We start from the raw sequence: 142,262 nt of genomic DNA, 5'->3' as shown, positions 1-142,262 counted from the left end.
CTGGGGGTGTCTGGGCCCTGCACCCTCTGGAACGACAGTCCCGGGTCCCCCTGGTCCTGCTTCCTGTGCAGGCAGTAGCCGGATGTGGCTGCTGGTGCATGGGGGAGGGGCCCTGGGAAAACTGGGCAGGGGCCTCAGGAGGGACCGTCCCTCGCCACGCCCAGGAGGGAGTGCGGAGGGCACAGGTCCACGTCACGCTCCAGGCCAGCCTGAGCTCCACAGTGAGTTCGGGACCAGCCTACACTACATAGCAAGACCCTGTCTCAAAAATAATAATGATAATTGAAAACAATGCTGCATGGACAGCTTATCCTTCCTGTGCCCTGCACCACCCTCGGACCACACGGGTAAAGATGCGGAGCCAGCAGAGCAGTGTGGGCACCCTGCCGCCTGCAGAGCCCTGGAAGGTAAGAGCGGCCTCCAATCTGCACGGCCTCGCCTCTCCTGCGGCCCCCATGCTCCTCGATAGGGGGACCCAAAGGAGCTAACAAACCCGGACCGGATCCCGCAGGAAGTGAGGGACAGAGTGAGACTCCATGCCCAGACCTGCGACCCTGTGTGCCCTACTCCCTGATGGAGTGGGTAGCAGCTCCTGGGGGAGGGGCCTAACGGACCAAAGGAGGGAGGGGCTCTGAGCCCCCACTGCCTCGCGTCGCCCTGTGCTAAGAAGCCCCAGCCTGTCTTCACCCAAAACCCAGCCTTGCTCTCCATCGCCAAGCTGCTGACTGGCGGAATTGAAGGGTTGATAAGCCCCTTGCCCCTCCCAGCCCCCAGAAGCCAGTTAAAGCGGATACACAAGTCGCGTGTGCTGGCACACACCTGTAATCCCAGCACTCTGGGAAGCTGAGGCAAATTCAGTCCTAGCCTGGGCAGCTGAGCAACTGTTAGGCTTGTGTCTAGATGTCCCCCCAAAGCCTCATGCGCTCACAGGTGGGGAGCCTCATTTTTCAGAGGTGCCTGGATCTAGTGTGTGATGCTGGGACTGATTCACGGTGCAGTGCTAGCCTCAAGGGCACTAGGATTAAGGGTGTGAGTGCTGCCTGCCTAGTAGCCTGGATAAGATGTAAGGGACAGAAGGAGCTGTGGCCTACCTTTGTTGCTTTGCTACCTTCTGCCTGCCATGAACTGTTTCTCCTCTGCAATGTCTGTCTGCCCTGCCACCTTGCCTTGGAGCCAGCCCATTATGGACTGAGCCCTCTACAAACTGTGAGCTAAATAACCTCTCCTCCTTTAACTTTGGTTGTCAGGTATTTTTGTCTCAGGAATGAGAAAGTAACTAAGACAGCAACTTCGCAAAAACCTGTCTCAAAATCTTTAAAAAAAAAATTGAAAGGGCTGGGGATCAGCTGTTCCTCTAGGTATCTTCCTGAATGAGTTAAAGACAGTGATCCATGCACACCCATGTTTATAGCAGCACAATTCATAATAGCTAAATCTCTCATAACAGCTTCTATACCCATCAACAGATGAATGGATAAAGAAAATGTGGTATTTGCACACAGTGGAGTACTACTCTGCCATAATGAAAGATAAACTTGATTCATCTGTAGGAAAATGGATGCACCTGGAGACCATAGTGCTAAACAAAATAAATCAGACATAGAAGATTATATATTGTATAGTTTCTCTTAACTGAGAAAACCCAATGGGTAAATAATTTAAAGAGCAAAATAAAAGATAGATAACAGGAAATGAAGATAGATCTTTTGCAAATGGGAAGGAGACCAGGAGATAGAGGAGAGGAGGGAGGAGAGAGAAGGGGAATTGAGAATTCAGATGTGCTGCGTGCGTGGACCAGGGACGAAGGTGATCATTATGCACTGGAAACATGTATAATAAATGTTTTATAAAAGTTTTTTTTTTAAAGAAAGAAATCAGACACACATACAAAAATCAAAAAGGGCTGGGGTGTGGCTCAGTGTGAAGGCCCCTGGGCTCAACCCCCAGTACTGCAAAACAAAACAAAAAATAGAAAGAGGCAGGACGCACACCTGGTGCCAAGATGGCAGATGCCCTTGGCCTTAGGAGCACTGCCATGGCGTCTCCGGCTCTGGCTCTGTCTTTGAATCCTGGGCGGGTGTGACGGGCCAGAAACTGAGCAGCAGCCACAGGGTGGGACTGCGGCCAGACAGGGCTCGCTTGGAGACCAGGGCGCTGCTCGAGCTGGCTCCGGATGTGTCAGGACAGTGGTGTCTCTCCTTTCCTTCCTCGAGGAGGTGAAATACAACCCCGTAATAACACTGTGTCCCTGATTTGCCCTGGACAAAAGTCAAACCTGGGATCTGATACATCTGAGATCAGCGTTCACATCTAATTGGACTTCACGGGCTGGCTGATTTCACATCCTCTGTTATTGTTGGTGCCGACAGAAGAAATGAATCTTTCAGGAGATCCAAGAAGAAATGAGTCTGTGACTCCTGGGAACTGAATACCCACCTATTTTACTTACTACAAAGGCGGCCTCTGTCCCACCCTTGAAACTTTGCAACAACAACAAAGTCAGACCCTGGGCCACCTTTTCACCAACAGACCTCATTTGCAGACCACCTGCTCCTCCTTCTCAATCTGAAAAACTCCTACTCACATGCCGAGACCCAGTCCAGAGGTGCCCATCTCTGAGACTCCCCAGTCAGTTAGCCGGGGCTATGTCCTGGTGACCAAAGATTGGATATGGTCAGCCCACTCCTAGCGCTCTACTTGACCTCCCCTGGTCCCTCTATGCCATGCCAACAATCCAAGGGCAGGAAAGTAATACCCTGTTCTCCTCTTCGTACAGTCCCCAGCACCCAGCAAGCACCTCCAGGATGTTTGCTGACTGAATAAATGATTGATTACCACATTCAGTTTTTCTTCTGATTGTAAATTAAAACAATTGTAGGGCCCTAAAAGTAGCATGAGGCTTGGGTGCCCACCGTGCTGTACGGAGAGGAGGTCTTTCATTAAGGAACCCTCTACCCTGCAAAGCAGGGACCTCCTGTCTAAGCCCCACACCCCCAGGGCCGCACCACTGAATGTTACTTTCGGTAATTAGCAAGGCTTTAGGGCAAAGAAGCCAACAAGGACAGCACACACTTTCAGGGGAGCTTTCACGAAAAATCCAAGCGGCTTTTCCCCCTGCTCCAAATGGTGGGGAGGGCACAGAATGCACACTTTGTCCACTGGGCTGCAGGGTGGTGGCGACCCTGTCTTCTCCTCTTGCGGAGCGGGGCTGGTTCCTCAAGAAGCAGCAGGCCCTGAGGCTGCAGCCCTCGTCTGCCCTGGGTCAAAGCCACAGCTAATTCTTCCCAGAGGCAGCAGTTTTGACATTGCAGTAGTTGGTTTTCCAGGGAGACAGAACCAACAGGACGTGTTTGTGCATGTACGTGAGGCCTCACACGTGTAAGCACAGCCATGAGCAAGGACACATTTTCTTTTCTTCTTTTCCTTTCTTTTTTTTTGGTTTTTTTCATACAGGGTCTCGCCATGTAGTTCAGAATGGTCTTGGACTCACTATGTAGACCAGGCTGGCCTTGAACTTGCTGTGATCCCCCTGCCTCAGCCTCCTGAGGGCTGGGATTACAGGTGTGTGCCACCAAGCCCGACTCTAGGGGACACTGTGTATACACGTGTCATTAGGCAATCTGTCATTGTGCACATGTCAAACAGTAATTTACGCCCTGTCCCAGGTACGGGTCAGTCCCTCTGTACGGCCACTTGATAGAGCCGAGCGATGAAGCACACAGCAGATGGACAAGCCTGCTGCCTGCGAAACACGGCAGACTCTTTCACAGCTTGTTTTTAATAAGGAAAAGGAGCACAGTCTAAAATGATGTCTAAAAGTCTAGTATGGTAAATAAAGAAACCAGTAACGTATGGCTTACTAGTATCAAGCATTACTCACTGTGCCTAATTGTACATGCCATTTGATATGACAGCAGCGGGGTAGGGGTGACCACCAGTGTGGCCAGACGCCAGGCACAGTGGGCTGCCGTATGATGTCACAGCGTCACTAGGCAGCAGTAATTGCAGCTCCCTTACTATCTTGCAGGACCACCGCCACATGAGTGAGTGTCTTTAGTGCCCTATTGTGGCCACCTCTGTGGCCTGAAGTCTCAGGGTGCCAGATTCGTGAATAATAAGGATGAGGACACAGCATTATGTTTTTATTTGACAGAAATTGCCATAAACATTTTTTTTTTGGTACTGGGGGTCAAACTCAGGTCCTTGCACTTGTGGGGCAGGCAGCGGAACCACTGAGCTAAATCCCCAGCCCCACCATAAACATTTTTAATTGATTCAGAATATCGAGGCAGCCACAAAAAGATGCCCAGGAATTCCAGAAGTGCTTTAGAAAGTGGCAAGAGGACAGCATAAGTGTGTCCAAAGCGAGGGGAGCATTCTGAGGGGGAATCCATGGCAATGTGACTTTGACTATAATATTTTTAATTTAAACCTTCGCTGTAGTTTTTTTGTGTACGGGGGGGTTTTTTGGTACCGGGGAGATCAAACTCCAGACCTTGCGCTTGCGAGGCAGGTGGTGGCACCATTGAGCTAAATCCCTGGCCCGATTCGCTGTAGTTTTTGATCACACTGCATATGGGTCTGCATGTGTATGCATCTCTGTATGTAACAGAAAAAGAGGGCGACTTTTTTCGATGTGTGATTTTATTACTGTAAATATACAGTAACAGTTTAAAAACTAGCCAGAGTATACAAATGATGACACATGTGAGTCTGCACCCCATCCTCCAAAGCAAAGCACTGCCCCACACTGAGGAGGAAAGGGCGTGCGTGTGCCCATGGATGGAGGGTGATTTCAAGGAACTAGATAAACATTGTTGCGGAGGTTTTTTGAGTCCAAAATCCCACAGGGAGGCCACAGGCATTGGACCCAGAAAGAGCTAATGCTCCAGAGCAGGTCCTCAGACTGTCTGCTGCAGAATTCCCTCTTGTTTGGGGGCATCTGTCTTTGTCCTACTTGGACCTTCCACTGATTGGGCGTGGCCCACCCATTGTAGACATGGCCGCTGCTTTATCCCAATTCCAGTGACAGAAGTGTTTAGTTCATCTCCAAAGAAAACACCTTAGCAGAAAGACCCAGAGGAATGCTTGGTTAATATCTGGGTGCTGTGACCCAGCCAAGGTGACAATATTAAGTTAGTCATCAAAAGGTCTGAAAAATGTGTTCTATTCTCAGATGTTTCTCTCTCTCTCTCTCTCTGAAAGATCAAGGTGAGCGAGATGCATCAGCTAAACATTTCCACCAGCCAGGCACAAGGTTTTTGCCTCCCTGCCTTCCTCCTGACACTTCACACTGCCCAACTTTCCAGTTTGTATGTGTTCTGTGCCAGTTCAATGGGCACAAACCAGCACTTCCTTTGCTGGGCATGGTGGCACATGCCTATAATCTCAACACTCAGGAGCCTGAGGCAGGAGGATCACCAAAAGTTTGTGGCCACAGGACCACTGGGCCCACTGGCTGCCGTTATCCAGATGTCTGTAGCGATGATGGTCATCCCCAGAAAGGCACTAATAATATCTCAATAAACGCACATACCACTGGTCCTCCCTGTTTACCAGCCGGGGGCTCAGCTCCACGTGCACACCTGTTCTTAGCTCCCAGTGACAGAAGTTCAAAACAAGCCAGGTGTGTGGTGGCACCGTGCAAAGGGCCTGGGTTCAATCCCCAGAAATGCCAAAAAAAAATCCCCCAAAAAAACCTGAGTCCAAATGTCCAGTATATTATGGCATGGATCTGTATCCATCCCAGCCTCATGCCCTGGCCGTCGGACCTGAGCTGACCGAGTCCCCTCTTCTGCACTGTAGTCGGGGCTGGATGGCCCAAGACCCAGGGCCCTTGGGAGGCTCTGAGAAACAATACACGGTAAAGTGGATAAAATATTAGACTGAGGAAATGATAACAGAGCGTACAGCGCCTAGAATTGAGCGAGTGGTAATAAACATTAACTTATTTTTTGAACTTCTTATTTTGTTGAGAAAATGTCTCAGGCTGTAGCCCAGGCTAGCCTCAAACTCAGGATGACCCTCCTGCCTCAGCCTCCCGAGTGCCGGGATTATAGGTGTGCACCACTACTCTTGGCCTAGATTTTTGTTTTGTTTTTATTCGTATGTGTTTGCAGTACATAAGTTTAAGCCTTATTGCTCCCAAATCGGCTTCGTAGTGACGAAAATTCTGCACTTTGGCAATATAGTATCTGCTACCACCGACCCCTGAATCACTGGCAGAGAACCTGATCGCGATCCTCTGCCCTCTCTCCGGGTCTTGATAAAATGAGTCTGTCCCCAGCTCTACTCCCCACCTTGGCCCATTCTGCAAAGTCTCCTTGCAAATATGACGGACGGCCTGTGACTGCTGAGGTGGCCATGGGTTTCTTTGCAAGGCTTCTTTGATCTCATCTTTGTCTCCAAGAAAGGGGAGCCGAGGTGACTGATCCTCAGAGAAAATGCTGGGATCCCCGTGAGAGGTAGCAACCTTCCAGCGGACGCCACCACAGTGCAGTTCTCTCTTCAACACTGTGCTCCTGGCTGGCCACAAAATCCCAGCTGAGATGTTTCCCAGAGGCCGTGTGTTAAGGGCTTGGTTCCCACCAGAGGGCGCTGTTGGAAGTGGGTCCTGAGGCATGTCCTTGGGCACTCTATCTGGCCCCTGGCCTCTTCTCCTCTGGCTCTGTCTGCTTCCTGGCTGCCATGACGTGAGCAGTTTGTTCCGTCACGCCCTGCCTGCAGTGTTGTTTCTGCCTCACCACAGGCGTAAAGCAATAGAGCCTGCTGACCGTGGAAACCGGAGCCAAACAAACCTTTCCCTTTCAGCTGATTTTTTTGGGTATTTTGTCACAGCAACAGAGAGCTAAGAATTATTCCATCTCAAACTGGTTCTCTGTTAACAAATAGGGCAGGAAGAAATGGGGGATGCCGAACCCTTAGGGAAACACTGCGTTTACCTCAGTGAGGTCTCAGTAGCATGTAAGAGCTCCCCAGTCTGTCGAGGCCACGCTACACACTTCAAGGGCTGATGATGAAATTGGGGGCTCTCCTGCAAGGATCCTGAAGGCCAGGTGAGCCAGGGTGACTGCCGACAGTGGCCCTCGGGCTGAATCCAGCCGGATATCAATCTGGAATTACCTTGCCTCACCCCACATTCCATAAACTCCAGTGAACCATCCAAGATGGTGCCAGGAAGATATGTGCAAGTGTTTTTCAGCCTTGGCGGATGAGGGCCCTGTCTTTTGTACAACTGGGTTCCAGACCTGACCACCCCCCATGACTGCATGATCATCTGCATTTTTGTCACCTCCCTGGTCCCCAAGTCTGCCAGCAGGCTCTATGTGGTTGCTTACAGTGGTGAAAGGCTGGATGTAGGAGGAAGATGTGACGGGGACCCACAGAGATGCAACATGCCCGGTGCCTAGGCCCAGGTTCCCTTGTCTGTCCCTGTTTCCCTGATAGGAGCCCACTTTGGGCATAAGGAGGTCACCAGGGGCTTCAAGAGGCCTGGAGCAAGTGGCTGCATCCAAACCTGGTCCTCAAAGTTCTCCCGCTCCACAGTCAAAGTCCTGTGGAGCCGGTAGCCCAGAGCCCAGGCTGCTCAGTTCGGCCGCTTTCACCTTGAGGCGAGGCATTGCAGGGTTTTAACACTAATGTGCAAAGGGCTATGGAGTGAGTTGCTGTGCAGGCATGAGGCTGCCATGTGATGTATGGTAGCAGACACTTTGACTGCACTGCCTTACACCAGCACTGAGCTTTCCACACCCATGGTTCCCCAACACCGGGGCTCAGGATGCTGCCAGGGCTTCTCCAAGCCACCAGCTCCTCTGCAGACTGAAATTGCAATGCTCTGCTGGGGCTGCTTGGCTGGAAGTCTTTGCTTAGGTGGATTTTTTCCATTTCAAGTAGTGTAGCACTGTAGAAACTTGATGATCAAAAGGAGAGCTGGGGGGAGGCGGGAAAATAATGTTGGGAGTCAGACAGTGGCCAAGTCCTTGGTGAGCAGATTCATCCACTCGGGTCCTGACAGGTGAGCCTCCCAGGGTCCGGAGCCTTGCTGCGTGGATATTGGTTTGGGACTCTGATGTAGCTGCAGAGGGGCATGGGTGGAATATATAGCACTGGGTAAGTGTTTGAGCCTGTGAGCACCAAGATGCAACAAATCTGAGGTTACCAGAAAGGGAAGACACAACAGGAATGAATCCCAGGAAAGGGACTTTCTTCAGTGGCATTTCACACTTGCTACCCAGAGGGCATTAAGGGCGCTTCCTTCAGATGATCCCCTTAGACTCTGCACACCACCCAGAAGGAGTCTGCTGGGCTGACAGGTAGAGGTAATGGCATGAGATTCACTAGCATCAGTAGGAATCAAAAAGCTGAACCCCTGATCAAATACTAGTGTTGAAATCCTGATTTGCAGGTCAATCCCCTTGCCCATAATAATCTGTCCCGTGAGTGTGTGCTGTGGTGTAAGAAATAGTTTGGCTGCTATCTCTCAATTACCCAGGGACACCGGGGAAAGAGTCTGAGATTAAAACTGAATAAGCATTCTCTAGTTTCCTAGGCTCTGGGCCTGTATCAGGTTAGAACGCAAGAAATTAGTTCAACTTAACTTTTGACAGAAATGCCTTTACCACGTGCCACTGAAATAATGAGGTTCTTCGCTTGCATGGCACCATTAGATGCCACCTTATGCCACTTATTACCTTCATCAGGATGCCTCATCATAAGAAAGATGTGCCACATAGGGATCAGGAATAACTTTCTCTCTGGGCACGTTGGTATGTTTCCTTTGCTAGATGAGCATTACACAATCCATCTGATTTCTCTTTATTTTTGCTTTGGCTGACTGCAAGTCCAACGTTAAAGTATCTATTTAACTCTGGTAACTATCCTAGTCTAGATTTGGGGGTATCATTTTTCCATTTACTTCAATATTTTTTCTCCTTCTGAGCTAATTTTAACCGTCCTATTGTATCTGAGTCTCATATATATTGTATCCGTTAAGAGGATTTCTTTTTGCTTGCAACTGACAGAAATCTAGTTCAATTAATGCAAGAAATAAAAGCAGGGGCCAGGGATTTAGCTCAGTGGCACTGTGCCTGCCTCACAAGTGAAGGTCCTGAGTTCGAGCCCTGGTACCAGGAAAAAAAATTTAGAAATAAAAGCAGGCAGAAGAATCTTATTGGCTCTTATGACTAAAAAGTTGGAAACTCCAGGGTTTATTCAATCAAAAAGCCTTGAATAGGGGCAGATGCAGGGGCTGCAAGAGTCCATGAGAAAGAATTCCCATGACAGAAGCTGTAATAATATGAACAACAAACTAAATAGTACAGCATTGAAATATATCCCCAAATATAAGACATGTTACACAAATCCTCTTTATATAAATAAATGATTAAATTAAAAAGTAAAGAAATGGGGACAAGAAACAAATCTTCCTTACAAAAGAATTTCAAACAATATATGTAAATACTCTCTTTCCTGAGGGGCCCCTACCTGAAGGTGGCCTAGATGTAGCAACCCGCTTCCCAGGAGCAGAGAATGGGAAGCTGAGGAGAGCAGCTTCACAGAGGGGAGACCCGGGACCTTAACCAAACCACGAAGGTCAGTGTCCCCAGGGCAGTCACATTGATGTCACAAGCGTCCTGCAGGTGACAGGAACACTTCACTTCCTGGTAACTTCTCAAAAAGTCCACAACCACAGTCTCATCACTCATCAGACAGTCCTGAGCTGGGGAATATTCTACAGGATTCCTGGCCCATGTTCCTTGTGACCATGCAGGTCATGCAGAACAAGGAAAGGCTGAGTGACAGGCACAGACCCAGGCCCCTGGGGAGCCACGGCCACCTGCACACAATATGGTGCCCTGCATGGGAAAGTGCACACGGGCAGAAAAACTGCTGAAGTCCAGACAAAGTCTGTCGCATAGGGAATGGTGACGTGCCAATGTTGGCTTCTTGTCGGCCTAATGGACAGTGGCGATGTATATCAGCGGGCAGCAGGGTGACTGGGTGGGCAGTGGATGGGACTCTGGACGCTGCCTTAGTCTGCCCAGGCTGTCGCTGCAGAGTGTGAAAGCTATGTGGCTTCAAGGGCAGCGATTTAATTCTTCCAGCTCTGCGCCTGGGAACTGCGGGATCGGTGCCCATGTGCTCAGTCCTGCCAGGCACCTTCCTCTCAGTTACAGATGGTCATGCTCTCCTTGAATCTTCCCACTGCAGACAGCAGAGAGAGATCCTATGTCTCCTCTTTCCGGGGGGGGTCTGCCCTCATGACCTAGGAACCCCCAAGGGTCCCCTCTCCTGCCATCACTTGGGGATTAGGCTTCAGCACACAGCTTTGGGGCGGGGCGGGGGGGGACGACACAGCCTTTCGATCCACAGCAACTCTGTACATTTAAAACTACAAGGGCCAAATAAAAACTAGGTGACGAAGTTGTAGACCTAAATCCCATCACACCAAAAGTCACACTGAATGTCAATCCTCCAGACATCCCAATAAAGAGAGAGAATGGTCAGAATGGATACAGGAGACCCAATTGTATTTTGTCTGAAAGAGATACACGTTAATTATAAAGACAGATGATCTGAAAGCAAATGAAGTATAGATGACTGTATAATGAGGACACACATATATGGATATATACATATATAACATATTTTTGTCATTGTTTAGGCAAAATATTTTCATAACATACACGCTTCACCCCAGCTTGCTTTCCATTGTTCTTTTTCAATGCCTCCCTCAGGTGCCCTCTCCAGGCCCCAGGTATGGTGTTAATTCATTATTTTTATTATTAAGAATTATCCATTATTATAATTACAAATGAATTATTACAAAATACTAACAGTTATCCATAATCTACTCAGTGTGGAACACCTACCCTCCCATTACTTCTGTGCTCACAATTCCCAGGTGTGGGCTTTGGGGAGAGGGTTGTTTGTGGCTGTCATAGGCTTTGTCAGGTTTCCTTCCCCCTTGCTAGTGGGCTGGCCCGCGCGCCATAGCGGACTCAGACGCAGCACACAGACAGGGCTGTTTAACTGGTGCCAGTCACAGTGTAAGGCCCAAAGCCTGCAATCAATCTCTGCACTTCGGATCTGGACCCTGCTGGCTGATCCCTGCTATTGCACCCCAAAGATCTGGGAGCAGCCAGCCCAGTGGCAAAGCACAAACCTTGACTCCAAATCCCACCTACAAGAGCCACTGCTGTGGGTTTCACTTGAATGGTGTGTGTGGCTGTTCTGCAAACCAGACTCATGCAATCCGGCAGCAAGTCAATTCAATAAAGTGTATGAGCACCTACTACATCTGCTCCTGAGGCCTGCCTTCCCAATTGTAATGCTTTCTTTTTTTTCCTTGGTATCGGGGATCGAACTCGGGACCTTGCACCTTTGAGGCAGGTGCCAGAACCACTGAGCTAAATCTCTGGCCCAGATTTTTTCTTTTTTAAAGTGATTTATGCTTGCAGTTCTAGCAATTTCCTATTATAATATTCCTCTACATTTGGCAGGGAGGGTACTAGGGTTGGAATTCAGGGCTTTGTGCTTGCTAACCAAGTGCTACCAGTGAGTCACACCCTCAGCCCCAGCTCCAAACATTTTCCATGAATATGGACTTTCATTAGGTGATAAAATGACCCCAATGAGTCAACAGCTGCAATATACATTTTGTGGTGGTTTCCTAAGAGGGTAAGATTTAACTAATTCTCCAGGGCTATCTTTTTTTATTTTTAAAATAAAAAGTGAGGAAGACCAAGAATGCCTTCCTGTTCACTCTAGAGTTTCTGGAACTTGCCTGTAAATTCCTTGGTGCTCTGCCCATCAAAAGGTGGAGTCTATTGCCCTCCCCTGAACAAAGGTGGTTGTAGAGACTCTTGGAATTGACCCTTGCTGACTTCTAAGCAATGTCTAGTTATAGAAGGTGACAGAGATTCTCCCTGGTGCGCGTTCTCTCTCTCTCTCTGGTGAGCTTTAGAGCACTGAGCCACTTAGTCACTTGTCCCATTGCCGGACACAATACCCAACACCTACAAGTTGAAGGAGGAGAGGTTTCTGAGGCTCCCAGTTCTGGGAGTCCATGCAAGGTTGGCTGGCTCCGAGGCAGGAACATCACGGCAGAGAGGCCTGGCCAAGCAAATCTGCTCAGTTCCTGGTGTCTGGGAGGCAGTACCGGGGCCAGTGCCAGAGAAGAAAGAGCGAGGGACCACAGTCCTCAACACCACGTCTCCACGATCCATGCACACACACCCAGCTGTGTCCTCTGCTAATCTGCTGGGGGGTTCTTAACCCAGAAAAGTGGACAGATCAGAATTAACAGTCACAGCCATGCGGGCGGCACCAGGCAAGAGACCCTGTCACTTCCACATGGGGACAGGGACACCAGAAGAGCCGCAGGTGTCCGACGCAGATGCAGATGGAGCGGGCAGCTTCAGAGGTCCCAGCCTACCACTGCGTGTGTGAGAGATAGAGTGAAAACCTCACAGCCCAGCCTGGGAAACCAGCACCGTCAGTGAGCTGAAGCTGTTATTTCCAACCGCATGGTTCCAGGGTGCTAGGCAGCAGTAACGCGCTGGGACATTCTAGGGGAAGAGATAAATAGTACAGCCACGCCTCCCGCCCCACACAATCCAGGGAGCCAGACTCGCAGTTTGACCACAGCCTGTTCGACTGTGGGTTGCAGGCGAGGTTGGCAGACAGCATCAGGGCAGGACTAACTCTGACTTCCAGACCTGAACACGGAAGACCCTCAGTGTTTGCTTTTTTTTTTTAATTTTAAAGCTCTTTTATTTAATAATAACAGCTCTAATCTGCACAAACAGCTAGGAAACCAAACTACTCCAGGAGACTGACGTGGTGTCGTGTGTTGTATTTGTGCAACATCAGCGCAAACTCGCACGGCAGTCACGAGCTTAGCCTCTGCCCTTGGTCGGATTCTCCTGATCGCTCCATCTGCTGGCCACTGCGGGCGGGTTCCGGAAGCTTTAGCATGAATCCCATCTGCCACATGATCTCTTCCAGATCAATTGGAAGTGAGGGAGACAAATATTTTCTACTTCACAATCTGGTCTGAAGAAGAAGAAAAACTCAGCATCCTATGCCAAGCAACTGACGCCATCCCGTTTGACCACAGGTCAGTCCCGCATGGCAGAGAGCATGACAGTTGCCAATAGAGGCAGGAAAACCAACTCTCAGAGAAGAGGCTGTCAGCCCAAGGCCAGCAGAGACTGGGCTGGGGTGGGAAACTGGCTCTGTCCACCCCACCTCTTTCTACTTATGGACTGAATTATGTTTCCCCCAAAACATGTCGAAGTTCTAATCCCCGAAACCTGGAGGGTGACCTGCTTAGGAAGCAGATGGTGGGAGCCTTAATCAGTTAGGATGACATCACACTGGAGCTGGATGGGCCCCTAAAAGGACTGGCACCTCACAGCCAGAGGATGAGATGCCTTAAAGGACAGGGGAGAGACGAGAGGCAGAGACTGGTGGAGGGCCAGGAAGTGGGCTGAGGCAGGAAGGATCCTCCCCCCGTGCCTCAGAGGGCTGGGCCCTGCGCACACTATAGTCACACACTTCCAGCCTCGGGAATGAGAGGATGTTTCTGCTGTCAAAGCTACTCTGCGTGGGGTACAGTCACCCATCCATAGCTGGGGGTTCTGCAGGTGCTGATTCAACCAACTGCAGGTCTAAAAGGGTTAGAAAAAGGGGATTTGCACTGAATGTGTTTAGACTTCATTCCTTGTCGTTATTTTCTGAATGTTGCCACTATTTAGAATGTTTTCAGGGCATTAGTGTAGGTGATCTAGACATGATTGAAAGTTTATGGGATGCCGGGGATTTAGCTCAGTGGTGCTGCCGCCTGCCTCAAAAGCGCAAGGTCCCGAGTTCGATCCCCGGTACCAAAAAAAAGGAAAGTTTATGGGAAAATGTGCTGGGGTTCTATGCAAATACTGTGCCATTTTACATAAGGGGCTTAAGCATCCTTGGAGTTACTACCATCTATCCCGGGATAGAGGGATGGCTTCCTTTGTCACTGCAGCACTAGGAATCTGATACACACTGCCATCTCCATAGTTCTGACCTCCCATGTGGCCCACATAGACCTGTTCTCACCTTATCATGACCTTGACACCACAAAGAGGAGCGGGTACGATGAGGAAGTGAAGAAGCTGGTTGAGGTGGTGCACGTCTGTAATCCCAGCACTCTGGGAGGCTGAGACAGGAGGATCACAAGTTCAAACCCAGCCTAGGCAACTTATGACTTACTAAGACCTTATCTCAAAATTAAAAATATAAAAGGCTGGGGATGTAGCTGAGTGTGAAGGCCCTGGGTTCAGTCTCCAGTACTGTGGGGGAGAAGGCGAGCGAAGGATCCACCCAAGCAGGTGCCATGGCCACCCTGAACAGCGGGAGGTGGCCCAAGCGTCTCGTGCTGGTGGGAAAGTGCTCTTGAAGTGGGACCTAGGGTTTGCTCCTGTTGCTGTCACCGACAACCCAGGTTCCTCTTGTCCAAGGACCTCCCGTGTGAACAAACTTGCAAATCGATTCACATGAATCAGGCTCAGCACTGAAGAAGCAGAAGGAAAAGTCCTGTCCCCAAGGCTGCAGCTCATGGCCGTGGTGGCAGGGGGACCCCTGTGGCCCAGGGGAGAACAAAGACAGAAATCAGAGAGGGAAAGAAACCTCAAAATGCTGCTGGACACCAAGGGCATGAGAGAGAGAGGGGAGTTTAAGATCTGGGCTCCCTAAGTCACGACCAGGGTTTCTACCTCCAGCCTCCCTGATTCCTTCATCTTCCAGATACAGGAACACACACGGACACATCCAAACACACACAGATACACAGACACACAGAAAACCCCCACAATCAGGTACACACAGAGAGACACAACGATGCACATATATGTCAGATGCACACACAGACACATCCAACAAAGTTATATACACAGATACAGACAGACACATGGACAAACAAGCACAGATACAGACTTGCACACACACTCACCACAAACACACACATCACATACACTAGACACACACACACACACCTTGGACACAGGGATAACTGCATGTTTTAAAGATTTAGAACAGTATCTGTGTGGCCAGGCATGGCAGCACACACCTATAATCCTAGCACTCAGGAGGCTGAGGCAGAAGGATCATGAGTTGAGGCCAGCCTGGGCTATATAATGAGACAAACAAAACACGGTCTGTATGTTCACACCAGGCCCTGCGAGGCACTGTCTCAGCGGCATTCGCGTCTTGTTCTTTCCTAAAAACAACCGTCCCATTTTGCAGACAGGAACACGGAGCCCCAGGGACACTTAGTGCTGGCTCTAGATTCTGCAGCTGGCTGGCTGGCTGCCCGCCCAGTGGAAACCCTGAGCTCAGGCCCCCCAGAGTCACAAACCCACACTTCCTCAGGTGACAGTTTTAGGTGCTCTGGGAAAAGCCACGAACAAGATGGATCAAGGCTGCCTGCAAGGAGCTCGAGTTTCTCACCACTGAGAATCCACAGCCCTTTGCACACGAATTGTGTGTGTTCTCCCTGGGACAGAACTTACCAACCTCCGATGTGCATGGAGGCATGAGTCCCAGGCTAAGGACCCTTCATGTCTGATATGGGGGCAAAACCTGTACTTCTGACCATCTCGCTGTGAGCTGATGCTGCTGGCCCATGGACCACATGGGAATGGCCAGGCTCTAGGACATCCTGGGCAGACAGAGGGGTGTCCCTGTCCTAGCTCAGCCACTGGGCATGTTTTAGTTCTGGCCCCCAATATCTGGCTGCTGACTTGGAAGGGCCTGGCAGACATGGTGGGATTGCCCTGGGGACCATCCCACTGTGAGGCTGGGGTGTCCCGTGGCCCTCCTGCCATGCAGTCTGAGGAATCTCCCAGCCCACAGATGCAAGCCCCAGCCCCAGAACCTGCCTGACCAAGACGGCGATTTCCCATTTGCTTTTCTCTCTAATTTCTTAATTGGTTCCAAATTGTGGCAGGGAAGAGGTATTAGGTTAAACCATGTGAAATTGCCAATTATACAGTCATTTAAAAACAGTAGAATATAAGTAATTTTATACAGCTCCACTTAACATTTATCAGGCACCCTCATATACTAATACTAACTAGATATCAGTGGTTTCCAAACTCAAGGCATAGCAGAATCACCTACAGCTGGACGAGGTGGCGCATGCTTGTAATCCCAGCAGTCAGGAGGCTGAAGCAGGAGGATCACAAGTTCAAGGACAGTCTGGCAACTTAGCAAGACACTGTCTCAAAATAAAAAATATATATATAAAGGACTAGGGGTACAGCTTAGTGGTAGAATGTCGGGAGCAATGCTACATAATTTTAGCGAAAAATCATTTGGTTAGCCTAGTTCTCCTGCCTACAGCCCAGCTATGGAATTCTGAGACATAATTCCATTTTGGCCTCCGGTCACAACTGAGACCTCAAGGATCCAGTGATGCTGTGATTCTCCAGGACAAGATTACACCAGCTGAAGACATCCTGGGAGGAACAAAATCTTCATCTACTCAGTTCCTCCTTGTTCTTGGATTGTCACATCTTGTTTCCGCAGGATGTACTGAGCTCTCTGCAGGTCATTTGTTACATGTGTTTCTCCCGATGTACAGGTGAGGTAAGCTGGGGGCTTTCGTCTTTGCCACCCAGAGCAGCACTAATCAGACCCAAAGCTCAGCTTCTTCTCAAAGTCTCATTTGTCTACCTTTCCTGTAATTCCCCGTGTGCTGCCATGGCTCGCAGGAGACTAGAACTTACTGCAGAGGTTCTAGTAATGTCCCCTTTCCCTGTTCCCTACAGTAGAACACTTGCATGAAGCTCTGTGTTCAATCTTCAATACCAGCAAAAAACAAACACACACCTTGCTGATTATTAGCACAGTCACGCATGGTCTTGGGGTACTTACACCCACCCTGCTTGTGTGCTGGAAGCGATGCAGAATGGTGCACTGCTGTGTACCTCTTCCCAACACTGCCTTTGCGACCTCGTGGAGCTTGAAGTCATCCGAGGTGACACGGTTTGCACCACAGGAATGGGCACCCACTATAAATCAGGCTTCCCCTGTCCCCCACCGCCTCTGCACCTGGAAGTTGGTTGTTTCGACATTGGCCCTGGCCATTCCCACTTCACAGATGAGGAAACTGAGGTAGTGAGAGTAGGGGATCGACTGACCCCAGACAGCTGGCTCAGGACCCTGGAGCTGTGACTGAGACACCTCTTGCTCTGCATGTGAACCTCCCAGCTCCCCAACAGCCTCCCTGGACCCCACGGCCCCTCCCTTGAACTGAGACCACACAGGGCACAGGGGCCTGGCAGGACAAGGACCATGGCCTCTGACAGCAAGGACAGTTTCTCGGCCCAGGCCCAGGCCCAGGCTCCTGCCAGGCGCCCCAGGCTGAGGGCCCTGACCGTGGAGGACGCATGTTTCAAGTTTTTCTTCTTTTGGTTCTGGTTTACTCTTCTTTATTTTTTGTTACAGTGAGTGTGTGTTTGTGTGTGTGTGTGTGTAATAAGTAGGACCAAGCTATTTTTTAAGAAAAAGGAGAAGAGAGCTGGGTGTGGTGGCACACACCAATAATCCCAGCACTCTGGGAGGCTGAGGCAGGAGGATCGCAACTTTGAGCCCAGTCTGGGCAATTTAATGACAGAGCAAGACCCTGTTCCAAGAATTAAAAAAGAAAGGAGAAGAGAAGACAGAGAGACAGAAAGAAAAGAAAGGAGAAGTAACTCAGTGCAAAGGCCCTGTGTTGAATTCCCAGTACCACCAAAAATAATGGTAAAATAAAGTAGAAGAAAAAAGATGGGACATAAGAAAACAACAGAATTACACAGCTATGTAATAAAAAAATACCTTGATAAAGCATCAAATAAAGCACCACTTTTTCCCAACAGTCCTGCAAGGAAGAAGCAGAGATACTTACTAACCCAATGTAAAACTGGGGAAACTGAGGCCTGGGGGCAGCTGGCATTTCCAAGTCAGAGTCCACTGCAGGCACAGGACCTGTCTTGAGGTCCCCAGGTCCAATCCAGGGCCCCTGCCAGAGCGCAGAGGGAGCTTTACATCCAGGGACACCTGGGCCCTGCACCCAGCCCAAAGGGCTGCCCTGCACCTGCCCCAGGTCCAGAGGGCGACCTGCTCGGCCACGTGGCGTGGGCCATCTGTCCCCTAGCCACAGACGCCGTGGCCCACAGGGCGGGTGGGAGCACCTAACTCAGGTAGGGCTGATCAGAGCCCCTCTGCTAGGATCAGGATGTATCACGGAGAGGCAGAGTGAGGAGAGGCAGGAAGGAGAGAGCCTAGGCAGCAGGTGTCACGAAAAGGCTGGGGGAACACAGAACTCCGGCTTCTGGAGAAAAATAAAAGGCACAGAAAAGAACAGAGAGACAAAAGGAGAGTCTGGGGCTTCCGAGCCTTCCCCAAGCTCACCATGTTCCTGCTCACATCCTCGTATGGCTGATCTTGATCAAAGACAGTCTGAGTCAATACTTGCTGCTCGCAGCCATAAGAACATGGGGGGGGGCTGTGGGTGCTGCTCCATGGTAGGGCACTTACTTAGCATGCACAAGGCCTTGGGTTCGAACCCAGCACTGAAAAAAGAACACAAGCTAGAAGCCAGGTGTGGTGGTACATGACTATACTCCCAGCACTCAGAAGGCTGAGGCAGGAGGATCACTGTGAGTTCAAGACCAGCCTGAGCTACATAGTGAGTTCAAGGCCAGCCTGGACTATGTAGTGACCCCCCCCCGTGCCCCCAATTGTAACTAGCTGTTTGTCTAGAAGGAGGCCTGCCCTCCTTTGAGCATTTGCAACAGTTTTTATTGTTCGTTTCTTTGTTTTTGGTACCGGGGATCAAACTTGGGACCTTGCACTTGCACGGCAGGTGGCAGAACCACTGAGCTAAATCGCCGGCCCTGCTACAGTTGTTAATGGCAAAACAAAAAGCACACGTTTATCAGTGAGCCACAGAAACTGCTCCTCCAAGGAAGAAGCAAAGATGCCTGTTGCTCACACTGCCACACTCGCTGCTCCTCTTGAGGCCCAAGTGCAGGCAATAGGAAAGGAAAAGAAATAAGAGGAACACGTGTTGGGAAAGAAAAGGCAGTCAGCACAGTTTCCAGGTGCTCTGATGGGCCACCTAGTAGATCCATATTTTTAACAGGAAAACAGGTTGAACCGATAGGAGAGTTTTGCCATGGAGTTGGATATACTATAAATAACCAGTTATTTATCTGCATGCAATACAAATAGTGTTAACATGTAATGGAGGGCTGACGGTGTAGCTCAGTGGTAGCGTACTTGGCTGCACATGAGCACTCTTGGGTTCAATGCCCAATATTGCCAAACAGAACCATTCAGCTGGTGCAATGGTGCACGCCTGCAACCTTGGCTACTAGGGAGGTTGAGGCAGGTGGGTGGCTCACAAGTTCAAGGCCAGCCCGGGCAACTTAGCAAGACCCTGCCTCAAAATAAAAATTGAAAAGGGCTCATAGTGTAGCTCAGCAATAGAGTGCTTGCGCAGCACGCAGAAGGGCCTCGATTCAGTCCTAAGAACCACAAAAATGTGTGTGTGTGTGTGCGCGCGCACCCCCATGTCCTTGCACATAATGAAGAAAAGATCCCATTAATACCAAGTCAGTGAGAACCATAAAATAAACCAAATGAGTATTGTGCAATCTGTGTGCAAATCGCCATGAAACTTCACTAAACAGCAAAAAGAACCCAATGCAAAGCTACATCCTGAGGTCAGCTGGACATCCCGCTCTTGCCTTGGCTCAGTGTGAGAAGAACACAGCCTTGACTTTGGGCAGGAGTGACAACGTGGACTTCCTGGAATTCCACTTGCCTTCCTGGACCTCCACTTGCCTTCCTGGAATTCCACTTGCCTTCCTGGACCTCTGCCACTTCTGTTAGAGGCACTCGTCCTAGACCAGCTGGGAGAAAGGAATACGGGGAAGCAGACCTGAGCGGAGCCTCGGGGAAGAGTGAAGCCCGGGCCGGCGGAGTCCCCAGAGCTTGAGCCAGAGCCACTCAGCCCGGCCCAGGCCCCAAGAGCCCACCTCCAGCCAACAGCCAGCCCTGTGAGCAATCCCAGGGATGTGTGTTAAGCCGCTGACCTGTGGGGTGATTTGTTAGACAGCAATTGTTAACGGAGAAAGCTGGGTGTGGCACTGTGTGCCTGTAAAGCCAGCACTCAGGAGGCTGAGGCAGGGGGACTGTGAGTTCAAGGCAGCCTGAGCTACACAGCAAGTCTCAAAAAGCAGTAACAGATGATAAACATTATCCTGAGTGGAGAGACTCAACGTGGTAAAGATGTACATTTTCTACACATCTAGAAAGTGTGACTCTAATAAAAATACCCACAGATATTTATTTGTTTGGGGTTTTTATAACAAATTGTTCAACAAAATTAATCACTGATTTTTTAAAAGAAACTCATGGAAGGAGAAAAGATCTTACTCTGTTAAATATTACAAAGGACTGGGCCAGGAATTTAGCTCAGGGGTGCCACACCTGCCTCACAAGTGCAAGGTCCTGAGTTTGATCCCTGGTACCAAAAAATATATTACAAAAGACCCCCAAACTAGGATAATTACCCAACACAGGACCAGAATAAGAAGAGACAAATGAACCAAAGCACAGTGACAGGATGAGAAAAGGGGGATGACAGAGGACAGACAGACAGGAAGTGACACAGATAAAAATAACACTATCACAAATCAGGGATAGAGGTGAAAAATTATATTCTAAGTAGCAGTTGAACAACTGGCTATCAATTTGAAAAATAAAAATTAAACTCTTAACCAGGCATGGTGGTGCACGCCCATGATCCAAGCACTTGGAAGGCTGAGGCAGGAGGATTGCTGCAAGTTCAAGGCCAGCCTGGGCTGCACAGTGAGTTCAAGGCCAGCCTGGACTGCAGAGAGAGATCCTGTCTCAACCACCTCGCCCCCCAAATAATAATAATAACACTGAAAAATTAAACTCTTTTACTAGATCCTAAAATAAATTTGAAACAGATTCAAGACCCAAATGTAACAATAAACTGAATTCTAAAAGTACTAGAAGAAAATCTACAGAAGACTACTGTCATAACCCAGGGGGAGCAGGCTCTTCCGAAACAGGCGGGATCTGCAGCCATCAAGGGTGCTCCCCAGATGAGAGGTGCTCGCTGCAGAGAAAAATCATCACAAAGTTCAAAGAAAAAGGCCGGTTCCGGAGGAAACCTGTATAACATACATCAGGGCCCCAGAGGTTCCTTGGCCTGACTCACTCAGAGCGGGAAAGGTGAGAAAAGGAGCATCAGTCCCATAAACATGGGGGCAGCAACAGACACCAAAGGGAAGAAATGCTAACAACAGCTTTAAAAAATCTCAGCCGCTCTACCAATGAAGAAATTACAATGAAAACTAGAGGTACTGCCCTCCCCGCCCTCTGCCTAGCGCCCATCAATGACTGCAGGGCTAGGACAGGCACTGGGCAGCGACTCTACCTGCAAGACTGCAGGCTCCCAGGGACTTGTCCCAGAGGCACAAGGTGAACAAGACCCGGGCACAAGAACGTTCATGGGGCATCAACTGTGACACTCAGAAATCAGAAATGGAGCCAGGCATCGTGGCACACGCCTGTAATTTCAGCACTCTGGGAGGCTGAGGTAGCATAATCACAAGCTCCAGTTCAACCTGAGCAACTCAGTAACTTAGCGAGAGCCTGTCTCAAAATTTAAAAAGAGCTAGGGATATAGCCCAGGGCGAAGGCCCTGGGTTCAACCCCCAGTACCACGCACACACAAATCAGAAATCACTCCTGCCAAAAAGGAGATGGTTAAATAAATTAAACAAACAAGTACCCGCCAGGCATAAGAGGTTGACATTCATCGATGTGTGGTGATGGGAGGGATGCGCGGTGTTGTTTAGGGTGGGCTGTCTCCTAAAATCACGTGCACTCGCACACGCAGAGACAGCGTCCCGGGCCTCCCAGGCTTGGAAGGGCACCCGGCCCAGGGAGCGGCGCTGCAGCAGGAAGGGTCATCACCCCTTACCTCGAGCTTCTGCGAGGCTCCAGTTGCACACATGCACGTGTGACTTATGTATCCCTCAAAAACATCCCAAAACTCGGCATGGAACTCCGTGAGCACGCATGGATCTCAGCCTGGGGGAGAGTCAGATGCGGAGACAGAGGCACAGCTCCACTCCCTTGCCACTCTGTTTCAAGTCACCGTCTTCAAACATCCGGCACCCACCCACTGGAGGGAAGCACTTAGCTGTGTGTGTCCAGCCTCAGATCCAGCCAGGGCGGAATGGAGTCGCTACTGACTTGGGGTACAATCCTCCCGTCAGCCCGATCTGGTGACATCTCTGCTTCAGTGAGGACACTGGGAACAAATGCCACTTGGAGGGGAAGAAAAGCCCCCATCCATCGGCCCCGGTGCCGGTCCTGTAGCCCAAGGCCCTGGGATCAGCCCCTCTTCTCCCCAGCCTCCCGCCATGGCTCTGGCCACCTCACCACCCTGACACTCTTCCCGTAGCCCCCCAGGAGGCTCCAGGCCACCACTCCCAGAAACCTTTGCTAGCTCAGAAGTTCATCCTGCCCTTGCCTCCCACTCACGGATGGAACTGTGACCCAGACGGAGCCCAGGCACCCATGGGGCATGACAATCAACAGGCCCGGTGCACAGAGGTGAAAAGCAAGGCAGGCAGTGGACAGGAGACGCTCCCTGCCTGGTCCTCCACTGTCCCCTGCACTGGCCACACTCGTGGCTGTAAATCTGCCCCCTTCCCTGGCTAGGAGCTCCTTGAAGCTGGGGCTGTGTCCCGCTCATCTCTGTACCCTCAGCAACAAGCAAAGGCCAGGAGGATCACAAGTTCAAGCCCAGCCCGGGAGACTCAGTGAAGGCCTGTCTCAAAATAAAAAAAGAAAAAGGGGCTGGAGCTGCAGTTCAATGCGAAGGCTCTGGGTTTGATCCCTGGTACTGCCTCTTGCCCCCACATCCAAAAACAATAAAGAATGCAGCACACAGGGTCCTGAGTGATCTTGCATAGGACAAGCAAAAAATGGTCACATTTCATAAAGGACCTTCGTCCCAGTATAGGCTAAAAATAGCATTGTTCCCACAGCAACTGCATTCACACAGCCTCCCGCCCCCACTCCTATGTGGGCCTGGGCCCTGGGTGCCAATTCAGGCTCTGCCTTTGCTGCCTAAGTACCTCTGGGGCCTAGAACCTTCCACCTCACAGCTGTCTCCCTCCAGCAGTGACAGCAGGCTCCTCCCTGCCTGTCACCTTGCAGAGGCTGCCGTCCTGAGCCACATCCAATTCCCAAACTCCTATTGGCTTGACCGAGGCCTAAATCACTGTCCTGGTCCTGGCCTGTCCTTAGTGTCCTGAGCTGGGCTCAGAGATACACTGGGCAGGGGCCAGCTCTGCACCCTGTCTCCTGGTGTTCTGTGCCAAGCTGTCCTGTGCCTGGACTGGAAGGGTCCTGCACTCCCTGCTCTCCCAGAGTCCCCTGCGTGGGGCAGCAAAACCGCTCATACTGCTGCGGAGTCCATGCGGTGGGTTAAGTTTCGTGAACAGAGACCGTTTTCCTGCATTTTGCCTTTGGCCTCTATAAAAAGAATACTCTTAACAACATCCTCAGACAAAAATATGGGCTGTTAGCAACATCATACTCTGCCCCATCATGTCCAATTCCTGTGAAGACTGCTTCTCCCTCCCTCTCAGAGGGAACAGGAGGAGGCTGATGGCAGGCTCTTCCAAGATCACTGTAATTTGCCCCAGAGAGAACGAAGGGTCATCACTTATTAGCTCCGTTTCCTACTCGAAGTGACCAGGTCTCCAAGAGATTAAGCATCGCGCCTGTGTCACCAGGCGGGCGACAGGGAGCCAAGCTGCCCGCTCTCTGTCTCCAGACTGGAGCTCTTCCCACCGCCCGTCTTGCCTGCAAAAGTGCTTTTCCTGCCGTCTGTCGACAGCCACATAATTTGGACCAAATGCAGACCAACCCCTCAGGACAGAAAAAATAGAGCCAGCCTCAGGGATGTAGCTAAATGGGTTGAAAATGATTGAAAATCGCTCATGTCCAATGAGAATCCAGAGAGAAACAAAAGCCAGTGGGGGAGCACGCTGTCACCCAGCAGAAGCCGCTGCACTGTGGGGAGAGGCACTCTGCAACCAGCTCTTTACCTTTGCTCTGAAAGCAGCACTCCCCCTCCGGCCAGCAGTGACAAGGGTGTCCCTCCCCTCCCGGCGCGGGAAGGATGCTGCCCCCAGCTCAGCCAGCCAGGCGGCCCTCCATGCTAGGAGGACGCTGGCCGGCACCCAGATGACCCCTCTACTTGGCAGCCCTCGCTCGGCTCTCTCTCGAAGTGGAGGCAGGGAAAGCTCCTCCCCTGGACTCAGCGGGCAGCCACTTATCTGAGCGGTGCACCCTGACCTTTTCCAGAGGAGCAGACTGGGAAGAGAGGAAAAGGAAGGGGCTGTGCCCAGGTCCTCCCCTCACCAAGGCAGCAAGGCGGGGGGACAGCGCAGCCGCTGTGTCTCACGGAAGTGGTCTCGCACACTTCTAGCTGGGGACCTCCCCTCTCCATGACCCTGTGATGGCATCGCATTCAGTGCCCAGCGCGCTGGAAGAAGCTGGCGGCAGACTCGGGAGGGGCCCACGCAGAGCCCAGTGTGGCGTCTGCACACCTGGCAGCTCAGGGCAGTGCTGATGAATAAAACTGGAGTAGCTGGGTGTGATGGTGCAATGCCTGTAATCCCAGCACTGGGGAGGCTGAGGCAGGAGGACTGCCATGAGTTTGAGGCCAGCCTGGGCTACATAGCGAGTTCAGGGCCAGCCTGAACTACACAGCAAGACCCTGGCTCAAAAAAAAAAAAAAAAAAATTAAATGAAGTCCTTGGGGTAGGGGCCTAATTCATCTAGTCTGGTGTCCTGGTGAGAACAGAAGAGGCACCACAACTGCAAGGCCAAAGGTTCTATATCCAGCGCTGCAAAAGTAATACATTTCCAGGTGTGATGGTACACACCTATAATCCCAGCACTTGGGAAGGTGAAGCAGGAGATCACTGCAAGTTTGAGATCACCCTAGGCTGCATAGTTCAAGGCCAACCTGAACTACACAGTGAGACCATGCCTCCTCATAAATAAAGGGCTAGTGCCTGGCCTGGGGAGCCATGGCTGCTACACCCCATGTGTCTGGACCTCGGTTTCCCCATCTGTAAGGGAGATCATTCGTCCTGCCTCATTCTCCTGTCAGGGCTACTGAGTGGCTCTCGCCACCTGCAGGATGTGCGCACACCAGGGGACTGGTCCTGGGCCGAGAGGTGGTGTTGGGGCAGGAGGACGGGTCTGTGTGGCAGCATCCTCTCCAGCTGAGACCCTTCACCAGTCTCCAGGAACTGTTCTTGCCTGGCCCGCCCTGAGTCACCTGCTGTGGCTGGGTCTTCCTACAGCGCGGCCACCAAGTTGGCATCTCTTAGAGGGTGGCTGCGGGCCATCTGTCCGTGCCCTTTGGGGACAGGGTCTGTCTCCAGAAGCCCTGGGCCTGCCCTCCTGGAATGGGTTGGATTATGTCTCCCAAGACCCACGCCCGGGCCCTGTGAACAGGGGTTCACGAGGGACGAGGGCCTCTGGGGGTGGAGGCTGTGTGGAGACACAGGCAGAGGTCGGAGTGATGGGGCCAAGCCGAGGGACCCCGGGCCCTGGCAGAGAGGGGAGGATTCTCCGTGCGAGCTGGCGGACGCAGTGTGGCCAGCGCCTTGATTTTAGGCTTCTGGCCCACAGATCCGTGAGAATCAACTTCTTTCGCTTTAAGCTACAGAGTTTGTGTGATTTGTTGCAGCAGCCCCAGCAGACGAATAATACCTGCCTTCGTCCTGAACTGACGTCCCTGGATGTCTCACCCAACAGCCATTCGTAATGACCATTAGGGTGACTCAATCTTACTCTTCCCTTCTCTCTGCCCGCAGCATTTTAATTTTCTATTTCGTTTTAGGGTGTGTGAGAAGACAGCAAGGAAAGCAGTGATCACTTTTTTTTGGGTCAGTACTGGGAGTTGAACCCAGGGCCTTTGCACTGGGCAACAACGCCAGCTATTTAACATTTTATTTCAAGACAGGGTTTTACTAAATCACTAAGTTGCCCAGGCTGGGCTCAAATTTGTGGTCCTCCTGCCTCAGCCTTCCAAGTGCTGGGATTATAAGTGTGCACCACCACATGCAGCTTGATTGCTCTCTTGCATGTAGGGAATTCTTATGATTTCCTTTCGGGAAACGTAACCACCGCATCTCTGCTCCTGTGCAGTTAGGGAGTAAAGCTGCAGCCTTCAGAGGAGAACAGCGAGGCCAGAGCCGAACACTCCCCCTCGGGCGTCTGTACATGCCTCTCTCTCTCAGGAGGTCTCTCTTTCCTGGGCTTCTCCTGAACACCACCCTGTCCTCCAAGGGCTCCCCTGCTCTGTCGGGGCAGCAGCAGAGTACGCACTGGCTGGGTCCAGAGCCCTGTGTTCCCAGCCCGCTGTGAGCTCAGGCGTGACTCCCCACCTGGGCCTCAGTTTCCTGTCTATGAGTTCAGTTTGGCACCTGCTCCATGGCAGGTGGGCCTCTAGATGCTGGGGGGGGGGGGAGTTGGGCATGCAGACACCTGGAGAGTCGAGACTCCCAGCTGCGGAGGGCAGGGGTCGGTGCTGAATGCACAGGCGCAGAGCATTGCGGAAGTGCTTTCCCCCCACATTTGTCACCATCTTCTCAGCTGCTTCATGGGCTGTCCGCCTCTCCCTCCCCTGGCCGCCCCGTGGCAGCTGCAGGGTGAGTAACAGACACTTGGGGTGGCTACGAATGGCATGGAATTTGGGTTTTTCAGGAATGATGGGGATCATAGCGGAGCACGGTGGCACATGCTTATAGTCCCAGCACTCAGGAGACTGAGGCAGGAGGATCACCATGAGTTCGAGGCCAGCCTGGGCTATGCAGGGGAACTAGAACATAGTGAGACCATCTCAAACGATGATGGGGATCACAGGAAGTGATGGGTTTGTGCTTTCATAGGTCACCAGGGGACCCATGGCATTATGATCATTCTGCTGAGACTCTTGAACATCCACTGGGAAAAATCCTATCATTACAAACCCAAGAGGCCTCTTTTCTGGGCCATGTTTGGGTTTGGTCGCGTTGACTCCCACTTGCCGTCCACATGGCTCGGACTGGGTCGGTGGGTCAGTGTTTTCTTACTGGACAGCAGCTCTGACCCAGCACCCCACTGGCTTGGAGTCTCGTTCTTACACCGCCAGGCATGAGCTTCCCGACCTTGGCCCAAACCCTTAACCTTCTTGAGATTTACCTCTGGTCTGGGAGAGGGTAACGTTGTGTCCCGGGGCTGGACTGGCCCTCGGTTCCATCCCCAGTACTGCAAAATCAGAAAACAAACCACCACAAAAACTTAAAAAAGAATAGCTAGGCAGGGTGGTGCACACCTGTAATCCAGCACTCAAGAGGCTGAGGCAGGAGGATTGATGCAAGTTTAGAGCCAGCCAGGGCTACCTAGTGAGTTCAAGGCCAGCCTGCACTACACAGGAAGAGCCTGTCTCAACCCAACAACAGAAAAATGATAAAGGGCCTGAAAGGGAAGGGAAGGAAGGGACCAGGCTCCCTGTGTGTGTCTCAGGCGAATATGAGAGCTTGGTTGGCTTCAACAACACACGTTTATCTTCTCAGAGCGTGGAGGCCAGAAGCTCAAGTCCACAGTGCCATAGGTTTGGATTCCTAGCTTACAGGTGGCCACTTTCTCACTGTGCCCCACATGGCCTGTTCCCATGGAGATGGAACCTAGGGCCTTGAACATGCAGAACACATGCTGTACCCGAGCCCCATCCCTAACTTCCCACTGTGAATCTAGTGCTCCTTCTCTCCTCCTCCTCTTGCCCCATGCTCAGTCCCGACATGCAGGGGGACAACGGGGCTGATGCCACCTCTAGAGACTCACCAGACCCCCACCCCCATTTCTCAGACCCGCCTGTGGGGTACCCTCGCAGTCCCAGCATTTGGGAGGCTGAGGCAGGAGGGTCTCAAGTTCAAGGCCAGTCTAGGTTACATAGTGAGACCCTGTCTCAAAAAACCAAACAAAATAAATAAACAAATGAACAAACAAAACCCCAGGTAGAGCAGTGGGTGTGGAAGAGGGGAATCCTGCTGTCGCCCTGCATGCTCAGAGCAACAGCCCCGGCTCCTTGTGGAAGGGTTTGGGTGGCAGTGCCCAGCGTAGCTTCCTTCAGCCTGAGCTCAGTCCCTTCACGCTCAGCTCACACACTCAGCTCTGGACGGCTGTTCCCGCTGAGACTGCAAAACACCTGGCACGTCCCCACTGCCTTCCTCTTCAGAACTGACCCGTGTCCTGTGCCTGGTGACAAAGCAGCTTAAAAATAAACCCAGGCCAGCCGGGTGTGGTGGTGCCCACCTGTGGTCCCAGTCTGGGCTACACAGTGAGTTCAGGGCCAGCCTGGAATACGTAGGGAGACCATCTCAAGAAAATAAAACCCTATAATAAATAAACCCATACCAGGGAGGCTGTCTCTGGGGCCATCTTCTTCCTTACCTCCGAGTTTACGCCATGTAATTTGGCGCTTACAACATCCTGGGTTTTTCATTTTTTCTTTTTTCCTTGAGGTACTGGAAGTTCTCTCTACATTGCTCAGACTTGGCTGTCTTGCAACCCTCCTGCCTCAACTCCTGGTGGGCTGGGATTAGAGGTCTATGCTACCACACTTGGTTGGCTTCCAATAAAACTTTATTGACAAAACAGCGGTGGAATGGGTCAACCCTCAGGTTGTGGTTTCCCAACTCCTTTCCGAAAACTGTAAGCTTAGCCAACCCTGCTCCAGCCTCCTGGATCCCATGCACTCCCCAGACCTGGGTTTCAGATTATCATTTCCCACTGTCCGACACCTGTGACGTGTTCGATGACTGCCTGCTCAACGGCATGGAGCTCTAAAACACACCTAGCAGACTAGGCACCTTTTAAATACTTGAGGACTGGAGACTTATTATTTTCATCATTGTCTAGTCATCAATAAAATTTTTGACTGTGCTTATGACTAAAACCTTGGGCAATTTTCATATTGTGTCAGAAATTATGAGACTTTAACCACAGACCAGCTGTAATTCTCCCACTTTTGGAAGGAGAGGGCTGAAGCTTGAGGTCATACTGCTTTCTTGTGATGAGGCAGGGATTTCAACTCAGGCTTCAGGGCTGGTCCTGACCAAGGATGGCAGACTGGAAAAATCGAAAGAGCAAGAGAACTGGACTCAAGAGTCCAACACTCAACCACCTTACCTACGGGAGAAGTCATAACGGGGACAGGAATGCCAACTTCGGAGCTGTGGACATAGCTCGGGATTACAGCACTTGCCTGCCATGCACAATGCCCTGAGTTGGATCCCCAGCATCAGCAGCAGCAGCATCACCATGACAATGTCACAGACTCAAGGACAGAGGAAAATGCAGACGCTGACACAAGTGCAGTGCCAGACCAGTGAAAGCTACTGCAGTAGTCACTATTATGTAAAATGGTGACAGTGACCAGGTCCCTCCTTCCTCATCAGGGGTCAGGCGAGGACGCTCCAGGAAAATGATCCTGAAGCAAATGTAAGATACATTTTTTACAAGATACTCTTGGTGTTGCAGAAAACATTTTTTATCTGACAACACAAAAAACAGTGTAGCCATCTTTTTTACTTACCAATCCCTGGTCCCTCACATTCCTGACCCCGGGCACTCGCTGCTGACATAACAGAGTTGTGTCTTTTGGTCTCAGGCATCCAAAGCCACCCTTTAACCCCATTAGGTTCTTTGATTCCTGATCTTTGATTCCTTGAGGTGCGCTTTCTCTAGGACTCCCAATCTTCACTGCACAATGTTTGTGAGAATAAAAATTAATCATGGCTGATCTAGAAAAACAATCAAATGAAAAAAATCAAAACTACACATGAGGCTGGGATGTAGCTCAGTGGTAGAGCAAACATAAGGCCCTGGGTTCCGCCTCCAGCACTGTAAAACAATAGAAAATACACATGCGCATCTTCCATTAAAGACAAAAATAAACTGAGATCTTTTCAGAACTTGAATTGCAATCAAGAGAATTGAAAGGTAAGCTTTCATCTGCTCACATTTGTGTCTAGGTCCAGTAACTCCATGGGCAAGAACGGAAACAAATACAAGGGAGCCTCATCCAGCCAAGCAGACAGGACCGTGTCCCCAGTTCAGCCACTCCTGTCAGGAGCCCCCTTGTTGCAAAAGCCCACAACGAACAAAAACAGCAACCCTAATGGATGAGGCACCGCTGTGCTCTTGGTACCCTGCACAGTGGCAGGGGCTAGCAGACCTCTTGGAAGGTTCCACGCGGGGCAGGAATCCTGCAAGCTGGGGTTTTGTTTAGGGTCCAGTCAGAGGAAATCAGTACTCACATACAACTTTCCCTCCCTGCCCACCTCAGTAGAAAGTGATTCACTTGGTTTCAGATTGAAAGTGTTGAACATGCAAGCCCCAAACGTCCCAGCCCTTTGGGGCATCTTCAGGTGAAAGCAGCAGCTGGGATTCCAGCTTCTTGGAGAGCTGAGTCTCCTGGCACAAGGGGCCGTCGAGGCTTCTGGCCTCCTAGCTTTTGGAGAGCGGTTTTCCTTCTCTGGTCCCAGAGTTGGCACTTCACGGGTTGTCAAAGGAGGATTCTGCACTCCCCACCTGGGAGGCAGCGTCTCTCTTCGCCTAGGGCTTACATCAGTTATGTGTGGGACAGAACTAAAGGGGGCACCGTCACCCAGAGGCTGAGCCACAGCGAGCCTCCACCTGGCAGGGCTGGGCCCCTGCAACAACTCTGCCGGGGCCCTGGGCTGCTTGTGTGGCCTGAGAGTGACATAGTATCCGTGGTCACAACCCTGTCTCCTGCTGGACAACACGGGGCTTTTTTTTTCCGAAAACTTCTTTTTTTTTCCGAGACAGGGTCTCACTATGTAGTTCAGGCTGGCCTTGAACTATGTACCCCTGGCTGGCCTCAAACTTGTGTCTATCCTCCTGCCTCAGCCTCCTGAGTGCCAGGATTATAGGCCTGCTCCACCAAACCCAAATAAATTCTTACTTTTAAAATAGTTCTGTTTTCCCACAAAAAGAAAAATAAAAAATATAAACAAGTTTCCCTCTGTACTGGGTAGAGGAAACTGCCAGGGATAGGATGTCTTGCTCCAGAAGGAACTGGTCCCCAGGGCTGTGCCTCGGGGTGGCCTAGCTGAGGGCGACACTGGTTAGTCGTGGGTCCCAGGACAGCATCACACATTGGGCCCACCAGTGAGGAAGTGACACGCGCTTTGAAACTGTGCATCACAGCTAAAATTACCTCGCTAATCACAGCTTCTGTATATCAGCTTTGGCGGAGGGAGGCGCACGGGGGCTTCCCTGGCCTGGACACTAGGGAACAAAGAGAAGGACCCAAAACTGACAGACCCACTTTCGAATCCCGCCGTGCTCATCCTGCTTGTCCCATAGGCCATTCACGCTGCAAAGACAAGGGCTCTTTATTTTTCCCAGGCTTACATCCAAGCCACAGTAAGCGAGGTATTCCATGTCGTCACAGACTCAAGGGACAAGCTTTGGGACACCCCACGTCCCTTCCATGAGTTAAGAGCTCCCAAGAGCCAAGGACCCAGTCATCAACTCCATATCTTGCAGAACTTTCAAGGGCCTGGCCACCAGCTGCCCGGAAGGTTTGGGTTTTACTTTTGAAAAGTTTCAAGGTTATTTCTCAAACCTTGGATGTGGAATCCAAACCCCACTCGAAGTATTCTCTTCACTCTAAACCCCACTGTCCTGAAGCTTTGGGGGAGACCCTGGGCTCTTCTGTCTGCTCAGCACAGGGCTGTGTCCCCAGGCCAGGCCTTCACTTAATTTCATTAGAGTCTGTCCTATGGTCGCCCCTAAGCTCCTAAACCAACAACAATTAAAAGCAAGGGGCATTCCTTAATTCCTAATTCCAGTCGACTTAGGCAAGGCATTATCCAGCTGATCTGAGAGCCCTTTTCAAAGCCCTGATAACAAACCTGTCAGACACTCGGCTGGGTTCCTTACATTATCTAGTCCTCCAGTGTCCCCACCCACCTCACAGGTGAGGAAGGAACCCACAGACGCAGGGCTTAACCTGCTGAGGTTCCTGGGACAGGATGTGGGCCCATCTGGACAGGAGCCTGGACCAGTTATTTCAAAATCACTGGCCATGACCGGCCCTGTCCCCAATTCCATCTTCACAGAGGAGCCTCACTCAAACACACCTTTGTTCCACCCACAGTGGACAAAGTGGACAAAGTGGATCTGGAGAGACCCAGAGGTACAGAACGTGGGGTCACAGCAAGGCAAGGCCATGGCCTAAACTGTTTTACCAGAATCACTGTAACGGTCATGCAAATTACAAATCACCCCGCCCCCCCCCACATCTCTACCCCTTTGGCCCCCAGCTGGCATCACATGCAACAATGGCCAAGGCATCTTCCTGCTTTCTACACACACACACTAAAACATCACTTTTCATACAAGGGTTAAATCTCTTGGTTCCAAGTTAAAGTGTCAATGAAAGATAAAAGAAAAAAAATTTTAGTTAAAATGTCAAAACACAACTTTGCCAAAGAACTGTAACCAAAGTACACTCTGCATGAACAAAAGTCCTTCCCCCAGCCCATGGCCACCAGCTGTTAAGAACTGAGAGACGCCCTCCTGCAGGGAGACATTCAGAATCCGGGAGCCTGGATTCTTCCCCTTCACCTCACACCTTGCTGTTCTCCTGGGCAACTTCCACAGGGCCTCCCTGGCCCAGGTGACCCAGGGGACCGTCACCCCAACCTCAACACATCCCTGGGGCTATGTGGAAGCCTGAGGAGGTCTGAGGGGTCCGACCTGGCTTGCTATTTATCTTTCGCAAGCCTCCAATTCCCTCTGTACAATGGGCTGTGGCTCCCACGCCCTGGGGGCAAGGGATGTGTTTTCTGGTAAAGTGCTAGACCAGCACATAGGGGGGGCTTACAACTATGATGACTGCTCCTAGCCAGAGTCTGTCTGGCACTTGGAGCAGATTAATTGCCCTGTCCCCAGTCGTTCGCTGGTGGTTGAGCTTGTGCACAGGATTCTGTCATCAAATACGGCAGGCTGAGGCAGGAGGGCCGGGCACCCTGCAAATCACAGTTCCCATTCTCGCCCTTTGTTTCCTCAACTATGAAATGGGGACCGCACCTTCAGGACAGAGGGTGCCGCACAAACCGGAAACCACTCAGGCCAAGTCTTCTAGTCTACACCTGGCCCGCACCTTCCAGCCACTCTCCAGGAGCCTGATCTAAACTCCCGCTGAAGAAAATTACCAGGCCGGGTGCCTCTGCTGCCTGACCCCATGTGGTCCTGCGTGACACCCACAGCAGGGCTAAGACAGAGGTCTGTGCCCCTCAGCTGCCTGGGCCAGGCAGAAGGCAGCAGGAGCACTATAATTAGAGGACCATGCTGACATTTCCCTCTTCACTCCAGACGTTTATTATGCTTATTTCCTGTGAGCCGGGCCAGTCCTGAAGCACTAGGGCGGGGACTCCAGGCACAGTGAACGCTGAGCAACCCTTCTGTGCCCCCTGTGCTACGCTTCCCAGGGCCAGCTAGGAGCAGCGCTGGGCCTCTCACCGCCTTCCCTGCTCACCTCACTCAAGTTCCCTCTCCCTATCTTTCCAGACCAGATAAAGGCAGGTTTTTATTTTATTTATTTTTAGTATTAGGGGTTGAACCCAGAGGCTTCACACTGAGCCACATCCCTGACCTACTTTTTATTTATTTTGAAATAGGGTCTCATTAGTTGGGCCTGAACTTGCAATCCTCCTGCCTCAGCTTCCAGGTGCTGGGATTACAGGCCTGCACCACCAAGCCTGGCTCAGATTTTCTTTACAAGGAGAGTCCCCTCTAGCGTGAGTCTGAGGGCAAGTCACACCCAAGGAGACACACGGGAGCTCATAAACAGGGCTTATGAGACTACACTGTCTCCTATTAGAATGCTCCAGATGACCCTGATGCCTGTCCCCTCTCCTGTGGGACAGACACCAGCCGGGAACATCAGCCATTAATGGTGGGGGTGTTGTCAGGCACTGATCTCACCTGGAAGTCAGGTGTCTAAGCAGGACAGGTAGTAATTCATTTGAAATTAATGTAACGGCTCCTTTGGATATTTCTCACAGGAACTGCTATTAGTGCAAACGTTCCCAATTCCCCTCAGTAGCTCTTATGGGCTGCGTATTGCTGAAGCATTTCACGTTTCTGAACCTTACATTTCCTCATCTGGAAAGTGCCGACTGTGCTCCTCATTTCAGAGCTCTTAAAAGAAAAAATGAGATCATGTATATCAATCTGTAAGAATTGGTTCTGACATAATATAAATTGTGACTTTTTAAAGAGAAAATTAAGGAGCCACACGTTAGGGTTCCTGTATGCGAGGGGCCACTCTAAGTAAGTTTGTGCCTTTAGTTCCACACCACCCTGGAAGCAGGTCCTATTACCAGGCCCATTCCACAGGTGCGGAAGAAAGGGTCAGAGAGGTCAGAGGTCAGGCAATTTGCCCAAGGTCACAGGTCGATGGTGTGATATGGGCAAAGGCCTTCTCGCACCTTGAAGCCATCTCATCTAAACCCCCCACGTAGCCCTTTTGTCTCTGGACTCTTCCTTATGAAAAAGGCAGGCCCGGGAGTCACCCCATACTTCCCATGTGTCATCCCACCTGCCCTGGGAGTCACCTCTACCTGGCAAAACAAAAAATGAGAGGGGGGGTTAAAAAAAAAAGGACCTTCAAAAACAAGGGCTTCCTTGGAAAACAGGGGCTTCTTTACCTGTGCTGTCCCATACCCTGCACATCCTCTCCTTTCTCGGGGGTGATACTGCTCCAAAGGCAGCCCAGGGGAAGGAGCTTCGGGTTCCTCGGCAAGCTCCCCCAGCGGACTCACGGGAGCCGGTGCTTCCTCTTGGATAAGTGGACTCAGAGCACAAAGAAATAAAGTCCGACATATTAGAAGCTATCCCTGCTGCTTTGGCCATCCCGTGCAGCCCTGATGCGGCTGAGTGGTCTTGTCTACAGCGCTGGTGCAGGGACTGAGGCCTCCCAAGTCTTCCACAGACACACACTCCTGCGAGCTCCCAGACAGTCCGGTCCTCTGGCCCTGGCTGCTGCAGGGGGAGATGTACCGGGAGGAGGGGTGGTGGGCACTGCCGCCTCAAGCGGCCTCCCAGGCAGTGGCGATCTTAGACAAGACTGAGAGCTGTATGAGGCCTTGCTCAGCCTCCACAGTGCCAGGCAGGATCCCCGCAGATCCCAAGTCCCTGCAGCAGTGGGCACTGGGGAGACAGCTCTAGGTGCCTTCCACAGAGTTCGGACCAGGGCTGCTGGGCAGAAGCTCTTGCCCCTGAGGTAGGGGCAGCTAGGGACCTGGGCAGCTATGAAAGTCAAGGGGAACACTGAGGAACCAGCACCCACTGTCTGAGTGTGCCCACAGCCTGTCCACTTCAGGCCTGGGGACTTGAAGCAGGACCAGTGAGTGGCTCTGGAGACACTCTGGGGGTCCTCCAGCCCTCGGGGAAAGAGCCCATCTGCCCCTCTCCAGGGCAACTCTTAGCGCTTCCTGGAGATCTAAACCAGGCCACCCCCGTTCTGGAATGGGTTCCTCGGTTTCTTTTCTTTTTCTTTTTTTTTTTTTTTTTGGTACCGGGTATCGAACTTGGGACCCTGCGCTTGCGAGGCAGGCACCGGAACCACTGAGCTAAATCCCCGGTCGGTCCTTCTCTTTCTTTTCTAAGGAGTCAAAGTTGTTCACTCCCCTCTCCACTCTTCAAACTCAACAGGTCTTTGGGGGACTTCCACTGCTGGAGGTGGTGCTGGAGTACAAATACAGAAAGTGGCCCGTCTACATCGCCATCACTTTATTGTACTGTCACCGTTAACTTAACTTTAAATACTACGGTGGGAAGCGAGGCCTTGGGCCCGGGGCTGAGCCCGGGCACCCGTCCCCAGGCACCGACCCGGCTCTGTACACTATTTACAGTTCCTGTTCCTTTCTCGACCCCTCCCGCAAGGCAGCGCGTGTGCAAGAAAGTAGCATCGTCTGTCTGTGCAAGTCCTTGAGCTGGCCAAGCGCCGCAGGCCGCGGCCGTCAGCTGTCCGAATCCAAATCGCTTTTACCTTCCTCTTCCCTCTTCTCAGGCGATGTCTTGGAGGATGAGGAGGAGGTCTTGTTCCACTTCTCCGCGTTTTCGGACTCCTCCGATGAAGACCGCTTCTGCCGCCTCCATTTGGCACGGCGGTTTTTAAACCAGACCTGTTGCGCAAGGGAGCAAAAAACACAGTGAAGATCGAAGGGCCGCTTCTCCCGGCGCAGGGACACCGAGGCGCTACGCGTGCCCGCTGGGTGAGAAATCGGCACCGCACGCCGCCAGCACGGACGCCAACAAAAGAGGGGAGCCACCCGCTCCCGTTTCCGCCTTTACACTCCACTTCCTGGGCCTAAAGCACCCTCCCGAAGCCTTCAGGCTGCCACTGCCAGGTTTTTTTTTTAAGTGCCAGGAGCCCAGAGAAGGCTGGGCAGACGGGGCTGGGGCCCCGATCGCAGGGCAGGAGCCACGGCGCCTACCTCCACTTTCTCCTCGCGGAGGTGCACCTTCCGGGCCAGCTGCTCACGCGTGCCCACGTCTGGGTACTTGGTCTCCTGGAAAAGGTTCTCCAGCGCTTCGAGCTGCTCGTCGGTGAAGATGGTGCGGTGCCGCCGCTTCCTCCGGCAGTGCAGCTGGTTGAGAAGCTGCAGCTCGGTGCGCGACAGCGTGCCCACGTTCATGTAGGGCAGCATCTGGTGCGGCACCGGGGACACCAGCACGGAGCCGGGGCCCTCGTAGCCTGCGACGGAATGGAGCGCACGGTCAGCCACCCTGTCCCTGTCCGAGCAACGGACACCCAGGCGCGCCCGTGCGCCCGTGACCGTCTCCCACTTAAAAAACCCATCGCAAGGGTGCTGGGAACCCGGGGGTCGCGAGAATCAGGGCGCAGGGGGGTGTGCGCGTCCACCGCACACGCGCGAAGCCAGTTATGGAGCTCTAGCAACCTCGTCGCCCCACACAGGCTCCGAGTTACGGCCCGGGCGTTGGTGGAATCGCGACCCAGACGCCGCGCGGCTTAGTTTTCGCTAACTCTCGCCTAAAATTGCCGCAAGAGGCCCGCCAACTCCAGCACCCGGTCGGCCACAAGAAGGACCCTAGGCAGCGGTGGGAGCTCCCAAGAGGTGGATAAAGCAAGCGGGCGCCCACCCAACCCCATCCCAGCCCCCGGCGAGGCCCGCGCGGCCCTACCTGGGGGCGTCGGGACGCAGGCGCACTGCTGGGCGCCCAGCGGCGGCACAGCCCCGCAGCAGGCCGGGCCCACGGGCGCCGCCTGCACGTGCAGCTGCCCGTAGAAGTAGTTGTTGTAGCCGAGGCGGGAGCTGCCGACCGCTGCCGGGAGGCCCGCGCCGCCAGGGGCCACGGGGCGCGGGTAGAAGGCGCCAAAGTCCGAGGAGCTGCCGCCGCCGGCGCCATACAGCGGGTCCCCCTGCAGAGCCGGGAAAACGACCGGGGCCGCGGCGCTGGGCGCCACCGGCAGCACCGAGTCTTTGCCGCGCGGCCGGGCGGCCAGGATGTTGTCGATGCTGAACATACTGGCGGGCATCCCCGGGCCTCGCGCCGGGACCTGGGGCGGCGGGGACGCGACGGGGAAAAGCGTCCGGGGGAGGGGGCGGCTGTCCTCCCGCGGGCGAGCGAAGCGAAAGAGAGGCCGGCGGCACGGCCCGCGCCCCTCCCCGTGCCCTGCGTCCGCGCGCCCTCCGCCCGCCCCTCGCCGCCGCGCGCCGCACTCGGCCCGGGGGAGGACGCAGCTCGGACCAGCTGAACCCTTGTTGGTTTTATACGGAGTCGACGTCATCCTGGATTTAGTTCCTGGTAATATGCAGATGACAGACAGAACCAGATTCGGCTCTTTCTTTTCCTTTGGGTGGGGGGAGGTCTCGAGGGGAGGGGGGAGAGGTGCCAAGGAGAGGGGGTTCCAGGGCCTGAAAAGAGATTGTGGATTGAGAATTAATGAAATTAACCTAATCTTTTCCATTCGGCGGCCCCGCAGCGGACCAGCCAAGCTGGGCAGGCGGCCTAATTGCCCCGGTTAATCTCATTAATTCCATTGTGCGGCCGCATTAACAGCTCCCGCCGCCGACCTCTCCGCCCCCACCCGCTTTCCTCAGATTGGGTCCTATTATTGGGTGCGATTTCCTCTGCCTATAGCTCAAATGCATTGTAGCCGATTTTACTTTGGAACTACTTTTCTCCCCCTTTAGGAATTTGTTTTGTTTTAGAAAATGTGAGTGGTTACGTTCTCCCTCCAGTCGGATCAAAAATTCAGCTCCTCCTCCCGGCCCGGTGCACTCACCGCCTAATTCCACCTTTTTAAAAAAATCTTGAAGTTCTCTCCCTAATGGAACAGTTTAAACCCCCTACCCTAAACCTTTTGTTTTTCTAAAAGCCAGCATTTGTAAAGGCAAAAAGGACGAAAGAAGAGATGTATCGCGTGTTTCTTAACCATTTTTTCTTTTTGCTTCTTTATTTTTTTCAGGCACGTAAGATCTGGAAACTACCATACAGTCCCTACCTTGATCCTAACACAGAGAAGACCAAGTTCAACCACTATTTAAAATTCACCACCCTGAGTGTCGGTAGGTTTTTGTGCCTCTTCTTTCTAATTATTATTTTTGGAAAGGTGGGGGGCTTCTTCCCAAACTGTTTTTGGTTTTCAACCCGGACGGGGACTTTGGGCTCCTCTGTCTCCTTCCCCAGCAATTGAGTTGTCACGTTTTCTACTTGCTGCTTGGCAGCCCCCTCGCTTGCGCTGCCCTTCCCGCGGGCAGGCCCAGACTGGGCCCCCGGCCCCGGCCAAAGGCAGCTCCCTTGATTTGCGGGATCTTCCGCCGGGCGCGGCCCGAGGCGAAGCGAAGCGAACCCAGCACTTCGCGAAGGCGACCGCACACCCTGGAGAAGGTAGGGGACAGGCTGCTCCAGCTAAAGCAGCGCCCGAGGTGGCAGAGTCGTCCTTTCCCGGGCCACTCAGACCACTCCAGCGGAAGAAGCACACAGTACCGGACTGAGGAGAGACTGGCCAGGGCTGGGTTGGGGAACACTTCGGGCTCCCCAAGAAGGGCCACCTTCAACTCCTGCCTGGCGTTCCTGACTTCTCTCTAGCAAATAAAGCAGGACCCCCACCACCACCACCAAAAAAAAGTTGTCTGAAGTCTCTGAAGTAGGCTCCCTGTGCCGCGTCCTCCTCAGCGCTGGGGGAAAAGGGAAGGGCCACTTGTCAATTGCTGTACCTGAGCCACTGGTTCCTGCTGGGCCTTACAGCCGGGCAGCGAGCACAGCTTCTCCTTAGGCTTGGGCTTGGACCTCCGCATCCCCACGCCCACCGCTTCTAGCTCATAGCCTAGGAGATGCAAACTTCGGGTGGCTAGAGAGAGATTAGGACCTGCTGGGATGAGTCTCAGTTTGGAAAGGCAGTGGATTTTTTTAAATACTAAAAACCACTCAGGGAGTGTAACCCACTCCTCCAGAGAGGCCAGGTCCTTGGCAAAAGTGGGTGCCCCCCTTCTGCTAATCAGGGAGGGAAGCACTTTCCGTTCGAAGACTCCTGGCAGGCGGCAGGTTCCAGATGCACATGCTGCCCACTGGCCTTTCCAAGCTCCAGCTCCGGGGGCATGTGATGCGAGAAAGAGCACTGGAACTGCAGCTCTGCCTTTGCCGGCCATTGTGTTGGCAGCCAGGTGTGTGCTTCGGTCTGCTTGGGAGTGCATCTTTTGACTTTTGCCAGAGTCTAAGCCTAGCAGGAAAAGTGCTGTAGGATGTTTGGGGCCAGTTCTCATCTGTCCCATTTTGCAAAGGGTGTGCAGAGCAGCACCGGGCTGCGTCCTCAGCCCTGGACCCAAAAGAGGGCCCACAAGTTTTTTTTTTTTTTGTACCGGGGATCGAACTCGGGTCCTTGCACTTGCGCAGCAGGCGGCGAAACCACTGAGCTAAATCCCCAACCCAGGCCCACAAGTTTTTAAAAGTATGAAACATCCTCTCCGGTCCAGCGCTTTGTGTCTCCTCCCTTGGTACTTTGTTCTTAACTGTCAGGTTTAAGAAAGCCGTAGCCAGCGTCTCTCTTTCAGAAAGCCATCTTGCTGTACTCCTGACTCTACACTGTACAGGAGTGAGCCTTGGAGCTGAAGACTGAGCAGAGCCACCTGGCAAATTTGGAGGCCTCGGGATTTTATTTTTATATATTTAGTTTTGGCAATTGAACACAGGGCCTTCGCACTGAGCTACACCCCCAGCCTCGTTTTTATTTTTTGGTGAAGCAGGGTCTTCCTAAGTCACCATAGGCTGGGCTCTAACTTGCCATCCTCCTGCCCCAGCTTCCCAGAATGCTGCATTACAGGCTCTGCTACCAGGCCGGGTTTGGAGGGTTGTAATTGATCTAACCAAGTCTAGCCTTCATCGAGGGTCCCTTACAACCCTAACATTGAACCAGGGTGACTGTCACCTGTAGGCCAGTTAGATTGGGGATGGACCTGGGGGCTTTTTCCTGTTCTTTTCTTTAGGAGGAGGAAGTGTGTGGTCCCCACCTTTGCCCGAAGCCAAGGGCGCTATCTGTGGGAGAGCTAGGTCCAAGATAAGAAAAGGGAGTCTGCAGGCTTTTTCCTCCGCAGAGGGAACTTTCGGGAAAGGGGTCACGGGACTGGAGCCACACACTACTTTTGTTGCCCATTCAGCTCTGGGGGTCTCCCCCGTGTGGCGGGACCTCCCCCACTGGCTGCATCCTTGATCTGTGGGCTCAACTCTTGGTTGGGGGACGCACACACCCTGGGAAAGCGGTCAGGGTGTTTTGCGCCCCGCTATGCCTCCTCAGCGGGCAGAAACCCACAAGTGTCCTAAGTGCGCGCTGCACAATCTCCAATCTCGCTGGGCGCAATTGGAATAACAAATGCGACGCAAGCAAATTGTCCCCCTCGGGTTGCTAAGCGATTGTTTGTCGGCCCCGCACGCACGGCTCAGCATGGGAGGACCTAGAGCTTCGGGAGGCGGCTGCAGTGCTCGGTTAGAAATTCAGTAAACACGCCGCTGATTTTCCCTATTATCACCCAAACACGATTTCACACAAAGCAATCACCGCGAAGAAGTCTATGAAAATGTGTTTGTTGAGGAGTCACTGTCTCGGTAATAGCCCTCATTTTTAAGATATTAAAGAAGAGATCAGTGGATTCCGCATGCATAAGGCGTTTTTTGCCGGTCCACGACTCGGGAAGGCGCGTTCGCGCCGCGCGCCTCGGTCATCGCTAAATTGATTCGAAGAGCATAGATTAAATTGCTTCTCTGATTTAAAACAGAGCACCCAAGTGTGCGTGTGGGTTGTCTCTTCTTGCCCCAAGATATTCTCACACTAACCCCATACTCTTTACACCCGAGCCCTAGAGATACAAAAAAAAAAAAAAAAAGCATTTGCGGCCCTAACTTCTTACCATTTCTTAATCCGTTCAGTCTCTTGCTTGGTCACAGAACAGTTTATAATCGTGTTTAAGTAGGATTTTTCGTACCATGCAAAAACCCGATGAGTCCTTTGCAAAGGTAGGAGCCCTCCGGGCTGCCGGTAGCGAGTCAGAGGAATTGGGTACAAAGCACAGACCCGGGCAGCGGGCTCAGCGCGGAGACCTCAGGACAGTTTTCGTACCGTGCAGATTGGTGTTTGTGCTTTTAAAAAAGAAAAAAATGAAACTCTAGCGCCTCAAAAACTACTTCTTGAAAGCTTTGCAGAGTGGGTCCTGGGATTGACCGAGGGGTGCAAATTCAGAACTGCAAGTGCTGGGTCCCTCGTTCAGCCGAACCCAGGACACTTAGGAGCTGGGTTTTGTTAAGTTTTACAGCATTCTAAATAACAGCACCAGAGCCCTGGGGACAAACTAATCAAGGTGTTAGGAATGCTTAACATAACCCTAGCGAAAGAGGGGCATCGGAAAAGTGTCTATTCCCAGGGCCTCAGAAACTGGGGGGAAAGAGAGCTTCGGTTTTCCCGGGTTGCAGAAATCTGCTTTTAGCTAGGTTATTTACCCAAGTTTGTTCCAAAGTGACTGTGCTGTAACTTTTGCAAATCACAGAATGCAAATGTCCATAATTTGTTCTCAGAGAAACTTTCTCTTGAAATGATTAGCAAAGTCAGTCATTTGAAAATTAGAGCGAAGGCACAGACGTAGCCGAAGCCGCTCGCTCACCGCTATCAGCTTCTAAAGTTTTCATTCATGTAAACCTCATTAATGAAGATCTTTTATTTAAACGTCAAGGGGATTTGAAATCTAGAGTAAATTATGAAGCTTGTATGTCTAGCCAAGTCATGGGTCAAATGCATTTGTGAAAAACTGCTAAAAGAGCATATGGTTTTGAATTTTTCTACAATGACTAGTGTTTAAATAAATTGCTTGTACTGCTTAACTTCATGTGTAATTTTGACAGAAATTGGCCTATAGCCTTTTGATATGTAAACATTTCAGCCTTTTATGCGGTATAAAAAAGACACTTGCTTTTTAGGATCAGCTAAGGCAGTCACCCTGTAATTCAGAATGCTGGCACCTACCATTACATTCTTGCTAGATTTCAACTTTCAAGTGGCAGCCTCAGGGAAAAAAAAAGAAAAGAAAAGAAAAGAAAAAAGAGGATATTTCAAAAGCAATGTCCATTTGGGATTAAAAGCTGTAAATGAGGTGAGAACGTGCCACTTACTATCTGAAAGAAATGGATAAACCATAGTTATTAAAGAACATCTCTGTCACTTTTCTTTAAGTCAGCCCATCTGAGGGGACACTTAAGCATGTCATTAAATGCTTAAAATGTCTTAGGGCCGAGCCAATCAGTCCAACACACAAATAGGTGTTAAAAATCTAGGTATAGGTTCAGGATGTTGCTAGTGAAATGGCTCCGTGTCACAGAACCCATTAAGATGCAAAAATCGGACTCTGGAGAGAATCATCGAGGGAATAGAATGACACATTCTCATGCTTAGGCTTTCTTGGTTGAAGGCTGTTACTGGGAGCTGTGGAGCTGGGACAGGGGACAGTTCTGAGCCCTCTCTGGGCTGCCAGGGTCTTGAAACCTAAATCTACAACATCCCATTTGTTACTAATATGTCTGCCTTCCATCAGTAAGCACTGGGATGTGGATTGGGCACCGCAGTGAGGGGGGACAGGGTGGTCCCTTAGAGTGTGAGACAGGACCACATGTCGACTTCCGGCGAGCTAAGGTCCTTCCCCACGTGGCATCTAGCCTTGTGCACACTCTCCCAGGGACACTGGCTTGCTGGAGAAGTTTTAGAGGTGCTGGGCAGGCTGGACAGACCCACTGCTTTGTACACAGTGAACCTCCCCAGCAAATGGAGATCCCTTTTCTTAAATAGACCTCCCTGGGAAGAATCTAATTAAGAAAAAAAGACTTGCTGGGAAAGACAGGAGGAGGTGTTTTACTTCAAATTCTTATGCATTCCAGTTCATCAGATTGTGGTCAGCAATCCTGAAAGCAAAGAATACATTTCATGACATAAAAGAAGCATGAGAAGCTTTTGTTTTGTTTTGTTTTCTAAGCATTCTATAGTCCAACCTTTCAGTCTATTTTGAAATGAATAAAGGGTAAAAAAAAAAAAAGTCTCCATTAGCTGTAGTTTTAAAGTTCTTAAGAAAAAAATTTGATCTGGAAATAAAATAGTTCCATAGCCTTCAGCTGCTTAACTTTGGCAAACTTATCCCCAAATGTGTTTGGGGTCAAAGTTAGCTGGGCAAGATAAGTATTTTGATAAAAATAAGAATACTTACTTCTGGGGCAGGGATTTAGCTCAGTGGTTCCGGCACCTGCCTCTCAAGCTCAAGGTCCCAAGTTCGATCCCCAGTACCAAAAAAAAGAATACTTAATACTTTAAAGATACTTTGGCAGACTGAGAGGTTTTTAGTTTTGAAGGAAAGAATATTATAAAATAAAACTGAAAATTAAAAGCTAACCATGCATGAGTGGCTATTGCATGTCTAGAAGACTAGTACCAGTGGAAATAGGTTTAAGTGTATTCATCTTTTTAAAAAAGACTTGATGAAATGGTCATTGGCTGATAGATCATCTTAATATCTTGAGACACAGGGCTGGGGATTTAGCTCAGTGGTTCCACCGCCTGCCTCGCAAGCACAAGATCCAGAGTTTGATCCCGGTACCCCCCCCCCCCAAATTTGAATCTTGAGACACAATTTGCATCAGGTATCATGAGTGATACTTTGTTTTGAGACAGTGACTCCCTGTATAGTTCATGCTGACTTTGAACTCACTATGTAGTCCCTGTTGGCCTGGAACTCCTTATCATCTTCCTGCCTCAGCCTCCCTGGTGCTGGGACTATAGGTGTGTGCCACTATACTAGTTGATGATTGGTATATTTTAAACAGCAGAAGGAGGAAAATAATAACCGCTTTACCCATGAGTCTTGTCCTTGTGTCACTGAGTCCTTTTCAACAGCTTTCTGACCTGGAAGCCAATGACTCCCTTCTGCCTTCTAAAGAAGCAGTGTGCAGAGCCAGGGTTCCAGAAGCAGGGTCAGGCAGCCATGGGGATCCTGAGGAGTGTTGCTTTCAGAGGTCACAAGTCCGGTCACCTGCTCTGTCCCACCATGGCAGGGCCTGATGCCACATTGAAGCTGTGTAGATTATGCTGGAAGGAGGAGAAAAATGCCCAGAAACAACTGCATCTTTCCATCTGCTTCCTGTCAGGGCTGTCATCTCCCAGCAGGGACCAGGAGCTTTGGAATGACCCTTTCTTGCACGCGGACACCTCCAAGCCCCACGTTCCCCTTCCGTCCCATTGCACAGTGGGCGTTCTCAGAGCCGGCAGACCCTACCGCACTCCTCGGCTGCCTGTGCCGGAGGTGGCGTTTGTGTGCTTATTTGAGGTCTTCACCCACCGTTGGCACTGCAGGCTGAGTCTGGTCTGACCAGCACGGGGATTTGGTTTCACTCAGCAGTAAAATTCTTTCTGCAGACCAGAAGTTCTCGGGTTGAAAATCCCAGGCGTCCGTCTCCCAAGCCATGAGGCTGTTGGTAATTTATGTATTACGAGGGAAAGTAGTCTATTCGTAGCAGTGACAGCCTGGGGAATTTGGCACACTGTAGGAGCCGAATGTATGGAAGTTGTACAATAAAGAACCCTTTTTGCCTACACGATACCATGCGGGGATTTTTTTAGACCAGTCCTTAAGATATTTTCTTCTTTCCTGAGATCTGCAGATACAGTATTTTCAGCTCTGCCTGATAGATCAATACAACATGTCCAAGAGAGCTGGGCGTTGTGGTGTATGCCTGTAATCCCAGCACTTGGGAGGCTGAGGCAGGAGGATTGCTATGGGTTTGAGGCCAGGCCAAATTATAAAGTGAGACCCTGTCTCAAAAAGCCACTCCTCAAATATATGGAAGAGAAACAATGATGCCTAACCCCAACTAATGACAATCCTTTCGCTGAAACTCTAGAATTCTGGAATTATTTGTATCTTAAAGTATCTCCAGTCGATTTTGAGACAGAAACATAAGTTTTTGATAATGCTATTCACATTCTGATTTTAGCCATGGCCGCTCTTTTTTTTCCAAACCCTCAGAAAGTTGCTTTCCAAGTTAAACTAGACGAGGGTGATCAAGTGAATGTTTGCCTTGAAATAATTTTTAAAATAACCGGCTCACCGTTCAAGCGCTTCCACAAAGTGGAGTGGGCTGCTTTACAAAGCTCTCCACTTGGCAGAGGCCTTGTGCACTTCCGGGGAAAGGCAGACACTGAGTATGTGTGGCAAATGCATGGCGCTCTGTACTTGAGGAAATTCCTTATTGAATATTTCTCGCTAACGGAGCTGGAGTCACTGTGAAATCTCACACAGTGGACCTCCATCTCTGTCAGGGCTGACCCAGCCTCCCAAGCTCGTAACAAATTGCCTTTTTATTGGTTTGAGTTTGAAATGAGACCCACACCTGCACAGCGGTGCAAGGCAGCAGCGACTGCCATTGAGGATAAGCGTGACTCAGGCCATGAGACTGCTTGCGGTCCAGTCGGGCAGGACACATCCGTGTGCCCAGCGGAGGGTCCCTGCTCTCTCGAGACAGGGCCCTGTTGCTGTGACAGGCAAGAACCAGACCAGACAGGCATCCCTCCCTGCCCCTCTGGTCTGTCTAGAAGAGTTAGTGCCAGTGGCAGTGGGACTTTTAGTGTATTCATCTTTTTAAAAGGGCCCCTCCCTCCTCCCAGTTGAGGCCTGGATTTGGTTTGGTTTTTGGTTTCTGTTTTTTTGAGACAAGCTCTCGCTATGTAGTTCAGGCTGGCCTCGAACTCACTGGATAGCCCAGCTGGCCTCAAACTCACAGCAGTCCTCCTGCCTCAGTCTCCAGAGGGCCAGCGTTACATCAAGGCCTGGGTTGGAACTCAGGTGGTCTGACCCAGAGCCACCCTCTTGCCATTGTCCATACAGACTCCTCCAGCCCAGTGACATGCCTTGCTCCTCAGCTTGGCGACGAAGACCTTCCTTCCCAGGCATCAGGTCAACTGCTCTGCTTCCCTCCGCTGCCAGCTCTCGGCCCGCTGCAGCTGGCTTTGTTCCTCCTCCCTCAGCTTCTTCTGCTGGCTGTGTGTGCAGACTTGGCCTCCCCTCCTGCCACGTGGACGGAGTGTCACCCACTCTGCATGGCTAGAGGTCGCTGTCCAAACTCTGTGACCCGGGACCCATCTGACCCAGACTCACATGCGGATGGCAGCTTGGAATTTGATTTAGCTCCTGCCACCCGCCAGCTGGCCCCAGGTCTGGGCACGAGTGGGCCAAGAGCCCTTTATTTATGGAAATAATACATTTCCCCTTCCCCTTCCTCCCCGCCCTGCCTGCTTCTGGATCTCCCCAAGTTGCAGGCCAAATCTGAGCTGTTAATGAAACAGCTCAGGGTGCTGTCCCGAAACAGATAGGGTCCTGCCCATCTGTCAGCTGAGCCGTCCCCACACCACTGGGGCCACTGTACAGTGCATGGGAATAAAGCAGCAGGTCGGCTGGTGCAGTGTGTCTTCCACCACCTGTGTCTGAAGGTGGGCCACACGGAGTGCCCCCTGATCCTTGGGGTTGGGTCCTGAAGAAAGCATGGCACCTCCCAGGCCTGCCAGACGGGGTCACCTTGGAGTCTTCCTTTCCCCTTTCCCGTCTGTGACAGGCAGACACTTGCCATCCCCCACAGGGGACAGCACTGGCCTGTTTCCTGGAGCAGCCGGAGGGCAGAAGAGGTCGGGACCTGGCCTGGTGTCCCCCAGGCTGTGGGAGCAGAGTCCCCTGGGTGGGGCTAACCCCCCTTCCCCGGGACCCTCTTCTCTGGGTCTGGCCCAGACGGAAGACTGGAGTAGCAGCGAAGGACCAGTGCCAGGGAGAGAAGATGTCTGCCCCACATTGCTCAGACGCCTCTGCTTCCCACGGTGGCCGTGTCACTGGGTGAGTCACCTGAGCTGTGCCTGGGGATGGGGTGCTGGGCAGCAGTCCCAGCTTTGCTCCCAGACTGACTTCCCAGTCTTGATACTCTTTTTGCAAGACAGGGTCTCTCTCTGTAGCTCAGGCTGGCCTCAAACTTGTGGCGATCCTCTGGCCTCAGCCTCCTGAGTGCTGGGGTTACAGGTGTGTGCCATGGTACAGCAGCAGCAGTCATGTTTACAAGCCTAAAATCCTCAACAACTGGGTGGGGATGTAGCTCAGTGGTGCCACTGCCTGCCTCGCAAGCCCAAGGTCCTGAGTTTGATCCCCAGTACCAAACAAAAAATCCTCAACAACTTTAGGGTTTTTCCCATGAGGCCTTCCAGCACTGATTGGAAGAAAAGTTGTTCACACAGGGACAGAGGAGAGGGGTGCTCGGCTCTGCTAGCTGCTTAACAGGCTCAAATCCCACCCCAGGGAGTTCCCGAGGAAAATGCTCCTCTCCTTGGAATCGAACTTTTCCAAGATTTCATCAGATTCTCAGATTAGAGCATTAGAGGCCACAGGGTGGGGCCATGGAAGAAATTGCTCAGCCTGGCCTTGAACTTGTGATTTTCCTGCCTTGGCCTTCCAAGTAGCTGGGATCATAGACCTGCGGTAGTGCATCGGGCTCCACATTGCTGTTTTAAAGGGTGAAATTAATATTCTGATCTTTCAAGTTCACATCCACTGTGCCTTCCTTCAGCAGCTATTTAGCCGGGCGTGGTGGTGCACACCTGTAATTCCAGCACTCAGGAGGCTGAGACAGGAGGATCACCATGAGTTCGAGGCCAGCCTAAACCACACAGTAAGGCCCTGTCTCAAAAAAGGTGGATGGCTTGTGCAGTCAGTCCACCTAGGTGACCTGGCACACAGAAGGGATTCGATCCCTGGATGTCCTTCTGGCAGGGGCAAGGTTGGTCATGCGTGATGACCCGGAGAGACACACGGGGTGTCCAGGGTCAGCATCTCCCAAGGCCCCAAACACCAAGACCTAAGTCACCGTACAGCTGCCTAGTTGGCTTCAGAAAATTAACCGGAGTCCTTTCAAGGGAAACAGGGATGGGGGCAGATAAAGGGGACCTTGGGCCTTCTGAGCCCCCTGGACTTGAATCATTCTCACCAGGGGCAGGCAGGGCTGATGAGCAGTGGCTCAGGGTGTGAGGAGCACCAGAGGTCACATGTGAACCTGAAGCTGCCAGCCCAGGTCTCTATTCTTTCCTCTTTTTTTGCTCAGAGCCATAAGCATCATGATTGCTTTGTTATTGTTTGGGCAGCACCAGGATAGAACTCAAGGCTTTGTGTGTGCCAAGTATGTTAAGCAAGCATCGAAGGGCGGGGCGTGAAAGGGCTGTTTCCAGCAGCGCTTCCTTTCAACAGGACTCTTCTGTGCATTAGCCTAGGCAAGTTCCCTAACCTCCCCCCTCGGTTTTTGTGTCTGTAAAATGGGCTCACAGTCCTGCTGAAGACAAGAGCTGTAAATCACTAACAGGGATGACATGACGAGGGCGTGGGCCTCATTCGCAGGAGTAGACTCTGACTTTGGAGGAAAACATTTCTTTTTTTTCCTTTATGTGTGCATAAGAATGAAGTGGGAGAACAATGCTTTTGTGGCTGTGGAAGCCTAAAGACCTCTTTCCATCCTGGTAACGGAAGAACTGCTGCAAGTGTCTGCATTCTCCGGGTGCTGCTGAGTCACAGGGCAGCACACAAGGCCAGGGTTGGAGCTAGGTGGGCACCTGGCTCCTGGACAGACATGTGTAGTGGCCCTGCCATGTCCTAGACCATGCTTATTTTCAGCAGCAGCTCTCCTGGAGCTGGCTGTGGCAGTGTGCACCTGCAGTCCCAGCTACTTAGTAGGCTGAGGCAGAAGGGTCACTTGTGCCCAGGAGTTTGAGACCAGCCTGGGCAACATAGTGAGACCCTGTGTCAAAATTTAAAAATATTAAGGACTGGGGTTGTTGCTCAGTGGTAGCATGTCCCTGGGTTTGATCCCCAGTCCCAGAAAAAAAACAAAACTGGGAGAGATAGGAGACGCACAGCACCTATGAGCGTCACTGTAGCTGTCCTAACCCTTGGCTGCCTTCGGGCCACATGGGGTGTTTGGAAGCAGGGTTGACACCTCTTGTGCAGAAGAGGTCTGTGACTGCTGGGAGGCCCCCGGTGGGGCAAGCTGACAGCCAGCCAGGTCGGGACAGGCTGGGGATCGTCAGCCACTCAGGCTTGTCCCTGAGAATGCACAGGCATCCAGCTCCAGGGCACGGGCCATGGTGGACAGGAAACGGTGTGCTGGCTGGTACTCAAGCCCTTCTCTGGAGTGCAGATGAGTGAGATGGGACAGTGGCCAGCCTTCCATGTGACTACTTTTGTCTTTGTTTTTTGTTTTTTTCATATGACTGCTTTTGTTTGGCGTGAGTTTGAGATTCTCGCCTGTTGGTGCACCTACTGCTGCTGCTCACTTTTGTACTGCTGTGCATTATTCCGCCTGGCATCCCACGCTTCGCTGGTGCACAGGTGATGGGCTTTCCGTGGGGGAGGGATACTTGCACTGCTTCCTGTCCATGCTGTTGTTTAAGTAATGCAGTGATCTCCACAGGGCCATTGTTTGTGTGGTGTCTGTCAGGTGTCTGTCCTTCTCTTAGGTGATGGTTCTGGGTAATCTAGGAGTGGGCTTGCTGCCAGAAAACAATTTCCAAAGTGATTGCACCATTTTGCATCCCCCTTAACAATATATATTTAGGGTTTCTCTTGCCCATTTAGGGGTTTTTGCCGGCTTTCAAACCTGTAAGTTGGCTCCCTAGTACACTCTTTGAAAGATGCAAAACATTCTTTTCTTCTTCTAACACAAATTTAAGTTTATTTCATGTGTCTCACCATACTGCATTAGTGCCTTACTGTTATTCACCTTCCATATCTTTGATGAGAGCCCTTTAATATCCTTCCTTCCTTCCCCTCTCCCTCCCTCTCTCCATCCATGCATCTTTGTTTTTTGAATCAGATCTTGCTATGTAGTCCAGGCTCACCTTGAACTTGATCCTCCTGCCTCAGCCTCCTGACTGCCGGGATTACAGGCATGCACGGCTGTGCCCAGGTTCTGCCTATTTTTCAATTGGGTGGTCGGTTTTCCAGACTTGGAGGAATTTTTTTTTCTTTTTTTTGTTGAGACAGTCTAGCCGAGTCTGGGCTGGCCTTGAATTCGCTATGTAACCCAGCCTGCTCTCCAAACTTGCCATCCTCCTGCTTCAGCCTCCCGAGTACTGGGAGCACATGGTGTATGCCACCACATGTGGCTTAGATTATAGGAATTGTAATATAGTCTGACGCTCTGTTCTCTGTCGTACATGTTTTGCCAGTATCATCTCATTCTGGAGATGGAACCTGGTCCTTGTGCTGTCCCACTGAGCTCTCCTTGCTCAGACGCTGTGGTCTTCATAGCTGCCTTATTTCCTTGCAAGAAAAGATGTTCCACAGCCAGCTCCCCCACCCGCCCACACCTAGCAGCCACCCTTCCTGGGTTAGTAAGTAGACGCTGGAGGCCAGGCATGGGGGCGCAGGCTGAGGCAGGAGGATCTCCATGAGTTCCAGGCCTGGAGGCCCCAGTAGGAGACGGGGCCCTGGAGTTGGCACCCTGGGTGGCGGTTCCAGGCCTGTCTGGGGCCTTTGGGTAGAGCAGGAGGAAGACTATGGGCTGGGGCTGGGCATTGGGGGTGCGGTGCTCGCCTGGCACAAGCACGGCCCTGAGTTTGATCTCAGCAATGTGAACAGATGAGAGAAAAATTTGAAAAATGAGGAAAGAAATACTAATATCTTAAAAATGTAAGCTGTATCGTGAGTCTGTGCGGATGTTTCTAATTCTAACTCAGGATCTTCTTACCCTTTGCAAACTCAGATTCCTGTCTCCTTTTTCCTACACCAAATATCCTGGCTTGGAGTGACAAGCGGGCGATAAGATAAGCAGATAAGTAAAGTGCTGGCCTTGATCCCTCACTGTTATGCACCAGGCCCCATCTAACCCTGCACAAGCCTAGGACCCAGTTATTATTGTTCTGGGACAGAGAAGCTGAGGAAGCTGCCCAAGGTCACACAGCTAAGTGGAGATTCAGACTCAGGCTGCTCTGGTGCAGGACAGCAGCCAGTGCCAGGGCCTGGGGACACCGTGCTGGAGAAAGGGAGGCAGCCAAGTCACCCTGTCACCAGTGACAGTCAGGTTAGGGTTACAGATGCGGCAAGGGGCATCTGGGGCAGCGAGGGATGGGAAACCATGAGACTGTGAGTACCTCACTGCTGCTGAAGGTGGTGCCTGACTTGTGCCATCCCCTCTCCTCCCTCCGGCCACTCTTGAGTGTGAACTGGAGCACAAATGTCTGTCACACCCAGCAAGTGAGACCCACTGAGGGGTCCCCAGGGTTGGTGGTGCACACCTGTTAGGGAGGCTGAGGCAGGAGGATCACCCTGAATTCAAGGCCAGCCTGAAATTCAGGTGAAACCCTGTCTCAAAAAAAAAAAAAAGAAGTCACTTATAATTGGGACAATGGAGGCGAGGGTGAGAGAGACTTTCCCGGGCTCTCACCGCTCTGAGGTGCTAGAACTGGGCTTGGACTGCAGGCTTGGGCTCAGCTGGGGCTGGCCCTTTAGGTTTGGCAGCTCAAGAACCACACAGGACAGGCAGGGTGTGATGGCCCACACCTGTAACCACAGCACTCAGGAGGCTGAGGCAGGAGGATCGAAAGTTCCAGGCCAGTTTGGGCAACTGAGTGAGACCCTGTCTCAAAAATAAATTTTTCTTTTTTTGGTATTGGGTTTCGAACTCAGAACCTTGAGCTTGGGAGGCAGGCGGTGGAACCACTGAGCTAAATCCCTGGCCCTTCAGAAATAAAATTCTAAAGAAGGCTGGGAGTGTAGCTCAGTGATGCAGTGCATACTATGGGTCCGGTCCTCAGAGAAGGAAGGAAGGAAGGGAGGAAGGGGGGAGGGAGGGAGGGAGGAATCAAATAGTCATTACAGCAGTTGGAGCTCTGACTGCATCTTCACGTCACCCTGGGCTTTCCTGGGAGCTCTGCTGGAGTCGGAATGTTTTCATTTGTTGGTTTGCTTTTTGGTTTTTTGAGATACAGTCTCCGGTACCAGTCCAGGCTGGCCTCGAACTCATGGCAATCCTCCTGCCTCAGCCTCCCAGAGTTGCTGGGAGTACAGGCTTGCGACATCATACCCAGAATACTGTTCTGAAATCACTTGTCCATCAGCCTGGATGGCTTGAGGCCAGCAGAAGCCTGGAGAGGAGCTGGGACAGATGCCTAGCCCTGCCACACCTCCATCAGACTTCGGGATCCAGAATCAAGGACCCCACATTCCTACTGTGAGGTTGCTGAGCTTCCTTCTAGCAGCCAAGGAAACCCACAGTCCTGGCTGCTGTAACGACTGCGAGATTCCTTTCTTCTTTCCTTCCTTCCTACTCTGAAGACCGAACCCATAGCAAGCACTGCATCGCTGAGTTACACTCCCAGCCTTTTAAAAATTTTATTTTTGAGACAGGGTCTCACTCAGGTGCCCACACTGGCCTGGAACTTGTGATCCTCCTGCCTCAGCCTCCTGAGTGCTGGGGTTACAGGTGTGGGCTGTCATGCCTTGCCTGTGCTGTGTGGTTCTTGAGCTCCCAAACCTGCCACCTGCCGAGAGCCCCTCTCACCCGCACCCCGGGGGGCCCCTGGGAGCCACACAGCTGGATGCCCCTGACTGACAGATGGCGAAACTGAGGCTTGGAGAGGGAAGCACCAACCTGAGATCCCAGCTACTGCTGTGGGGGCCACAGCCCGAGCTCCAGTCCCCAGACCCCGTCTCACACTCTTCCTGACATCCTGCCCCGCTGGGTGGTAGAGGCTTATCCATGCCTGTTGGGTTTTTTTAGACAGGGTTTTGCTATGTAGCACAGGCTGGCCTTGAACTTGTGGTCATCCTCCTGTCTCAGCCTCCCAAGTGCTAGGTTTACAGGTGTGTACCCTCAAGCCCAGCTTTGGTTTAAAACTTTTACAGGGAAGTATCAGGACATTCATTTACTACCGACAAGGACATATTGTCTAAGTCAAGACAATCTTGGCAGATAAGATTGGCAAATACAATAAAATGAAGACCTTTGTTCATCAAATTCACCTTCACCCAAAGGACTATAAACTGAGAAAAGACAACAGCAGCACCTGCAACAAAGGATTACAACCCAGGCCACAGAAATGATCCTGTAATCCAAATAGAGGAAAGCACAGAGCCTTGTAAAACAATTTTGATACAAAAAGGGGTCCTCCCAGCTGGGCATGGTGGCCTGTAAACTTAGTACTCTGGGAGGCTGAGGCAGGAGGATCCCAAGTTCCAGAGCAGGCTGGGTAATTTAGTGATTTAGTGAGATCGTGTTTCAATATAAAAAATAAAAAGGACTGGGTGTATAGCTTAGTGCAAAGGCCCTGTGTTTAATCCCTAGTAACACACACACACACACACATATACACACACACACACGGATCCTCCTTTTCCCCATGATATGAACAGAATGACAATTCTTTTGCTTTGCACTGGTCTCTGAGTTTTGTTCTAGGCTAGAGATAAAAATACAGATGTGACCAGGAGTTCTCCTGCTCTGAGAAGTGGATGCTGGCTGGAGCTCCACGCTAGAGCACATGTCTGCCAGGTCCAAGGCCCTCAGTGCCCAGCACAGCAAAATTAAAGAAAGAACGAGTGGGAAAGAGAAGAAGAGGAGGGAAAGGAAAGAAAAAGGTCACAACTTCTGTGAGGAAGGCTTTGAGTCTGGCCAGTGGTGCAGACCCAGGGAGGGGGGGGGGTGGATTATTTGAGATAAGCAACACTGTTTTGTAAATTTAAAAAATCAACATTGGAGTGTTACTTATCTCCTAGATAAATTAATGGGATTAACAATGGGTGAAAGATTTTTCAGATAAAGGGAGAATTTACCCAGGTGGGTGGACCAGTTCCCAGAACCAGAGGTTTCCTGCAGTTTCAGTGGGAATTCCTGCTGGAATTTTCGGGAAACAGAACAAGTGGATTCTGAACTAGACAAGGAGTGGAGGCCGGGCTGGCTGGGGAGAGGCTGCCTGGGGTCCCCTGCCCTCCATGCCATGCAGCTCTGCATGTCCTGTGACCCTCGGGCTCACACTGAACCCCACAGGCACAGCAGGGCTGCTCTGTAGGGCCTCGCTATGTCCTGGAACTCACACCAATCTTCCTGCCTCAGCCTCCTGAGTGCTGGGATGACAGGGGTGTGCCATGGTGCCCAGTCTGTCTCCCCCATTTCTGCATCCCTGCACCTAGCAGGGGTTGGATGTAGAATGTATGGGGACAAAAGGATGACGGGCCATGGATGGAGAGACAGTGTCAGTACTTGCACTTGTACATGGTTGTCAGTACTTACATTTGCAAACATGTTGTTTGCAAAATGATATTTTGTTTTCTATATTTCCGAATGCCTTTTCCTCCCAGTCTACAGATTCTTTACAGTCCCCATCTGAAGTTAGTTACATGCTGTCACCAGGTGTGGTGGTGCATGCCTGTCATCCCAGCACTTGGGAGGCTGAGGCAGGAAGATCACTGTAAGTTCACAGCCAGCCTGGTCTACATGGTGAGTTAAGAGCCAGCCTGGTTGGCACAGCAAGACCTTGTCTCAAACAACAGCAATAAAACCCCAAAGCCAAATATGCTGCTGTCCCTTTCCGCCAAAAAGAAGGTGGCCCACTGGTAGACCTGCACACCCTTGCCGGCTCACGGTCCACCCCCCCCCCCACGCCTCCTGCCGAGGAGAACCCTGTGCGCAGGCTCCTCTTCCATGACAGGTCCCAAGTTTCCAAGACAAGGCACCGTCATAAAACCAACTGTCCGCAGCCATTTAGAGCCAGGCATGGTTAATGCCAGAGCTGGCTTCCAAATTGACAGTTAATGAGGGCGAATGGCCAGGGCTGTGCTACCGGACACCGGCCCCAGGTAATAAACAAGCCGTTAAAGCCGGGTAGTAAACAACTTGCCAAGGACCATTTATGAATTTATTTTTTTGGAGAGGAAAAATGAACCAACAAGGCCGCCTCCTTGGGTGACCGGGTCCCGTTGGGAGGAAGGGAGACACAGGGGGAGGTGCAGCGGGGCCTGGCTGGCGGCCTCCATGGATGCCCTGGAAAGGGACTTTGGTCCCCGCTGTCCTGAGTGGAATCGTCTCTCACCCCAAAGCTCTGTTCCTCCCGAGCCTCTGAATGCACTCGCATGGAGGCAGCACAGTGCGGGCGAAGTGGGTTAGGGTAAGGCCTCAGGGCAGCAGAAGGCAGGGTGGGCCACAGTCCACTGTGACCGTGTCCTCAGAGGAAGGGAAGGCACTCGGGGAGCAGCGTGGCAACGGAGGCAGAGGCTGGAGTGATGCAGCCACAGCCAGTGCCAAAGCCTGCCAGCAGCCGGCAGGAGCCGAGCGGAGGTAAGGACGGCCCTCCCCGAGCCTTCAGAGCGCAGCGCTGCTGACACCTGCAGCTTTCTGGCCCCCAGACTTGTGTCGAATTCGACTGTTGGGTGTTTTTATGTTTTGTTTTTTTTGGTTTTTGAGACAAGGTCTTGCTGTGTAGCTTAGGCTGGGCTTGAACTTGCAGAGATGCTTGTGCCGCAGCTTCCAGAGGGCTGGGATTATAGCCCTGCACCAGCTCTGATTCACAGGATGCATCTGTCCAATGTGACCACTAAAGGTCCTTGCTGAGACCCGCTGAGGGCCCCAGGAAGGAGCCCCAGACATATTCATGGGGGACGCCGGACTGTGCTGGAAGGTTTAGCTGCGGCAGATCCAATCATTTTTTTTTTGTATTAAATTCTTTTATTGGTACATTGTAGGTATACAACACAATTACATTTCTCATTGGGAATTGTACCTTTACATAATGCATCTTGGTTGTTATTTTTTCCCCATTCCTAGCCCTCCCTTCACGCCCTCCACCCTTCCCTATTTACAAAGACTTTATTTCCATTTTTTCCATTTCTCGTCATTTTTCCTTTCCCTTCTTTCCTTTCCCCTGCCCCTCCCACTACCCCTACCCCTTTGGACCTTTTCTTCCTATTTTACATTATCGATTATTCATTCTAATCATTGGTACATTTTAGGTATACAATATAATGACATTCATCATTGGAAATTTGCACCTTTACATAGTCTCTCTTGGTTCTTATTTTTCAGCCTTGCCCAGCCCTCCCTTCAACCCCTCTAGTCCTCCCTGTTTACAAAGATTTTCTTCCTATTTTTCCATTTTCTCATATTAATCCCATTCCCTTCTATCCTTTCCCCTAGCCCTCCCACTTCCTTCCCCTTTGCCCCTTTTCTTCCTATTTCACATTACCTATTATACGTTTCGTCCGTATTTACACTTTCAGTTTCTCACACCAGAGAAACTATTCGGTATTTACACGTGTGTGTCCTATTTATTTCACTTAAGAGTATCGCCTCAATGTCCATCCACTTAGCTATAAATGTCTCTAATTTCTCATTTTTTATGGCTGAGTAGTACTTCATTTTATTAAAAAACCACATTTTCTTTATCCAGTCTCCAGTTGATGGGCATTTGGGCTGTTTCCAAGTTTTAGCTATTACAAACTGCACTGCTATGAACATGGGTGCACATATATCACTGTGGTATGATTCTTTTAATTCTTTGGGGAAGATCCCCAGCAGTGGAATAGCGGGGTCAAATGGGACTTCTGGTCCTAGTTCTTTGAGGTATCTCCATACTGATTTCCACAGTGGTTGCACCAGTCTGCACTCCCACCAGCAGTGGAGCAGGGTTCCTCTTTCCCCACAGCCCCGCCAGCATTTGTTATTGGTTGATTTCATGATAGCAGCCATTCTTTCTGGAGTGAGGTGGAACCTCAGCGTTGTTGTCATTTGCATCTCTCGAATGACCAGTGATGTTGAGCATTTTTTCATGTATTTATTTGCTGTTTCTACTTCTTTGTGTGAGAAATGTCTGTTCATTTCAGATGCCCATTTTTGGATTGGGTCTTTAAATTTGGGAGGTCTGATCTTTTTAAGTTCTTTATAGATGGGAGATAGTAGACCTTTGTCTGAGGAAGAGCAGGTGAAGATTTTTTCCCACATTGTGGGCTGTCTCTTCACACTGCTGGTGGTTTCTCTTGCTGTGCAGAAGCCTTTTAATAAGAAGAGATCCCACTTGTTGATTGTTTGTGCTAGTTCACGGGCAACTGAAGTTTTGTTCATAAACAGATCCAATCATTTTATCTAATTGAGCTGAATAATTTTGTAATCAGTGTAGATAAACCCAGGAGGTCCCCACCCCCGGTGTCTATGGGTTGGGTCAAAGCCAGCGGCACCTTCCCAGCCTCCCGTGCCCGCCTTGTCTCAGTGGGTGCCCAGCAGTCACGCTCGGCTCTGGCTTCGCGCTGGGGGAGCTGCTGACACCAAGTCCCTCACTGACACGGGAACAGTGCAGGCTCTGGTGACGGCCCCAGCCCATGCCTGGCTCCAGGACCTGTGCCAGGGCCTCCAGGTGCCTGCCTGGTGCCAGTGTCCCTGGGGCAGAGCTGGACCCTGTCCCCCAGACAAGGCTGTCGGAAGCAAACAGACAGACAGACAGACAGACGGACCCTGGGAGGCTCGGCTCTGGCCAGTGTCTTTGTCTCTCTCTCCGAGCCTCAGTTTCCGAGGCTGTATGCTGGGAACAAAGCTGTCCTCATAGCTATAGTAGATGGGGCTCAGCAAGGTGTCCGAGGCTTCCTGACTCCATGGGGAGCCTGAGCCCTGGGAGGCAGTGACCCCAAACCTGTGGCAGGGCCAGACAGAGGCCCCTTTCTTTCCTCTGTGTGCGGCCTCCTTCAGCGTGCACCGAGCTGGGCCTCGGAGGGGAGCAGCCCACGCCTGCCCCTCCGTGCACAGTGGGAGAGAACGGCCGGAAGGAGGGTCTGTCGCAATCTTTTGGGGGCCTCTTTGGGAAGGGGTCTTTGTAGATGTAAGAAGTTATGGGCCTCGAGATGAAATGATCCTGGATTGTCCAGGTGAACACAGATCCCATGGCAAGGTGTCCTTCTTTTGTCCTTCTTTTGCCCTTCTGGGGATTGGGCCAGTCTGGGCCACACAGTGAGTTCAAGGCTAGGCTGTCTTGAAGAAAACCTTCACAATAATCATAAGAATGCTGTGGGGGACTGCACAGGCAGCTCTGTCTCCCACCAAACTTGGAACTCTGGGCTCAGGCTCTGTCCGAGGCCCCAGGGCCCAGCAGGCATCCAGCCCAGAGCGGGCAAAGCTCCAACACCCCCCAGGCACTGGCGGAAATGGAAATGGGGAGGAGAGAGAAGCCCAGGGGAGTCTCCCTAAAACAAACACGCCTTGTGGGTCTGACATCTGTGGTATTTAATTGGCTACAACCAGAGCTGTCGCCACCTAACTCAAAGCCTGAAAATAGAAATTTCAGCACCTTCTGCTTCTGGTGTCAGAGACTTCCGGTGTCTGTCTGTCCCTGGGGGCAGCTCCACCTCAGGATTCCCCACAGGACTCCACAGCAATGGAGACTGGCTTAGGGTGCTGGGGAGGCCGTCACTTTCTATAGAGCCGACACCGTTGTTCTCAAGTCCAACTCTGTTTTTTTCTGATGTGTGTGGGGTTTTTTTTTGTTTTGTTTTTTTGTTTTTTTGAAACAGGGTCTTGCTGGCCTCAGGCTGGCCTCAGACTCATGGTGATCCTCCCGCCTCAGCCTCCTGAGTGCTGGGATTACAGGCATAGGTTCAGTTCTTGGCTGTTTACAAAGCCCTTTCTCCTCCCCGAGTCCTCCCTGAGAGTCCTGGGAAGGGGGAAGGCGGTGTCCCCCCCTGGGTTGCAGGTTGAGGGCAAGAGAGCTGAAGCCAAAGAGTGCTGGCCGCCAGGGAGGGCACCCTCTGCCTGTCTACTCACCAGCGCCCCCTTCCTGTGGTGGATGGAGGTGTCTCATCTTGGCCTGGGAAGTCTAATCTAATCAAATGGTTCCCCGCTCCTCTCGGTAATCCTAGCGCTCAGGAGGCTGAGGCAGGAGGACTGCTCCTGCCTGGCTCTTGGGGGCCTGGGAGACTGTGTGGCCTGTGGCTCTTCCTATGCGGTTCCCAGGACTCTTGCTGTGAGGCCCAGCTTGGGGCACCCTGCCCCCCAGGCTGGTGGCAGTGACTGTCCCCCGTCCTCCATGGCAGCGAGGTCCCAGGTCCTTCCCCCCAGGTGGAAGGCGCGGGGAGGCTGGGCTTTGGCACAGCTCCAGGTCTTCAAGGTCGGGGTTCCTGGAGGGGTGGGGTGGTGATTCCGGGCTCCTGTGTAGCAAAACAACAGAGACATGGGCACTGCCAGAGTGGGGAGGAGCCCAGGGTGGCTCCTGAGTTCCAGCCAGCACTACAAGGCTGAGGCAGGAGAATCACAAATTCAGGCCCCAAACCTGGCTGCATAGCAAACTTGTGATCCTCCTGCCTCAGCCTCCCCAGTGGTTGGATTACAGGCACAGCCCCCATCTTATCGAAGCCCCAGGGCCAGTAGCGGTCAGACAGTGGTGGCTACAGGGGTGATTGTCACCCCAGCTTCTGACACGCCTCACTCTGTGGTTGACGAGAGCTAGCAGATCCTGTCACCTGAGAGGAGGTCACAGCTGCCTGCTGGGTCACTCCAGGACCTGTGTGTGGTCCCTACACAGAAGTTGGCAGTGACACTGGGAAGCCAGCATGGATGTGGGGCTGAGGGGGATGGGCCCTTTCTGGGTTCATGCTGTACCCAGTGGCACAGGGGATGCAGAGCAGGAGCTGGAGGCCGCAACCCAGAGCCTCGCCTGGCTTCCCTGAGCCCTCACTCTGGGGACACCCAGGTAGATGACACCAGAGGTGACACCAGAAGGGTGCAGAGACCTAGGACCCCCTCCTGGCACCATCCCTGTGAGCACAGGCAGAGGCATCCTGTCGCCCCCCTGCGAACCCTGGGCCTGCAGCACCCAGTGGTCATGTTCCTCCTCATGTGCTGTCCCTGCTTCTCATTTCCGCTTTATCCTGACCACCCAGCACCAGCCTGGAGCCCAGTAACGAATCTGCTTGGCAAACAGACAAACCAGATGGGTGTCGTGGTGCACACTGGTAATCCCAGCACATAGGAGGCTGAGGCAGGTCGATCACTGTGAGTTCGAGGCCAACCTGGGCTATATAGCAAGACTTTGTCTCAAAAGAAACAAAACAGACAATGCCAAGGTCTCCCTGCACTGCCCTGGGTATTCCCAGCACCTAGGAAAGGGTCATTTCCCTGACTTTGAACCCCACTAGCATCAACTTCCTCCCACCTGTCCAGCCACCCAGTGGAAATCCAGCCACTGTTTTGTAGCTGATCAGGGACACAGAAAGGGTAGTAGGAGAGTTAAAAGCAACTCTCCTGGATGAAGCAGGCCTAAGGAAAGGCCGGGCTTAGTGCCCCTCCTGGTCCTGGTCACTGATATCAGTGTTCTCTTCGGAGGCTCAGGGTGGCTGGGGCACCTGCCTCCCTGCTCAGCCCTGAGCAGCCTTGTCCTTCCTGGCAGCTTCCTAGAGACCAGACCGGGGAATAAAGCCAGGGCTTTCCACTGAGCTACATCCTAGCCCTTTTTATTTTTTAAATTTTTTCCCCTTAAATTCTTTCATTGGTATGTTTTAGGTATACAATACATTTACTTTGATCATTGGGTGCTTGTACCTGTACATATGTATCTTTGTTCGTATTTTTTCCCCATTTCCTGTCCTTCCTTCACCCCCTCTACCCTTCCCTATTTACAAAGACTTTGTTTCCATTTTTTCATTTTCTCATAATTTTTCCTTTCCCTTCTTTCCTTTCCCCTACCCTTCCACTTTCCTTCCCCCTTTGGACCTTTTCTTCCTATTTCAAATTATCAATTATTCAATTTAATCATTTTAATCCTTATTTACACTTTCATTTTCTCACACCAGCGAAACTATTCAATATTTACACATGTGTGTCCTATTTATTTCACTTAACAGTATGGCCTCAATATGCATCCATTTGGCTATAAATGATTCTAGTTTGTCATTCTTTATGGCTGAGTAGTACTCCATTTTATAAAATAACCACATCTTCTTTATCCAGTCTCCAGTTGATGGGCATTTGGGCTGTTTCCAAGCTTTGGCTATTACAAACTGTGCTGCTATAAACATGGGTGCACGTATATCACTGCAGTATGATTCTTTTAATTCTTTGGAGAAGATCCCTAGCAGGGGAATAGCTGGGTCAAATGGGACCTCTAGCCCTAGTTCTTTGAGGTATCTCCATACTGATTTCCACAGTGGTCGCACCAGCCTGCACTCCCACCAGCAGTGGAGCAGTCTTCTTTCCCCCCACACCCCCACCAGCATTTGTTATTGGTTGATTTCTTGATAGCAGCCATTCTTTCTGGGGTGAGGTGGAATCTGTGTTGTTTTCATCTGCATCTCTCAAATGACCAGTGATGTTGAACATTTTTTCATATGTTTATTTGCTGCTTTTACTTCTTTGTCTGAGAAATGTCTGTTCATTTCAGATGCCCATTTTTGAACTGGGTATTTAAATTTGGGGAGTCTGATTTTTTAAGTTCTTTTTATATTCTAGATAGTAGTCCTTTGTCTGAGGTACACCTGGTAAAATTTTTTCCCCACATTGTAGGTTGTCTCTTAGCTCTCTTGGTGGTTTCTCTTGCAGTGCAGAAGCTTTTTAATAAGATGAGATCCCAGTTGTTGACTTTTTGTGCTAGTTCCCATGCTACTGAGGTTTTGTTCATAAAGTCCTTTCCTATGCCAGTGTCTTCAAGAGTACTACCTAACTTATCTTCCAGCAAATTTAGTGTTTCTGTCTTAATATTTAGATCTTTAATTCACTTCGATCTTAGTTTAGTGCATAGTGATAGATATGGGTCAAGATTTAATCTTTGACAGATTGAAATCCAGTTTTTCCAACACCACTGATTAAAGAGGCTATCTTTCCTCCAGTGAGGGTGGTTGGCTCCTTTGTCAAAGATGAGGTGACTGAGTATGTCTGGAGTCGTTTCTGCACCTTCTAATCTATTCCACTGATCCTCAGGTCTGTTTCTTTGCCAGGACCATGCTGTTTTTATTACAGTAGCTTTGTAGTATAGTTTCAAGTTGGAGATTGTGATATCCCCTGCCATGTCTCTGCTGCTTAGAATTGCTTTTGCTATTCTAGGTCTCTTCTGGTTCCAAATGAATTTTTGGATTGTTTTCTCTAGTTCTGTGAAGTATATTGTTGGAATTTCAATCGGCATGGCATTAAATCTATAAAGCAGTTTTGGAAGTATGGCTGTTTTCACTATATTGGTTCTTCCTACTCAGGAACAAGGGATGTCTTTCCATTTTGTTATATCCTCTTCGGTCTCTTTTTTCAGAGTGCTGTAGTTTTCAGTATAGAGGTCTTTTCCTTCCTTTGTTAGATTGATTCCTAGATATTTCATTTTTTTTGGATGCAATTGTGAAAGGAATTATTTCCCTAATTTCTCTCTCAGTGAGTCTGTTATTTGTGTACAAGAAGGCTATTGCTTTTTGAGTGTTGTCCTTGTATCCAGCTATTCTACTGAATCTGTCGATTAAGCCTAGAAGTCTTTTGGCAGAGTTTTTTTGGTCTACTATATAAAGTATCATATCATCGGAAAATAATGACAGTTTAACTTTTTCCTTTCCTATCTTTATTCCTTTTATTTCTTTCTCTTATCTAATTGCTGTGGCTAATGTTTCCAGAACTATATTGAACAGGAGTGGTGATAGTGGGCATCCTTGTCTTCTTCCTGATTTTAGCATGAAAGTTTTCAGTTTTTGACCATTTGGTATGATGTTGGCTATTGATTTTTCATAGATAGCCTTAATGAGGTTGAGATAAAGACCTTCCATTCCAATTTTCTGTAGGGTTTTTATCATGAATGGGTGCTGGATTTTGTCAAATGCCTTGTCTGCATCTATTGAGATGATCATGTGGTTTTTGTCCTTGGCTCTGTTAATATAGTGTATTACATTTATTGATTTTCATATGTTGAACCATCCTTGCATCCCTGGGATAAATCCAACTTGGTCAGGGTGTATGATCTTCTTGATGACCCTCTGTATTCTGTTTGCCAGTATGTTGTTGACGATTTTTACATCTATATTCATTAGGGAGATTGGCCTGTAGTTCTCTTTTTGGGTTGGGTCTTTCCCTGGTTTTGGAATCAAAGTAACACTTGCTTCCAGGAATGAATTTGGAAGTATTGCTTCCCTTTCAATTTCATTGAAAAGTTTAAAGAGTAATGGCAATAGTTCTTCTCTAAATGTCTTGTAGAATTCAGCAGTGAAGCCATCAGGACCTGGGCTTTTCTTCGTTGGTAAATTTTTTATTACGTTTTCAATTTCACTCATTGTAACTGGGGTGTTTAGAATTTTTATATCTTCTTCATTTAACTTTGGCAATTCGTATGTATCTAGAAATCCATCCATTTCTTCTATGTTTTCGATTTTATTAGAGTACAGATTCTTGAAGTAGGTATTGATGATCCTTTGGATTTCTGTTGGATCTGTTGTGACTTCACCTTTTTCATTCTTAATTGCACAGATTTGAGCCTTTTCTTTCCTTTTTTTGATAAGGTTGCCTAAAGGTTTATTGATTTTATTTATTCTTTCAAAAAACCAGCTCTTCGATTCATTGATTTTTTGTATCATTCTCTTAGTCTCCATTGGATTGATTTCTGCTCTGATCTTTATAATTTCCTCTCTTGTAAGAGCTTTGGGTTTGTTATGCTCTTCTTTTTCTCGGAACTTGAGGTTCAGCATTAGGTTGTTTATTTGTGCTCTCTGTTTTCCTAATGTGGGCATTCACTGCTAGGATTTCCTTTGTAGAACTGCTTTCATTCTGTCCCACAGATTCCTGTATATTGTACTGGCATTATCATTTACTTGTAGAAACTGTCTGATTTCTTCTTTAATTTCCTCTGTGACCCGTTGGTTGTTTAGGAGGGTGTTATTTAATTTCCATATGTTTGTGGGACTTTTGCAGTTTCTTATGTCATTGATCTCCAATTTTATTGGACTATGGTCTGATAATATACAGGGGGTAACTTCAGTTTACATTTACTTAGACATGTCCTATGTGCTAACATGTGGTCTATTTTGGAGAATGACCTGTGTGCAGCTGAAAAGAATGTATATTCTGATTTTGTGAGGTGGAATACTCTGTAAACATCTGTGAAGTCCATTTGTTCAATAGCTTGGTTCAGTTCCAGAATTTTGTTGTTAATTTTTTGTCTAGATGATCTGTCTATTGGTGATAACGGGGTATTGAGGTCCCCCACTACAATTGTGTTAGTGCTTATTTGGTTTTTCATGTCCATTAATATTTGTTTTGTATTTTGGGGGGCATTCATATTTGGTACATATATATTTAGGATTGTCATCTCTTCCTCTTGGATTGTTCCCTTCACAAGGATGTAGTGACCATCTTTGTCTCTCTTAATTAGTTTTGGTTTGAAATCTACTTTGTCTGCAAATAAGATTGCTACTCCTGCATTTTTCTGTGTTCCTGTCGTGTGGAGAACTATTTCCCATTCTTTTACTTTCAGTCTGTGAATTTCTTTTTGAGTTAGATGTGTTGCTTGTATCCAGTATATTGTTGGATTTTGCTTCTTAATCCATTCTGCCATTCTGTTTCTTTTGAATGGTGAATTGAGGTCATTAACATTGATGGTTATAATTGATAGATACTGACTCATCCTTGTCATGATGTTTTACTCTTGTTGGCTCTTTTATTTTTAATTTTTCTCCCTTTCCCTTTAGTTTCTTGCCTTGCCTGGTGGTTTCACTCTGTTGGGCCTCCTGGAGTTGTGATCTTCTTTGTCTTTTTCTAGGATATTGTTTAGAATTGTTTGGAGTTCTGGTTTGGTGTTCATGAAATTTCTCAGGTGTTCTTTGTCGTGGAAGTATCTAATTTTCCCATCGATTTTGAAGAACAATTTTGTAGGATACAACCATCTAGGTTGGAAGTTATTTTCTTTTAGGGCTTGAAATACTTCACTCCAGGCTCTCCTTGATTTGAGGGTTTGTGTTGAGAAGTCTGCTGCGATTCTGATGGGCTTTCCTTTGTAGGTGATTTATTTCTCTTCCCTAACTGCTTGTAGGATTTTGTTTTTGTGTTCAGTTTCTGGGATCTTGACTATTTTATGTCTAGGTATAGAGTTTTTTGATCATGGCTAGATGGAGTTCTATATGCCTCACTTATCTGTATGTCCAATTCTCTACCTCTGTGTGGGAAGTTTTCCACTATTACTTCTGTGAACAGTTTTTTTTATGTCAATTGTGCTTTCTCCTGTTTTTTCATGGACTCCTATCAGTCTTATGTTATTGTTCTTTTCATCTTCTAGGAACTGCTGGATTGATTTCTTGTGGTCCCTTACTATTTTTAAGAAATCTGTTTTCATGGTCACTAACCACAATCCTGTCTTCTATATCTGATATTCTATCTTCACATTTGGTCAATCTGCTGTGAATACTTTCAGTGGAGTTTTTAAATCTCCTGGATATCTGTCTGAATCTGTTTCATGGATTCCATTTCTTCCTGTGTTGGGTGATCATGGTTTCCATTCCTTTCTTATGCTAGGCATTCATGGCTTCCAGCATGGTTCTGAGTTCATCTGTGTTTTTTATCTGTTTCTTTTCTAGAGCCTTTAATCATGTCTTTCACTCTGCTCACCATCTCTGTAGTTACCTGGGAGATTATTTCTGCTTTGAATTTTTCTAGAGCTTCATTCATCTGTTTTGTTCCTTCTTGTGCTATCAGTTCAGGGTGTCCAGGTGGTTGATTATCACACTTTTCCACCTCGTTTCCCCCAGAATTTGCCTTTTTTGTGGTGGAAGTCTGAGTTTGTGACTTGCTTAAATGTCTTCTCATTTTTGTTTTTGGTACTGTCTGTGGTTTAATTCCTGGGTTGATACTTTGAAGTTGCTTATTGTATGTATCTTTGTAGCTTGTATTTAGAACCCTCATGGAATGATTGCTTCTCAGAGGTGTCTTCCAGGTATAGCTGGTCTTTAGGTTTTGAGTCTCTAATGACTCTTAGGCAATCTCATTTTCATTATACCAGGAAGGACAAGTGATTAGATCAATCACAACACCTTAGCCCAAGTGATACAGTCAGCAACACCATAGCATCAAGCACAGCTTAGAAAACGACAATTTGTGGTGGTTATTAACCTATCACCTTTAACTGTGTGAATTAAATCAAAATCGAGGACCAACCCAACATATGTTTATAGTTAATAGACTCTTCAATATAGCAACTTTACCCTTCAGGATGGGGATTTAGAAGGAGTTGGGAGGGAGGGATAGATAGGTAGAAGGATAGGGAAAGGTTAGAGGTAGGCCAGAGGGGCACAGGAAGATCATGCAAACTCTAAGAAACTGTTGAAGTCAAGAGGAAAAGACAGAATGAAAGAACAAAGATGAGAACAGAACAACCTAACAGTAATAGGGAGGCTAGAAACTGTATTCACTTTCCTTTAAAACTAATGACAATGGAGAGAAGGAAAAAGAGAAGAAAAGAAAAATAAAGAAGAAATTCAAATTAGAGCCAGAACAGGAACAAAAAGGGAGATGAAGAACAGTGTGGGACAGTGAGAGAATTAGAGAGAGAGAGAGAGAGAGAGAGAGAGAGAGAGAGAGAGAGAGAGAGAGAGAGAGAAGAGAAAAGAAAAACAATTGAAAATAGTAGAAAAATTAAAAATTAATAAGAGCAAAAACATAACTTTGAAAATATCACATAAAAAATAAAAATGAGGGGCCTCCTTTGGGGTATGTCTCTGCTGTCACAATAGACAACGTGGGCAGCAGTGTGCACATATAAGTCACTGAGTCTCAGAAGCCAGTCACAGACCCATGAGATTCAGGCAGATTTCTGGCTGCCAGTCCCAAGTTGAGCTCCCTGTCCTCCTGCAGGGTTGAGCTCTGCAAGGTTCTACTGCAGGTTCCAGCTGCCCTTCCCCTGAAGATAGCCCAGGTTCCGATGGGAGGTGATGATCCCTCCGACTTACCAAGCACAGGGGTCTGCTGTGCCTTTATTGCAGAGATTCTCTTCACCTTTCCAGTGGGCTTCAGTTTTCACCAGGGAGCCTGAGAGGCCCTCTCTCTGTTGTTCACTTCTGGAGCTCAGGACAATGGCCTTTATGACCCCCTTTAGTGTGGAACCAGGTACCGCACAGCCAAGGAGGATGGGGGGCGGTTTACAGGCGCCCTGGTTGCTGGGGCGGGGGGGCAGGTGGGAGGGAGCCCCAGTCCACACCCCAAGGTCCTCCCCTGGCCCTTTTTATTTACTTTGAGACCATCTTGCTAAGTTTCCCAGGCTGGGCTCAAACTGGGAATCCTCTTGCCTCCGCCTCTGAGGTGGCTGGGATTGCAGGTGTAGCCACCAGAGCAGGTTTGCATTAGACACCTGTGACTGCCCCCACCTCATCGCAACCACCAGCTCCTCTGTCCCTGGCTCCTCTAGCATCGCGTGAGAAGACAGCATCTTCCCACTGTCTTCAAATTCTCACTCTCTTCCTCTCCGTCCTCCTTGTAACTTCCAGGCTCAGGGTTCTGAGCCTCCAGCTGTGAGCACTAGGGGGCGTCTGAGACACCTGCCACGCTGCCTGCCATCTTGGTCGCCCTGCTGCGGGCAAAGCCCTGGACTAGACACCTTGGGCCAGGGTGCCGTGCGTGCAGACTCCACTTTAACACCCCGTCCCAGCTGCCCCTGACACCCACTCATTCCCCACTTCCGGGAGCTGGGAGCTGTCCGTAGTTAAGGGCATCTGTCCCCAGGCGGGTGGCCTCCAGCTCTTCGATGCTTGGTGGGCCGGACACCCAGGTGATCGGGAGCATGTTGGTGGGCTGTTTGTTCTAAACCACAAATATGTATGCGCACCCACATGCCAAATCTGACCTTGATACTCTCCGTTGCTTAGACCGGGGGCTTTCCCCATAGCCAGGCTGCGGTGCCTGTTGAGGTCATCAGAGCCCACTACAAAGGGAGGCCTCGAGTCTGAAGCGCAGCGCTGAGTCACGCAGCACTTGAACCCTGGTATTAATCTGAGTCGTGCCAAGTCTTAAGTTTCCAGAGCATGAGAAGCACCTGGGTTGGCCTTTCCTATCCCCGGGGACTGTCAGAGGTAGGCCCTCTGGCTTTTTAAGCTGGGGTGCTCCCTGCTTTGCATCACATTTATTTATCCCCATATTTGCTTGTTTGTTTATGTTTTGGTTGTCTGAGAGAGGGTCTCCCTATGAATTCATGGTGATCCTCCTGCCTCAGCCTCCTGAGTGCTGGGTTTATAGGCATGCATTACCATGTCCAGCTTTTTGCTAAGCAAGTGCTCTGCCACTGAGCCACACCTCAGCCCTCCCCCAAATATTTATTTAGCACCCAGACCCTGCTCTAGGCTCTGAGGGTACAGCAAGGAATAGGGGTTGAGGTCCTGGCCCCGCTGGGGCTGACCCACAAGTGGGAGGAAATAGCTCTACAGAAAAGACCGCTTCTGAGAGCGCTAGCCCTGAACAGAACACAGCCTTCATGGTCGGATGGGGGTGAGAGGCAGCATTGGCCCAGGTGGTTGCAGGTGGCATTCAGAGGGTGCAAAGGTACAACCAGGCAGGTGCACAGCAAGTGAAAGGCTCTGAGAGCAGGGGGAATGGGGGCTGGGGTTAGGGCTATGTCAGAGGGGCAGGCGGGAGCCAGGTGCCTCTGGACCCCGAGAGCCGGGTTTGGTAGCTTGCATGTTGTTGGAGGCCAGTAGGTATTCATCTTCCTGGGGTCACAGATGCATGCCTTGTGGCTAGGGCCATTTCTCAGGGTTGTGTCTGTAGGAGCCAGGTTAAGCGATGAGGATCTCTCCCTCTGGGGCAAGGGCAGTTGTTGGCTCCTGCTTGCTCTAACAGGTTCCCGGAGCTCTGGGTTCCTCACCTGTGCTGTAGACCCACTGTGGAAACTGACCAATCCACACTGCCTTGTGGGAATAGGGGCTGAGGATGCTGGGAGGACATCAGACACTCTGCCTGTTGCTTTTGCTGGAGTAACAAAGTCTTCTGTCCCTGACCTCAGGATCTCTTGTCTTTTGTCAGCATCCATGAAACTGAGGTGCCAATTTGTTGGCCTGCAAGTGGAGTAAAATCCAGGGTCATACATCTGGGCTCTTCTGACTGGTGTTCCCGTAAGAGAGGAGATTGGTATACACAGATTAGTGCGTGGAAGTACATGCACAGAGAAATGACCATACAAGGACACAGTGACTCAACAGCCATTGGAAAGCTGAGGGGACAGGACACAGGAGAAGCCAAACCTGTCAGCACCTTGATCTTGAACCTCCACCATCCTGAATTATGTGGAATTAATTTCTGTTGTTTAAGCTGCCTAGTCTGTACTGACAGCCAAACTAATACACCATCCATCCTCAATTCCATTCATGATTTTGTTTTTATCAGTACTGGGGATTGAACCCGTAGACCACTGAGCTACATCCCCAAGTCTTTTTACTCTATATTTTGAGAATGAGTCTTACTGAATTGGCTTGGCTGACCTTGAACTTGAGATCTTCCTGCCTCCCTCAGCCTTCTGAGCAGCTGGGATTACAGGTGTGCCCCTGTTGTGTTCAGTGCAGAAGGACATGTAATGAACAAATGACCCAATGAAGAATAGCAAACAGGGTAGGCTGGGTTGATGCTAAGCCACCAAGGCCTGTTCTGCAGGACAGAAGCTCTTATTCCCCTGTCCACTGGGAACTCTGGCTGCCAGGGACTCAGCAAAGTCTCTCTGCTAACTTCCTGCAGCTGCTCTCACTTCCCTGGGACATCTGCACCCAGGGTCTGGTTGATGTGGGGTATAAAGGCCTTACTTCGATTTGAGTTAATTCCGAAGGGTTAGTCCAGTTCTAGAGCTCCCCACAGGAAGGCACGAGACCTTTGTCATGTAGTGGAATTAGAAAGTGTTGCATGAATAGGTGGATGGATAATGGATGGATGGATGGATGGAGGAATGGTTGGATGATGAGGGGGTAAATGAATATTAAATGGATGGATAGATGGATGAATGGATGGATTTTTTTGTGTGTTGTTTTACTTGTGGATGGTTGGATGAATGGTGAGATAGGTGAATATTTGGATGAATGGATGGATGGTTGAGTGGGTGGATGGATGGATGGATAAATGGATGGGTGGATGGATGGGTGGATGTATGGTTGGATAAATGATGGGATGGATGAATATCTAGATGTATAGATGGATGGATGGATGGATGGATGGATGGATACCTTTGACTAGCTCTGCTTAACCTGTTCACCTGAAGTTCACTCTCTTTGGACGGCGCAGCCCACTAACCTCAGCCAAACCCACTCTCTGCCCTGAGCTGTACTTTTAAAAATTTGTTTGTTTGTTGTTTGTTTGTTTGTTTGTTTGGTACCAGGGATTGAACTCAGAACCTTGCACTTTCGAGGCAGGCATTGGCACCCCTGAGTTAAATCCCCAGCCCTGTTTATTTGTTTTTATTGTTTGTTGAGATAGGCCCTTGCTTTGTAGTTCAGGCTGACCTTGAATAGAGCTTCTCCTCTGAGAGGAGGAGCAGCCACTAAAAATGAAAAGTATTTTGCAACTATCATTTTTTGTTGTTGTTGTGCCAATGGTCAAACCCAGGGTATCATGCATACTAGACACATGTTCTACCACTGAGCTACATCCACAGCCCAGGACTATTATTTCTTTGCTTTCTGCCTTTTTTCAGAAGACAGCATGGGGAAGCCTAATTGACATTAGTTTCACTAAGGAAAATAAAAATGAAGTCATTCACGATTAGGAAATGGAGATCTTGCAGGGTCTCACCATAAGACGTATACAGCTCAGGTACTGAGCCACCTGGCAGCCCGGGTGAAGGGGCAAGCAATCAGTTGCATAGCACTTATAATCAGGAGAGGAAGCCAACTCAGGATGCCAGGAATGGAGTGTGCTGCATGAAACAGAAGAAATTAAATCCTATGCTTTCTTAACATCTTGAATTGAAAGAATTTTGGAATGCTGTGCCTGCCAGTTCCTAGGTAGAATTTCTCCATGAAACCAGACTGAGGCAGGGTGAGGAGAGGGTTAGAAGGGAAGGAAATAGATGCTGTGAAGGAATTATTATTATTATTACACATAAGAGCGGACAGAAACTAACATCTCTGATCTGATGTGTCGCTTGTGGAGAAATGAAACACATATGCTCACTGGTTGGAAAAATGCTTCCACCCAATTGCTTGTGGATGAAGCACTTTATTTATAGACATGAGAAGGAAATTTGGCTTCCTTGCTCTATAATACGGCAGGGAACGGGGCCAGGTAGCTGCCGGTTCTTGGATCCCCTGTTCCGCAGGGCAAGAGTGTGGAACCACTTTTTGTGGAGGCATAGCCGATTTGACTCTGTCTTAAGATGTTTTGTAGAACTCTGAAGAAAACATGCTTAGCCATGAACGTGAGGGGTCAATAGCCCTCCAGCGGGTTAGGTGGTGGGGTCGCGGGGACCCTGCCAGACCCCTCTACTCTCCCCCAGGCTCCAGTTCATGCCTAAGAGGTAGATGATGGATCCCACCCTGCTCCAGACTCGGGATGCGCAGCAGCCAGGTGACATTCTCACACCTTCTCTGGGTTAGAGGGGACCAGGAAGCCGGGGCAGAGTGGAGAAGCCAGTCACCTCCAGTCCCAGCCCTTGGCAGCAGGACCGTCCCCTAGGAGGTGACCTTTGCACTGTGCACCCCAGGGAGGCCAAGGGAAGCCAAGAGAACAGAGGAGCTGCGGGTAAACCTGTTCCGGGAGGGAAGTGGGGTTTGGGATGGGGCGCGGGGCAGAGAAGCCAAGGCTGCCAACAGGGAACGTGTGGCCACTCCTTTACCTGTGCAAATGCTCCAAGCTGCTTGTTTCTCTCCCTGTCAGCCACCACTGATTGAGCACCTGCTGTGTACGCAGCCCGATGCCCAGTGGACTGGCTTCTGGGAGGACAGAAACAAGCACCACCTGCCTGTCTTCCTGCCACCAGAGCCACATGCTGCTGAGCTTGCAGCCCTCGTGCTGCCTCCGAGGCCCAGGACCTGTCCCTCTGGCTCACCTGGTGCCAGCAGTGGCCTCCTGGCTTGGTGCCCCTGGTGGCAACCAGCTGAACCCCTGAAGCCTGCTCTCCAGGAGGAAGCCAGAGAAATGCATTTCAAAGGCAGCCAGGCCTTGCTGTGTAAAGGCAGGTCAGGAACTGGTCCAGGTAGGGGAAGAGGGAGAACGTTACCAGCATGGAGCCTTCTGCAGGCCTGGTGCTGGGGTTTCAGGGGCCAGCTTGGCTGCACTGTACCCCCACTTATTTAATCAAACAACATTGGGTGCTACCGTGGAGGTATTTTGCAGATGCGGTTGATACCTGCAATCAGTTCACTGTAACTGATTGATTCTATGGGTGGGGCTTGTCTAATCAGTTCAAGGCCCAAGAACAAAACTGAGGTTTCCTAGAAGAAGGAATTCTGCTCCTCTGTTGTCTCTTTCAAGGACCCCAGTCCGATCAGATCAGGGCCCGCCTTGTGGCCTCACTTGGCTTTAGTGACCTCCTCAGGATCTGAACTGTGGGCATAGTCACAGGGCCACTTGGGAGCAAGGACACAACTCAGTCCACTGTGGTGCTTACCAAACCCTTACTGAATGAGAAGGGCAAATTGTACACATCTGTGTGATCATTATTCGGAGGAGCCCCCCAACCAACCCCAAAGGTACAGAAGCTTCTAGAAGGAAAGATCACTGGGCTGAATCTAAAAAGCGCTTCAGTGTGGTGGACAGACAGGAAAGTGGTAAACTGAGGCAGGAACTGGTACCATAGTCTTGAAGCAGAATTTCTTTTCCTTCTGGGAAACTTGTTTTGTTCTTACCTTCAACTGATTCGACAAGGCCCACTCACCCATGTTCTCTCTGACAAATCAAGAGCAGAGGTTCAGTACATTCAGACCCCACCAAGCTGGAAAAAGAGGAGCAGAAGGCCTGAGTGGGGCCCCAGCTGGGCTCTGTCAAGAGACAGGAACCACACAGTCAGGTGGACAAGGAATTGTACGTACAGGACAGTTAGCAGTGTACAGCATTGTTGCTTGCATTACTGCCAAGGTAAAAAGAACTGTAAGGCTGGCATAGGCAGCAGTGCAGGAAGCGGCTTTATTATATCTGAGTTGCTTCAGGGAGGAGGACCCAGGGGATCAGGGCCCCAGACTCTGAGGAAGGTGCTGGGCAGCCAGCCTGGGGACCCAGGATCTTTGAGGGCTGGAAAAGCTGCAGACTGGCTGAGCTGATTCTGTAGCAAAGCGGAGGGGCTGGATGCTGCCCTGGAAGAATTTCTAGCGAGGGAGGTGAGAGACTGTCTTCTGATTATGGAGGAGAAGGGGTGGGCAATATGAGGCAGACCAGGAGGGCAGAATCTACTGAGGCTGAAGTCAGGGTGACCTTTGACCCAGCAGCTACCCCAGGCTTGTGACACCAGGAGAAGAAAGGTCACCACACCTTTGTGCACGCTGTCCTAAAATGGAAACTGCCTAAGCCTCATGGACCAGACATGGGCTGGTTACGTGGCGGTACACATGTGAAATTAAATACTACACAGTGATAAAAAAAAGCAAACTGTGGACACCCGCAGCAGCATAGATGAACCCCACAATCATAATGACGACCACACGAGGTTCTGATCAGCAACATTTGAATGTGCTGTGGACAGTATCGTGGGGTGTGTTTGTCCTTTCTGCGTAGCATACAGTTCTGTGAGCGGACATTCAATCACCGGTGGAACTAACCATGGGGAAAGAATGAGCTCAGTGGTTATCCCTGGAGGGGCGGAGGGTGTGGGTGAGCGGGGACATCACATCCTGGCATGACCAGGGGACAGAGGCCTGGCACACAGCAGACCTCAGACAATTACTGCTGGCGGAAGGAAGGAATGAGTGGCCACAGTCACCTCCAGGACAGACGCCTCGACGCCTCCTGGCAGAGAGGGAGATGGAAAATGAAACCAGACAAAACACTCAGGTTAATCAGCCACAAATAGCCATTTATGTATCCAATTTGGGACAGTAACAGAGTGCTGGGTGGCCATGATTACAGCACCAGCTCCTGTTTTGGTTGACAAATTAATCTGCCCAGGGTTTGGGAAGTGAGGGGAGTATCTCCATCCACCACCCCAGGCCCCAGCCCAGCAGCCTCCTCCGACTTCTTGCAATAGATGGGGGCCGCCTGATTTCCATGTAGATTGCCCAGAGCTGAATGTAAATTGATGTAAATCAGGGAAACAGATCAGCAGCCACGGCCCCTCTCCTGTGCACGGTGGCCCGTGGCTCTCTGGGTGCCTTTCCCAATCTGAGCCTGGCAGCCTTCAGGGGCGGGGGCGGGGCACCGAGGTGGCCAAAGGGGCGGTCGTGGGGAGCCCTTGAGGAGTAGCATTTCCCAGGAAAGATGCCCGTGACAGCCGCCAGCAGTGCCGCACCCCACGAGCGCCTGGGATACATCGAGCCCGCAACGAGGAGACGGTTACAGCTTTTATAGAGGCAATCTGTGTTCATTGCAGGAAAGCTAGGACATTTGGATAAGCAAAGAGGAGAAAGAAAAATAATAACAAGCACCCACAACCCCACGGTCCCAAGTAATCAGCTGAAATTTATAGATGTATCTTTCAGATCTGTTGTAATGTGCGTGTTGATGGATGTGTCTGTGTGTAAAATTTACATTCTAACAGTGTGTCATTGTTAACTGCTTTACTCTTTCAGCTCCATGTATGAATCCGTTGGGTGAGAGGCTGGTGCTGGGGGTTGACCGCAGGGCCTCGAGCATGCCAGGCAGGTGCTGGACCCCTGGGCCACACGTCTACCCCTGATGAACCCAGATGCTGAACTGGGGTAAGTGAGATTCATCCAGAGGTAGATCTTCATGAAACTTAAATTACCAGCTGCCTCCCTTGCTCCATGCCTAAATTTACTTTTGTGTTCTTTTACTGAAAGAGGGCTCCCCAAGCTGTCTAATCTCTGTGCCTCACAAAGCCCAATTCCATGCCTGCTTGAAGGACTGCATTCCCCAAGAAGCTATGTTGAAGCCTAACCCTGGGTCCCTGTAAAGTGGTGCTGTTTGGAACCAGGGCCTTTGCAGATACAATCAGGGCAAGCTGGTACTGTGATGTTGGGCTCCTCACCCAAGAACTGTTAGGAAATACTGTACATTTCTGCCCAAGAATGGTGGTGCAGGCCTGTAACCCCGGCATCCGGGAGGCTGAAGCAGGAGGATGGTGAGTCCGAGGGCAGCTTGGGCTACAGAGCAAGATCCCATTTTAAGACAAACAGACAAGAAAATGTAATTGTGCTGTTTAGAGATGGCTGGCTGGTGGCATTTTGTTGTGACAGCCTTGGGGAATAACTATAGTCAGTGACCCCAGAGCTTGCTGAGCACAGGAATTCTGGGAGAGACTGCAGCGATTCTTAGGGTTTTGGGTGAGGGAGGTCCCAGATCAGGGAGGGAGCAAGTTGGGGGCTGCTCCCCAGTCTGTAGGCAACCCTGCAGGCAGAGGGGTTAAAAGAATGCTTTCCCTAGTGACCCGAGGGCCATCCGCCCAGCCTTGGGCACCAGGCTAGGGCTCCACCTCAGCTGTTCCTCGGCACTGGCAAGAACTCCAGCTGAGAGGTACCCCCACTTTCCAGGAAGGGAAGCCAGGGAGGCTAACAACTCCCCCAGAGCTGGACTCAGGCTGCAGGGCTCAGCCTGCAGGACCCTCACCCCAAAATCCGGAATCCTTCCCTTCCTGCTTCCTTCCAGCAGCTGTCAGAGCCCTGTGTGCAAATCCCAGCCCTCGCTGACCAGTACCAAGGCCAGGGGCCGGGTGCAGGCTTCTTTCCCAGCCCCTGCCAGGCCCAGGAGTGCGGTGCCAAGGGGCAGCACCAGGCCTGCTCCCCACCACCTATGCCCGTGCCCGGGAAGCGTGTGCCAGGCACTCCATGTGGCAGAGGAGAGACTCTTTGGATAAAAAGAAAAGACTTCAAGGGTATGTATTTTTTGTGATACATAAGAAATACATTTTTCTGTGATACATAATAAATACATTCGCCATGGGGAATTAGAACACATACAGAGTGCATCTTGATTCTTTCTACTTTCCTTCTTCTCCTGTCTCCCTCACCCCAGTCCCCTCCCCATCTCCACAAAGTCCATCTCCCTCTTTTCTGTCTTCTTTTATTTTACTCTTTCAAATTTTTATTTTTAGGAGTCCATGTTTATAGTGATGATTACATTCTCATAAGGAGTGGGTACATGAACAGAACACATTTTCTTTTCTTTTATGTCTCTTTCCCTTCCCTCTTTTTTTGGTACCAGGGATTGAACTCAGGTCCTTGTGCTTGCGCAGCAGGCGGCAAAACCACTGAGCTACATCCCCGGCCCTCCCCTTTTATAAAAGCTCTATCTCCCTGTTGTTCATTATGTATCTTGTATTTTGCTCTTTAAATTATTTATACTTTGGGTTTCTCATATAAGAGAACCATGCAATATTTAACTTTCTATGTCTGATTTATTTCACTTGGCATTATGATCTCAAAGGGCATCCATTTTCCTATTTTTTTTTTGAGACGGGATCTCGCTGTGTAGCCCAGGCTGGCCCTGAACTCTCGGTGATCCTCCTGCCTCAGCCTCCTGAGGGCTGGGATCACAGGCGTGTGGCACCACAACCAGCTTTACATTTCCTCCCGCCCCCCAGATCTGGGGATGGAAGCCAGCCACTAAGCTGCCTCCCGGCCCTAGGATCTGTGTTCAAAACAAAATCTGTGAGTTTCTCTTGCGCTGCCCCTCTTCTCCATCCCAGCAAACTGCTGAGAACGCCTGTCTTCTCGGCTGCCTGCAGCAGGGCTATCCCCCACTTCCTCTGTGATCCCTCATCGTGTGACGTCAGGCAGCTGGGGTCCCGGAAGTGTCCCACAGGCTGGGAATGGGGCCCTGGGCCTCACACATGCTAGCCAAGAGCTCTGCCACGGAGCCACACCCACAGCCCAACGGATGACTTTTTACCTCTCGCCTTCCTTGATCTTCAGAGCTCATGCAGGACACAGCGCCCACACTGGGAGACCCCCACACACCTTCTGCTCCTGATGCAGGAGGTCCAAGGTGGAAACTTCTGGGCGGACACCTCCGTGCTGACCTTGAGCACTGCGCTGTCCCCAGTGGGGGAGACAGGAGGGGCCCCACAATTATGCACTGATGGCCGTCAGCTCACACGTCTGGGGGACAGAGCTTCTCACCCAGGCAGGCATTCGATGCAAATGACACATATATTCATAGGAATCAAAAGGTAATTTGTACATGTCTCTGACTGTGGCCTCCTTCCTTTCCCCCATCAATTTCCCTCTCCCGTGAAAGGTGAAATTAAAGGCCTTGGAATATGACACCTTTTAGTAGTTACCAGGTGACTGGGAATCAGAGTGTCAAAATTATTGACAGGCTGGCAAGTTGAGCTTGAGCTTGCAATGTCCTTTATCACAGCTTCAAGCCGAGCAGTTTGTAACCATGTCTCGGAGACAATAGCAATTAATTTAGGGAAAACAGGCTACAGTGAAAACTTGTATGAATAATTTCACCATTATGGACACTTGGAGTTCTCTGGGGACGGACCCTCCCTCCCCCTCCCCTCCCCCTTCCTTTTTCCCTCCCCCCTTCCCTCCCGCTCATCCTTCCTTCCTTTCTCAGACTAGCTTCTTTCACTGTTATGGTTGGGATCCAAATCTTTCCCCAGGGGCTCTTTGTATTGAAGGCTTGATTGCCAGGGAGAGCACTGAGCTACATCCCCAGTTTTGCTTTTTAAATTTTTAAAAATGTTAAGACGTGGTTCCACCCAGACATGGTGGTGCAAACCTGTGAACTCTGCACTGGGGGGCTGACACAGAAGAATCGCTGCAAGTTCGAGGCTACCCTGGGCTACCTAGTGAGTTCAAGCTGAGCCTGAACTACATAGCCAGACCCTGTCTCAAAAAACAAACAAAAGACATGATCTCCATAAATTGTTCAGGTTGGCCTTAAATGTGTGATCCTCCTGCCTCAGCCTCCCAAGTTCCTGGGATTACAGGTGTGCACCAACACACCCAGCCTGTTTTATTTGAATTGTATTTTCTTTAACAAGCACAGCTTTCTTTCTCTGTGCTAGATTCTGTTCCCAGAGCTTTATTAATCTTTTTCCCAGAAGTTGGACACAGCAACAAGGGAGAGGCAGGAGGCAGAGCAGCCCCTGAGGGCAAGTGGGGATGGAGGGATTTCAGTGGGACCTGGAGGGAGGAAGGCCTCCCAGGTGAGGCTGAGCCTGAGGAGAGAGAAGAGGCAATGATGCTCAGAGATGGAAAGCACCACCCCATGCATTGGGGGTGCGGGGGTCAGGCAAGGGCAGCGGAGGCCAGCACTGGGGACCTGAGCTCTCTCGGGGGCCTCAGAGTGTCTGAGCAGTGGTTGAAGTGTAGGTTTGGTAGGCTCCAAAGTTCATACTATTTGGGGGAGTCTTTGTGTGTGTGAAGACAAGGTCTCACTCTAACTCAGGCTGGCCTTGAACTGACTAGCTAGCCCAGGCTGGCCTCACACTCACGGCCATCTTTCTACCTCAGCCTCCCAAGTGCTGGGGTCACAGGCGTGAACCACCACGCTGGCTCTGGGGGAGTCTCTTTGAAAGAATACAAAGCCTGGTGTGGTGGTGCCCACCTATAATTCCAGCACTTGGGAGGCTGATGCAGGAGGATCCCCAAGAGTTCAAGGCCAGCCTGGGCTACATAGTGAGTTCAAGGCCATCCTGCACGTGTCTCAAAAAGGAAAAAAAAAGAAAGGAAAGAAATTAGGGGCATGTGAGTGTCCCATTCACGTGAGGGGCCCTGAGCTTACAGGTCACTAGCTTTGTGGCCAGTCCCCTCCAATGCACAGCTGGGTGTTAGAGAAGCAAGTGTGGCCCCTGGACATCAGGGACAGAGATGTTGTCTTAGTCACTTTCCTTGTTGCTGGGACACAATACCCAGCACCGGCAGCTTAAAGGAGAGGTTTACTCTGCTCATGGTTTGCAGGTTTCAGCCTCCAGTGCTCTGGCTCCAAGGCAGGACAGCAGAGAGCTGCTCATCACAAAAACCAGGAAGCAGCAGGGCAAAGGGAGGAGCCAGGATGGAAGCCACGCCCTTCTGGCCACGCCCCCAGTGACCAATCCCACATCTCCTAACAGCAAGTAAGCCTCACAGTCCAGTCACCTTCCAAAAGCCCTGCCTGTGGCCGCGCGAGGCTCTTGGGGACATTCACTCCAAACCCTAACAGACGGAGAAGTGGCCGTGGCAAACCAAGGGGAAAGAAACTGGGATGCTCCATCGTGTGTTCCCTGGGGACTCCCGTGGCCGCCGGTACAGAGAGCTGGTGGCAGCTTGCGTGGTCACAGGGAGAGGAGGGGTGGATGACCAAGACCCATCGCCTCCACCCCGGGGTCCTCGTCTCACCCGGTGTAGGGTCACCAGACCAGAAGAGGTGACCTGGCTTTCTGAGTCTCCACTTGCCGACAGCAGGCTGTGGGGCCACAATCGCACAAGCCAGCTCCTGCACTAAATCTGTGAGTCCTGTTAGTTCTCTTAGCCCCCTGGCTTATACCACAGGTGCGCCAGGCGAGCAAGCAGTGCTCCTCGGACCGGGCTTCTCCTCAGCAGCTCACGCTAGCACATTTTATGTCCAGAGCCTCCGAGCCAGGTTTCATGTGGAAAGGAGGGGAAAGTGCACTGCCCACATTTTTTGTAAACAACTGCTGGAGAGCCAGTGCTCATGTGGAATCTGCAGAACTGGCCCTTGGCTGGGCTTCTAAGTGCCGAGGGGATTTGGGAATTGGAATTGTAAGCAGGAATCTGTGTGCATTTGCATCTGAATTTTTAATTAATTTATTTATTTTGGGGGTACCGGGGATTGAACTCAGGTCCTTGAGCTTTCTAGGCAGGCGCTGTGCCACTGAGCTCAGTCCTCGGCCCAGCACTTAAATATTTTTCTGGGAAGAAGGCTGCATGGCTCCCAACTCTTCAAAGGGCTCCAGGGGTCTCCTGGAGGTATGGGAAGCCACCACGCAGAGAGGTGCCTGTCCTCTGCCTTAGTCCCACATAAGGTTTGCACTGGCTGCTGTGGTTTTTCTGCTGGCATGAAGTGATGGATGGTGTGGGACAGCAGGAGCCACCGAAGCTGGTCCTGGGCCAAGTTCCGGGGTGCAGCATAGTGGGGTAGATTCAAGGCATAGCTTGTGGCTGGCCTTGAGGCAACCCCAGTTAATAAGAACTAATCTTTTTATTACAACCCAGGGTTAAAATCCGTATTCTGCCGTTGGTGTAGGAGATGACCTTGGCGTTTTACTTCACCAACACTCAGGTTCCTTTACGTAAAGCAAAGATGACCTTACCAGTGAATGAATAAAAGCGTGCACCGGAAGTGACTGGTGCTGTGCATGACACAGAGCAGCTCTGATGAATGGCAGATTGTCATTTCTGTCTGCCCTGTTGTTGTAATGTTTGTTCCCGGGAACAAGAGATGCTGGGTTTCAGTGATAAAATGTCCCTTCTCCACTTGTGTGTCTGAGTAATTAAGGGTCAAGTTGAGGGATCCTCTGTGGTTACTTTGGCATTGAGTAAGAGGCTGGATAAACTTACAACCTGAACTTTCTTCTGGGGACCTATCTTATGCCCCATCCAGAATCTGATCAAAAGTTTGCTTATTTATTATTTGGTTTTTTGAGACAAGGTCTCGCTCTGTAGTTCTAGCTAGCCTGGAACTCACTGTGGAGCTCAGGCTGGCCTTGAACTGTCAGTGATCCTCCTTCCTCAGCCTCCTGAGTGCTGGGATCACAGGTGTGCACCACCACACCCAACTTGATCAAAAGTTTTTAAAAAACAGTTACTGCTGTGAACCAGCTCTATGGTGCTAGGAGCTCCATGGCAGGCTGTGGTGATGGTGGTAGCATGATTTGCAAGGCCTAGGAACTTTACAACTGCATTTGAGGCTGTGTCCTTGCACCTCTCCTCTTTAGATTGTGTGTTCCGGTCTTGGTTGTAATCTATTTTGGGTTTGCAGCTCCACATGACATTTCTGGTTTTGCTTCACCTGACTATGGAGTCCAGAAGGCCAAACAGGAACCTTGCATGGGACATTGTGTTTCTGAAGTAAAGTTGCCTGGTGGGAAAGCCTGGAATATGATTTGTGGGTCCTGGGGAGTTCCCTTGCATGAAATAAAGGATGGGATAATGCCTGGTCAATACTTGAGGGAGAGGGTTTCAGACAAGCAGGCCTGGGCATTCATTTCTGCAGGGCTTCACAGAAGGTTGTGGGGATTATCTTTTCCAGGCATGGGAAGAAAAGGCAGCTGTAGTGAGGTAGAAAGCTTGCTGGTGCTGTAGCTAAGTAGCCTGGCTTCAGATCCTGGCACTTCCTCTTGCTACCTGACCTCAGTTTCCTCGGAAGATAATAATGCTTGGCTTCTAGGCTACTGCGATGATTAGAGGGAATAATATGTAAGATGGGGTACCCAAAGAGAGAATTGGTGCTTCCAAAGCATTTGTTGAACTGAAAACCATTAGACAAATGCAGTGAGTGACAGGAATGTTCTTAGCTCTGTGATTGTGAAAAAAACACAGAACACCTTCGAATTCAAAATGGCAGCTGTGGCCAATGGGAGGGCTTCTTGCAGGCCACCTTTGGTGAATCTTGCTGTGGTCATGAGGACAGAAGAGACAGGCCCACAGGCTCAGGGCCAACTCTGCCCATTGAGGGGACACCTGAATAGGTGGATGCTGTACTCTTGAAGCAGGCACAGAAAAGACAACTGAGTGTTCTCTACCCATTGGATGGTTGTTATCCTTATTTTGTTCAAATGGTGAATTCCATCCCAGGATCCAGTTCATCCTTTCTTTTGCCATTGTAAACTCACCATCATCATCCACATGTCCACTCATGGGCACTGGGCCATTGTTGCCCAATGAGGATCATGCTGTGATTCATGTGTTGGGATTCTTGAGGTGGTGGAACCTTTAAGTGGTGAGACCTGCTGGACAACAGTTAAATCATGGGGTGCCATCCCAAGAAGGGATTGAAGTAGTTTTCATGGGACCTTAGCTTCCAAAAGAGAGAGTCATCATAAAGGAGTGAGCCTGAGCCTGACTTATTCTCACCATGCAATCTCACCCTCTGTCACACATTCCCACCACAGTGCCACCCACTGTGATGTGACACAACCAAAGGGACCCTCACAAGAGGCCAAACCAGTTGGGCCACTGACCTTGAACTTTCCTTCTCCAAAACTGTGAACTGAGTACATTCTTTTAAAGATTATTCAGCCTCAGCTGTTTTGTTATAGCAATGAAAAAGGCACTAATACAACCCTGTACATCCCAGCCTTCCTTGCAGCTAGATGTGCCCATGCAATTAGATTTGGGCCAATGGAATACAAGCAGAATATGCAACTTCCAGGGGCATCCTTACCAAGGAAGTTGCCGATCCCCAGAGCCTCTTCTTCCTTCCCTCTGACAGCAGCTGAAACAGCCGTCCATGGGTGGAGTTGGGAGTCGAGTGTTGGGGATGGCAGAGCTGCCCGCCAGCAGGGTTAGTGATGGCCTGGTAGAACAAAACCATCTTCCAGCCCTGGTCACTCATCTGCCTCTGCATTGACATAAAAAAGAGACAAAATTCTCTCTGATTTAAGCCCCTATAATTTAGTCTTTCTGTGAGCAGCTAATATATACATAGAGACAGGCACATTGCAGCCCAGCCAAATGGGGACACTTTTGCTAAGCCCATTTCTAAATTGAGGGAGTGGTTTCCCTCATATGCTGTCCCCCCCAAAACCTGCACAATGGCATCTCGTTTTCCTAGGTACTAGAAATTATTTATTGTTTTATTCTTGCTGGGCATGGAATCCCAGCACTCAGGAGGCTGAGGCAAGAGGACTGCTGCAAGTTCAAGGCCAGCCTGGGCTGCATAGTCAGTTCAAGGCCAGCTTAAACTACAAAGTGAGACTCTGTCTCCAAAAAAAAAAAAAAGAAGTTTGCACGAAGAGATCAACAGAAGGTTTCTCACGAACGTATTTTTAATAGCAAAAGAATAGGAAAATGAAGGAATCAAATATCTAGCAACAGCTTGGATGAGTAAAGAAATTTTGTTTTGTGTTTTCTTCTTGAGACAGGGGCTCACTATGTCGTTCAGGCTGGCCTTGAACTCATGGCGATTCCACCATGCCTGGCCTAAAGAATTGTATGTATGTATGTGTGTATGTATGTATGTATGTATGTATGTATTTTTGGTACCAGGGATCAAACTCAGGACCTTCTGCTTGTGAGGCAAGCGGCAGAACCACTGAGCTAAATCCCCGGCCCAAGAATGGTTTAACCATGTAATGGAGCATTACTCAGCTGGTAAAAATCATGTTTCCAAGGAAAATGTAACAGCATTGGAAAGGGCTCATACCGTGTGATTTCGGGGGAGATATGACGCTTTTGCATTTTTAACATAATAAAAAGTTTAAACACTAGAAAATTTTTTTCCAGCATCAGGGATTGAACCCAGGACCTTCAGCTTGTGAAGCAGGCACAGCGCCACTGAGCTAAATCCCCAGCCCTAAATACTAGAAATTTATAATGGAAGAAATTCTTAGATCCAAACAATATGGCAGCCCACGTGTTATCTTTTCTTTTTAAGATTTAACTCTCTTTATTTTCTGACCTATCTATATATTATATATATTCCATTTATATTACATTATGGAATATATATATAATACATATGTGGAATATATTATGTATGGAATACTTATATATGGAACACATATAATATATATCAGAAAATATAAATAAATATATATATCAGAAAATAAAGAGTTAAATCGTAAAAAGAAAAGGTATATATTAATATATATATTGCACACTGCATTTTCTCTTTCCCTTTGTTCCTTCCATATATATATATATATATAAAAAACTATATCTTTTATATAAGGATATATAAGGAATAAAGGGAAAGAGAAATTCCACTGTCCTGACAAAGACACTTAAAATTCTAGTTAAGGGCCAACTGATGTCTGAAGGAACCCGCTGGGAGAAGTCTCCTGGAGGCACACAGCCCGAAAGTCTCCTTGTAGAGTCTTGCAGTTTCTCCAGAAAGGCACACAACTGTAGGTGCACTTCTTTGCCTGTGATACCCTCATTTGTACTTTTCAGGTGCTGCATCGATGGTGTTTCCACGCAAACGTGTGTGCATTAAACGGAATCCTGTCATGCTACACAACCATGAACACCTGCCCTGGCTTCTCCGTGCACACTCCTGTCCCTGGCTTTCGGAGAGATTCTTCGTCCTGGAGTAACGGAGCCAAAGGGCAGGGCTGGGTGAGGCTCCTCCTCCCTCTCCCAGATTCCCTCTCTGGAAGGGTGCAACGGGGCCCACGCCTGCAGCAGTGTGGAAGAGGAGCCTGGGTCACGAGGGACCCGTTGCCCCTCCAGCCCCCTGCCTCACCCATGCCTGTCTTCAGGCTTCCTGAGACACCACGCCCTGCGGCAGGGTGATACACATTGCTAGGGCAGCTGAGCATGGCTCCATACCCCGCAGGGGGCCCCAGGGCTGCTGCACGGGCTTCGGGTTCCCTTTTTGCCGTGGGACCAAGGACCGCTCTCAGACGGAAGTGACCAAGGGCTGCTGCAGAGCTGGCTCAGCCGGATGTCTCAACTTTCACAGTCTGCATCCCCCTCTCCCCTGGGCTGCTCTGGGGTGGTTGCTTTCCTTTATTAGCATCATCACTCGTAGTTTCTGCCTCAGGTCACTTTAACCTTATCAGGTGTATTACCAAAACCCATCATCTCCTTGAATATTCTCAGCTTAAAGTCTGCCACCAGAGGCTGAAGGCGCTTGGTCACCTTTTATCCATTCGTTTTTCTTTCAGTGCACATTTAATGAGCACCTGCTACGTGCCAGGCATAAGGCCAGGCGTAGTGCTGGGCAAGACAGATATAGTTCCTTTCCTCTTGGAGCCTATTCCCTGGGGGTGGAGCTACATCACTGCTATAGACAAACAAAATAACATAATTACCAAACAGTGCTATGCACCATAAATGATGCAAACAGAATCCTGTGTCAAGTGTGGATCTACCTTACAGAAGTAGGCAGGATGGCCTCATGGGAGGGGACGGTGACATTTAACTCGAGACTGGAAAGATGAGAAGGAGAAAGTGACAGCTGAAGGAAAAGCATTCCTGACGGGATACAGCATGTCCTTGGGATGGGAGAGGGCTTGGAGCTTGTAACGGAGTGGAAGACGCCATGGGCTAGGCTGGGGGATTTAGCTCAGTGGTTCTGCCGCCTGCCTTGCAAGCACAAGGTCCCGAGTTTGATCCCTGGTACCAAAAAAAAAAGATGCGTTGTCCAAGACACCATGGGCTGAAGCCCTGGGCAGTGGCGAGGAGATGGGGCCCAGCAAGGAACAAAGGGAACGGAGGTCCATGTGCCCATTCCCGCTTGGCAGTGGAGGAAGGGAAGGAAGCAGCAGTGTGAGTGATGGGCATGGTGCAGTAGTCCACGGAAACCACCATGACCACAGCAGGAAGCCAGGAGGAAGTGGCCTCCAAGTCCCCCAGCAGGCAGCAGGGGACACAAAGCGCTGTCAGCTTTCACCCGGGCCTTCTCAGAAGCCATCTCAGCATAGTCAAGGAGTCCCAGGCAGCCCCGGGACCCTCCCTCCCCTCTGTCATCATTGCTGTTGCTGCAGTGCTGGGGATCGAACCCAGGGCCTTTGCACTGAGCTGCATCCCCAGCCCTTTGTATTTTTTACTTTGAGATAGGTTCCTACTGAGTCACTCAGTTGCCCAGGTTGGGCTCAAGCTTGCAATCCTCCTGCCTCAGCTTTCCAGAGTCCTGGGATTACAGGTGTGCTCCACCATGCTTCTCTTCCTCTGTCCCCTCTGAAGGGTGTGACCACTTGTGCTCAGGCATCGCCTCTCCAAGAACCCCAGCAGCACCAGAGGAAAACCCAGGAGAGGCGGCTCTTGCTTCTCTGGGGACTGACCCTGGGGTGGGAGCTCCCAAGAGCAGGCGAGCTGTGTCCTCCTTCTCAAGATGGGAAGGTTAGTCTCCTCCCTCATTTGTCCATCCACCCATCCATCCATCCATCCATCCTGCACCCGGGCGCCCGCCAGGCCAAGCCTGGTGCTGACAGGAAGATGAGCAGGTAGGGTTTGTGTCTCCAAGAGGCTGAAAAGCCAGGAGTCTCCCGGACTCCTGTGACTAATCGCGAACTTCACTCCTTCTGGTTCCTGAGCACCTGCCCAAGTCCAGGGAAGAGCTGAGCCTCTGGCACTGTTCCCCCCAGCCTCTGCCTGCTCTGACAGTCCTTCCCCTGGGGGACCCATCCGGGTGCTGGCTGCTGTGTTCTTGCCCTGGGGCCTCAGGCCCTGGCTCTGATGGATGCCTGGCCTTTGGGACAACTGCCCGAGGGACACACTCTCTGCCCAGCTTCCCCTGCTGCCCTCACCCCCGTCAGAGCCCCTGGATTGTCTCAGCCTTGTCTCTGCACAGCCCGGCAGTGTCGAGAGCTATCCTCAGAGCCTCTTTCCACAGCTGGAAACGCTGCTCCGTGGCCACAGCCAGCGCCAAACCCAACCCTCACACTGCTGTTGGGGATTCCTTCTCAAAGCATCTGCTCAGCAGGCCAAAAACCTGTTCGCTTTTAAAATTTTTATTTTTTAAGGAAAAAGTGAAACAAGACCAAAGAGCAGAAGACAGAAGAATGGGAAACGAATTCAGCAGCCACCACAGGCCTGCCATGTGCCAGAGATCTCTGGTACCCATTTTACAGATGGGCAGTTCAAGCCAGAAGGGGAAGAAATGTGCCCAAGAATGTTCAGCCTTCAACTTCCAGGCTGGGAGTCAGACCACACTTGTCTGTCTCCCCAATTTTCCTTCCTTCCTCCCTGGCCCTGGGATGGACAGAAGACTGGAATGGGGAGTGAGGATTTGGGATGTGGCCCCTCAGTCTGGGCTGAATGATTCCAGGCCATGCAGCCCACCTGGGCTCACTATGTGCCAGGCGCTGGCAGTAGAAAGGTCTCAAGTCACGTCCCCTGTGCCTGCACCAAGCTAATGACCCACAGAGCGACCGGGAGGGACAGGAGGCAGAATGCTAAGGCCATGGTGTTAGTGACGAGGCAGGGACTCAAGGGAGGGAGCCCCTCTCTGACTGTCCCTCAGAGGATGTGAAAGTGGCCAAGCCAGCCCTGCTGGGAGGAGCAAAGGCATTTCAGGGTGACCCAAAGGACACTGTATGGGCCCGAGTGCCAGCCTTCCGCCTGCCCGGCTCCCGTGCCAGGCCTGACAGAGGATGCAGCGGGCCACATGCCTGAGGGTCATTTCTGCTGAAGCCGAGATCACCCGGACCAGCAGAGTCAGACATTGTATGGTCACTCGCTCGTGTAGGAGAAACTGAAGTGTTGGTGATCTAAAGAGCGATGAGAGAGATGACAGGAAATAGGAGGCCAGCTTGTGGGGATGGGGGACAGGAGGGCGGGAGGGGAGTGGTAAGTAGGAAGGACAATGCGCTCCATGTACATGCCAGCTCCCCACAATGAATGTGCTCATTCTGCATGGCCAGTGCACTAATAAAAGACAACAAAGCAAAGGCTGGAGAAAGGGAGGAAGAGACGAGAAGCTCGTTGCAGGTCACCATCAGCTGGCAAAACAAATTCGTGGGTGCGGGGCTGGGGCGGGGCTGGGTCCCCTGCTAAGGTCTCGGGTGCAGCTCAGTGCCAGTGCCAAGTCACTTTGCTTCCTACAGTCTAGACCCAAGCTCTCTGTTCCTCGCTGGCTGCTGAGCAAGGGCCACTCTCGACCACCACATTCCTTTCCACCAGCCCTTGGGCCTGTAAGTCAGCGAGGGAGTCCTTCTCACATGTTGGCTTCCACATCCGGCCTCTGTGCTCTGGATCTCTGACCCTCCTGTGTTAAACCTCTTCCGGAGATGCTCAAGCTCCCTGATTAGGTCAGGCCCACCATGGCATCACTCTCTCTCTCTCTCTCTCTCTCTCTCTCTCTCTCTCTCTCAAGACCCACTGGCCTGGGCTTTCATTGTACCTGCAAAACCCCTTCCTTTGCAGCAATCCCCAGGTTTGTGTTGGATTAACCTGGGGAAGCATGAGTACACCTCATATGGGGCCAGGAATCTGGGGAACTCTCTTCAGAGCCTGCCTCTCCAGAGGACCGGGAAGGTCAGAAGCAGACAGACAGAGGGAGGCATTGCCTACTGGCCCAGGCTCTAAACAGGCTGCTGCCTGGTATGGTCTGTGGTAGAGGGAACAGTAGATCTGTAAACACAACTGTCAAAGCTATAGTTTTCACCTTATGTAGCCCAGGCTCGCCTTGAACTCGTGGTAATCCTCCTGCCTCAGCCCTCGAGATGCTGGGATTATCGGTGTGCACCACTGTGCTGGCTTGGTTTTTGATGCTGTTGTTTGTTTTTGTGTTTTATTTTGAGACAGGGCCTTACTGTGCAGTTCAGGCTGGCCTTGAATGTAGCCCAGGCTGTCCAGCTTGGATCCAGAAGGGCCAAAGGCTCTGTCCCCAGCCAGCCTGGTGCCTGGGAAGACGTGGAAACCTTAAGAGGAGGTTGGTGGTATGGAGCCCGACCCTCCTTTGCCTGTCCAGCTTCCCTGCTGGAGCGGCTCTGCTCCACCTCCTGCTCCCTGTGTGACATCACAGGGCCACTGGACCACAAGTGGAAACCTCCAGAGCATCCACAAATGACCTTTGCTCTGACATTTTCCATCATCTCAATGGACCAGTTACAGTCGCTGGGGAAGGCTGTGTCCACCAACCCCCAGGCAGAGGCAGGGTCCAGCCGCAGGCCCCATGGCCTTCTGGGAGCTGCGGGCCACAGCCACGGCCCAGTCCCCCTACAGCAGGGCAGTGGGGCCAGAGAACCCAGCCCGGAGTGGCCACCAGGGCCTGTGCCTTTGCTGCCTTAGGAGAACTTGGATTTGGTCAAAAAGATCACAGGGGAAGGCTGCCTGGGATGATTTCCAGTTCATTAACCTGCCCTGCTACCTGATGCTCTCTCATTTAAGCAGAAAACCGTGTGTGTGTGTGAATGTGTGAGTGTGTGTGTGTATTTGTGTGTGGTTACTGTTGCTATTTTAGGAATTCAAGGTGGTACCACATGCCTGTAATAACAGCACTCTGGGAGCCTGAGACAGGAGGATCACACATTTGAGCCCAGCCTGGACAACTTGGCAAGACCCTGTCTCACAAAAGGGCAGGGGATGAAGCTCTTTGCAAAGACACTGAGTTCAATCCTGAGCAATGAAAGAAAATTCCACAGTGATAACTTGAATTGCATAAAGTAAATGTTATTGGGGGTTTTTTTAGTGAATTTTTCTTTTTGGTATCAGGAATTGAACTCAGGGCCTCACGCTTGCCAGGCAGGTGCTGCACTGCTGAGCTACATCCCCGGCCTATAAAAGTTATTGTTAAGCACTATCTTGTTCAAATTTATTTGCTTAGTTTTTTAATTTATTTGTTTTTGCGGTACTAGGGGTCAACACCAGGGCCTTCGCCCTGAGCTATATCCCCAGCCCTTTTTATTTTTATTTTTTAGTTTTGAGACAGGGTCTCACTCAGTCGCCAAGTTGCCAAGGCTGATCTTGAACTTGCAATTCTCCTGCCTCAGCCTCCCAAGGGCAGGGATTGCAGGCGTGCAGCATCACACCTGGCCCTAGAATATATTTTAAATGGAAGTGTTGTTGGCATGTATCACACACAGTCTGCAGCCTATTCCATAGCAGAGCCTAGGCCTCCACTTGGGATGTCTCCGAAGACGACTGCCCCCTCCCCACCCCACCCCACCCCACCCCAGTGTCTGCTGCCTCACCCGGCTCTCCCTCCGGGGACATGGTCGCCTTCTCACCAGGCTTTGGCCAGCAGAACTGGGTGGAGTGACCAGCGCCAGCTCCGGGCCAGCCTTTGGGGGACTGCGCTGTCCTCCCCTTGGAAGCAGCCACTCTGTCATCACCAGCTAGCGTGTCACGGACGCACAGGATGCTGTGGAGAAGCCCGCGCTGCACACATGGAGGGCGAGCGGGGGGAGGGACCCAACCAGCCCCACTGTCGCCGTCCCACCTGAGACGCCAGACCCAAGACCGAAGCAAGGCACCATCTTGCTTCCGGCCAGACAATAGGGGCATCTCGAGGGTGGGGTCCGCGTCCATGAGGCACAGGGCAGCGTAGCGCCCAACCTGTCATTCATGAGCCTTAAATACAGCCTTTGTGCAGCTGAGCCCGCAGGCCTGCCACGGAGGGTAACTTTGCCCCTTTCCCCTGGGGGACAGTTTGGGACGTCCCACTGCGGGAGGGGACGCGGCCCGACACCACAGTGCCCAGGACGGCCCTGCAGAGAGCGTGCCTGCGCCGGAGCCTCCCAGCCGCGCTTCCCTTCCCCCTTCTCTGCCGTGCGCTCCCTCCGCGCTGCATTTCACCGCATGCGATTTCCGAGTAGGTCATTGGGACTTCATCGGAAAAATCTCCCCCTAACCTGGGCACCCCAGTTTGTGGCCTGGAAGTTGTGGCCACGATGCCTCGACACACAGACATGCACCCACTCCAGTTCTTAATTTATTTATTTATTTTTTTTTTAGCACACAACTTTCTTTTTCTTTCTTCCTCTTCTGTCAGTACTGGGGACAGAACCCAAGCCCCAGGAAAGCTAAAGTGCTCTACCACTGAGCGACACCCCCAGCTCCTTGTATTTCTTCTCCCTATTTATTGCTGTCGTCCTGCTGGGTGTGGGGGTGCACGTGTATAACCCCAGTTACTCAGGAGGCTGAGGCAGGAGGAGTTCAGGTTCCAAGCCAGTATGGGAACTTAGTGAGATCCTGACTCAAAAAATAAATAAAAAGTTATGTGTGTAATCAAATTATGTGTGTAGTACTCTAGGGCTAGGAAAAAAGATTTTTTTTAAATTTCAGAAGAGCAAAGAGGAGGCGCCAAATATTTCAGGATAATAAGTTAAGCTAATTGTGAGCGGGACATGTTGAGTCTGATAAATTGAGAACTCTTTCTCCACCACACATGCTGGTGCTGTCCCCAAAGGCAGAGCCTGGACAAAGCGATCTGCACCTCTCCTAAGCGGGCACTTGGGCAGGATTAGGAGATGGGCATGCGCTGAGCTGTCCGGAAGCGTCACCCCTGTGGGGGCTGCCTGGCCCCTCCCTCCCTGTTCTTTTTGTTGTGTTTTGAGACAGGGTCTCACTATGTAACCCAGGCTGGCCTCAAAGTCATGGAGATGTTCCTGCCTCGGCCACTCGACTGCTGGGGTTACAGGTGTGCGCCCAGCTACCCCTCCCTGTCCTGTGTGGCCAGCCAGGTGCGCCGGAGTCCACTTCAAAGAACCTCTCCTCGTTCACCCCCAACCCCACCCCACCCCGGGGCTTGAGGTCCCCTTCCCCCCTTCCTGCTTATCCGCTCGCTCATGCAGCCAGCGACGTCCGCTAATTTAATGCGCCTGCGCATCCCCGCCTGCCCGCCCAGGCTCCCTCAGTACAGTACTTCTGTTTCACGTAGTTTCACTGCATCTCTACAAGTTCCCATAAACATATTGATTTTATTTGCTTTTGTATGTGTTCAAAGGACGTCGTACTATGCAATCTTGGAACTGTATTTTTTCCTTAATATTAGTTCTCATGCCTTTTTTTTTTTTTGAGACAGTTTTTGCTAAGTCACTAAGCTGCCCTAACTGGGCTCAATCTTGTGATCCTACTGCCTCAGCCTCCCAGAGTGCGCCACCGCGCCTGGCTCTGATGCCTCTTCAAGCTTCACATTGACCTGTAAGGCCCACCTGTGCTTAGCGTTTGGCCTTTCCGGGAGGGGCCGCGCGGTGGTGACCGTTCCGCGGCGTGACTGAAGGCCCCTGTGCTTGCAGCGAGCTGCCACCTGAGCCGGCGCTTCCGCGGGCCGCTGCGGAGGAAGCTCAGCACGGCACGCATGCGCGGAAACCCTCCGTTGCTCTCTGGACCTGTTCCCGGGACCAGCGCCTGCTCCGCAGGGAACCAGAAGTGGCCAGGGCTGGGATGAAATAGCCACATCCACGCAGACTGCTCCGACGGTGGACGCCCCTCCAGGGACCGCGCTGTCGCATCCCTACTGAGCCCCAGATCCACTCAAGGCCGGGCCTGGAGGAGAAGATCCTGCCGTCAGGGCGCTGCTGGGTGTGCGGGGCAGCTGCCAGAGAAGAATGGGCCGGCCACGCTTCGCCCGACCGAGGTAAACCCAGGCTGGTGTAGCGCTGGTGGGCGGGCCCACGTGACCTTGGCTCCTCCCCTTACCACTCGCGATCCTGTAAACAGGAACCCCCCCCCCCCCCGCCGGGCTGCTCAGCGGTTTTGAACAGGGCTGATGCGAAGCTGGACACTGCACATCTGGCTTCCCTGGGGTCAGACCGGTCCCCAACCCCAGCCTCCCAACAGGGCTACGAACTGCAAGATCCTGCCCTGCACGCCCAGGCTGTTTCTCACATGGCCCTGCCTCTGTTTCCCCTTTGCTGTGTGGGCATGTGCTTCTTTTTCAAGGAGTCAGTGGCAGGAAGGGATGTGGGAGAATGTTACACTGACCCCTCCTTGCCAATGGGCTTCCCCCGGGCCACTGCAGACAAGCACCAGCCTGTGTGCCTACTTAAAATGTGGCCCTTGGAGGAAGAAAATGTATTTATATACCGTGGAGTACTACTCTGTCATGAAGAAGGATACATTTGAGACATTCATAGGAAAATGGATGCACCTTGAGACGATAACATTGAGTGAAATAAATCAGACACACAAGCTTAACTATCACATGATTTCTCCAATATGAGAAACCCAAAATATAATAAAGAGCAAAATAAAAGATACATAATAGGAAACAAGGAGATAGCTCTTCTGGGAAAGAGAAGGGTCTTTGCAGGTGTAATTAATTAAGACAAGATTGTACTGGAGCAGGGTGGAGCCTTAGCCAGTGAGCCCAGTGTCTTTAGAGGACAGAGAGACACCCAGGGAGAAGATGGCTAGGCAAAGACAGAGGCAGAGGCTGGAGAGGGTGGCCACAGCCAGACGTTATCAGGGACTTCTGGTAAACCACAGAGGCTGGGAGACATGGGGCGGAAGCTCCTCTAGAGCCTTCGAAGGAGCCTGGTCCTGCTGACACCTCAATTCCCGACCTGTTCTCCAGAGCGGTGAGACAACAAACAGGTCCCTGCTTTTCAGCTACCTGGTTCCTTCACTCACCAGCTTCCTTTACTGGGCAAATCACGGTGCCCCTGAGCCTCAGTTTCCCCAATCATGGATCCATCTTCCTCTTATACAGTGGGGAGGATCCTAGTGGTTGAGGAAGTAGATGCACTCCCTTGAATTTAAGGCAATAAAATTCAAGAAATGAATCACGGAGTCAATGAAAACGATTGTGCACCAATTCTGTGCTAGGTTGTATGAGAGGAGACATGAAGATGAACTCAGGATCAGATTTATTCCTTAGGGATCTTGGATAAAATGTACCAGGCAAGGAGTCAGCAATTTACCACTGAGAGTTCAGGGGACTTTTCTGAAATGAGGACCTTAGCATGGCCAGAGGAGTAAGTAGTTAAGATCCAGGCCACGAGGGCTCAAATTCTACCTGTCACTCCCTAGCTGTGTGATCTCAGGAAAGCTACCTGCTTTCTGGGGCTCAGTAGCTGACTTGTAAAGAGTGGTAGCTTAGTCCCCTCGGGCTGCTATCATAAAATACCGTAGACAGGGAGGCTTATAAACAGCACGTGTGCATTTCTGTAGTCAGAGGAAGCCACAGGCGTGTTAGGTGCTGAATGAGTACTGCTTCCGGGCTCAGAGACTTGGACTTCTGGGGACACGGAGGAAACGCTCCAGGCTAGCAGGGAAAACTTGGTCTTTGAGGACTGCAGAGCACAGATCCCTTTGATGGGCCTGGAATGCGGGACTGAGGCTGGAGTGCAGGTAGAGGGGCTCGAATGCCTGCAAAGGGCTTTGGACATTGATTGGGAGCTGGGGAGTCTCGGAGGGCAATGCTGCTTTTACCTTAAGAGCTCTGAGGAGAGCCACCCAGCGACTGTCAAAACCTCTGCGCTGCCTGGACCCCAGGAGAGCTGCCTCCGTCCCTGTGCCCACAAAACCTGGCCTCTGCCTGCCCCTCGTCCAGCTCTTACCGAGCTTGCTACTTCCTGCTTCCGGGTTTCTTGAGGGAGCAGGGTCACTGAGAGGCTGGTATCTGTGGGTTAGCAGGAGGAAGGCTGCCCAGGGGAAGCACCACCCACCCAGAGGGGCTCTGCCCCTTGGAGCTCAGTCTGAGAGTGCAGGAAACAAAGGGCAGCTGAGATTCAGAACAAAGACTCCTGATTGATGGACAGTTCCAGGAAGGATCCAGGAAGCGGTGTGGGCCTGTGGGCGGGACTATGCAAATCAAGGTCCCTGGTTAGCAATATCTACAGAGTTGTGGTCAAATCCTAGCACTTCCCTGCTCAAAACTGTTCAGGACACCCTAACCAGTGATGGCAAATCTTTCAACGCTTTCAATGATAACAAACAGCCCACTGCGGCACACGTGCCATAGGTTTGCCACCACTGCCAGCCCCCAGGGTGAGATACCAGCCCTACCTTATAACCCTCCAGTCACCTCTGTCAGACTAAGTGCCTGACTCTAACTCTTCTTGGGCATGGCTGGAAATTTTGCTTTCGTTTTAACTTAACTCAAGGGTCTGTGTTTGGAGATGGCCCATGTGCCCATCACCGGGAGAGCAGCTTTTTCTGTTGCACCTGATCCTTCCAGTAAACCCAGGAGGCTCAGAGAGGAGAAGAAATGTTCCCAAGTGAGTTGCAGAAGCAGCCTTTGAGCCTGCACAGCACACACAGGCGCACTTGTCGCTCACCTTGCACACAGGGCCCAGACCCCATCTCTACAGCTTTGGCCAAGGTCTTGGCTCCCCTCTCTATGGGGACAGTCATGGGCAGTTTTGAGAACTGAAGAGTGCCTGCATGCCAGGTGCCTAGGGCGCAGCAGCTGTGCTTGTTCTGTTTTGTGGAGCAGGACTGGGGCCAAGCTTCAGTGATGTCACAGCCTGACTGTGGGGAACGGTAGCGATGGGCCTGCTGTGTATTCACCGTGTGACTCTGGAGACAGTCACAGCCCCGTGCCTCACTTTCCCATATATAAGATGAGGGTGAACCTTGAAGGGGTGTCATGAGTCTTTGAGAGTCTGTGGGAACCGTAAACACTCTGGATGGGTTCTGTAACTGCTCCCTGCAGCTGCCCATGGGTCTCGGTTTGGGGCCTCCCCAGCCTTCCATCTCTGTTCACAGGAAGGGAGAGTGGGTACGGGGAGCCCGTGGACACCCCTAAGCACCTCACGCACGTCCCTCCTGCATTTTGTCTTTTCTCCTTCCCTTTCTTTCCTTCCTGATTTTAAAACCCTGTTGCAACTGGGTTAGAAAAAGCCTAACCCCCAGGGCAGAGGGGACCTAGGCCAGACCTGCACCCCGAACATCCACCCCATTTCTGCTTGAGGTTTTCTGGTTTCTCCCATTGCTCAGAAGAGGCCTCCCTTGTCATGGGGGCTTTGGGAGAGCAGCGTAATCCGACCCAAGGACGAGTCGGCCAGGAAACCCAAGATGCTGTGGAAGGCTGCCCGCTGTGTCTGCCGGGCTGGCGGGCGGCCGCCTGTGCGCTGGACCATCTCATCCTGTACTCGGTGGCAATCAGGGGGGTTAGGAGCCATCCCACAGGAGCGCACTGAGGAACAGTGCAGCGAAGCCAAGCCTGCCTCCGAGGGGTCCCCCAGCAGAGAGGAAAACAGCGAGGTGCTCAGCACCCCCATCGGTTCCTTCCCGGGGCGTGAAGGGTACTCTGCTTCCCCCGGGCATGTATCCACGTCCTGCCCATAAATGGTCCCGCCACTTGGCAGTCTGCTCTCACCATTTTTATTTGGGGTCGTTCCCAAAGGCCACGTGTCCAGGAAACAGAGCCGAGGGACACAATGGTGGTACAGTGACCAGCCGCCCCGGCCCTGGCTAATCACTAACAACACCTGGAGGAACTTGGCGAAAGAAACCAGAAACAAAATCCCTGCGATTAGGGCTGCAGGCTTCTGGTGGTCCTGGCTAATCTCCTTCAGGTGGAGGGCCGGTGGGGGCCGGGTGTGGGCAGTGGCTGCAGCGAGGCTGGCCTGCGTGTCTGAGGCGGCAGGTGCCTGCCAAGGCCGAGACCAGCAAGACAGGCCAGGGTGTGCGGGAACCCCATAAAAGAGATCAAGCCATTTAATAGCCCACCTGCTCCACGGAGAGCTGCTCCCAGCCCCTTACACCTCCAATCCACGTGGGCAGAGAGAACAAGAGCCGCCGAAGCTGAACTGAGCAAATCCCTCGGCACCCGACCTCAGATAAAATAAGCAAACAGTGACAAGTTTCACTCATTTGAAAGCAACACGCACAAATGGGGTCACATTCAGACACTGCACAGTTATGGGAAAAATAAAAATCATATAGTCGCTTCACCCAAAATGATCATGTTTAATATTTGGGGATTATCTTTTATTGCTATACAGGTAGCAATTTATAAATGCTATTTAAATGCTTTCTTCTCCGAATAGAATGACGCCACTCTAAGCCTCCTCTGTTTACACATCCACTTGTCTTCAGCATCTTCTGCACTGTGAGTTATTCTCCTGCAGCAGCTCCATAGTCTTGGGCCATGTGGAAACCTGGTTGATTTGGCAGGTTCTGGATTGGACGGCCTTTTTGAGTTTTTCCACGTTCCCCTTCATGACTCCTTTGATCCACTTTTAGTCTTTTGTTTGTTTTTTATGTTTTTGTGTTTTGAGATGAGGTCCCGCTGTGTACTCCAGCCTGCCCCTGGACTCACTGTGTAGCCCAGGCTGGCCTCAAACTCAAGGTGATCCTCCCGCCTTAGCCTCCTGAGTGCTGAGATTACAAGCGTGCACCCCCACACTTGGCTCCACTGTTAATCTTGCAGATGTCATGAGCTGCCACTTGGGGCATCAGTTCAGGGAGAAAAAAAGAGAACAAGCTTCAATGAGTTACATGAGAATTTTGAGGGAATGGGTGTGTTGATAAATCATCAGTCTAGACCATGCCCTTGGCCTCTTATCTGCGGCTCTACACCCAGGAACTCAACCAACTGAGGATCCCAAATATTTGAGACAAACTGCATTTGTACTGGACACATACAGACTCCTTTTCTTGTTATTACTTCCTAAACAACACAACAACACAACTGTAGACACTGCATTAGCATTGTAAGTCACCTAGAGATGACTTAAAGTATGCAGGAGGACACAGGCAGGTTACATGCAAACACTATGCTGTTTCATGCAAGGGGCTTGAGCTTCCTTACATTTTGGTATCTGTGAGGGGTCCTGGACCCAACTCCCAGGGATGTCCAGGGACAGTTTTTTGGTTTTTTTGTTTTTTGGTACTAGGGATCAAACTTGGGACATTGCACTTGCGAGGCAGGCAGCGGCACCACTGAGCTAAAGCCCTGGCCCTTCGAGGGACGTCGTACAGTGGAGCCAGGTACATTGAGGATAGACAAGGTCACCATCTGAGCCTGGAGCCTCAGAGAGGTACATAGTTCACTCACCATCCCAGAGCAAGGAAATGCCTGAAGCAGGACCTGAACCAGGGCACATTCAGGGGGATTTGGGGACAGCTGCCTTGGCCACAGGTGGCCCTGGAGGAGAATGTCCATGACGTTGCCCTCTGTTACATGATGTTTTTCTTTAATAAGGGAAAGATTTTCTTTTCCAAACAAGAGAGGATTAAGACCAGTCCTTGTCTTTGGAGTTGAGGTTTTGGAATGACTCAGCCTACCCCAGCAGAGAGGAGGCAAGAAGGACAGCTGCTTGGCTGAAAAGTGTTACCTGTCACAGGAAGGGCACATTCAGGGAGCTCTCTGAGGAGAGTCTCCTTGGCAGGGCTGGCTCCTCAGGCCTGTGACAGGCACTGCCATTGTGAAATCCCTACATTTTTTTGATGTTTTTGAGACAGAGTCTTGCTATGTAGTTTAGGTTGGTTTTTAACTCACTGTGTAATCCAGGTTGGCCTCAAACTCATGATGATCCTCCTGCCTCAGCCTCCTGAGCACTGGGATTACAGGTGTGGGCCACCACGCCAAGCTGACTAGTGAGTTTTGAAGAAGAGGCCTCACTTCGTCAACCTCCGGGGGCCCTGAAAATGACATAGCTGAGCCTGTGCTGGGCTTTGCGCACTTCTGCCTCCCTGTTGGCCTCACCTCAGCTGGAGAAGTCGCTTCTGCAAACCTCCTCGGTACCAGGAAGTCAGTTCAGTCCCCCGCGGGGCAACGGCTCCTTCAGGGTCACAGAGCGGGACGAGCCCTGCGTTTCCAGGTGGCCCCCAGACCAAGGACTCCAGAGGCCTCTTGGGCCACCGCCCTTTGCCCCAGGCCTGGCTGCCTCTCCCGCCAGGCGGAGCCCGCAGGGCATGAGGGAGAGGGGGTGCTGAGGGCACCGCCGGGGGGAAATTCTGCTCGGCCGGTTCCCCAGAGACTGAGGGAGCCGCTGTCCTCGTGGCCCTGGCCTGGAAGCCGCTGCACGCGCGCGACAGAGCCCCACTGGCCGACAGCCTCCCCCGCCATCCTGGGCGGGCGCTGCGAGCCTCTGTGTCGCGCCTGGCGGGGTCCTCGTGCAGAGACAGACGGGACAGCGAGGGCGCCTGGCGCCGCTGAGGGACTAACAGCACCCGTTCTGTTCTCCACAGACAGGCTCAACGCTACTCGCCACTCTTCCCTCGCTCCGGCTTGATGCTAGAATCCCCCTCCTGTGGCCTTCGAGGGCGAGGGCGCTGGCAGTGACTCCTGAGCGTCTTCTAACCTAGGCCCGGACGGGACCCAGAGCCACGGCCCAGGGCCGGAAACCCGGATCCCAACAGGCGAGCCCCCTGCCCCCGCCAGGGGTGCCCCCTGCAGCTCCCTAGTCCCTGCCGTCCTCGTCACCATCCACTGTCGTCACATGCATGCGCGCACACTCACACACATGTCCCTGCACACACACAATCACGACACTCATTCACCACACACACACACACACCCCCATGTGTGCACATTCAAGCGCACGCACTGGCACTGAGCCGAGTAGACATCCTCCACGCACACTCACACATCTGCGTGCGCTCACATACATGCATTCACAGACACACATAACTGCACACACACACACACCCAATCGCGCCCCATACATTTCTGTGCACATATACAGGAGTTTACAGGCACCCCTACTCCTAGGAGCACGTACACACTCAAGTCAAGCCCATATAAGAATGACACAGACAGTGGGCTGGGGGTTTAGCTCAGTGGTTCTGCTGCCTGCCTCGCAAGCGCAAGGACCCGAGTTCGATCCCTGGTACCAAAAAAAGAGAATGACACAGGCAATATGTGTGTAAAGTTCTTGTCAGAATTAGAATGTAATTATTAGAATGGGCTCTGGGTTTGAATCTTACTCTGTCACCTACTAGCTGGGTCATGTCAGCTGCTAGTGGTGCTGTTTGCTGGCCAGGCCTTCTTAGCCCACAGAAATGTGGGCTTTCTTTTCAAATTTGCAGTTACTGTGTTTCACCAAAGATCTGTGTGATATGCGTTTCAGGCTTGTGGGGTGAAATGATGCCTTTTACACTGAGCTGGGCTTTTCCAGGGGAACAGCAGACTCAGGCAGCCCTTGGGACGGTGCTCATCCGACTTCCAAGGAAGGAGGAGATGCCCCTGCCTCTTCCTCGAGGGCCCGTGGCCTGGCTCCCTCCCGGGGCACACATGCACACACGCACTGGGCGATTTCACCCTTCGTTGACCCAAGAACAGGCCCTGCATTGTTTCATCCACAGCCTGATCTGACTCCCTTACATTTTTACCGCTAAATTGAATCTACTGCCAGTAATCTAATTTACATTTCAAGGCACACACAATGCCAACACGACCAAACGCCAATAAAACTTCTAGTAAAACCCATAAATGGCTCAGTGCTTGTGTTTATGGAAATCTTAGCCCACTCCTGCCCCAAGAACCCTGCAGCCCCGAGTCCCAAATCATTCCCACATGACCATGAGATGTGTGGGGTGCCCCTGGCGATGGGGGCCGAGGCCTTTCTGGGGGCCTGCAGGGGAGACCCCAGGGTTTTGCCTCATGCAGCTCAAGGCGCTGAGATGGGTGGAGGGTGGGGCGAGGGTGGCCCATGTCAGGTGCACATTCACCTGCCAGCCCCTGCCCCGAGTGCCTGTCTGTCCCTGGCCACACAGCCGAGGGTCCAAGAAGCACTGCCCACCTCGGTTTCTGGAATGACAGAGTAACTCAGTAACTCACCATCCTGCTGCGCCCCTCTGTCCCTCTATGAGCCGTGACAGGCATTTCACCCTCTCATGAAAGTGTGGAGTCCTCATTTGGGAAGAGGATCCGGTCTGGTCTTTCTTTTAAATGGGTTGAATAATAATGCAACAAAAGAAAACAAAGCAAACAACTGTTGAGGATTTAGACTGTCAGGCACCCTTCCAAGAACTTCGCATATCCAGTTGGCTCTCGAAATTGGAGGTTCTGCATCCTTGGATTCAACTAGATCAAAAATATTTGGGAAAGAAATTGCATTGTACTGAACACAGACAGCTCTTTCTTCCTTGTCTAAGCAAGGTAGTGTAACAGCTATTCCACACAGCATTTCCGTTGGATTGGGCATTATTAGTCATCTAGAGTAGACCGGAGAATGTATGCAGTAACACGAAAATCCCATTTTATATTAGGGACTTGAGCGTCAGCAGCTGTGGGTGCCCTTGGGGGTCCTGGAGCCGAGCCCCCAAACCCTGCAGAATCACACATGACCCTCTGGAGTCCTGTCAGCGCCGGGAGGCAGAAGTGCTTGGGACTGCCCTGTAACTATGATGACGGGAGCTGCAGAAGGTTCTGAACGGGCCAGGGTCTCCTCATGGCCCGGCAGCAGACACTCTGGAGTTCTCTCTGGTGCATGTGCATGCATGGCCACCACGATACCCCCTTCTCCATTCCACTGAAGTCCCACTGCTGTGTGCTGGACTACGGATGGGCCGAGTCCTTTACATGGCTTTTCACGGGGCCCTGTGACTGCCCAGGGTGCCAGCTTTTCATTGTGTCAGACCTCAGGTGCCAAGGACAGTTAATCGTGCTCCTTGGTTCATGGCCTAAAGTCCCTGCAGGTCCACACTCGGTTCCATCTGGAGGGACGGACTGAGAAGAGTGATCCTCTTTCCTTCAGCCCATCTCTGCCACCCCTGTGACACTGCATCCTGACCTTCCTTTTTTATGTGCCTGTGACCGACTGCACGCAGATGTGGCCATGTGATAGCAATCACGCTAGTTCACTTTTCTTTCTCAGCCCTATGCAGTGATGCTGCCGTGTTCTGTGTTGCTATGTGTCTGTCTGCAACGCTCATGGTATGCTAGTGTCCATATCCAGTGCATTTTACATGTCTGTCCCCCATGGATGGACGCATAAGTTGCCTCCAGTGCCCCCTAAGCCAAATCAGTGCGACGAACGTCTAGTAAATGTCCCCAGCTGGGTATGAATTTCTCTGGGGCTCCCGGGTCTTATCAGAGCCCTCAGAGATACTCCTCGGGCCAGATGTCTGATCCTGCCTCCCACGCTCACCAGCAGCCGACGCTGCGCCCATTCCTGCCTCCTGATTCTCTCTGATGTGACAGACGTAAGTGACATCGTGTTGGCATTTGGTGTGCAGTCATCTGAGTACTAATCGGAGCATCTCTTCAAGTGCTTGCTGCTCTTCAGGACTTCTTTACCTCTGAATTACTGGCTCGTGTTCTTTATCTGCTTTCCTATTGGAATCCTTACAGATTTTCTTATAGATTTACGCTGGTTTGTTGAAATTTTATTTATTTATTTTTGGTTTTTGAGACAGGGTCTCACTATATAGTCAAAGCTAGCCTTGAACTCACTGGGTAGCCCAGGCTGGCCTGGACTTTGGGGCACTCCTCCTGCCTCAGCCTCCTGAGTGCTGAGATTACAGGTATGCACCACCATGCCCCACTCTTTTAAAAATTTTAGACAGGCTTGATTGATCAGTTCCTTTAGGAAGTTCTTCCCCAGCCCAAGTCACCAAGATATTCTCTGATAATTTCTTTTATTATGCTTTGTCACTCATGCTTAGATGTTTTAATCCAAGTTCAATCTCGATCATACCACCTGCTAGGGATCTGACCCTACTCTTCCTCATGTAGGGGACAAGTTTTCCCGATACTGTCTCCTATGCAGCTCCTCCATTCCCGCCGCACTTGATCATCCCTCAGCTTCCGTACACGCCCGCGTCACTCTGCTCCTCCTGACCTCAGTGGTGCCGGAACTGGGCACCCATCTGCTTTGGGACACGATGGCTGAGAGTGTGAGATGCCCTCTCTTCTCCTCTTGGTTGATTCTGCTGTCACAAACCTTTATTCCTCAAAGTATATCTTACAATAAATTCATTGATTTCTTCAAAAACCCTGCTGAAGTTTAGACTGGGATTGCATTGAATGTGTAGATCATTTTGGAAAGAACTGATAGCTTTTTAAAAATGTCTTAATGGAGTAATTTTTTTCACAGTGGTCATTACCTTTAGTTTACTTCCTAAACACTGTATTTATTTATTTGTTCTTTTGTTGTTTGTTTTTTGTTGTTGTTGTTTTTGAGTCCAGGTGTTGTTCTGTATTCCAGGCTGGCCTTGAGCCTACTGTATAGCACAGGCTGGCCTCGAACTCACAATCCTCCTGCCTCAGCTGAGTGCTGGGATCACAGGCATGTGCCACCACTCCCAGCTTGTCCACTCTTTCTTAAAAAAACTTGCCCATTTTTTTCTTGATCTTAAAATGTATTAGCTCTCAGTTTTTCATAATACTTGTTACTATTCTTTTTTAAAAAGAAGGTAAACCCATGTTTATTTGCTATCACTGTTAAAACATTATATTCAAGTAGCAGTAATTATAATGCAAGTCCTTGCATGGAGATCCTCATTTAATGAGCTACCAATGCTAAGCTATACAAAATCACACCACTTTAAGGCTTTTCATTTCCATTTGGCCACCTCAAAGTAGCTGTGACATCATGTGGGTCCATACTAGGAGCGTGGCCCTGTAAGATGGACACACAGTCTTTACACCCAATCAATAAGGTAGACAAAGCAATGAGGCATTGTTAAATAAAAACAGCTATAGTTACTAATACTTTATAAAACCTAGGAAAATGAGCCAGGCGTGGTGGCGCATGCCTGTAATTCCAGCACTTGGGAGGCTGAGGCAGGAGAATTACCGTGAGTTCAATGCCAGCCTGAGCTACATAATAAATTCAGAGCCAGCCTAAACTACAAAGGGAGACCTGCCTCAAAAAAACCAACCAACCAACCATCAATCAATCAAACAAATCTAGGAAAATGGACAAGCTTTTTGAAGAATAAGAAAAGCAAATAGTTAAATTACTTCCCTGGTATAAAACAAAAAACAAAAACCAAGGGCCGGGATTTAGCTCAGTGGCACCATGCCTGCCTCACAAGCACAAGGTCATGAGTTTGATCCCTGGTACCGGAAAAAAAAAAAAGAAAGAAAGAAATTACTAAGCATTGTTTGAAAATAGACCACTTCTTGTAGACACCCACTGTACATACGAGAAACTATTCCCCCTGTAAGCAAAAGAGGAAACATAATAGGAGATGTGAAAAGTGTGGACATTTCCTCCCCATCCTAATACTTCTTAAATTCTCTTTAAATTTCTGTTGTGTTAATAGTTTTCCCTGGTTTTGCTTGTTTATTTTGTTATTTGCGTTTTCTGGAGGCAAGTGCTTTAGATTTAGTCTTTCCTCTCGTCGCTGCTGTTTTCTCTCTCGCTGATTTTCGTCGTTGTCCTCATTTACTATTGTGCACAGCCGGCTGTGTGACTGTCTCCTGCGCCTTTGGCTGATGGCTCGGCGACCTACGAGCTGCTGCTTCTTCTCTGACCTCTGACCTTCATCCTTCTGGACCAGGCCCCTCTCTTAGGGGCAGCTTCTTCCTCTCTGGGGTAACTTGGCTTTCCCCGATGAACTCTAAAGATGACTTGGTCATACTTCTACCAGGTTAGCTGTGCTGGCTGCTTAGTCTGGCCTTCTCAGGACCAGCTGAGCCTGTTTTCTGTCCTGACTGAATTCTGGCCCCTGGGTGACTTAGGAGGGAAAAGGCTGATTGACTCCAGGGCAAGGCAGTGCCACCCGCTCAGCACCTGGCGGGCCGAGCTGCATCACAATGTGGTGGAGCCCGGGTGCTCGAGCAGATCTGAATGGAAGTGGGCAGAGGCCTAGCTGCCTCCTAGTGCAACCAACTCCCTCCCTCCCTTGAGAAGGGCAGGACCTTCTTAGTGACCTGCCACCTGTTCAATGCCCGCCACCGCCACCAACATGGCACTCGCATTTCACTGTGAGTCTTGAGACACAGATGGTGCTGGAAACAATGCACTGCTCTCCGCCATTTCAAGACAGCATCCTCGAGGGCTCCGTGCCTCCTGTCAGGGTTCATCATCCCAGATCTTCATTCAGCTGCCTTCCTGTGGCTCCGTCTCCAGGTTCCTGGCTCCCTCCCTTTCAGGATGATAAAACAGTCAAGTGAGAGAAAATCCCCTTGCCCACACCATGCCTGCTGCCCTGGGTGAAGAGCCAGGCAGGCGCGGGAGAAGGTGGGACCCGAGACGCACATTTCTGTCTGCAGAGCTGTGCACCAGATTTGGAGCCCACGAGGCTGCAAGGGTGTCCGTTTCATCTGCAGACTGTGGGTTAAAGATTGCGATGCACGGGGCAATCTGGAAGCCACCAGAGCTCTCTGTGTGACTTGAGGATGGCATTTAAATCCTCTGGGCCTTCACGACCTCACCTATAAAATGGAGACGGTGATAAAAATTGGTGTCTCGGAAAGTTGTGGGGAGGATTAAATGAGCTTCTATCTGAGGGTGGATTTATAGGGCACGGGTGGTAGTTCCCATGAAGGCATCAGGACCTGCTTCCAAGCCTTCCTGGCCACATGCTCTGGCTTCAGTTAGGCGCTTGATCTGATGTTGCCATGCACGGCTTCTCTTTATTTGAAGTTATGTGTGTGTTACAGAGAGGCAGCATACAGCTAGAAATACTGGGGGGGGGGGGCTGTGGCGAACAGCACATTGTCCCTCAGGCCCATTCTTCCCTCCCCCATGCCCATGCTCTTCATCACTGAAGGCATTCATCAGATATTTATTGAGCAGCTACCACATGCCAGGCATCATTCTAGGGCCTGACTGGCAGCAATGAGTAAGGCAGAATCCCTGCCCAGATTCCACTAACCTCACAGTCTCAATTCGGGGAGGCAGCAGCCAAGGTAAAAGCATATGAGATAATTCAGTGCATGTTCAAGGGGCTACTTTTCACTTCTGCATCAGTTGTATTTTGCGTGTCGTTGTAAGGCCTTACCATCTGTGTCAGTGTCTCCACACTACTTTATGCATAAGTGCAGTAGATTTACAGAGCCTTGGTGAATGACTGTGGGGCTCCCACATTGTCAGGGCACCCACCCATCTCAGTGAGATCCTCTAAGCCTCCCCCTCCTCATGCACCGTGGGCAGCTTAGGAAGGAGGCACAGCTGCAAGTCTGGCCAATCAGGGCTTCGCCTTCTTCAGGTCATGCAGTTGGTTGATGGCAGTGGGCATGTGACTCAGCTAGGCCAATCAGGCGTTGACTGCACCCCCAGGAAAGAACCTTTTCTTTTTCTCTTGGACTCAAGTCAGGCAGAGGGGGAGAACAGGAAAGAGAGAGACAGAGTCCCAGAGAGAGGAGATGCCCTTGCCTTTTCACTTTCCATGTCAGGAACCCTGGCTTGGTTTCCATCCCTTCCCAGGGAGCACTCCAGCTCCCCTCCTCTGGAACAGTTTCTGGCATCGGGTCCACTCCATCCCCAGAGTCGCTGCAGCTGCAGTCGCCTGGTGAGACTGCTTCATAGGCTACCTCCCCTCCCAGTCTCGCTCTCCTGGTCCCCCGAGTGCTCCCAGCCACCTCCTAGACCCACAGCCCGTGGAGGGCTCCTTGTTTCAGGGCCCTGCTTCCCTGTCAGGGGTCGCGAGAGCGTGGAGTACAGGGTGCCTGGCCTGGTGCCCACACAGAGGCTGCAAGTCCTCTGATTCTGAAAAACATGCTTATTCATTTTTCACGTTAAAGGATAAACTGGAAGCCGTTCTCAAGCTGCCTGACAGGCCGGGTGCACAGGTGATATTTATTATAAGTTTTACTGACACAAAAGATGTATGGCACATGACTTACAAATAGTAAAAATACTCTAGATTGCAAATGCATACAACCAGTTGATTCTTACAGAACGCTTTTATTTTTCTTCTGTTTCTTTCTTTGAGACCAGATCTCATTACGTTACCCAGGCTGGCCCTGAAGTCCCGTGTGTGAGTGATTCTCCTGACTCAGCCTCCCAGGTAACTGGAAATACAGGGGTGCACCACGCTGCCTGGCTTTTCATTGATTTTTTTGTTATGGTGATTGACCTCTCATATCCTTAGCCAACTTCTGGCTGCAATGCAAAAATTAGGCCACTTACAGGAATGTTGGTTGATGTTTTCATCTCTGTTAGTAGAACAAAACGGAAATGATGACAACACTAGTTCACTAATGATTAGAAAACTCCTTTGCTCCCTTAGATAATAGTTTTCAAATGCTGGGAGAGCATGTCTTCCATTTATGGGCCATTCACAACCCAGTTTACCCCACATTGGTTTTGGAAGCCTGGACATCCAACACAGCAATGTGAAGTAAGTAGAGTCTGGCAGTTTGTGGTGTTTATAGATTTCTATGGCAGAAACATCACCCCAGGGCTCTTCCCAGCTACTGCACTTGAACACACAGCTGGGGAGAGACCCGAGTGGCACATCTTACCATGGGATTTCTACCCTATCCATGCAAGATGTATAAATAGCCTCAAAAGCATAGATAGTGTTAAAATAATCGGGAGGTGATGAGTTTTGAGTATTTCTTTTCTTTGGTTTTTAATAAACTTCAGAACAATTTTAAGTTCACACCAAAATTGAGCAGAAAGTATAGAGAGTTCCCAGATGTCCCTGTCCCCACTGACACTCATCTAATACCACACCAGGGTGGTACAGCGCTTGCAATCAGAGGCTCTGCATGGACACAGCATTACCACCCGATGCCCGCAGTTCACACCGGGGTTCATGCTCAGTGGTCATGTTTGCTGACTTTTGACAAATGATGACGCGTGTAGGACCATCATAGAGAAAAACGTTGCTATTCCCTTTGTTCCCACATAATTATTAAATTGTAAGTTTGCATAATTTAATTTAATGATTCCTCTGTTTAATAGTTGGCTCACAAAATTCCTGAACTTTTAGCAGTCGGTCCTCAGGGGCCAGTGCTTGTGGCCCCAGCACACCCTGGCATGGGCTCACTGTGGGCAGCTTCATGTCTTCAGGTGGAGCTAGAAGTGCTCTGGGTACCTCTGAACTCAGAGCACCTTGTCACTGCATTGGACAGGGTCCTGCCTCCTATGTCCTTCCCCAGGGGAGGGAGGACTTCGTCCCCTGCCACTAGAGCTGTGAGCCACCAGGTGCCTGTCAGGACTGGCTGGTTTGGAAACAGGTGCAAGGCTCAGGAGCCCCACATGGGCAGCTGCACCCCATGGCTCAGCAGCAAGGGTGCTTCTCCAAGCCCCGTCCTCCCAGGTGTAGCCGTTTGTGTAAGCACATTCCTGTTTGTAGGTCGAAGCCCCAAAAGGCTTACAATAAAAATCAAGGACAATTTTACCTTGAAAAGGAATCGCTTAATTGGAGAGGCACAGCCTGAAGTTCTTCAGTTCAAGCTCTTGAGTGTTGTGCGTCTCTCAGGAGCTACAGCCCCTCCCCCAGCACACCCGCCTGCTGTGTTAGAGACTGCCCCACTGTGCACGCTGTGCACGCTGTGTTAGAGACAGCCCCGGGCCTGGAGGGCGCCTCCTGAGTGTTCTGATTCCCCAGAACTCTGTCGAGGGCTGAGGTTCAGGTCAGCGGATCATACAGCCCACATGGCTGGGCAACTCTGGAACAGAGAGTTTGCCTCACCATGATGGGAAGCAAACTGTGGCTGCAACCCCGTGGTTCCTGAAATAAGAAAACCTTCCCGGGAACCAAAACCTAGCTGCTCATTCACCAAGCACTTGTGCAGCGCCTGCAGCATCTCGTGTACTGTTCTTCATACTTTCCACATGTGAATGCATTCAAATCTCATAAAATACATGCTACTGAGTAAATACATTGAGACCTCAGAAGGGTGACTGTCACAATTTGAACCCAGGAAGCCCAAACTATGATGTTGCCTGAAGCAGCAGAGAGCAGAGCCCCAGGAGGGCATGCTGAGAATTCAGGTGGAGTGGTGAGCGTCAACCAGGTCTTACACAAATGCACACACAGACCCCCACACACATACCACACCCACATACATGTGCATGCCCATGGCCATATAACACAGATGGATGCATAATCACACACATGCAAGAACACATTTGCACAGATATTTATAACTGTGCACAGCACAACACATGAACACACAAAGGCACGAGAAGCGTAGCATGGGTCTACATGTGCTAACCACACATGTGAACATATATGCACATGGATACACTTGTGTACACAGTGCATGCTTGTGTACACATGAGCACTCCCATGAACACATCCAGAGGCATGTACACACACAAGCAGTCACACACACACATGTACACTTGCTATATCTTCACCCTGGCCAGCATCATCATCAGATCTCAGCTTCCAGCTGCTCACTCCACTGGGGGCAGAGAGACATGGGAAACTGCTTCTCTCTAAACCTCAGCTTCTTCATCTGCAAAATGAGACTCGATTTTCCCTTGATGAGTGAGCAGATTCTTTCTAAGCAGCAAAGCAAAAAATGTGTGAGCTAAAAGTGTGACCATTTGGGTCAGGAGTGAAGTACAGCTCCCGATGGACTCTGACCACCGGCAGTGGTGGGGAGGGTGTGTATTGGGGGACCAGGAAGCTGGGGCTCCGGGCGCCTGAAATGCTTGTGGTGAACTGGGATTTCTACCCAGGTCTCTGTCCTTGCGGTCATCACAGGCCCCTGAGGCTCTGAAACACCCAAGAGCCAAGTCAGGAGGCTCTTTCCCCAGCCCACTGTGTCTTCTCTTTGATCTGCCACCTCCAAGGCAGGGCCAGGCCTCACAGGCCAGCAAGCTGCAGTCCTTTAGCGACCGTGGCCTCGGGAACCGTGGAAAGGTTGTTGTGCCCTGTGCGGCCCTTGATGAATAGTGAAGATCCTGCTCCCCTCCTCCTGCCACCCCCCACAACCTTCCATCTGCAGCACCAGGACAGCTGTCCCAGAAGGTGCCTAACATCTGGCCCCAAAAGCTTGGAAATCTGGCTTCAATTCCTGGCCTCACTGCTGCCTGGCTCTAAAAGGGCACAAAATATTAGTCGTGGGCAACACATGAGTAGCACAGAGCCCAGCATCAGGAAAGAGGATGAGCTCAGGAGTGCTGAGGAATGGGAAGTGTTGAGGGGTGGCGTGGGTAGCCATTGCACTCCCCTCTATATGTGCAGTAGGGGACAGTGACAGTAGCTTTGTTCAACTTTTTTGTTTGTTTGTTTGTTTTTGAGATGGTATAATTCAGGCTGGCCATGAGCTCACTATGCAGCCCAGTCTGGTCTTGAATTTGGGGCAATCCTCCTGCTTCAGCCTCCTGAGTGCTGGGGTTACAGATGTGTGCTACCACAGCTGGCATGTTCAATATTTAAGAAACAATGCCAGCTGCTACACGGAGCCAGGGCAGGAGACAGAGCCAAAGAGGTGAACTTCCAGCCTCAGGTCCCCAATGCTGGGATGGCAGCAAAGCATGAACAGAGCTGAGCTCCTATTTGGAAAGGCAGTGAAGCCGGAAAGGCCTGAGCTTGAGTCTCAGCTTTGCCTCTTATTTGCTGGGAACCCTCGGCAAAATTCCACAGCCTCTCTGAGCTGTGCCTTTGTCTTTCATGAAATGGAGATAATTCCCTCTGCCTCTGAGCTATTGTAGATGCTAAGTAAACAGTGGTCCCTGGGAGGGTTGTGGTTTGCAGATTTCCCTTCATGGTGGCAGGGAATCTGTCCAGCTAGGCCCCAGGAAAACTCCAGACTGCCTGCAGGGGAGAAAAGCTCCAACAGCCTCCTCTCCTGCACTTGGTGCTTCGCTTACCTTTCTGAAAATTAAATTAAAATTCAACAGTAGTGCCATTGTGGCTTGTACATCGCCGGTCCTGCCCCTGTGTAGTCTTTAATATCCACCGCTGACAGGATGGAATTAGCTGCATTTTTTTTGTTGTTTGGGGTTTTATTTCTGCTCTGACTTTCATTCCTCTCCACAGGGGTGTAAGCTGGTGTTTAATCCATCCTGAGACTACCTGGCCACTCTTCAGCAGGATGGGAAGGTGGCCGTAGCCCTTGTGGGCTGAGGTGAGCAGCGGTGACGTGGATCGGGCACCTTCTGTCGCTCTTCCCCATGGTCCGAGTTGTCCAACACGGCTGCGCAGCCGGGGAATCAGTGTGGAATTATCGTTAAGCCTCCTGATCATTATCCTCATTAGAGGTAACCGGAGCCTGGCGGGCCTGAGCGCAGCCCTAAACCCCACTAAGACGGGACGCGCTCGGGAAGAATACGCTGTGTGTAATTTAATAATCCTGGAAACAAGTCTGCATTCTTTTTTGTCTTTGGCCCAAAGGAGAGGCAATTCCTGATGTAGCCAGAGCAGTGGAACTGTGCCCGGTGGGGAGGAAGGCCAAGTGCTGGACAAGAGGGGCCGCAGGGCTGGGAGGCTCTGTTCCATTGCTGGGCTACGGTCACCTTTCGGTCCTCCTGTCCCCTACAGGTCCCGGTGGGCTCTCAGAACCTTCTAGAACCATGGTCCTCAAACCTTCTAGAAACTTCATGTGCATTGGAGGAAGGGCCTCTTTCTCCAGATCACTGAGGCCCCCATGCACCCCTTCAGGGCATCCTAGGTAGGGCCTCCAGCAAGCCCCTACAGGGCGACTGCCTTCCCTTCGGGCCTCTGTCCCCTCCCACCAAGGCCTCACTCAGCTCCCTGGGCTCCAACATCCACCCTGCCTGACTCCCTGTCATGGTGTCCTGGGCACCCACTGTCTACACCGCAGGCCTCATCAGACCCCTCCCAGGCCCTCCCTGGCTAGCTTACCTGTCAGCCTGACATCCTGGGCTCACCCACACCTGGCTGTCCCGGCCCAGGGATGATTTTGTGTCCCACACACAGAGCAGACAGGCCACAAAGACAGCTTACACCCTCACCTCTCCAGAGCCTCCCCAAGCCCAGAAAGAGAGAGAGAGAGGGAGAGAGAGGGGCAGGGAGAGATGATTTCAGAGGAAAAACTGGAGCTTCAGGGAAGTAAACTGACTTCACTCTAATGAGGGCTGCCCAGGACGGGAACCTGGACCTTGTGAGGCAGAGCCTGGCTGTGTCCTCCAAGGCCCCATGGGGGAATTGCCCTCACCGCATCCCGTCCGTCCGTCCAGGCCTGAAACCCCAGATCTCCAGTGTGACTGTGTTTGCAGACAGGGCCTTTCCAGGGTAATTCAGGTAAAGGGACCTTGTGTGGATGGGTCCTAATCCAACAAGACTGGTGTCCTCATAAGAGAGAGATCAGGACACGGACACACACGGGGGAGCCACAGAAGACACGGAGAGGGGGAGGGAGGCTCGGATGAGCTATAGCTGCTGACATCCTGATCTTGGACTCCAGCCTCCATCTCTGTGAGGAAAACTGGTCCTTGCTGTTTAAGCACCAGATAGGTGAGATGTGTTTGGGGCAGCTCCAGCGACTAGCCGCTCCCTCCTGCTGTGAACACCCAGCCGAACCTGCCTGCTCCAGCCTTCCCTTGGTACCCAGGGGCACGCGACACCCACAGGTGGGGCTGTGACCTGGACTGAGGTGGTGCGGGTCTGTGGGGCAGGAGGCCCACGCTGTGGGCATCAGCAGGCATGTGCAGTGGAGCACTCGGCTTTCAGGACAGTCTTTCTCATGACTCGCTGTCATTACTCACTTACACTTTGCTCTGTGACATTAGCTTGCGTGTTTGAGGAATACTCCAAGTCCTTGGAGCTGGGAATGTGGCTTCTAAAAGAACCTTTTGCATATTTCGTACACACCACTATGTATGTATGTATCATGTACAGGTATGCATGTGGGCATGCATCACAATTACTTTTATGCATAATTCATCCACTGAAAATTATATATCTGAGCAACTCATACATGACTGTATTTCCATCTTATGTATAAAGTAGCATTTCTTCCTCCTGTGTTTGTCATCAACTTACCAAAAAGGAAGGGGTACTTCTCTCGCTAGTTTTATTTTCCAGAAACCTGCTGAGACGCCATGCAGAGAGGTCAGGTCACTGGCACACGACATAGACTCTGGCCTTGACCCTTGCAACATTGCCTTTAAAATGTTTTGAGTCTTATATTTTAGTCCTGTATGTCTGCCCTTGAAATGAACCAACTGAGTTCTGACACCTGCATGTGCTTGTCCTCCTGTGCGTGTGTCCCCATGTGTCCCTGTGTCCCTAAGTCCCTGGTCATAGGCTGGAGAGTGAACCCGGGTGCTTAATGAAGGCTGATGTTTTCTTTCAGACCTGGGTCCAGCCTGGTGGGTGCCGGCCTACTGAAGCAGCACGGAGGAAAGAGGACAATCCTCAGTGCAGAGGAGGTGGCTCTGGCTGCACCTGTCCCTGTGCTCTTCCCTCCAGTGTCTCAGGATAGTGGGGACCCTTGGGTCAGGAAGGTGCACACTGCAGTGGGGGGTCAGACGTGGGCCTCCATGGGGGTGGTGGGGCCAGTGTCTTCGGCTACCTGGAGCACCCCAAGAGCTCTCCTGACTCTGCTCCACATGGGCAGCCTGGGCCCCTCTCCGATGTGGACACTGGGATCCCACCCCTGGGACTGTGGGCTCTGTTTTCGGTCCCACCCAGCAGAAGAGGACAGAGCCATTGAGCCATGAGGGACTGGTGGCAGGGCTGGGGGCAGTGGGCACCGAGCAGGAAGGGCCACTTGCTGGGGGTTGGGGGGGCTTTGCTGGGGGCCACATTTTCGCATGAACCTGGAAGATAAGTGTCTTAGTCACTTCTTTGTCACATGGACAAAGAACCCTAAACCCACAATTTAGAGGAGGAGAGTTTTATTTGGCTGTCTGTGTTTAGAGGATTCAGTCTGTAGTCAGCTGGCTCCAAGGTGGGAGGGCTATGGTGAGGGCCGGGTGGAGGAAAGGCACTTGCCCCACGGCGAGCAGGAAGCAGAGCAGAGGAAGGGAGGAGGCGCAGAGGGAGACACACCCTTCCGGGTCACTCCCTCTTCAGACCAGGCCCACCTGTAACAGCACATTCAGCCACAGATCCATCAGAGGATTGATTAATCCACTGATGAGTACAGAGACCCCCGGTCCAGTCACCTTCCGGCACCCCCAGCACATGCATCTCTGGGGTACAGTCTCGACCTAAACCGTTCGGGGCGTTAGAGGGGGCACGGGCCATGCACCTGTGCCTTTCAGCAGCCCCTTGGCCACTGGGCTCCTTACCCCCAGGCGCCGGGCTGGGACCTGGCTCTCAGCAGAGGTGAGCGTGGCCATCTCCTCTCTGACCTCCAACAGGCAGGGAAACAGCGGGCCGAGGGCTCTAGCAATGGGAGTGGGTTGGGGCGGTCACTCAGGGGTCACCAGTGACCTTCCCAAGAGGGCTGCAGAGGAAGTGCCCATGGCCTGCAAGCACTGTTCCCGTGGTGCCAGGCCCTGCATGCCAGCCTTTGCGGTTTCTCTAAGGACAGTGTCCATTCTGAGCACCAGAGCATGGTCCTCGCCACACATGCCCGTGACAGCACCTGAGGCAGAAAAGCAATGCTCTAGCTCACACTGTCCACCGAGGCCACTCTGGCGTGGCCACCTGGGCAGAACAGGTCCTCTGTGGTTGTCACCCATTGTGCCCAATCTGAGGGTGGCTGTCGGCAGTGTGTCCCGGGCAGACGCAGGCAAGCACTTCCCCCTGGGGAGCATGGTGGAGGCCCAGATGCACAGTGGCCTTGCTCATTTCAGCGAGGTGGCTTCCCCAATGCAGGCTGTCAGGTGACATTGGTTTGTTCCTCAGGAGAGACCCCTGCCCATCCCACTGCCAGGCCTCATGTCTACTGGGACGATGAGAGCAGATGTGCTGGATCCTACATGCCCACAGCATGGTGCTACACACATGCTGCAGAAGTGCTGTGAGACACCCAGAGCACCCCGGGGGCATGAGAGGGGACTTCCTGGAGAAAGTGATGCATCTGATAAACCACTTGCGGCGTGGGGAACAGGACCTTTTGTCACAAGAGGCCCGAGTGAAGGACCTTTAGAAGGACTTCCTGCTGGGCATGCAGGGACTCAGCAGGGCACACATGGACCAGAGGAGGCAGGCAAGAAACACTGAGCCAGAGCCACTAGCAAGGTGAGATGGAGTTTTAGATGTCCAAAGGCCATGAAGCCCAGCAGAAGGATGAAGATGATACCGACGGAGCACACAGGGAGGTTGAGAGGCGGGTGGTGGAGGAAAGGATGAACTGGGCATGCGTGCTGTCCCCTGACCAAGTCTGGCCAGCGCCTTTCCTGGCACCTGCTGGCTCCGATTGAGGCTGCCTTGTGTCGAAACTGAAGGACATGACCTGAGTCCATCAGTGCCCTGTCCCTGACACTCATGCCAATGGCCTTGCGTCCCCATCTAGGAAACAGGGAGTCACAGTGTCTATCTGTAGGATTGGCACACACGTGTGTGCCTGTACCACTGCGATCGCCAGGCAGCACCTGCACTGCTAAATGTCCCACGTGCTAGGTGCGAGGTGCGAGGTGCTAGGCTGCTGCTGTCCCGGGGAGAAGCACCCAGAGGGCATGGCAGCTTGCTGAGGACAGGACCAGCGCAGTTAGTGCTGTCTCTGTCGCTATCCCAGCCCAGCCCCAGCGCCTCAGCTCCGAGCTGCCTGCTGTAGGAACTGTCCACTCCTCGCTGTGCTGTGACCAGGTCCCCACGCTCGCTCTCTTCATCTCTTCCCTTTGTCCTTTCCTGGAGCCACAATGGGTGGCACGGTAAGGTCGGGACAGGCGAAGCCAGGGATCAGAGGGGAGGGGACGGGAGAGCCGCTGCCTGGAGCTTCCCAGCCACCTGGATGAACAGTGAGGGGCACACATCTGCAAAGAGGGGACCCCGACAGGAAGCCAGCACTAGACCTGCCCGGGCTGGGGCTTGAGGTCCAGGAAGGGGCTGCCAAGGCCACGGGAGACTTCTAAGGCAGAGGCGGTCCTGAAGCTGTTGGTCCAGGTGGCTGTTTGTCTGGGGCTGGGCTCTGAGTTTCCAGGCCCTTTCTTGCTCTCACTGGGGAAGGTGTGGGGCAGGGCCTGGCGGACAGTGAGTGCCAGCTCGGGGCAGGGGTGTGGCTAGGAAGCAGGTAGCATAGCTTTGGTGGGGAGGAGGACCCAGAGTCAGCTGCTGGGAGTCCACGTCCTGAGCTGGGGCCTGGGCCAACGTTTGACCTCTCAGAGCCTCGGCCTCCTGTCTCCAAGAGGGCCCAGGGTGCTGACAAGGCCAGGGATACAGAGGTGGCCAGGGGCAAGTGGGGCCAGCTCCCAAGGAGCCCGGGGACCCCAGGCTGTGCTCCGGTTCCCTCTGCTCTTTCACTCCTTCCACCCCTTCCCTTCTTCCTGCAGGGAATCAGCCATCCCCAGGGTCCCCAGCCGCCAGCCCCCACCCCTGGCTCCCCTCAAGGTCAATTCTTCCTCCTCCTCCTCCTCCTCCTCCTCTTCTTCTTTTGAGACAGGCCTCACTATGTGCTGGTCTCAAACTCTGGGTGATCTTTCTCCCTCAGCCTCCTGGGTGCTGGGGTTGCAGTTGTGTGCTCAACACACCCGGCTTTCAGAGTCAATTCTAAGCCCTGGACCTGCCGGGGCTTCTCCTTGTCCTGCTGTTGGCCTCACAGCTCCTCTGCTGGTGGCACCACCCGGCCACCTGGCCCTTTGATAGACGCCAGAGATCAAGCCCTGTCTGCCACCTCCAGCCCCGACCCTGGGGCCTCAGCTTACTGATCCTCAAAGTGGGGATGGCAGTGTCTGCACCTCCCCGAAGGAGGTCCTGGAAAGGCCCTGGCCGGTGCCTGCCTGCGGGGAAGCTCATCAGCTGCATCCGCCCTTCCCCGCTCGAGCACAGCGCCAGGCTGCTAGGGCGGCCAAGGAAGTGAGGCTCTGGTGGGGTGCTAGGAATTGATCCTAGAACCTCGTGTATGCAAGGCAAGCACTGTACCCCTGAGCTACCCGCCAGCCTCAGAGCAGAAGCTCTTACATGCCTTGGGCAGCAGAATTTTAAAGTACTTTTGTCCTGTCTTGGACAAAATCCTAAAGGGCTGTTTTTGACCCTCACATGTCTCTGAGGCAACTAGGCCAGGGATTATTTATTCTCAGTCCACAAAAGAGAAAAAACAGCCTCAGAGAGGTTGAGTCACTAGTGCAAAGTCACTCAGCCAAGTCCACACAGCGGGGCTTGGCCATGGGCTCTCTGGGCCCCCAGCCCAGAGCCCTTTCCCTTATACGCTCCTGCCTTATGTACTTCCTCCTGAAAATGACTCAGCAGGGTAGAAATGCAGGCTTGACCTTTAAAACCTGAGGCCAAATATGGGGCCTGAAGCTGAAAAGATGCTCTTTTCCCAGCTTGGAAGTGACCCGGCCTAGTCTGTAAGAGAAGCAAGACATGAAAGATCTGATGGTCACACGGGGAAGTTCCGGCCAGAAACACCCACAAACATGTGTCAGTCAACAGATCTGTAGGGTCGTCACCACACAGCAGTCTCGAGCTCACGGACCGGAGAGCGAGGCCCAGCGGAGGAAGGAGGGTGTGGGTGGGTGGCGTGTGTGATCTGTTGATTTGTGTGTGTGTGGTGTATATATGGGATAGTATGAAGTGGTGTGCTATGTTTCCCTATGTGATGTGTGTATGTAGATACTGTGTGTTGTGTATTTGTGTATGTACTTTAAGTGATGTGTGTGATGTATATATGTGATATTTGTGATGCACATGTGTGTAACATGTATGTGTGATGTGTATGCTGTGCGTGTGTGCACACCCACACCCACTTGTGTGTTTCCATGCCTGCTTCACAGTGTTTTCCTGCTAACGGTGACAAGGTCAGGGAGAAATTTTCTGTGACTAATTAGGTTTGAACTTGCCAGAGAGAAAGTGGACACTGCCAGCTTATTGTATGAGAGTGAAACAAAGTTTGAACTGGAGTGAACTTAATTTCCTTTGCACTGAAAGGAAAGAAAGATTAATGAAATATCCCCAAATCCATCCTGTTAGTTTTTATTAAATCAGCAAATGAAATTTAACCTCCAATTCTGTTAGAACGTCCTTTCCTGTAGATTGGGTTTCAGCAAGTCTAAGTGAAATAGACACACTCCCTAGAACAACATTTCGATATGAAAATTGCATTATTGCCATCAACATCAGGTTACTAGGGAACAAACCACTTGGAAAACAATTAATTCCACAAGGAGCAGAATGACACATACGTTGCTTCAAATCTATATGAGCCGCAAGGTCCTATTATGCTGTTTCTGTAAGACCACTTCTTACTGCTTTGATAGTATTGAAAAAACCAGTTGGGTTTTGTCATAGCAGTGTCAATACATCTATCTTCGAATAGAGGGGACAAAAAGGAGGGTAATGAGGACCGAAGACAGATACATGTGGTTGCTTTTAGAATGTACCCACCAAAAGGAAGGGCAAACTGAGCCTTAAGAAGGTGAAGTGCCGGCTAAGGTCGAAGCAGGGCTAGTCAAGCCCAGTATGCTAATTTGCCATTGTTCGAGCCGGAAATGCCTGCATCACTTCCTTCATTCATTGGATGCAACAGCAAGCTGAATGCCACCGTGTGCCAGGTGCCCCGATGGTCTTGGGAACCCTAACTGGACACGTGCGGGTGATAGCTTCACCAAGCCTTCTGTGATGTGCTTGATTACTGATTCCTGATTCCATGTGACCTGGAGCACAGCCCGAAGAGGAGAGAGAGAGAGAGAGAGAGAGAGAGAGAGAGAGAGAGAGAGAGAGAGAAAGGCCAACACCCTGCCCTTCCCAGGAGCCGGGGTGAGGGGAGGATCCTAGAGGATCCAGGGTCACCGAGTGAGCAGTGCTGGAGCTCAGAGCCCCTGGGTCCTGAGCACATCTTGCCATTGTTGGGCAAACAGCAGGCTGCCAAGGCTACGCACTGAGGCCAGGAGGGACGTGGGTCACTTGGATCCACCTAAAGATGCTTTGCAATCGAGTTACCTGGAAAAAGCTCGCTTTTCTTCTCAGCCATGTGCTGCTTATTGGGCTGAAGAAAAACAGGACAAATATTTGCCCACGAGAAGAGTTTGCTTGGGAACCATCTGGGTGCTGAGACCGACAGAAGTCTGGGGATCGTAGCATGAGGAAGGGGTCCCTTCACCAGGCAGGGGGCACCTACCAGACTCAGCTCACAGCTCCAGAAAGGGCCCTCCGTCAGCACTGCCCTTGGAGGGAGATGCTTGTGAGGACTCCTAGGTGGGAATCCTGAGCTGCAGTGACTCCGTCCCTTAGCGTGTGTCACCCACGCTGCTTCCAGGAACCGAGGGAAGCCTGTGGCTCATCAGGAGACCAAGTGACAATCTCCCCCACTTGCCTTCCATCTGGGCCGTGCCTGAGTGTAAACCCTGCCCTACCTCTGCCAACCTTCGGGCTGTGGCTCATTCCGCTGGGAATTAGGGACAGTGCTCTGCCCCTTTCACCAGGCCGTTGTCAGGCTACATGACAGGGAGAACACGCTCACTCACTCAGCACACCCCCGCACACCACTGACGTTCAGAGAGAGAGCTCTGATTCTCAGCCCATTCTCAAGACCTTCCTTTGAAGCATGACAAGCCATGTGGAACTCTTGGCTTCCAACCCTGGACATTAATACCCTGCTCAGCGGCCTCCGGGGGACCCTTCTCCAAAGGGCAGGGTGACAGCGATCAGAACACAAACACACAGGGGACCCGGTGGACTTCCAAGTGCCCACAGTTTGGGCCCCATCAAAACTCTATTAGCGGCATAAAATATTCGATGCGATGGCCAAGAGGAGGCCCCTTTGCCAAGCCTCCCCCAGCCTGTTCTCTGGAATTGATTACTCGGAGCCTTTCAGAAACGCAGAAATAAAGCGATGCCAGGGCCGATGAACAAGCCGGGGCCTGGCTCATGTTTCCCATCCAGCAGCCCCCCTTCTCCCCCACCCCGGAACAAAGTCTTCTCCAGTTTTTAGTAAACTTAACTTGACAATCGTCAAAGGGAATCAAACATTGAAGAAACGAAGCCTCTAAAAGACGTCAGAAGAAGTCAGAACCGGTAGAAATCCACTAAGCGTCCACCCACCCGCCTCCCTCAAATTATCATTTAAATCTTTTAGGAACAGGCTCCAGGGGCTGGATTATTTAACTTGCTGGCAAGAATGCATTTAGGAAGGGCACTTGTGTTTATTTTGGGTCTTACCTCTTGCCTCCTTTGAGTAATCCTCCCGGCCGGCCTTAATCTGAGGGTTATTGGGAAGACACCAATTAGCAGCAATCTCAAATCCCACACTAGTGGGGGATCCCCTGGAAGGGAGGTAATTAGCTGAGGGTGCTGCTCAGGTCTCTGCAGGTGGAGGGGTGGGAGCTGGCTCGGACCACCCTCAGGCAGAGTGGGAGGCTCTTAACAGGCACCCCAGGGTGTGACCCTAATGCACACTGGCCTCCACCAGCTAAGTGGATTGCCCCGCCCCCTGCCCGCTAATAACTCCAGCTGGGGTCCTCTCTCCACACAATGCCTCTTTACAGCACAGGATTTAGCGCTGAATAAGCCGAGGTGCATCCTAAACATCTGGGCACAGCTGGCTCGCTGGGGCAGCCCCACACTCAAGGCCCCAGCTTCTCTGGTCACACAATGTGACCAGATTCCTGGATCTAAGTCCTGCTGGGGACAGGGACACAATTCATCTTTGTGGGTCATTTCCCAGGTGACAAACCCTAGGCTGGGTAACTTATAAACGATTTTAATATAATCCCAGCCCGACCATCCCCATTGGTATATGCCTGTCCCCGAAGGAGAGGACATAGCAAGGCCACCATGGAGGAGGGCCCTGGGCTGGCCAGGGAAGCCCCAGCAGGAAGATGTGTTGGCACACGAAGATGCCTCTCTCTTGCTGTGTGTCCATGCTGGGGAGGCCTCTGGGGCCAGTCCTCAGGGCTGCCGAGGCTACTCCTGTCTGGGCTCTGCCGATGCCGTGCTCAGAAGGGATTGTTTGGAGACAGCAGTTCTCCCGCTGTTTCCTTTCATGCAACGGAACAGAATGCCTGCGGCCTGCCTGGCGGTGGACCCTGGGCTGTGACATGAGGAGGTAAACTCAACAGGCTGGAGGTCAGAGCCAGAGGCCCAAGTGGGGCATTGCCCAGACCTGGCCCGTGACACACGTGATCGTCTGCCACCCAAGGATGTCAAAGGGCCACTCAGAGCTGCGTGTGCATCGTTGTCCACACGTGGAGGTGAGTCGTGCGTGCGTTTCTCTTCCTGTGCTGTGAGTTGAGGGGAACCGATGCTGTGCAAGGTATGAATCAGGAAGGTCCAGGCACGGTGGTTTCCTGCCTGATGGAGACACTGTCCACCTCCCAGATAGCTTCCTGACCTTGGGACCAGTGACAGACGCACTGAGTGCTAGCAAGAGTCTTCGAAGGCTTCACACCAGGAGGTGGGTAAAACAGAGGACAAGTGCCTAAATAAGAACGAATTATGGGAAACGTCACCTTGCCACTAATCCCTTTCCACAGGCCCCCTGGCTTTGAACACACTCAGCCCACCATTCTTGCCACTTTGTGAAGCAGTTACTATTATGACAGTACCTGTCAGAAACACGGCGGGGTGTTCTCCTCCACTTTAGTCACTGGGTCCGGCACCATGCGACGCCTGGCTCTTCCACAGGTCAAAATGGTCATGATAGGTAAATGCTGGGAAACAAGTCAGGACAGTGAGGCAGTCAATCCAGTGAAACTAAAAGACACTCGCGCGAGAGGGCATGCAGAGCTGCTTCAGAAAGTGGCAAAAGCAATGAGATAAGTATGTGCTCCAAGTGAGGGGAGTATTTTGAGAGGGATTAATGGTATCGTGTCTTGCTGTAACAAATTTTAGAAATTTAAACATCCACTGTATGTTTTGATTGCACCATGTACATTTTCCTGGGAAGATACCCAGCCCCTATGGCTTGCCCGGGGGCTTGTTCTGTGGTCTTGGGCAAGACATGACCTTCTCTGCTATGTCCTCCATGCCAACAGGCCCTGAGCACTGCATTGAGTGGCCAGGTGAGATCCTGAGGTCATTATCGGCAGCGGCAGCAGCAGATGACTGTGCGGTCCCCCCAGCGGAAACAGAAGCCTCCAATGTGTGATTAGCTTGAGTGCTGCACTTGTGCTGATACCAAGGTTGGCATATGGAGCAGCAGACTCTGTTGGCTCTGCCACCGGGCTGCACAGTGAGCTCAGCTGTCATCTCCTCTTCTGATGGGGCATTGGTGGCATGGTCCAGTCCTGAGAGCCTGTCTTTGAGGTGGCCGGGCTGTGTCCTGGGAATCCCTGTCTGCACAGGCACCATGAGCTGCTTGAACGACTCTGGTCTCAGTGGGTCTCTGCATGAGACTGGTCCATTGCAGTTCTCATTCATTTGTGGCGTTCTGCCCAGGGTGTGTGCAAGAACATACTTACAGGGGGATTTCTCCAGAAAGTAGACTCTGGCCATGGCACTGGGCCAGTGACCGAGGGAAAGGAGCTCTTGGAGCCACCGGAAGCAGCTCATCTGGTGACAAGGTGAGGACTGCAGTTGGCCCTCCTCTTCCCAAGCTGGAAGGGGCCGGCTTTGTGGTGCATTCCTGGACCCCACTCCACAGGAGGGTGAGCACTGCATGGGACTGTTTGCAGCCTGATGGGCCGGCTCAGGTGCCAGCAGTGCCCCTCACTCATCGTGCGTGGCCTTGGCTCAGCCCTAGGTCCCTTGGCCTCGGTCTTCCCTTCTGTTAGCTGGGCAGCATCGCAACTACCACGGTAGCGTGCAGCACACAGAGAAAGAAGGGCTGTCGCTCGGCGCCCTTCTCTGGGCAGTCCCCATCTCCTTAGCTGGGACCCACACTGGGCGGCGAGTTATGCAGCCCTCTTCCTTCATCCAGTGGCCATTGCGGAGCATTCACTGCAAGCTCTGCCCAGTGCCTGGCCTTAGGCATGGATAGTGAGACCAGGAGCCCCTCTTCCAGCTTCTGGGTGCACAGTGTCCCCGGGGGAGAGATGTGTAAGTGACTGTGTCGGGGTGAGGTGGGGTGGACGCACACGATGGGACCCACAGCGCCCGAGACCTGGAGGCTCTGGATCTGGGAGCTCAGGGCCCCCTTCCTCCTGCCTGAGGGAAGCAGCAGCCAAGAGGTGTTCTTCCGGCTCCGTGCTGGGGGTCTTTTCTAAGTCATTGCTCCACACAAGTGGAAGTGTCCTCGCCACCTTGTCCCTGCCCCTCTCAGTGCGTCCCGGTGATCCTGTTCCCCAAGAGCTCTGGCCTCCACCCGAGCCCCAGTGACACACACACTCGTCACAGGAGCCTGTCTGGTTCTGCCCACTCCTGGCCGCAGCCCCCTCAGTCACCTTGGTGGGGACCCACAGATGAGCCCCCTACCGGCACCCTTAAAAAGGAAGGGACCCCTGTGGGCAGGGCCCCAGCAAATCTCCCTTTCCTGCTGCCTTCCACCTTTTGTCCTCCTACATGGACACATGTGTGTATACACAATCTCTCCCAAACACATACTCTCATAAACACACTCTCACGGTGCACTCACAAACATAGACACACGTACGCAACCACAACACACACGCATGCACACCACTCTCATGCATGTGTCCTCACACATGCCATCACACATGGATACACACACACACATGCACACACATACATCCATACACACTCACGAACACACGGGCACACATGAGCACATGTCTCCTCTTTCATCGCCCACCCCACAGGACGGAGTGATTTCACAGAAGGGAGTCCTGAGGACCTGTCAGGCCTGGCCGCTGGAGGCTGGGTGGCTCCCGGGGAGGCCCTGGGCCCGAGAGTCAGTCCTGGACACCCCGCCAGGCCCGCCACCCCCTAGGGTCCTTCCCCTCCCTTCTCTGCAATGAAATCTCTGGGAAAGGGCAGTGGGGTGAATTATGTGAATAGATGCGGTACTTTATGAAACACAAGAAGAAAAACGCTCTAAAACCCATAATCATAAACACAGCATATGGAAAAAGGAAAGAGCTAGTTCGGGTGAGAAGCGTCTTTTATCTACCCTCCCTCCCTTTCTGGTCAATATTAGATACATAATCAGAGAAATGCTTAAATTTCACCAAAGGCCTGGTCGAGCTGGAAGCTTGATCTTTTTTCTAAAAGAAACTCTCTGCATCCATTCTGTTGCAGGAGGATTTTCTTTCTCAAATGCTTTCACCTGTCAAAAGCCCTCTGTCCAGAAACTAAACAGATCACTCCGCTCCTTCCGCACAGCGCAGGGAAAGAAGCCGAGTGGACCCGGCGTCTAGCGTGGCATCTGGCATCTCCTGAGGGCCTCTCGAGGGGCTGCCAGGGCAGCGGGCACCCACGGGCTCTCAGGCTCAAAGAGGCAGCGGCCCTGGCCGAGGAGCACCAGCCGGGGCCGGGCAGCCAACCCGAGCCGAGAGCCACGCCCTGCTCTCCCTCCGCACAGCTCAGCGTTCCTCTGAGCAGCCTCCCGGAAACGCAGAGAAATGAGCTGGGGCTGGGAGCAGGTTCCCCACAGTGAGTTCCTGGCTTCCTTCCCGCTTCCGCAGGTGCTGTTGCTCCCCGAGAAAGGGCTGTCAATCCCTGTTCCTTTCTGATGAACTTCCTTCCTCTCTCTCCTTTCCCCTCTGCCTGCCTTCCTTTCTCCCTCCCTCCCTTCCTCTATCCTTCGCTCCTTTGTTGCTTCTCTCAATTATTAAACTTACTCTTTAGTGAGAGTGGCCCTGTACCCTGGTGTGGAAACCTCTTTCGGTGGGTGAAGAATCTGCATATGCAATCCAGCCACCCTGACCTCTCCTCTACTACGTTTGGTTGTTTCTAGTTTTTAGCCAAAGTATATTGCATTGCTATGGACATTCGTGTATGTGACTTTTGATGGATGTAAATATCCAATGTACTTTTGCGTGTAACTGGGAGTGGAGTCGCAGTCATGAAATAGAGGTCATTTTCCTTGATTATTATTTGTATTTCAGTACTGGTAAACAATATTGTAAAATATTAAATAACATTTCCATTAAGACCCATCCTCCCTAGCATGTTTCTAACATGCTGTCTAAAAGCTCACACTATGTACTTGGGTGCACACAGGCAGCCCCTTTCTGTGTTCTTCTCTTGTCTCTTTTTCTTTTTTAAAAAAATAAAAGATTATTCTCTAATATTATTTATGACTCCTCATATCTTGGCCATTTCTTAGACTGATACACATCAATCTACTTGTTCTGATTAATAGTTGTAAAATATCCACAGTGTGTCTATAAAATTGTTATTCAACCAGACTCTCTTTTGATGGAGGTGATTTTTAATTTTTTTCACCTTGACACACAACACTTCAATGAAAATTTTGACACACGTCATTTAGTACTTCCCTCACTCCCTTTCTTTCTCTCTGTCTCTCTTGCTCTTTCTCTGTCTCTCTCTCTTCAAAGCAGATTTTCAGAATTGCAACTTCTAGGTCAAAGGCTATGTGCCTTTTAAAATGTAGCCTATTCAAGCTAGACACAAGAGCACAAATGCTGTAGGATTCCATTTATATGAGGCACCCAGAGTAGCCAAACTTACAGGGACAAAGAGTTAGGGAGTTAGTGTCAGATGGGCCCAAAGTTTCTGTTTGGAGCGACGAAATGTTCTGGATACATAGCAGTGATGGTTGCACAAAAAAGTGAAGACACTTCACGCTGTTGAATACTTACAAACAGTTAAAACGGCAAAGTTTGTTTTGTGTATATTTTACCGCATTAAAAAATTTTAAGTGAAAATTTAATATATCCAGTAAAGACTTTCTGAAACTGTATGTTCATCAAGTCAACGCGTATCGCTTATGTGCAATTTTACTGCCCATAGTTTCAGTTCCCTCATGGTCCGAAAGCATTCATACTGTCTCAACTCTCTCAAGAGCGATGGCACATCCACACGACTTACTATATATGCTGTCTGGTTTTCCTGTTTTATTAGTTGCTGTTGTTAATATCTTACCGTGCCTCATTTATAAATTGAAGCCTATCATAATTATGCATATGCAGGAGGGAATACAGCGTGGGTAGGCTTTGGTGCTTTCCATGGTTGGGGCATCCAATGGGGGCCTTGGAATGAGTCCCCGCTGACATGGGGCAGGGCACTCTACAGCAGACACCAGATCCCCACCTTTCAGCTCCCTGGGTTCCAGCAGTTTCCAGGTGCTGTGAACACCTGTGGGGCTGCACCTGGGGCTTCCTCATGGCCCACCTGAGGAGCAGATGGCAGCACTGGGGAGCGGACGCCCCCAGCAGCAGTCCTCCGCTGAGGATACCAGGAGGTGGGGACACGTCCCAGGTCCTTGCCTCTCAGATGGGGCTGCTCTGAGGCCCATCCATGTCCACTCTCCCTGGTAGGGCTGAACCCCAGAATCACAGCCATAACTCGATGGGTAAAGCGCCCCCTACTGGTCTCCTTCCCCCTCAGCTGTGCCTCCTGGAATGGGCTCCCATGTCAAACAGCCCAAACCTCAGAGTCCAGGGCATCCGGGGACCCAACCCAAGAGGCAGCAGTGGCTGCACAGTGGTCATGGGCCCAGTGCTCTCAGGGGCCCACCAGCTCCTGTGTGGGACAGCAGGCCCAGTGAGGAGGAGGCAGGGCAAGGCGTATGCCAGGCAGGAGGACCTGTGCATGCCAGGGCAGGGAGCAGACAGTGTGAAGGGTGGCAGAGGCTGGCCACAGCTCAGGATCACCCATGCACCACAGTAGCCGGAAGGCGGGCAAGTCGCCTTCCTGCTCTCCTCGTGAGACAGGCGAATTGATGTCCACTGCTATCTCCAGGGGAGCAAGTGAGAAGCGTGCTCCAACATGCTTTGCTCAGCGTGGTGCAGATGGCTGTCATCTGGGTACGTGATTCCTTTCGAGGGTGGACATCTGCATCCGGGGGCTTAAAAGGCTGCCATAAACCTCCCACCCACCCAGGCTCCCTCCTCCGTGCTCCATTTGCAGGAGTGGGATTCTCAGAGCCGGAGGGATGGAAGGAGGCAGCCGTTCCCAGGGGTCTGAAACATGTTTCTAATGAACTTACCAATGTGATCAGGGGCTCCCTAGCAACTCAGGGAAAGAACATACAATCAGCTTCATTCCCCTCAGACTTACTGCCTGCCTGGCACTGGACATGGGCTGCAGGTAGCCCTGGAAATGAAGGAGTCCCCCACCTGGAATGGCTCACCATCGCTGGCGAGCAAAGACCTGTAAGCAGCTTGGTGACTGAGAAAGTTACCTCACCCCCAAGGGCCTCAGCTGCCTCAGCTGAGAAATGGCAAGAACGCCACAGACCTCAGTCAGCTACTTGGGAAACTTCATAAAGCTGATCAGTGTGAAAGAGCCCATCTGTCTGGGAGCTGGGAAATATAAATTAAATAACACTCCATATTCCATGAGCCCAGCATGTGAAACAGGGCAAATGCACTAGACAAACAGTGTGACCTATTAAACACAGAGCATTTAAAGTGTATAAACATAGTACATTTTATTTATCCATTTCCATATGTTATTTCCAAATTCAAACTATTATGAAGAACACTGCTCTGAACTTTTTAATATATGACTCCGGTGGGCATGTGACAGTCCGTTTTGTGTTGCTACAATACAATACCTGAGACTGGACTGCTTATAAAGAGTAGTAGTTTATTTAGCTCATAGTTCTGGAGGCTAGGATACCAAGGCCATGATGGTGGCATCTGGCAAGGTCCTCCTTCCCACATCACAACGCGGCAGGAGGTGCCCCATGTGAGACACAGCAAGCCGCTAGCTCGGGTCTCCCTCCCTTCTGATGAAGACGCTAAGGCTATCACAGGGCCCCCACTCCCAGGACTTCATGTAACGTCCATCACATACCTACAAACAGCATCAGCATAGGAACCTGGGGTTAAGTTTTCAACACATGGATTCTCGACACAGTCAAGCCGTAATAGTATGCGTCTGCACTTCTGTTAGGGGACACATACTGCACACACATCTCGACCTTTAGTAACTATGGCCACAAAGCAAACAGTACCAGCAGGGGATGAGAGTTCCTGTAGCTCCATGACTTAGTCGACCCTTGGTGGTGTCAGCCTGACGTCACAGCCGTGGAGGGGGTGGGGAGAAGGTAGCAGGACTACATCTCGCCTTTATCTTGTCTTTCCCTGATAATTTATTCAATAGAACACCTTTTTCACACACTGATTGGCCACAGCACCTGCCCACTTTCCTATTGGGTCGTTTGCTGTTTTCCTTCTGGTTTGTAAGAGTTCTTTACACAGCGTATCTGCAAACCCTGTCTCCATTCTATGTACTGCAACCATCTTTTCCCACCACTTGGAGATGATTTCAAGGAGGTTAAATTAACATGGCCAGGGCCACCCAGTGAGGAAAGTGTCAGTCATTCTTTTCCAAAGAGTGGTGGTGAGTGGCAGGCATTCCATCTGTAGCCTGTGCTGGCAACATGGAGCCTTTGGCTTGGTCGTGTGCAGAGCACCAGCATCTGCAATCATGACTGAACCTTGGATGGGTAAGATAATAAGCACTCTGTTGCTAACTAGAAATTGTGGATCGGGATAAAGCTTATGCCCTGAATTTCGGCAGCATTCCAACATGCTTGGATTGGCTAAAGCATGCCTCCTGTGGAAACTCTTGAAGAACTACCTGGATGCTTAGCTGTGTTCTGACTCCAGAAGGATGCTCAGGGTAAGTACCCAAGGCACTGTTTCTCACACTGTGGTCCTTGGACCAGCAACACCAGCGGCATCACCTGGGAACTCAGAAATACAGGTTCTCAGATCCCACCTTAGACCAACAAATCAGAAACTAGGGGCAGGGTGGGCAGCCATCTGTGCTCTTCAGGTAACTCTGATACTTGGTGAAGATGACAACTGCAGTTCGAACTGATCGCGCCTTTATCAGGATACAGAGGATCACACTAAACCCAGAGCTTCAGGTTTCTGCCACCAGCATTTATGAAGCACCTTCCAGGCCGTACCCTGGGAAGGTACTTTACAGATACTGTTGCATTAAACCCTCAAACAACAAGGTGTAATATGATGGTTTCCATGTTACTAAGAAGAAGCTGGGGCCCAGAAGGGTTGTGTGTTCCACACAGCTCACAAGTTAGTGAAGTAAAATTCTAGCCTATGCCTGTCTTACTCTGAGGCCCGCGACTGCCCTCCTGCTGCTCCTGAAGTCACCTGTGTGAACGATTCAAGTCTTGACATAATCATCACAGAACTGGGACTCAGCAATCACTCAGTTCTAGAACTCTGGTGTGCAGAGACCCCTCACTGCCTACCCAAAGCAATGCAACAAATTATCAAGATCTCCCCATGCTGGGCACCTTTCCATACATCCCAGGGCAACAGATACCAGTAAACTCATTCTCTGACCTAAAGCAGCTCACTGGTAACTTGAATCAGACAGCTGGACAGAGCTTTGACCATCACCAAAAGTCATGCGTGAAGAAAGATGGGAAGAGAAAGAAGGGGTCCATTCTGCCTGGATGTATGGCTGGCTTTTGTTGGAGCTGGGTTTAGCAAGTCACTGGAGGAAGGGTGGACAAGGCCTCGGCAAGCTTCAGTGACACTGAGCAGAGAAGGAAGGGGGACTCATATGAGCTGTGTGTTAGTCAGCTTTCCATCACTGTAACAAAATACCTGAGAAAAACAACTTAAAGGAGGAAGGTTGTTTTGGCTTACAGTTCCAGTCCATGGCCTACTGGCTCCATTACATGGGCCTGAGACCAGGTAGAGCATCATGGCAGTGGAAGTGAGTGGAGGAGGAGGCTGCTTGCCTCATGGTGGCCAGGAAGCAGAGAGAAGTAGTGGGGGAAGGGACCAGGGACAAAATGTGGCTTTCAACGGTAGGCAGGCCCACTTCCTAAAGTTTTCACCACCTCCAGACAGCATCACCAGCTGGGGCCAGGCCTTCAATGTGTGAGCCTTTGGAGACACTCCAGATGCAAACGATAACAAGCAGGACACAGAGGAAGAGATGTGAGACAGTGGTGAGGCTGGGAAGGGAGGGCAGGTGGAGGTGAAGGGATCAAAATCTGCAACAAAAGGGCCAGGTCAGGTTGGCCGCAGAGTTTGGACATCGTTCTGTTGAGTCAAGGGCAGCTGCTGGCACTGAAAGCCTGGGACAGGAGGAAAGAACTACTGGGCCTCTGTCCCCTCTGCCCACCCTACTCCCTGGAGCAGACAGGGTGGTGAAGGGCAGAGGGGGGCAAGAGGCTGCCATGGGTAACAGCAAGGGTGACAGTCAAAGTATTTACTGGACAGAACCATGTGGGCACCGACCAACCAGCTGGGCATCTGCTTTAAGCAATCTGATGCCATTAACCTAACAGAGTCCAGCTGTTTAGAAATTTTTCACTGTCTCGGGTGGACAGTGCCCTCTTCACAGCAGCTGCTGGGGGCTCCCTGGCTGGTTCCCCAAAGGTGCCCGCAGGCCAGGGAGGGGAGGATCCCGGTTTACACTCACAATAGCCTCACCTTCAGGAGCCTGGCGCAACCAGAGCAGGACCGCCTGGTGACAAATGTACAACATGCTGAGTGACTAGTCTCTTCTAGAGTTTGAGAATCCATCAAAGGGTTTTAATTAAAGCTAAAGCGGTATCTGGGGAGCCCGTGCCCTCCGGGAGTGTGACCGTGAGATTCGTTCTGGCTGACTGATGGGGGCAGGTTGGAGGCCCTTTCGGGACGGTGTCTTTGAGGAGCCAACACTTTGGCTTTTTCCAGACTCAGTTTCAGTGAGGATTGCTCAGTGCTCAGTGGGTGTAGTCTTCGTGATTTCCTTTGCTGCAAAAACTCAGTCATCAATCCCAGCTCCTCTTTTCCCTGGAACCCAGATCCCCCAAACTCCACCCCAGAGTCTGCAATAGCCCCAAAGTCCTCTCTATTTTTCAAGAAAAGGGCCAATGATCATTGGAATGGCTGACATTTTTCTAACATTTACTTACATTTCTGACATATTTTTACCCTGTCTTTACTTCCTAGCTTGAAAACTAGCTTAATTTCTGCGGTTCTATCAGATTGACCCGGTGACCGCACCTGATTTAACTGATAAGTTCAATTTTAGAAAATCCGACATAGTGAAATGAAGAAATTGGAATTTAGAAAACAAAATCCTTGAGGGCTGAGAGAGGATGACTAATGACATTAGAGAGGACTCTGTGCTTCGGCAAAGCTTTCCCCTCCTTTAGAGCCCTGCTCTGCCGCAGGACGTGTTTGCCAACCAAAGTAAGTACCTTGTAGCAACCGATTTTCAAGCTCTGGAGGAGGCACCAAGAGAAGCAGGGTGGTGACAGTGTGGTGTGACATCAGCAAGGACAGGAGAAAGCCACAGGAGAGTAGGTAATCACCCACTGCTTCAAGAGACCTAAATCCCAAGTAGTGACCTCTCTTTGTTCCACAAGCCCTGTGGCCTCTAGGGTAAACCTTACCAATGCGAATTGGTTGGGAAGGGATCATCAAAGATTTGTTTTTCAGTACTGAGATTGAACTCAGGACCTTGTGCTTGCAAGGCAGGCGTGGTGCCAATGAGCTAAATCTCCAGCCCCCATCAAAGATTTTTTTTTTTTTTTGGTACTGGGGATCGAACTCGGGTCCTTGAGCTTGCGCAGCAAGCGGTGAGACCACTGAGCTAAATCCCCAGCCCTATCAAAAATTTTTAATCAGCAGGTTTCTCCCTGGCCCCTTACCCTCAGTCCAGTGACCTGCACATAGTAGGTGTTCAGTAGATGTTTGGTGAGTTGATAAAGCAACAGCAAATGACAAGACTAGGGCAGGTGGTGGCACCAGAATCTAAGACCTCTAAGTGGGTCCCAGAGGGGGCTATTGCTGTGAGCCAGTTGAAAAACAAAATTCAACCTCTTAAAAATTCAAATTCCACGTAATAGTTTTAGGTTGGACCCCAGGTATTCCAAGGTTGGAAATACTGATGTGAGGTGGAGGATAAATGCGATGATTCTCCTGGTGTGGTCTGGAGACAGGAAATAGGTGGGGAGGCCACTTGTAAAGTGATTGAGGGTTTGGCTGATTCAACCAGGAGTTTGTTGGACTTCTTCTCCCACTGGAGGATGCAGGCTACATAGAATGGAATTCAGCAGCAATTGGAGGTGGCATCTGAAACCCTGTTTGGGTTTTGCTTTTACTCTGAGGTTTGAAAACCATTAGCATGTGCCCATTGGCACCAGGGCCCTCCCAGCACAAATGCTCAAATTTCACATTGTTCCAGAAACAGAACAGCCAGTCTCCAAGGGTCTTAGGCAGGGTGATCAAACATGCTTGTTTGCCCAGGATTGTCCTGGTCTTGGCCCTGAAAGTCGTGGTTCTGGAATCCTCCCAGTCCTAGGAAAGCGCTGTCCCTAGAGCTTAGAGACCATCAGTGGATCAGGCAGGCCAGCTTCCTGCCTCAGAACTTCCACTTCCTGTCAGTGTGGCTTCAGGCGAGGGCACCATCCTTATGTCTAAAATGGGGAGCCCGTCAGTCTTGCAAGGTTGTCACGAGGCTTAAATGAGCCAATGCTTGCCCAGCACGCCGCCCCATGAAGCAGTCAGTGTTACAGCTGTGACTGTTATTGCAGCCGTCCTTATATTGTCATTGTCCTTATCATCATTACTATTACATTCCAAATATCTCATCTTACACATGAAGCCCAGAAAGAAAACCAGCTGGTCAAGGCCTCCCTGTGGGGCAGAGTCGAAAATCCAGGACTCCTGATCCCGTGCTCTTCCTGAAAGCAGAGGGACCCACAGAGTCCTGGGCTCCATTGGAGCTGCCAGCCACTGTCTCAGACACACACCTGTCCTGTATTTGGTCCAGAAGCCACAGCAACAGATGGGGATCTTTGACCGCAAGACACAGAAACAGGTTCTGGCTAACCAGGAAGAAAGAGTACATGGGAAGAGCACCGGATCTCATGGGAGGACCCCACTGGGGACAGAAGGGTTGGACAGCCCCCAAGGGTGCTAGTGGCAGGAGGGAGTACAGAGCAGTGACACTGAGGTTTCAAGGTTTCCCATCCCCAAATCCACCCTAGGGTCGAGGCCTGAGCATCGGAATCCAGTTAAGCTCAACCAGGTTTCTACAAGGGGTGGGCCAGAGGGATGGCACGCATGGCCACCACATACCCTTGGGGCCGTTTCCTTCCCCTGCCAGCACCTTCCCTCTCCAACAGGACACTTTTGCTCCCAGGGGCCACTTGTCTTCATCTCCTCGCCTGAATGAACTTCCTCAAACTGGGGCCTCTTGCGAAGGAAAGCCACTTTGGGCTGGATGAAAATCCCAGCTGGCTGTACCCTTCGAATCCGCACGGCCCCTTGTCAAACGCTCTCCTCAGAGCACGGTTGCTGCAGTTCTGCTGAAACCACTCTAATGAGACGGTAGTCCGCGTCCCAGAAACCCTCCTCATGAACTGGGACCAGAAGCCTGTTTTCCTCCAAATGGGTCCGTTTTTCACTTTCTATTTTTCCAAAGTGTTCAGAATAACGACCTGCTGAAAACCTGGAATATAGCACGTTGTTTTGAAGTCCAGGCTGTCTTCAAGGTTATTTTTTTTTTTAACCTCTGATTTAACTTGCTGGGCGCCTCTGGAGTCTGGTATTAATAATAAATATTATTGCCGTGCATCCTTATTTTTCCCTTAATTTAATTAGAGAAAATGTAATAGCCCTTATGAAAACAATATATGAGTTTTCAAACCTAATTAACATGATACAAAGTGCGCAGGTCATGAAAATTGTTGTTTTCTCTGGAAAGCCTCCATGCAAATAGATAAAAACAAAACTCCACTTAATTCCACAGCCTGGGCTAACAGGCAAATCAGAGATGACGGACTCTCGCCCCAGGGCTCCGTCTGCCTGGTAATAAATACTTTCCTTTTGTCACGATTCAAGGGAGAGCAGAGCAATAGGCGAACCCTACCAGATACTCTGAGGTGGCAGCAAGTCAGCCGTGACTGGTGCACCCCACACCCGGTCACAACACAGCTGCCAAGGGATCCAAGCCTGCATGGTCTGGGTGCTGGCCTGGTCTTCCACCTCTGTCCTGGGCCAGGCTGTGGATCATCCTGAGGATGCCAGCCACCCCCTCCTCAGCCCCAGTTCTGGGTGCTCTCTAAGGCTAGCAGGGGCATGGCAGGGAGGAGGGTCCCCCAAGCCTGGCTCCTCCAGCAAGGCACTGCGACCATGAAGAGCTCCCTTCCTTTCCAAGGCCACCCCCATTCCCACCAGGAGCTCACCCACTTCCTCTCCATGTTTGATTCTGAACCCTCCTTGGGCACATGGGGCACCTCCCAGATCCAGGTTTTGAAGGGCAGCTGGATCTTGTGTCCAAGCCATATCCAGACCAGGGGGCTGCAGCCCAGCAGGGGAGCAGGGATGGAGGACTAGGTCCTGCCTCAAGGACCCAGCCGAAGGTCCCAGGGAAGGGCCAGAGTTCCTGGGAAGGACTCACAGGACAGCATTCTGAGTTCCAGGGGGTCTCACTGGGGACCCAGACCAATGTGGCAGGCCCACTGGACCCTACCTACTGAGACATGCATGTCTGCAGGTTGGGAGGACCCTCAAGACACGAGGCTCACAAGGGACCGAGGGGAGTCTGACCTCAAACCCTGACCCCCTGATTATCAGACCCAGCGTCACAAGAAAGCTTTGTTTACAGCCAAACAGGATTATGGTCACCTGGCATTTGTTGTTGTTATTAATGTTATTGTTTAAATGATAATACATATATGTAGTGCATGTGTTGCAATGCACATAAATATGCTACCTTTTAGCCTCTCTTTTTCTTTCTTTCTCTCTCTCTCTTTCTTTCCTTCTTTCCTTTCTTCTTTCATTTTTGCCGTGCTGGGGTTAAATCCAGGGCCTCGCATATGCTAATCAAGTGCTCCATCACTGAGCTACATCCCCGGCTCAACACACTACCTTGAAATAAAATGCAAATAATGCAAATAAAAATACAACACATTGTAATTGTATGACAAACGCTGTAATCCATGACGACACCAGGTGCTGCTATGCTTGCTGATTCCAATCTTCACTAATTCACATGGCCATGTGTTCTCTATTGGCAAGTTTGAAGTTTAATTGAATTGTGGATGAGCGCACGTGTGTGTGTGTGTGTGTGTGTGTGTGTGTGTGCACGCGTCTGTATTACAGAGAAAGGAAGCGATGTGATCCACATGGAGGGTTAACACAATGCTTATCTCCTCTCACTCACACACCTTCAGAAGTTACAGTAAAGGAATAATGAAAGTATGGACCCACAAACACTAATCTAATTATGAAATTGACCCAAAACTATTGGGTGAAGAACTTTACCTGGCTTGGCCAGTAGAGCCTGCTGGGGTTCGGAGGGGAGGGAGACAGCTTACTATCAAGCAGATCCAAGAACCAGACTTACAGTTGCCCAGAGGGCCAGAAGGAAGCAAGGACCACGTACGGAGCAGTTGGAGCCCTGGTTTCCCTTCCCCCATGCTCTGCCAAGCGGGCCACAGAGGAATCTCTGAAGAGACCAAGCCAGGGAGGTACCAATGACACCAGTCACAGGCAAAGGCAAGGTGGGTGCCATGTTGAAAATGGAGGATTGGATAAGAACTGGCATTGAGATGATGAGCCTCCTGACCTTCCCCATTTAGGCTCCAGGAAGCCAAGTTTATCCTCTATCTGCATGAGTTTGGAGGAGACCCCTCTGGAAAACTGACTACTCAGAGAAAAAATTCATTATAGCTACTCACACTTGGGCGTCTCCCAGAAATGGCCATAACTCTAAAGACACCCACCAGTGAATGAGCTCCACACCTGCACCACACATTTCCAATCATCTTTCTAGGGTTTGTTCTTAAATATGAAGAGGTGGCTAAGAAATACAAGACACCCAAGGAAGCACTAGAGCCAGCTAACCAGCCAATGAACAGAAGAAAGGAATGTGTAGGAAACAGAGACTTTGCAAACACTAACTAATATCCTCAGAGAGAGAAAAGAAAACACCCCATCCCAGAACAAGATGTCACTTACAGAGTACTAAGAAGCTAAAATAGACTTCAAATAAAAATTTAATAAGCATTTGGAAGATACAATTAAGGGAATTTTCCAGAAAACATAACAGAAAGACAAAGGGCTGGAAAGTAAAAGAGCCAAAGAAATTAGAGGATCAATCCAGGAGGTCCAATGTCAAATTATTAGGATTTCCAGAAAATGAGAGAATTGAGAAAAGAAAAAAAATCAAATAATAGAATTAAATTCTTCAGAATGTAATAAATGACACACTGAAGACCTAGCTCAGGTAGGAATAGAAGACCCTCACTCACCAAGACACATCTTCCAGAAATTTCAGAAGATCAGGGATAAAGAGATTTTGCATGTTTCCTGAGGAAGTAGGAGTAGGTCATATACAAAGAATCATGACCCATAATGGTACTGTATTTCTCAATAATTGAAAGATAAAAGATAATAATGATTTCAATATTTTAAGAGAAATTATTTCAAACCAAAACTGATATAGCTAGACAAAGTATCAATTGAGTGTGAGGGGAGTCTAAACATATTTTTCAATGTGGGAGATGTTAAAAACTTTACTCCCACTAACCATGTCTGAGAAAGTTACTGGAGGATGTGCTTCACCAGAATAAGGGAGTAAGCCATGAGAAAAGACAATTTGTTTCTTAATCATCCTAGACTGCCATAATAAACACCATCAACTGGTGACTTAAACAACAGAAATTTATTTCTCAAAGTTCTAGGGGCTGAGAAGCCCAAGAGTAAGGTGCTAGCCAATTCAGTTTCTGGTGAGGGCTCTTTCCCTGATTTGCAGACAGTTACCTTCTTTCTGTGTTCTCATCTGGCCTTCCATCGGTATGTGCTTGTGGGGAAAGAGAAGAGAGAAGGAGAGAGACAGAAAGGGAGATCTTCCTGTTAAAAGGCCATCACTTCCAGTGAATTAGGACCCGCTCTTTCTGGGGTCCTATCTTTACCTTAATTACCTCCTAAAAGCTTTGTCTCCAAAATTTAGTCACATCCAATGTCTGGGTTTCAACATGATTTTTACAGGAACACAATTCAGTCCATAGCAACATGGAGTCCATGAAATAGATCATTTAGCATGAGAGAGACCAAGGAAACTTCCAAGGTGATAGCTTAAGAGCTGAGGATAGAAGGCTCCTGAGTTAATAAGGAAACAGGTCAATTACTCACTGTGTTTGAGTATATGAATAGAAAGATCGTGCTTCTGGCAAAGTGCATAGAAAAATACATTTTAAAAATAAGGCTATATTTTAGCTATATGATAAGCAATAATTAATCAAAAGAAGAAAACTCAGTCTGCATAGTGTGTGGTTTAGCCATGAACAAAATGCTCATAATTGTAACATGGTAAAAATTGAGGACTGACTTTTTCAATAATTGAGCCCTGTGTTGACCTTTCCTGCATTCTACCTTTCACCAGAGATCACAAAACTGTCAGAGCAGCAGGGTTTGCCCTGTGCAGCGCCTCCTGTCCTCCAGACAGAGTGTTCTCTGTGTCGCCTAGTCCCACCCCTCCCAGCTCTCAGAACACAGCTGTCTCGGGAGCATGGGGACAGAGGCAGAGGGTGGGAGAGGGTGCCCAATGGCTCCCTCAAAAGGTCACCTTGGGGCTCCAGGTGCCCAGCTGAAACACTGCTCCTGGGTGTGGCTTCTGGAGAACAACAAATGCCTGTGCACCCCGTGGAGCTGATCCTCTCCCTCCTGTGGGGAGACGCCACCCTCCCTGTTGCCCTGAACAAAGCAAAATCAGGGGGAAGGAGGAGCTCGTCCTTTTGCTTCCTGCCTGCCTGCTGCAGCTAGGGCTTCTCCTGCCCTTGGCCTTGTTGTCACACTGCCTTCTTCTTCTGGTTTCAGCCTTCAGAATCACTGGCTTCCTTGGGTCTCCGACTCTCGAAGAGCAGGTGGTGGGACTTCTCTGCTCCCACAACCGCATGTGTCAATGCCTCCTACCAGAGTCCTCTTGGCTCTGTTTCTCTGCAGAACCCAAAGCAACACAGTGAACTCTGCACACAGACTTAAAGCAGAACTGCTTCCAGAAGGAGGAGCATGCAGGCAGAAGGAAGGGCTCCGAGCAAGAGGAGGCCAGTGGCTTGGAGTAGAGTGAGGAGAACAGGGATAAGAATACAGAGGTGAGGGTCAATGGGGTTAAGAGCTTAGACTTTAATTTAGAGGAAACAGGGGAGCCATTGAAGGCTCTTGAGCAGAGGAAGGACCTCATCTGACCTGACTGAGGACTACAGAGGGACCAATTAGACAATACTATAGCAACCTGGAGAACAGTGGCTGAGAATTCAGTCAAGATGGTGGCAGAGAGAGAGATCTATTGGATGTATCCGGAATGAGTGAGTGAATAAATGAATGAAAACAATCCACATGAGATTCTATTTGACATCAGATTTTCTCTTATCTGGAGCCCAAAAGCCTCAGTTTAGAATTCTGGTTTGAGTATAGCTGTTTCCTCTGACAGCCAGTTTCTGGTTGATTTTTGGTTGTTGTTCTGAGACAGGATCTCATGTGTAGTTCAGGCTGGCCTCAAATTTGCAGTGATCTTCCCGCCTCAGCCTCCCGAGTGCTGGGATGACAGGTGTGCACCACCACGCCCAGCTCAGTTTCTGGTTCCTGAGGGCCTCAGAAGGTGTGCGTCTCTCCAATCCACCCTAACGTCGTGAGGAGCCCAGGGAGCGGGGACCTCCACGGCCCTGCCAACACCTGGCGCATCTCCCGGGGGGCGCTCCTTGCAGGGTGGAGACTGGGTCCCGCAGGCCCTCAGGAAGCCCTCCGGAGCCCGGGGGGAGCAGAGCGAGGCAGGGGCGCTGGCTGCTGGGAGCAGGGGGTCGGAACAGGGAGCAAGTGTGAAAAGGAGGGAGCCTTCGGGCAGAGAGCCCAGCACCGCCGCCCCTTTAATCTGCACACACCCCACTTTCCAGACAGGAAAGCCAGGCGACAGACAACTGTCATAACGTCGTCCAAGGTCTGGAGTGTGAGGGGCGCAGCTGCAGGTGTGCCTGCCCTGGGCCCCGCCTGGCCATGGGGGCCATGAGCCTGCTGTCACATACGGGTCTTTCCCGGACCTCCACCCCTCCACCCCGGCCGGCCGCACTGCTAGCTGCCGTTTCCGGCTCATATGGGCTGCAGCTGGGGATCCCAGGGCCCTCCGCAGGTCCGGGAGGGAGCAGGTGCCCTGCTTCCCCGGGGGGCGGTGAGCAGTAACGGAGGGGAAACCGCAGATCCAAGGCTAATTTCTCTCTGCAAGATAAAACACGGAATAAAACTCTGGCGCCAGATGGGCGGAGCTGGGGGCCTTATTCTTCCCCTCTCCGACTCGGGACCCCCAGCAAGGCCTGAGGCTGAGAGAGCCAGGTTCTCCCTGAACTGGGGAGCCTCTCGAGGCTGGCGGGAAGACTCGCAATCCTGGGTGAAAGGGGGTGCCGGGCCTGAGGTGAGAACTAACATCTTACCTGGAGCGACAGGCGTCTTCTAGTTTCTTTTTCTTAATCTTTTTTTTTTTCTTCCCAGCACTGAGGATCAAACCCAGGACATTTTCACTAAGCTATACCACCTGCCCTTTTTACAGTATTTTTTATTTTGAGATAAGGTCTAGCTAAGTTGCTAAGTTGCCCGGGCTGGGCTCAAACTTAGAGTCCTCCTGCCTCAGCCTCCCAGAATGCTGCGATTACAGGCGTGTGCCACCACCACACCTGGCTACATCTTCCAATGTCCTTGCCACCTAAAACCAAACCTTTCTACATGTTTGGCATTGGGAAAACATATTAGTTTACATACATTTTATTTTACTTCATTCTTCCTGTGATCCTATGAATTAAGATCACTATTTTTGTCCTAAGGAAGAGGAAATTAGGAAGCTGAGAGGTTTAAGGTCACACAGAGGGCAGGGGTGGAAACTTCAGACCCAAAGCGTAGGGCTCTTTCACCATAAGAAATGCCTGTGTTGGCCCAGTGAAGACTCAGCACCAGGCCGCGGCCAAGGATGGCAGTGATGAGATGAAGGGGTGCAGCTACAGCTACGGGGCAGAAGCATGTGCTAAGCCTCCTGTCAGCCCCTCCCCAAGCTCCCAGCCACTCACCGGGTGCCCAGGTAAGAGCCAGCCCTCTGCTCTCTCTTGCTGTGCAACCCAGGGTAACGCATCTCCACCTCCCTGCACAACCATTTCCTGGCCTGGAAAACGGAGTGAATAATTGCAGCACCTCCAAATCCAAGAAAAGTCCCTAAGAAGATAGACAGAAGGTGTCACAACTCTGACTGTCCGTGACGCTCTTGGAAGCACTGCCCACCTTTCGTAGGTGATGGGGCAGAGGTTGGCCAACTCCTCAGTGACAGGGTTTGTCAGAGACACGAATGACAAAGTCATGAGCCATTGCTGAGCATACGCTGTGGACCAAGCAGTGTAACAGATAGGGCAGGATGCAGAGGGGATGCTACTTAGGGTACTCCCTGTCTCCCAACTGCCACAGGCTCGCTTGTGTCCTCCAAAGTGCACGTGTTCTTAGACAGCATTTGGGAGGTGACTGGTTAAATGAGGTATTTAGATCGGAGCTGTGATCCAGTAGGACTGGTGGCCTCATAAGAACAGAGGCAGAGGGAGGGTGGGGGGCAGCCCTCACCAGGAGCCGAATCTGCCTTCAGGTTAGATGTCAGCCTTCAGAGCTGTGAGGAAATAAACATCTGTTGTTTGAGAAAATCAGTAAGTGTCAGTTTGCAGGGTTTCGATCTAGGAGCCCAAGCTGATGAACCAACCAACATGATTAGGTTCTGTGTTGGCAAAGTAGGTATCACATGGCCCACAAGGCGGGCGCCATACGGGACCAGGCAGTGCCAGGGACAGGGAGCAGGGGAAGCTCTCGGAGGGCCCAGGGGGAAGTGCCCTTGAGGCAGAATGTGCTGCACAAAAGACTCCTGATGTGTGACCATTTATAAAAACCCAGCAACATACAATGCACACGCAACCCCTGCCACGCACACACACAAAGCAATGCTAATTTCTGTGGGATCTTCTTTAACTCTGTAACATGCAGGAAAAGTCCGGAAGACCGGATCCACTGAACCACTTTCTGTGTTTGCTTCCGAGGAGGGTGATAGGATAGGGAGAGAGGAGAGCAGGGCTTCAGCTTTATCTGGAATCTTTTAACTTTTGAGTTTTTTGAGTTGGGAATGTATCCACTTAATGTGTTTCTCAAGGACTACAGAAGTAATAAAATCACACACACACACACACACACACACACACACACAGAAAAGGAAAGGAAAAGCAGAGAGAGAAGTCACGTCTGCCTAGGTGAACCTCGCTCCATGCACACCGAAAGCTGCTGGTGATTTTCTGATACCGTAGCCTCACACTCTGCTCCTCGCCTCGAATGAAAGACTTTGAAAGCAGGAAGACAGCAGCGAGGTGGACAGGGGCCAGTCCATTAGAGACCTAGAGTGGGAGAGGAGAGGAGGGCTACAGGGAAGCCAGGGAGAGCTAAGAGGGGAGGATGGGTAGAGGCACTGTCGCAGCAGGGATCCATGCGCCATGTGTGCTCTCTCCTGGCTCGTCTGGGGTCCCCAGCCCAGCTCCCGAAGGCCGCTCCCAGGGCTCCTGAGCAGGTCCAAGGGGACTGGGCTCTCTCTTCAGGATGCAGCTCCCCCAGTCCTGAGTCACCCAGAGCTCTGAACCTGGCATTTCGGTGCCCTGGGTTACCCAGGCCCTGCAATACCAACGCCACCTCTCCGCAGGCCCAGGGCTGACACTTTTGGGCTCTCATGAACCTCAGCACTGTTGGATGGGGCAGGGAATCTTCCAGTACACGGGTCACTGTCCTAAGGCTGGACATTGAATGGATGGTCTCTTCAGAGGGTGTGTAAAACCAAAAGGGAATTGGGAAAAGACAGGCCACATGGTCTGTGACCTCCTTCATGCAGGAAGTGCCTGGAAATAAATAACAAAACAAGGCAGAGGCGGCTGGTGAATACAAGAGAGAACAAAGAGAGGTTTGATGTTGCTTTTGTTTTTCAATGATTTTAAAATTGAAAATAATGGATGCTCATGGCAGAAGAAAGGTCAGCCCTATAAAAGAATACACTGCAATGGTCTTCCAGTGCCAGTTTCTTGTCCTCTGACCCACACACACACACACATCT

The 142,262-nt window shown here is 51.1% G+C and overlaps 1 protein-coding gene and 2 long non-coding RNA genes across 4 annotated transcripts in view; 1 reads left to right on the top strand and 2 right to left on the bottom strand.

Annotated features, from left to right (window-relative positions):
- The window catches only part of LOC110346766 (uncharacterized), a 2,475-nt gene extending 1,872 nt beyond the window's left edge, over positions 1–603 (bottom strand). Inside the window, exon 1 of the long non-coding RNA XR_002390987.2 lies at positions 547–603. This is a non-coding gene — a long non-coding RNA (uncharacterized LOC110346766). The remainder of the gene's footprint in view (positions 1–546) is intronic.
- A 35,358-nt stretch (positions 604–35,961) lies between these two features.
- Gsc (goosecoid homeobox) lies at positions 35,962–38,018 on the bottom strand. Its single transcript, XM_004837006.3, has 3 exons — positions 37,393–38,018; positions 36,684–36,943; positions 35,962–36,371 (listed from the first exon to the last, which is right to left on the bottom strand). The coding sequence occupies exons 1-3, from the start codon at positions 37,997–37,999 to the stop codon at positions 36,207–36,209; spliced, it is 1,032 nt and encodes a 343-aa protein (XP_004837063.2). The 5' UTR covers positions 38,000–38,018; the 3' UTR covers positions 35,962–36,206.
- Positions 37,922–85,775, top strand: LOC110346769 (uncharacterized). Of its 2 annotated transcripts, XR_002390994.2 has the most exons (6): positions 37,922–38,016; positions 38,681–38,780; positions 75,420–75,548; positions 76,459–76,681; positions 79,722–79,876; positions 84,876–85,775. It is a non-coding gene; the product is annotated as an uncharacterized LOC110346769 (long non-coding RNA). The 2 variants fall into 2 exon arrangements; XR_002390991.2 differs by lacking the exons at positions 75,420–75,548; positions 76,459–76,681; positions 79,722–79,876; positions 84,876–85,775 and adding an exon at positions 38,940–39,335.
- The last annotated feature ends 56,487 nt before the right edge of the window (positions 85,776–142,262 follow it).

This window comes from Heterocephalus glaber, unplaced genomic scaffold, assembly GCF_053883595.1.
Source record: "Heterocephalus glaber isolate CG9 unplaced genomic scaffold, H.glaber_assembly_v1.0 deba00001608, whole genome shotgun sequence".
Lineage (NCBI taxonomy): Eukaryota > Metazoa > Chordata > Mammalia > Rodentia > Bathyergidae > Heterocephalus > Heterocephalus glaber.
Note: the sequence above shows the minus strand (reverse complement) of the source record. Positions and strands in the feature narration are given on the sequence as shown.

What these genes read in the sequence shown, in the direction of transcription:
- Gsc (XM_004837006.3), bottom strand. Translation starts at nt 37,999, where the DNA reads ATGACGTCGACTCCGTATAAAACCAACAAGGGTTCAGCTGGTCCGAGC. An exon ending in CTGCGTCCCGACGCCCCCAG is followed by an intron (nt 36,944 to 37,392) that starts GTAGGGCCGCGC and finishes ATTCCGTCGCAG; the next exon opens with GCTACGAGGGCCCCGGCTCC. An exon ending in TCCGCGAGGAGAAAGTGGAG is followed by an intron (nt 36,372 to 36,683) that starts GTAGGCGCCGTG and finishes CTTGCGCAACAG; the next exon opens with GTCTGGTTTAAAAACCGCCG.